The following is a 111663-nucleotide window of genomic DNA, read 5'->3' as shown; positions in this document are numbered from 1 at the left end:
TTTAAAGATCTTAAACCTTGGATTTTAAGATAATTATACCATCCCCCCTTAGGAGGGTATTGACCAGCACTAAAATCACCCCAGGAAAATGGATGAGTTATGAAGTATATGAATCAATTCTCAACAGAAAACAAAAAAACCCAAAAACCCAAATGGAAGAGAAAAAAATTAAGTTCTGGATAATATATATATATATATATATATATATATATATATATATATATATATATCAAAAGCCAATGTGTATAAAATTATGAGTAAAAAATAAAATCATAAAAGATTCTTAAATCACCACATGTAAGTGCTTTTCAAGAAGTGATTTTGGACCAAGATGGTTGCCAGTTATTGAATTTTAATACAGAATGCAGAGGTGGCAGGAGCTGGCATGAGATCAAAAAGTCAAGATGTGCCTATAAAAGGAGAGAGACTTGAAATATCATGGTCTCATTCTTGAGATACGGTGGGATGGTAGGCATCATCTCAGTATTGTCTCTTAGCTAGGTTACTCACATCTTACAGATTTAGGTACCTAGTCTGCTCATTGGTCATTCTGTGCTAACAGTGCTAACAGCATCTGGCTTTCGTCATCATTCAACCTCCATAATCAAATCTACTATCTACAAGGTGACCATCTCTTAAAATCAAAATCATATCTAACTGAGATAAACCATCAAATAATCAGAGGAAGGCCTTTGGCCTGGCCAAGGCAGTCTGCCTAACAGGCTTCAGGAAATCAGTTTCTCCTGGAATCTACTGAAGATTTAGCCCAAGTTCATTATTTAGATAAGGCTTAAGACCCATCCTTAATCCTTCTTTCCTCAATATTTAATCCATCCTTTCCTTTACCTTATTTACCATCATTAAACTAGTTATTATAAAGAAACTGATACTGACCTGATCTGTTCTCAACATTCCAAGGGGAAGTTGTCAGTTAACATTTCTCCTTTACACTACTGAAGACATCTAAAAGCTTATTCATCTTCTATGTTCAGGATTAACAATTGCAGTCAGAAATAGCGTTCATATATTAGAGTTGATTACTTTTGAATTCAATTCATAAATCAGTTAGTAATTGAGGGAAACCATTTACTCCCTTATTAGTCAGTTGATGTAAGTGGAGTCAAGTGAGTGAAGTGTCCTATCAGCTGATTCATCACAAATCACATTCAGAGTTACTGAAGCTGACTCAAAGTAAACTCATTTACCCTCTATATAGGAGGTTTCACTATACCCTCTATTACTTCACTTAATAAAGGACCTTTTATTTTTACACACAAGACCCAATTGAAGTGGCTTGTGTCCTACCAGTATGTGGGACAATTGCAGCCATATTGTGCTTACCCATCAGCACCCTGGACTGTGGAAAATTGCCCTAGTATAAAAGAGAAGGAGATAAAAGTCTGAGGTAAAAGGGAAGTATGATTCCCTGATCTGATTTTACCTTCAATCTCAGGGAGAGGGGAGCCAAAATAAGAGCCAAATGAAGGTACTTGTAGAAACCTGGCCCCGGGGAAGTCCAACATCTGGATTTGTCAATCAGCCACTTCCTTGAACCTCAAAACAAGTCCTGTCTTGGACTCATTCTCATCAGAAACACAGGGGTTGTTGGTCTCCTTGGCCTTGTGCTTCTTTGCACTGTGCAGTGGCTTCTTAGTAATCCCTTCTTCTGAAATCAGACACAATCATTAATTAAAGTTCCAAAATACTTAATAATCATTGGCAGGTTTCCATAGCTGAAAGCTTTTTGTTATGCTTTGATATTAGGGCTAATACATATTGTAAACTTATCCTTCAAAACATTAATACTGATTCCATGTACTCAAGCATAAAAAAAGAAAAATCAAATGTCCTCTTAAAAATATAGAGAAAAACAATAATAATAAAAAATCAGAAATTCATATTGCACATCCCAAACAGAGGCATAACAAAAAGGCTGCTCACTCAAAAGTGAGCTCTCTTTCCTCTCTAACTTGGCCATCATCCAAGTGTACACTAGTACAAGTGCAGGTGTACACGATTTTTCACTATGTAGAAACTTGTTATAGACAATAGTACAACAGCTAATATAAAAGAGTTCATCAAACTTGTCTATAAACTTTCATGATGTCATTATCTCTAGTCCAATCATAGAAAGAGGGTAAAAATAACAATGTAAACAGTAGATATAGCTAATAACCAAAATACTAACTGAAGTGAACATTATACAATAGAATATCTTAGATTAGATTAATATGTAAATTAATAAACACAATTAAATCTAAAAACAAACAAGCAACAAATATAATATTTTTGACAGGATAGTCATTCAGTGTTGTGTAATTTGAATCTGTTACCCTAAAAACTACCACCCCCAGCAAAACTACAATCCCCAGCAAAACTATAATTCCCAGCACCCTACTCACTTCCTCTCATTACATGGTGATGTAGACAAGATATAAGTGGGTTGGAGTTCCATCTCTGGCCCTCTTTTTCCTTCCTGTTGTGGCCTTGGTGGAGCAGGGGATTTTTTTTTATGTTTTTAGTTTAGTTTTTTATTTTTATTTTTAATATTTTTCCCATAGTTACATGTTTCATGCTCTTTCCTTCTTCCCCAACCCCATAGCCAATGCATAATTCCACTGAGTTTTCCATGTATCATTGATTAAGACCTAATTCCATATTATTGATAGTTAGACTAGAGTTCATGTGTTTCTATTTTGTCAGACAATAAACCTTATAAAAATAATACTTGAAGTATTGGACATTAATTTAAATTTTAAAGTATCAGCAGAGTACCCATTTTACAGGTGAGTTATGAATCTGAGAATCCTTTTCTCTAATTTTTAGAGTTGTTGGAATAGTTTACTGAAAATTAGTTATATATGCCTTGTCTTCTAGGTTTAGATCTGCATTTAAGATTGATTTACATAGACTTCTCCTCTATGGCGAGGAGAACAGACTGAAACAGTAAGCATCAATAAGGCAGTGGGAACTGAAAAGGCTTAAAATTCACCTCTCCCTTGTCAAAGTTAAATAAACAACTCCAGGTTCTTATTTTCCATATAGTTTTTAAACAATCACTTGAATTAAAGAAAGCAGGTAGGTAGAGTTTTAAAGTCTATTTTTCTACTCTTAAGTCTGACGACATGTAGATCCTTCCACATGACTCTCCATCTACCTCTTGCGTTGTCATCCAAAGAAGTAGAGAGCCTGCGACACCCCTTCTTTTATCCTTCCCCATGTACCACTTCTGTGGTAATGTCTAATAGTTACATAAATGAGATGCGGGAATTCAATCTACAATCACTGAATTAAAAAAACAAATCCCTTTATACAAGCCTCTTTGAGGTCCCTTCACCTCCTGTGTACCATCATGCATCTTGATTTCTTTGGTCATATCGTTGGCCACTACTCTGGCCATACTTCGGGTCCTTCTGACCATTTCTTTGTGGTACCCCACAGTGATTACAGATTCCTTGGCATGGTGTGTTAGGGTCTGAGTTATAATTTACCCTATTACAATCACTGATCCTGTTGAAGGATCTATTATTATTATTTCTTCAGCTTCTTCTGTTCCTAGTTTCTTGGTTCCTCTTTCTGTAATCCATAGAACTGTAAAAATAAAAGAGGACTGTAAAAAAATACTTTTGATAAGATGAATCAAAAGTATCTTCAGCAATAAAGTAAAGGGAAGCTCATATGTGAACTTCCCTTCAGGGCCAAGTGTAAGGATGCTAAAGAGTCTCTTGTTATAGAAAAATAAACTGTTTATTGAAAATATAAGGATAAAAAAGATTTCTAACAAGGGGATTCTAACTCCACCCAAATAAAACTCCCTAGTTCTGCAAGGAACTGCTTCTCCTATTTTCACAGGCTATACTAATCCTTCCTGATCTCACCGAAATTTTTACTATTCTAAATAGACTAACAATATTATCCTCATAATTCTTAACTTTGCCTCCAAGTTATAAAAATAACAAAGGCTAGCTGATAGAATCAAGTTAGGACTCTGAACCTTAACAAACTCAGAGTCCAAACCAAAGACCAGGTTTTACTTTGGTCTTCTAAAAGTTAAAACAATCTATAAAAATAGTAATAGATAGTAAATAGTGTTTCCCAAGTTGGAAAAAGAAAACATTAAGCTCCTTCAGGTCTTTCCCTCCTTTCCTTCTACCTCAGACAGGAGAGAAAGTCTCCGTGAAGGACTGTGCCAACTGCCAGAGATCAACTGCCACTCCAAAAGAGAATAACTGTCACAGAAAAAAATGTTCAAATTGAAACTTACACTCTGACTCAGCTCTGAAACTCCAATTCTTTCCCAAGCCAGCTTCTATACTTCTTATATCTAAACTAATATAACAAGACTTATTCTCTAATATCATCTTTATAATTCCCCCCCTTCAAGCATATGGGAGAGAGAAGAAATCTCTCCCATATGCTAGCTTTTTTATGTAATTCAAAAGCTATAACTAACCTTATTATAATATTTTCAAAAAATAGTCTTAATCTTACGCTTGTGTTATCTTATTCTTATTGCTACACCTATCTATGTTAACTTGCACTAGGGATACAAATAAAAGAAAAGAAAATTTCAATGAAAACAAATAATCAATGAAAACATACTTGTACAAATGCAAGTGCAAAACATACAATTACAGAATTCCAAAATGCAAAATACAAAATGCAAACTTTTGAAAAACTTCTGATACAATAAAATACAGTTACAAAATCAAATTATGTTTTACAAAAAGCTAAAGTCTATATAAAATACTAAATATGCAAAACTCATGCAAACTAAATTTTTCAAATCGTATTTGAACAATTCAAATGAAACTCTTAGTATGCTAAGACCTTATCCTATTGCTAATACAGAAAACCAAAAATAACTACATTAAAACTCAAAATCAACTTGCTATACTAATAAAATCAAAACCTTTCAACAATTTAACTCTATAGATATCTATAGAAATATACAGATCTGTACAATTTCTATACCTATGTATAAGTTATGTACAAACTATATTACAGACTATATACATAGTAATTATAAATTATTTACATTTTGTAGAAGGAAAATAAACTTCCCTCCTTACGATATTCTAAGAAAACCTTAAAGATTTTCTTCAGAAAGATATGTATGTTCTCCTGACATTATCTCCTAGGAACACATAAAGTCAAGATCTTATTAATTTAATGTGTATAATCATTATTATCTTCCCAAGGTTATTCATGTGTATTCATCCATTTCAATGAATGCTCATCACCTATTTATGACATTGCAGAGTTTATGAGAAATATGTCCCGTATGTGTATGTTATTTTGTAATGAATGCTTACCAAATCTTTAAAGTCACCTCCTCTGCTACTGACTTCTGTCTTTGTGCTGTTACTATGTAGTATTTGGTTGCAACTCTAGAGAAACTGTGTAATATTAAAATGGCTAAAAAACTCTTACATTTCATGTCCATAATCACTCTGTGTTCCTATTCTCTGTGATGATTTTTCTGCAATGACTATGTTACAGTTCAATCATCCTTTCCTCTGTCATCTTCTCTTTCTTCTCTGTTGTCTTCTCCTTTGTCTTGATCTTGATCTCTGTCTGCATTTTTTTCTTCTTCTTGAATAATTTCTCTTCTGATGTCTTTTTGACCTCAGCCATGTTGTCTGATGTAATCTTTTCTGCTGCTGTTTCTTTTTTCACATGTGAACAATACAGCCATGATTCTTTCTCTAATACACAGACAGCTGAAAGTATTTTCAAAATAACATGGAAAGGCCCTACCCATAATACTTATGTTGAGCTAGTTCTTTTAAAGTTTTTGATGCAAATTGAAACTCCACATTTTATCATATGGACTGCATAATATAACGGACCCCCTTGAGAAAAACAGGAAGAAGCATCAGATAAAATAAGAAGCAGTTCAGAGCTCAGTAAAGGTAGAAACCAAGAAGACAATGTAAGAGACTTTAAACCCAAGAACAGCTTTTTTTGGCATGAATTAAACGGGAAATGGGTTATATTCTGTATTAGTCAATAGCATTATATAGCAACAGAAAAAGCTCATACTGGTTTAGCCTTTACTGAGACAAAAAGTCTGTTAGAAGAGAGCTAAAGGGGGCATCTGGGTAGCTCAGTGGATTGAGAGTCAGACCTAGAGATGGGAGGTCCTAGGTTCAAATCTGGCCTCAGACACTTCCCAGCTGTGTGACCCTGGGCAAGTCACTTGACCCCTATTGCCCACCCTTACCACTCTTCCACCTAGGAGCCAATACACAAAAATTAAGGGTTTAAAAAAAAAGAAGAGAGCTAAAAGTCATGTTGTCTTCTTTAGACTTTATTTAATAACATTATATTCAGCTCATGATACCATCTTTTAGGAAAGACTTTATAATTTGGAGAGTTTCCAGATTAAGACTACCAGGTGGTTGATGAGCATCTATATCATGCAACATGCAGATTAAAACAATCATCACATACCACTGTGTATTTGACTTCCCAAGTAATCTGTGGGAAATTTTGCTAGCTTGTGTATGGAGGAGGTGAGAAAATTTTATTTGTTTCTTATCTTGCTATTCTATTGAATAAAGTGACTTTGTTTTGTATAAATGCATCTGCTAATTATTTCAATAGCAGAAAAAATCATATTGGAGAAATTGAGCTACAATTTGGGATCAGTGACTTCCTGAAGAGCATTTAAAGCTTGGTATAGCTGTTTTGGCATGAATTTGAGGAGAAACAGTTTATATTCTGTATTAATCAACAGCATTAAATAGCAGCAGAAAAACCCATATTAACCAAATATATTGAGAGAAAATAAGGCTGTAAATATGGAGTCAAAAGTCATATTATTTTAGATTATATTTCAAGCACTATATTCAGTTTATGATGATATGTTTTAGGAAGGACTTTTTTGAAAATCTGAAGTTTCCAGATGAGAACTACCAGATCATTAATGAGTTTCTAAATCCTGCAACATGCAAGTTAAGAAAATTATAAGGTACCAGCTCATGTGTATCAGATTAACTGACCTGAACAAATAAAGAAAAATAACAAATATTTGAGGTAATGTTAAAAAAAAGGACTCTAATGGATTGTTGATAGAGTTATGAATTGGTCCAACCATTCTGGAAAACAATTGGGAAGTTTACTCAATGAGCTATAAAACTATGCATACTCTTTGACCTAGCAATGTCTTATTAAGCCTGTATCCAAAACAAATCAAAGAAAAAACAGGGCTGATATGGACAAAAATAGACTAGGTCTTTTCTGATGGCAAAGAATTAGAATTGAAGGAAGATCAATCAATAGGGGAATGGCTGAACAATTTGTGATATTTCTCTGTGATGGAATGCTATTTTGCTATAAAAATTACAAGAGGGATGGTTTCAGCAAAAACTAGAAACATATATATATATAAACTGATCCAAAAAGAAGTGAGCATAACTACAGGAATGTTTTACACAATAACACCAATATAGTAAAAATGATTGACTGTGAATGATTTAGCTAATTGGATCAGTAGAGTCACCCAAGACAAATTCAAATTCATGATAAAAAATGCTATCCATTTCTAGAGAGGGAAGTGATAGAATCTTAATTCATACTAAAGAATATTTTTCCTCAATTTTCCTTGCAAAATAGTTAATATGGAAAAATATTTTACATGATTTCAAACATATAACAGATTCATGTTGCTTGCCTTCACAATGGGTAAGAAAGAGGTTGGATGGGGAGAAAGAATTTGGAGGAAATGGAGGAAATACTAATAGATGATATAGTGTTGGTATGTAATAAAGATCTTAACCTACCATAAACTCCCACACTAATAAAAGTTCCTATGTTTCCATAGCATATTCATATTTATAAAGTATTTTCCTTAGAATAAATTCAAATGAGGAGTTAAGATGGTAAATGCAGCCCTTGAAAATTCAGGAATACTGGAGTTCTAATTTGGTTTCAGACACTTACTAGCTTTGTGACCCGGGACATTTCATTTAACCTCTGTTACTTTCAGTTTTCTCATTCATAAAATTGGAATAATACTAGCACCTACTTCCCAGGGTTGTGAGGAAGAAAAGGAATAATAATTGTCAATTGCTTAGCACAGTATTTGGAATATAGCAATTGCCACATATATTTTAACTATTAGTGTCATCTGTATTTTGTATATAAGCAAAATGAGGTTCAATGACTCTTCTCTTTTTGCTTCAATATTCTCTGATTCCTTTTCTCTTTGTGTCTTTTATGTCCCAAAGAATTGTGTAAAGATTCTAGATGATACCGTTTGCTTGTTTGACTTTTCTCATTATTTTTCAACATTTCCTCATGGAGAATTTTAATTAAACAATAGTAATGGTGGGTAATTATTGTCACCAGGGACAAATATTCACTTCATCTAAGAAAGCCTTTACATCTCTGGTAAGCTGTCATGTCTTCTGTAGGTGATATGATAATCACATCCTTGGGGAAGATGAGATCAGATAATCTTGTTCCTATAACTAGTGCCCTAGTCATGCTACACTTACACAAGTGTGTATTTGAGCAGGCAGACACATATGCTTTGAATGCTACCACTTTATACTCTTTCTCTCTGGAACAGAGAGAGACCTGGTGAGTGATCTTTATGTGCAGTCTGAAAAGTAGGAACCTGGGGAGGAAAAAATAATATGGAGCCTGATCCAGCCCTTCTTTGCTGGAGAGAGGGAAAGGAAGCTGGAAAGGGCTCTAGAATAGTATTCCTTTTTAGCATGCTGGGATTGAGAAGTAGGTAGGGAACGATAGACACCAACCTGAGGAAATACTTTTTTTTTTCTCTGAAACCTCCTCCTCACACTGTTATTTAAATACAGACAAGGTCTGGTCTCAGCCTGATCTGGATATCTCTATAGTTTCTGCCTTTCTAATGTCTGTGTTCTAGACTCCTCTTTGGTTTTCCTCTCTCACACTCCTGATCTAATCCCTTCAATAATCTCTCTCTTCTTATTTCTTTTCCCAGTCGTTGGAGAAATATTTTTCTCTGTTATGAACCCCATCTAACATCTTTTCTTCAGCATCCTCTAGATTTTATCATGACTTTATGTAACATATTACATCTTCTCTCTTTCCTCACAATTCAGAGCTTGTTTTGGCTGAGAAGACTCTAATTAGGATGTGAATGAAGGTAAGGGGTCATTAAGGCATGGGTTCTAGATCAGTTTTCCCAGCAGTTTCTGTCAAATAATGACTTCTTCTCTGAAAAGCTTAGATCTTTGTGTTAAACACTAGATTACCATGATCATTTAATAGTGTGTTGATTTGCTATATTCCATGGATCCCCCACTCTATTTCTTAGCCAGTACCAGATTGTTCTGATCATTACCCCTGATAATACAGTTTGAGATCTTGCCACTTCCTTCACATTTTCCTATTAATTCTCTTAATATTTTTGAACTCATCCCTTATACATGAAATTTGATGTTGTTTTTCCTCTAGCTTTATGAAATAATTTTTGGTAGTTTGATTGGTATGGCATTGAATAAGAAAACTAATTTAGATAGAATTATCATTTTATTATATTGACTCAACTTATTCCTGAGCAATTGACCATAGGAATCTATGTATTCCTGACTCTAGACCTGACATTCTATTCACTAAGACACCTAGTTTTCCCAGGGCTAAGTTAAGAGACAAAGATTAAAAAAAATCTTGTGAAAAAAAGCTTTAGATTTTTATATTTGTGAGAGTAATTTAAAATATCTACTTTGTTTAAGAAATAGAATTTCATTGCAATCAATTATCTTAGTGGAGAGTAATATTTGTATAATATGTATTCCATTTGAATATGATTAATAAGTTACCATACTTTACTACAAAAAACTCATTTGATATATTCTGTTTACTCTGTTCTCTGTATATAATTGGGAATTAATTACTTAGTGTATTAATACATCCTGTTCCAGTTCCAATTTTTTTGTTACAACTGAAATAAAGTTGGCATCTTTTTTCATTTGTGTAGCCAATTAACCTGGGGGTGGGAAGTATCTACTTACAAGGAATTTTGTAACCTATATTTTCTTGTATATGATTAGATTCTAAAGACTACCTAAACCTTCTAATAGATTATAATTAGTGTGGAAATTTTTGAGAAAGCAGAAAGTTTATACAACCCTATATGTCAAATATAAATGATTCTAATGGCATAACCTTAAATTCTCTGAACTTTAACTCTGAACTCTGGTCAAACCTTAAATTCTCTGAACTTTCAAGCAAACTTATAACCAAGAAAATGAAACAGGAGACCACATCAGAACTGCCCTGAAAATGAGATCTATTTCAGAAGATGTTTGCAAAGACCAAATAACTAGATGAATTTTCTAATTAAATGGATATTGGAATTGGGTTACCAAAAAATGAGATGATATTAGTTCATATTGATGAGTATTATCATTTATTTTGGCTTTTTGTTTCATTGTATCTGTATACTAAGTTTACTCAGTTATCTTTGTTCATGTGAATTTGCTCTAAAATTAGTCTATGATTTTAGTTGTTCTTACAATGACTTGTATGGCTTGTACTATTGATAGTACTATCAATCTTATTATTCTCATATTGACCAGTCAGGGAAAATTTTAACAGGTCTTCCATTGACAAAAAGGGGAAAATTGAGATAATCAAATGATTCTGAAACCATGTCACAATTGATTCTACTCTGTATCCCTCCCAAAGGGTTATAAAATTGCCCAAGCCATGTTTCTTTGACACTGAACTTAGGTCAGAAATTCAGCTAGCCTGAAACATTAAGTTTAGAAATCCAGTTCTACCATTAATCACCAAATGCCATAAACACTTTTTTCATCTTCCTTGGGGGTGGCATGGAAGAAAATTATAACTATTGTGGTAATTCTACATATGGTTATGTTGTTTCTCTACTTGTGCTTATATAATTCTGTTTTGGATTGTGTTTCCTATGTAACTTGTTGTTGAGCTCCTCTATCCCTCCAGGATAGCAAAGCTCCTCCTGTACCACTCAGGGAACCCTTTTGAAGATACTATAGGAAAGACTATATGACTAGTTCATAAGGTATGGATTATAAGATAAGAACAAGAACCTGAGAACATGACCTATGGCTTTATGGTTATTATAAAGAGTAAAAGAGCTCCCATCAGAAAATCTAGTTGTAACTGCCCATAGATCCATGGGTTATAGATTAAGGCACTAAGTAGTCTTTATTTTGATTCTATATGATATCTTGCATGACTATAGCATGGTGTGGGGAGCTACCACTGTCTCACTGCCACCCACCATGAGTGGCCTCATCAGTAAGTCATCCCACAAAGAAAATGTATTTACATGCTGTTGTATACTGAAACTATTTCTTCAGGATCTCATTATCCTCTCAGAGGTTAGACTAGAATGATCTGTATCTTTAGGCCATTAATACATCTGTAATCACCAGTGAAGATATTCTCTGTAGATGACATAGTGGGTAGAATGTTGGAATTGGAGTTAAGAAAACCATTGCTCAAAGTCTGCCCCAAATTCTTAATAACTGAGTGGCTGGAACACTTAATCTCTAATCTGCCTCAGTTTCCTCTCCTGTGAAAGGCAATAATAATAGAACTTTACCTCCCAGAACTGCTCTGAATATCAAATGAGTTAATATTTTCAAATCACTTTGTAAACTTTAAAATGTTATATAATGCTACTTCTAATAATAATTATTATTTGGTTACTTGGAAATGAAATGGTAATTTTATGGGATATTAGGACTAACTCTCTTCCTAAGGAATATCCTCAATCTCTTGTCTTTTTTTCCAGATTATTCTTCTTTTGGTTGTTATCTATGTTCCCTAAACATCATCACAATGGTCCCTAGTGACATAGCATTTAGGATTATCTTCATCTTTCAGACTGGAGTTGGGGGACTTGGAAATTCTGTCCTCCTGTGCTATTACATGTTTACTTATCTCTCTGGACACAGGCTAAAGCCTATAGATTTGCTCATTAGCCACCTGGCCTTAGTCAATAATGGGGTGCTCTTCTCCAAAGGGATCCCCCAAACAATGGCTGCTTTTGGGATCAACAATTTCTTGGATGATACTGGATGTAAACTTGTCATATACCTTCACCGAGTGGCCAGAAGCCTTTCTCTATTCACCACCTCCTCCCTGAGTGGCTTCCAAGCCATCACCATCAATTGTAAGAGCACCAGATGTGTAAATTTCAAAGCTAAAATGCCAAAATACATTGTCCCCTCCTGTTTCCTGTACTGGGCATTCAGTCTACTAATATATGGTCGTAGCCCTCTTAATATTAAAGGTCCCAGGGAGTCTAGAAATGCCACTGAGGGAAATGAGTATATTTATTGTTCATTTCATGTCTCAGGTGATACATTGGTATATACAATCATGACTACCCTTCATGACCTTATACATGTGGGAATCATGGTCTGGACCAGTGGATTCATGGTGCTTATCTTGTACAGACACCACCAGGAAACCCATTACATTCATCAGAATAATTTCACACCTGGAGGTGCTCCTGAGACCAGAGCTATCCAAACCATCCTTCTGTTGGTCAGTATTTTTGTATCCTTTTACATGATCAACTCTATCATGATAGGGTATATGAGTTTTTTTAAGCCAAGTCGCTGGTTTGTGCATTCCTCTGCCTTCCTGGCTTCTTGTTTCCCAGCTTGTAGCCCTTTTGTCTTGATCATGAGTGATTCCCAAGTTCTCAGGTACTGTGTAGCTTTCTGTCAGAGAATAAAAGTTCCTATCTTAACATTTGCCTTGGGATAAAAGGTTCATCCCAAGAAATACCTATGCAGGATTTGTCATAAGGAAGGGGTTCTTTAGGAGATTATTAATCTATAGTATAACAATATTATGACTCAAAGGTTTAACCTCACTTTTCCAAATAAAAGGACAACTGATGTTCCATTGTTGAGAAAGTTTTAGGTTAGATTGAATTCAGAGAACTTAAAGTAACCTCAAAATCCATGATATTGTGTGAATCTCAGATCACATTATTCTCCATCGTGCATATTTCCATGATATTATTTAGGGTAACATGCTTTTCATACCTTCAGTGAGAGAGTTTTTTTCTGTTCAAATTCACTAATGATTAGCTAATTATGTCTTCTAGGATGTGGTAATATGATGATATGTCAAGGGAAAAATGAAGCCCCTATTTTGTAGCCATTTCACTCTTCCACATTCTTTATTATTGTCCTTTGCCATTAATTTTTTATTTTTACTCATTTTCCCTCCCTTCCATCCTTTCCCTTCTCTCTCCTCTTTTCCTTCATCTTCTCTTTTTTCTCTTCTCTTCTCTCTGTCATACATAAGCACATAAAAAGGTACACACAAAGATACACACACACATATCCACTCTATCATGATTTGGCACATGTGAATTTAATGAGTTAGAAAGGCAAGCAAAATAAAAAAAATTCTGTCTCATTGTCTTTCTATAAGAATGGCAGATTCAATCAAGTAAAATACCAGGAAGATTTTTCCTGAAGGGGAATTTCCAACCTGATCCATGGTCTTGTTAATGAGATTAAATTGTTCTAAATTAATTCACTATTAGTTACTGTATTTGCTCATTCCCTTTTTATTAAAAATAAAACAGTGCTTGGTGAATTTAGGCTGCTTAATTCTCATAGATGTAAGCATCTGTTCTTCTTTGACTTCCTTCTTTTAGACTCATTAATATTGTGTTCTTGAATTCATCTCTGTAGTTTCCTTTATGACCTTGTTCAATCAACCTTCACTCTTCATATGCACTTCCAGGCTTTCCTTTTTCACCACATCTTTTTTTTTTCTCACCATACTCATATAGAATGGTTTCTCCTATCCTAAAAAATACTTTCTCTATCCTCTCCTTTAGCTAAGGTCTTACATTTCTTCTCTGATTCACTGATAACACAATAGAAAGAATAGTTTTTACTTCCTATTTTTCTATCCCCAAATCGTCACTCAAGCTTATGAACAGATGTTGATGGCACCAATATCCATGTTACTTAGGTTCAAAATCTAAGTCAACTTTGACTCTTCTTCAACTTCAATTTCTTATCAGATACTTACTTCAATATAGGCTAATATTATAATAGCTCCTATGTATCTCCTTTTTCACTTCACTAAATCCATGTTAATTCTGGTCCTGCTTACTATAAGAAATTAAATGGATTTTGTGCCATTATAAGTTCATCACACTTTGTAATTGATCCTATTCTTTTTTACTGCCCCATTTTGTATGGTTGCTCAGTCTCATTGTTATGTTTTGAGTTCAGGAATCTATATATTACTTAAAAGTAATTTAAAAGAAAGGTTTTTATTTCTCATGATGGTACATGCAAGGATACACACACACAAACATATTCATTCTATCTTGGCTTGGCACATGCAAATTTAGTGAGAATAGAATATTTCTATAGCAAACACATTTCTATCTCATTTGGTCTTCTATCAGAATGGCAGATTCAATCAAGTAAAATACCAGGAAAATTTTATTAAAAATAAAACAGTGCTTGGTAAACACAATTATCTATTTGTTTAGCCCTGCAAAATTGCCATCCCTATAATCTATTTTATATCTTGTCCCATCATGGTATATTAAAAGTCTTCATCTCTTTCAAGGAAACAAGAAGTTTTTTAGTTTTGATCTCCTATCAAAAACTACAAGATATAGATAGGTCCTATAAAATAATTAATATTCCTTAATGGTTAGAGGGAGGCATGATTTGTCTCACTTGAATGCCAGCATACTTTTCTCAGTACAGACAATCATAAGGTTCCACCTTATCACATTTTCTCCAAGCCTACCAAGATCCTTTATGTTTTGTACAAAGAAAGGTCCCCTCCTTTTCTGGGAGTTTACTGGTTTTTCTAAGCTTACCAATCTGAACCATTTTGTTATCATTTGTACACATTAGTGTTAATTAACTGGTCCTGCTTAGACTCTGTATCTTAATCTACCTTTATTAAAAATAATTGAGATATATCTCTCATGTGAACTAATATAGTAGAGTCCTCCAGGATCTTTCTACCTGCAATGTATTGCTTCTCTGATTCTTCTTTTTTTTTTTTTTAATTTTAACTGATAAATTAGGAAAATTACATGATTCATGTTCTTTCCCTCCCCTCCTCCCACCCCCTTCCTATAGCTGATGTACAATTCCACTGGGTTTCACATGTGTCATTGATCAGGACCTATTTCCATATTATTGATATTTGCACTAGTGTGATCATTTAGAACAGGGGTCGGCAACCTTTATGGCCGTGAGAGCCGTAAACGCCACATTTTTTAAAATGTAATTTGTATAAAAGTAATTCTTAATGTACTATTTTGATCAAGTCATTTTTTGTGTTAAAAATCTTTCCTGCCTTTCAGTGGCCAACGAGAATAAATGAAATTCAATATTCATCAACATACATTTATTAGGCACCTACTGCATATCATGTAATATATTAAACATTGTAGATATAAAGAGACAACAGTAGCTCCTACTTGGAATTGCTATCAGATTGGGAGGGGGAGTGTATATAGTGTGGGAGGTATAGTTGAAGAACCTCCTTTGATCTTCCCAGTGATTCCCAAAGTGGGTGCTACCCCCTGGTGGGTGCTGCAGTGATCCAAGGGAGTGGTGATGGCCACAAGTGCATTTATCTTCCCTATTAATTGCTATTAAAATTTTTAAAAAATTAATTTCCAGGAGGCTAAGGAGTATTTTTTCTGGAAAGGGGGCAGTAGGCCAAAAAAGTTTGGAAACCACTTTAGACACGCTCATGGCAGCCATTTCTTTGCAGCATGCATTGAAATGGACTTGTGAAGACTAAGTCATGGAGTGTATAAGCCCCTTATTATTGTGTAACGTGTGTTCTCATTAAGCAGGAAGTATTTTCTCTTTGAGATATTAGACCAAGTATGACTATACCAGTCTGCTAACCTCAAGTTCTAAACTGAAATATGATACTCTTATAAGTCATTCAAAAATTAACAAAAAATAATTTTACTTAGCCATTGTATAGATAGGATAAGCAGTATGGATATAATACTTAGCTCAGGTAGCTAGAAACCCCTATCTCACCCATTTCTCTATGCTAAAATGTAAAACAGGATAGGAGGAAGTAACTCACAAGGACTCAGGGCTGTGTTGGTGAACCTATGGCCTGTGTGCCGGAGTGGGCTGCTCCCCTCCCCCTCTCCACCACATCTGAGGACATTTCTCCCATCCTCCACCCCTCTGCCCAGCAGCACAGTGGGAGCATTTTCTCTCATCCCAGTTGGGGTAAGGCAGGGGACTCATATGTGGCATGAGGGTTGAAGTTTGGGCACTCAGGCTCTAAAACATTTGATATCTTGCCTTAGGTAGGGCATGCATTAAGTTTTAAAGGTACAATATTTTTTTTATTCCTTTAGGTAACCAGGAAACCATATAAATAGGCCTTGAGGTTGCTAGGCAGGAGCCACAATCAACAGAGATAGAACTTGAACATTAATCTCTTAGGCCAGTGATGATGAGTCTTTTAGAGACTACATGCCATGACTCGCTCCCCCCATAGAGACCAAATTATTTCCCCCCTCGAAATACACCCTCTGAGACAATGGACACTGTATGGAGGAGACTCACTTTTCAGGATGTAGTTGACCATCTTAGGTAACTCTTTTTAGGAAAAACTAGGTGGGAGAGATTCTTGGGCCAGCAAGTCCTGTCACCATTCAATTGTGGGGAGGAGAGATTTAACAGGGTTCTCGATTAAGATGTTTCCCTTTTTTAAAAACAAAATCATCCTTTGGGGCAGCTAATCCAGATCTGGATTCAGGTCAAATCTGGGCTTATAAGAATTGTTTTACTAATGATTCTGGTTTGGCTGCCATCCTGACCTGAAGTCTTCCAGGGAGTAAGTACATAAGGGCAAGGAGGCATGGTGGAGATGGGGAAGGGAGAAGCTCCACTGGAGTAACTAACTTTGAGTGCCATCTTTGGCACATGTGTCATATGTTTGCCATCATGGCTTTAGGAATATTAATCTGGCAGCATTGTCATTGACTCTCTTCCCTACCTGCTCCAGATTACCCAGAGATCACTTGACAGGACAAAGGAATCACAGTCATGTGTCATATCTAATGGTCTGATGCTAGTGTCTCTTGGCATCCCCTGGCATCAACATGACTATCCCAAGCATCAGCTTGCCAGAGCTAGTACAATGTCACCATGGAGAGAGGAGCTAGTTCAATTTAAAGAATGAACTTGAAACGCAGAGTGATCTTTTTACTTCCACTCTGTTGGCTTCTGTACCTGTTGCTGGGCAGGTTGCATTTCTCTCAGCTTTTCCTTATTTCTTGATCTCTGGCAAACTGTACCCACAGAAGCTGAATAGAGAATCAGATCTAGTAAGACTGAGAGCTCTCTCTCACTTATCTCTATAAATCTCTCTTTATTAATAAATGCTGATAAATCTGGTAATAAACCTCAAGATCAATTTTTATTTATAGCATATTCTTGAGAACAATTTGGAACCATGCCCAAAGGGCCATAAAACCGGGCATACCCTTTGACTCATCAATATTATTACCTGGTCTATATCCCAAAGAGATCAAAGATAGGGGAAATCAACCTACTATTTCAAAGATATTTATAGCAGATTTTTTTTGTGGTGGGAAAGAAATGGAAAGTGAAAGGATGTTCCATTAGTTGAGGAAAAGCTGAGCCAATTGTGGTATGATTGTAATGGAATACCATTGTGCCATAAGAAATGATGAACAGGACAACAATTAAAAAAAAACCTAGAAAGTTTTATGTGAACCAATACATAATGAAATGAACAGAACCAGGATAACCTTGCATTCAGTGACAAAAATAATGTATGATGATCAACTGTGAATGACAACTATTATTAGCAATGCAAAGACCAAAGACAACTCCAAAATACAAGTGACACAAAAAACCTATCCATCACTATGAAAGGAAATAATGGAGTCTGAATTCCAATTCAAATATACCATTTTTCACGTTATCTTTTTGTGAATTTTTTTTTACATAAGCACTACATCCACGCCAGCACTTCCTGAGGCAGTCACCTGAGAAAGAGAGCAAACACCTCCTAGATCGTTACTTTTATTCCTTCTTTTTACCTCTGGTTTAAGCTCCGAATCATGTCTGGATCAAGCTTATAGGCCAAAGTCCTGTGACTCTAGTTAGGTGATTTAATTGGGCACCTGCCTAGGTTACATAAGTGATGTAGCTCTAGGAGTGCAGGGAAGCAGGTAGGACCCAATGTGTGATCCTGGAAGAGGGTTCCCTTCACACAATCCTCCTTTTGATTCTTTGGGATACTAGCATGTTAAATCTCATTTGGATTTTCTAGGAGATTAACATGTAAGGTCTCTCCAATGAATAATTCCACATATGTAGCCTATACCTCTAAAGATTCTCTTACTAGAGATGTATAAAATATTGCTCTTTACACGCAAGGAATTATAATAATTTGGGTAACAGGAGGGAAAGAAAACAAAATATGATTGACAGATGCATTGAAAAAAGCCAATTGGTGATGCTTCCCTTTGGCATAAGAGTTTACATTCAGAATAAATGATAGGTGTGGTCCCCTTCAGTTAAGTTCATTATATCCCAAAGTTTACTCTGGATCTTTTGATGTAGTGTGTGATTTCTGTAGGCATCCTTATAACATCTTTTCCAGAAGATCAATTTTCTTTATTTGGGGTGTTGGAGAGCTTCTCTTCCTAAAATTGCCTTTAAAGATCTTAAACCTTGGATTTTAAGACAATTATATTATCTCCCTTTAAAAGGGTATCGACCAACATTAGACTCACTCCAGGATACATGGCTGAGTTATGAAGTATATGAGTCAATTCTCAACAGAAAACCAAAACCCCAAAACCCAAATGTAAGAGAAAATTAAATTCTGGATAAAAAAATCAAAATACATATAAAAATCCTATGTGTATAAAATTTTGTGGAAAATATAAAATCATAACAGGACCTTGAATTACCACAAGGCCCAATTAAAGTGGCTTCTGTCCTACAAGCATGTGGGACAATTGCAGCAGTATTGCACTTACTCTTCAGCAGCCAGGACTATGGAAAATTGCGATAGTATAAAAGAGTAGGAGATAAAAGTATGAGATAACAGGGAAATATGATTCCCTGGTCTGATTTTACCTTCAATCTCAGAGAGAAGAAAGCCAAAATGAAAGCCAAATGAGGGTACTTGAAGAAACCTGGCACAGGGACTGAATTCTTAAGTGAGGGAGGTCTGTGACCCATGTGTTCAAGAGTGGGTGACGAATCAGAATCGAATGACCAGGCAGTCCAAAGCAAAGCCTTTGTTGTGATTGGTACATGTAAAAAGGGAGGAATGCACAAGAAGTGACAAAAAAGAAGTGCCTTTAAAAGGGAGTTACAATTTCCTGTGGGGACAGTTCTTTGTTCTTCAGAGTTCAGAGTTTGAGTTGGAAGATGGTAAAGAATCTGCTACTGGCCTTGAGACCTTGGACTTGGTGAAATTGTTCTTAAATCTCTCCTTTTGAACTACCATGTGGTAAGTGAAAAAGATTGACTCTTTCCAGAATTGTTCTGAAGAGACTCTCTCTTCTTAAGAGAGGCTTCATGACCTCAGCTTAAGGCTGAGGCCCCTCTGGTTGAGGATTGAGGCAGGGGCCAGAGTAAAATACTTAGCATGTTAGGTTAGATATCTTGCCCTATCCTCCCTCTGATTTTCTTACTTTCACTCTCTCTTCCCATTTGAAAATAAACTAAAATAAAAGTCATTCTGCCTTGAGTTCTTCATTAGGAATTGTAATAATTCCTTGGCGACCACCCTTTTGAATATTCAGTCCAACCATAATTTATCCCCCTTTACACTATGGACTTTTATAATAGCATTATCTTTAGTCCAATCATAGGAAGAGGGTACAAATAAAGACAATGTAACAGAGCATATAGATAATAACCAAAACATACTAACTGAAGTGAGCATTATATAATGGAATATCTTAGATTAGATTAATATGTAAACTAAAAAAAATTAAATCTAAAAAAAAAGCAGTAAATACAATATTTTTTAACAGGTGTTATGTTTCTTTTTTTAGAACACCTGCCTAAAATCATTGCCCTTTTTGCTTGGCCTTGCTGTACTACTGATTGATGTAAATGATCCACGGTCTTACTACAGAATGATGTTTCTTTCCCTTCATAGTGAGAATCAATGAATGCTACCTTCTTCAAGCTTGTATCAAGAATTCGTGCAGATGTGCCTGGTTCCCTGTCAGTGTTCCCCACATCACTGTTTCCTTTCCCATAAATTCTCTCCTTAATTTCGATTATATCCTCCTCCATTTGCAACTCCTCCTCAGTCATTCTTTTGTAACTTTGTGTTACATCCACCAACCCATAATTCATAATTTCTTTTGCACCCATTTTGTCTTTCCCACATTCCTCTGCCACATCATTGTCACTGCCCTTATCTGTCCTCACAACAACTAAGGCTGCTTTCTTTGTTCATAAGGTACAAGGTCTGGCTCCTTGGGACAGGTATTCATCCATTTTTGATAAACTAGGGGAATTACTAAATTTGGCACAGTCAAGGTCACAACATCTGGCCTTTACTTTATCACTGTATCTGTTGTTGTCCCTGTTGTTGTTACTATTATTATTGTTGTTGTATCTCGAATTATAATAGGTGTTTCTCCTGTTGTTGTTATTATTGCTCCTATTTCTAAAATTTATTTGGGACTTGAACCTACATTTCTGAACTACGTGTCCAAGTTTTGAGCATAGGAAACACTGCTTGACCAAGTTGTTTACACTGCTGGAAGATTGCCTAGAAGATTGCCTAAGCCTGCTCTGGCTCCTCTGATTGTTGGACATCAGAGCCATATTTTTAATCTCCTCTATTTTCTTGGACTTCTGAGCTTCTTTCAATTGCCTCTTCAGTTCTGCTATCTCCCTATCCTTTTCAGAGCTCTTTGATGGCTTTGGTTCACTATGTCTAGATTCATGGACATATGCAGCTGTTTTCCTTAACTCCTCAATGGGCATGGTCTCCCATTGTGGGCAATGTAACTTGAAATATGCCTGGATATAATTCAGACTCCCCTTAACAAATTGCCTCCTGACATGCTGGATGTTGTCCTCAGCTGTCATGTCCCTAAAACTCAGGATAGTTTCACCAGCCTCTAATAACCTGTCCAGATAAATACTTGGGTGTTCCTCCTCCCCCTGCCTTAATTTTTCAAAGGACCCCCATGCATTAGATCTTCTTCCATGTAGCCTCATTGCTTCTGCTAAGTCCTCCCTGCACGTTCAAAGATAGATCATATTAGCATGTAAGGACAGCTCTAAGTCTTGATGCTGCTCTGGCCACAAGGCAGAATTGGGGTTGCTTCTAGTTTCAGCAATAAATTTTGCCTTTTCACTAGGGGTGAACAATTCTGAAAGTAGCAATTCCACGTCCTCAAATTTGGGTTGTAAAGCCTCACTGCCAGTTTATATTCTTTTATTGATTAGTGTGGATTGACATAGAACTAGCGGAACCTCCTTTTCAAAATCTCCAGATCACTTCCTAAAAAAGGTTTGTAGTCTTTCACATGTATAATGCCTTCAGCTGGTTGTACTATAGTTCTGTTGGTGATTGGAAGGATAGTTATAGGAGCTGCGTCAGCCCTTACAACCTCTTGTTGTTCAGGGTTCTCATCTTTAACCTGTTGTTTCATATCACCCCCCTTCTTTGTTGTGACAGCATTCTCAATGATCTCTAGTTGCATTATTGTTTTAACATCCAAGTCCTTCCCTTCCCTGATCTGCCTGTTGATTTCAATTAAGGTCTTCATGTGTTCCACCATTTGCTCTAAAACTGGGTTTGTAATTTCAGTTCTCCCAAAGGTAAATGCCAACACCTTTCTCAAAATCATGAGGGCCCCATAGAAAGTTGCAGTCATGGCTATCCCTGATGGCACATATGCCAAGGCATCACCCACTGATATTGTTAGCCACATGTATGTTTCATAAATTTCTATAACCTGCTTAAAGAATTGGGGAACTGTAATCAATCAAAAGGTGTCACAAGTCTGTCAAATACCATATATCAGGACCCCAGAGCACCCCAGTGTAACAACAGCCCTGTTGATGAAGCTGCCCATATTGATCACTTCCCAACTAGGTTCTGAAGTAAAAATCCTAGGCTGGCTGGCCAAAAGTGTTATGTCTTTAATAACAGGGATGTTGGGAAGCTGATGGTCTGTCCAGGGCCAGGTGCCTGCAAGACACTCTCCTCCACCCCACACAGGCTTGAGTGAATGGGGAGGGGCAAGTGCTCCTTGCTCTCAAACTCCTCCTACTCAGCAGTTGGTTTTCAGTTGAATATGGAAGCAGGGCTATGACTTCTGACAAGGCTCAGCAAAGCTAATCTTTAATGATGTTCTCCTCAACTTATGTTCCCCACAGGTTTGATTGAGGAACTGAGTAGAAGCTAGATATCTTGATGTTAAGGACTGAGAAGGATCAGACTTCTTAGGCTGGAAACTGACAGGAATCAAGTTTAATGGCTGTGTGAGTAAACCCCAAATAATACCCAGGCACTGCTATTAAAGATAAAGCTTATATTGATAACAGAAAGAAGGGGAAGGAAAGAGGGGGTAATTAGAATTTGGATAAGAACTGGGAAGCCCTGAACTGTTGAGTTGAAGCTGCCCCTCCCCCCCACAGGAGGGAGTGGCAGACCTTTAACTAACTTGCCCTCAAAGCTAATAGTAATTACTTCTAATATCTAAATAACTAAATAATTATTATATTGATGCTGGAAAGGTCTAATCCTACTAGACAGGAAATTACTGAGTAGAAACCACAATGGCTTTTGCCACTATGGCCTCCCTGGCAAACCCCAAATCAGGAACAGTGAGCAGAGCGACCTGCTCACCTCAACTCCCAGAAAACAACTGTTTAACGCCCTACCAACTGCCCCCTCACCCAAAGTTCTCTGGGGGGGGGTCCCCCATGGAATTCTGGATGAGGCTTGACCCTGTATTTTGCAGGAATTCCATCCTGCCATTTTCTATATTACACAAGATAGTCACTCAGTATCAGCAGAGTGCCCATTTTACATGTGAGCAATGAATCCAAGAGTCCTTTTCTCCAATTTTAATAGCTGTTGGAGTAGTTTGCTGGAAATGAGTTATATACACCTTGTCTCCTGGGTGTAGATCTGTATTTGAGATTGCTTTACATAGACTTTTCCTCCATGGGGAGGGGAACAGACTGAAACAGTTTGCATCAATAAGGCAGTGAGGTCTGAAAAGGCTTAAAATTCATCTCAAGCCTGTCAAAGTTAAATTAAAAACTCCAGGTTCTTATTTTCCATAGAGTTTATTAATAATCACTTGAAATAAAGAAAGCAGATAGGGAGAGGTTTAAAGCCTATTTTTCTACTCTAAGTCTAAAGATGTGTTGATCCTCCAACTGAACTCTCCATCCCCCTCTCACTTTGCCTTCCAGGGAAGTAGAGAGCCTGTACACACCAGGCAGTCCTTCCTTTATTCTCCTGCCCCATGTACTACCTGTGTGGTAACATCCAATAGGTATGCAAATGGGATGTGGGAATTCAGTCCACAATCACTGAATGTGTGGAGGGGATTCTCTTTACACAAGCCTCTTTGAGATCCCTTCCCCTCCTATGTACCATCATACCTCTTGATTGCTTTGGCCATATCTTTGGCCACTCCTCTGGCCATACTTCTGTTCATTGTGACCATTTCTCTGTGGTACCCCACAGTGATTACAGATTCCTTGATATGGTGCATAATGGTCTGAGTTATAATTTACCCTATTACAATCACTGAATCTGTTGAAGGATCTATTATTATTGTTATTATTATTATTTCTCCAGCTTCTGTTTCTATTTTCTTGGTTCCTCTTTCACTTTTCATCAAGTAAATTAAAAGGCAGTATTTGCATTTGGATTGTCTGAAAAAGCAAAAACAATCACTCAAAAAATCAAAAAAGGATAACTATAGAAATTGGGTTATATGAAAGGAACCAGACAACAAATCAATAACAGCAATAAATTTATATTCTCCAAGAGACTTAGCAGCCATAGTCATAAAGGAAGCATGTAAGCTAAAAGAGAACATAGTCAATAACACAATAATAAAAGGAGACTTCATTATCTCTCAGTTTTGTATGCCTAACAGAAATATAAACAAAAGCAAAAATATGGAACTGAACAAGTTACTTGAAAATGTAGTTAAAAGATTTATGACATATTAAAGGGACAGCAAAAGAATATAAATATCTCTTAGCTCTATATGGAATATGTCAAAAATTGATTGTATATTACGATACAGTTATTGCAAGCCAATATTAAAAGACACAAAGAGCTAATAAATCCTTTTTAGACCATAATGCAATAAAATGTAATTAATTCAAAAGGAAGCTGTAAAGCAGGATTAGGGAGAGTACTCAGTGGAGAGGAATAATGAAGACCTAAAGTAAGGTTGGAAAAGTGGTGTCTACATTACACCTCCTTTTCAAATGGAGTACCTGTGAGGAGCTATTTGATATCCACCCTTGTAATAAGAGGGTAATGTGGCTGGTAACAGGGGAGCTGGTGGTACAAGTGAGTCACCTGGGCCAGGGAGCCTGTAACTACTGTAGCTGGTGATTTGAGACTGCCAAGGGTGTGTAGCCTGAGCTGTGATGCCCAGTCAGTCTCCCTGCTATCTATAGGCTCCTTTAAGGTGGAGAGTGAGGAGCCCCTCCCTGCCAGAGTGAAAGCAGAACTCAACAGGAGGTGAAGCTCACACCCTTCTTGAACAAAATAGATGCTTGCCCAGTACTTCCTTTGGAGTCAAGTGGTTGCTATTCTCCCGTCTCCTCAGCCCCTTAGCCCAAGATGATGTTATAATAACTACAGAAGTTCACAGTTTCAGGCTAAGGGTTTATTTTAACACGGAAAGGAAAACTGAGCTAAGAGGATTTAGGGCTCTTGAGAGACTGTTGCTAGGGGCAACTGGCAAGTATTGGCTATGGACCTAGAAGGTAAGGCCAGGCTGAGGGAACCAGCCCTCAGCAAGAGATAGTTTAAAACTGCCCTGATGTTGTTTGATCCACCAGCTCAACAGATATAGTTGATGAATCAGTTTGGGGGTGTCCCTGTTGCTAGGCTGCCCTAATCTAAATCCTGCCCACGATCCACAACCCAACCTCCCTTCAACCTCACTTAAACTTCCCTTCCCCCTCCCGGGGTCCCCAAAGGGAAGTCAGGGGTAGCTAGGTGTCTGGGTGAGGTCAAGGAAATCAGAACGCCCAGGTTGGTTCAGCAGGGGTATTTATAGTCCCAGCTCAAATTGTCAGGTCTTGGGACTGGCACCTGCTGCACCAAAGTTACATTCTCCTAACTGCCAGGATTGCCCAGGGTAATTTGCAAATGCAAGAGATCTTGCATAAATCCTGGGTTACAATTGCATAAATCCTGCATTACACCCTCTACTAATTCTGAACTAAGAGAGGGAGATGTTTCAAGGCCAGGGGCCACTTCTGAGATATGAATTTCAAATTGGATACAATCTTTCAAGAAGATGAGTTATGGGAGAATAATAATGAAATCTTTACAATAACAATAGCACATTTCCATAGTAGTTTAAGATATACAAAATCCTTCACATAAAGTATTTCACTTGATCCTCACAACAACCCTATGACAGTCAGTATCACATAGTGTAATACAGGATTATTAACATTGCCATATTGGCTTGGGACAACCTGTCAGTTGTCCTGGTTGGAATGTTGACTGTGGCATGAGCCATAGGGCAAGCACCAACTGCCAGTTGGGCCAAGAGTATATAAAGCCCTGGAGACCCAGGGCGGGGTTCTGTTTTTTTTCCTGACTTCTCCCCTGACCTCTCTCTTACCTCATACCCCCTGGGGCCCTGGGAGGTGGGAGTGGGAATATGGGTACTTGTTAGGCCTAGGATAGGGTTAAACCAATTATACAGAACAACTTATCAATACTATCAGCACTACTGGCAAACTTTTAGTCAAAGATCTACTTTATTTATTATCCAGAGACCACATCACTCTGACCCAGAGCTGCCTGCCCTGGGTCAGCAGAAGAGCGTCCAGACAAGACCTATTAGCAACCTGAGTCAGATAAAACTTTACCCTTAGTTCTCAGTATTTCCTAACCCTATTTCCACTGCCTTATTCCCATTACTCCTGTTATCTCTAAACCCCCTAGCCTTAACCTGAGAACTCAGTGGTTGTTTGCCTACCATCTAAGGTCAAGCAGGGACAGGAAACAGGATGGGTTCTGAGCAGTTTCAGCAGGTATAAACTCCATTGCTGAAGGGCAGGAAGGTCTACATTCACTTCCTGTTAACCTATGATACACCAATAGGAGGCTACTTCCTCAGCAGGAAATGGGCTGAAAGCTGACACCTTAAAGGAGCCTGGTGTCTAGCAGTGAGAGTTACACTGAACACTCAGTTAACCTGGGTTGGATCCTTGATACATTTATAAAAAATTTCAAGCTCACCCCAGATCCAGCTCATTCCATCCTTTTACAACTAGCACTTTCCTCCTTCTAGTTTCATTACCAGCCTAAGGCCCTTTGACCCATTCATTACAATAGTAGATTGAGGTTTCCTTGAATACAGAAAGACCTGAGTGGCTGTCTTTCTGACACATAGTGCCTGTATGACCCTGATGAAAACATATTTCCTCTTAGTGCAATAAGCAGTTCTTTAAGAATCTATTTTGTGGTGAATGTGTCAATGTGCATTACTATAGGCAATATCCTCAACTATGTGTTTTACCTACCAAAAAATAATTGTAATAACAATCCAAAATAAAAACCATGCTGCTTTTACTCTAGCCTATTATATTACATTAGTGTTGTGATAAAAATGGTGACAGGCCATAGGTTTTAATGGTTTATTAAGAGAATTTAGAATGTGAGAGGAGAGAGAGAAAAAATAGATAGATTTCTCTTAAGGAAGGATTAACCTGATTATAACACCTCTGTTTAGTGTGTATTCTCCTGCAGTAATGCAAGCAGTCAGTTTCTTCAAGAGTGGAAGTCAAGAGAGCACAATCACCTCTGACTTGAATTTATCTAACTTCCTCTCCACCTCCTGAGTCTGACACATCACACTTAGTAAGCCAATGTCTCCCTTCCTCTTTCACTCCAGCCACCCAGGGGACATTCACCCTGGTTTGTTGTCCCATGGGGGAACTGACCTCAAAGGGGACACCAGAGTTTAGATTCCATCATCCCCTTAACAACTTCCTTCACACACTAGGTTCCAAGCAGATGCAAGGTGATCTCTCTGTCTCTCCAATCCATCTTCCACACAACTGCTTAAAGTGTCTTTTCTAAGTATGTGTCTGACCATGTTATTCCCCAACTCAATAAAAATCAATGACTGATTACTGTTTGTAGGAAAAAAAACCTATAAAACTACTAAAGCTTTTTACATCCTTACCCCAGTCTACCTTTCCAAACTTATATATTATTCTTCTTCCTAAACTGTGTGATCCACGCAAACTTCCCTTCTTGTTGCTCATCCATAACAGTCTTTCATGCCTTCAACAGTGTTTACAAGCCTCTATACTGATGGCCACCCATGATTGGAATGATACCTCCCATTTTGACTTTCATGTTTAAAATGTTTTTTTTCCTTAAATTTTTACTCAGGTGAGTCCTTTGATGTCATTCCTGATCCTTCAACTACTATTTCCCATCTTGTAAAAAATATTTTCTTTCCATTCTCATTGTATATATTTTCCATATGTTAATTTATGTGCATGTGTACCCAAGTAGAATTTAACTTCTTTCAGAACAAATAACATTTTTTAGCTTTTTTTACTTTTAAGAGCAGACAATGAATAATGAATATGGAATATAGAAGTATAATATGAACTTTTAGAAAGGGTGTCCTGAATCTAAAAGCCCAGAATGATCTAAAGAGCAGCACAAAATGAGTGCTGGATATGGTAGGTAATTTGAGGAAGATGAGAACTATAGAAGGATAAGGATTGTTCCTGATGGTGGATGAAAAGATGGTAAATTTGAAGCCAACCAATCAATCAACATGTATTATTATATGCCAGACATTATGCTAGGCTGTGAAGATAGAAAGACTAAATGTAAACTAAGTTTCTGCACACAAAGAACCTGAATTTTATAAAGGCAGTTCACACACAAATAACAACTTAAACTAATAAAATTAAAAATTATTTTTATTTTATTTGAGTTGGGGGAGGTTATTATTATTTGTTGATTTATTTAACTGGCAGAGTCATGACACAAAAAACTAACAAGATGGTTAAAATGTAATAAAAATAGAAAGAAAAAAGGAGTTTGTTGTCCTATTGCTATCAAATCTCCATAGTAGAAAAGACATTGCTATTTGTGATTGCTTAGCCACTGACAGAATAGTAGCATCTAAAACACTTGTGATTAGATATTAGCATAAAAAGGTCCCATCTCATCAGCAATTCCTATCTGAAAAATATCTGAAAATTTTTGTTGGTGGTCAGGAGTTTGTTCTTAATGCAAGACCAAGGAGAGAGTTCTCTAGTTTTGCCAGGTTCTTCCAGTGTTGCTAAGTAAACATTCAGAATAATCTACATGGCTTTGTTCTATCTGTCCAGGGAAAGGTAGTAGAAAGAAACCTATTGACCCCAGCCCAAATATCAAGCCAGGTTTAGCAAATATTCTCGCTATGATGAGGGGAGCAAAGAGAATTAAAAAAAAATTAAAGCTGCCCTGGGAGTTGTTTAGCTTCCCTGATTAGATATGGATTTGCATTTGACTCACAAAACAGCTAAAATATCTCTGAAAGGAATAGCCTGCTTAACAGCTATAAATTAAGTTAGAAAATTCACAAATAGTAGTGCTTAATCAATGGAGAAAAACAGGAAGAAGCATCAGATAAAATAAGAAGCAGTTCAGAGCTCAGTAAAGGTAGAAATCAAGAAGACAATGTAAGAGACTTTAAACCCAAGAACAGCTTTTTTTGGTATGAATTAAACGGGAAATGGGTTATATTCTGTATTAGTCAATACCATTATATAGCAACAGAAAAAGCTCATACTAGTTTAGCCTGTACTGAGACAAAAAGTCCATTAATAGGGAGCTAAAAGTCATGTTGTCTTCTTTAAACTTTATTTCAAGTATTATATTAAGTTCATGATACCATCTTTTAGGAAGGACTTTATAATCTGGATAGTTTCCAGATGAAGACTATCAGGTGGTTGATAAGCATCTATATCATGCAACATGCAGATTAAAACAATCAACACATACCACTGTTTCATCTCCCTCCTCCTGCGGATGTCAAGGTAATCTGTGGGAAATTTTGTCGTTTGTGTGTGGAGGAGGTGAGAAAATTTTATTTATTTCTCATTTTCTTTTCTATTGAATAAAGTGACTTAGTTTTGAATAAATGCATTCCCCATACATCTTTCAATAGCAGAAAAACATATTGCATAAACCGTACTATGATTTGAAACCAGTGACTTGCTGAAGAGCGTTTGAAGCTTGGTATAGCTATTTTCCCATGGGTTTGAGGAGAAACAGTTTATATTCAATATAAATCAAAAGCATTGTATAGCAGCAGAAAAATATCATACTAACAGACTATATTGAGAGAAAAAAGTGTTTTAATATGGAGTTAAACACCATATTATCTTATTTATACTATATTTCAAGCTCTATATTCAGTTCATGATGCCGTGTTTTAGGAAGAACCTTTTTTGATAATCTAAAGTTTCCAGATGAGAGTAACAGGTTGTTACTGAGTCTCTAAATCCTGCAACATTCAAATTAGGACAACTATAAGGACCTAGCTCACATCTATCAGACTAAGTGACCTGAACAAAAAAGGAAAATAACAAATGCTGGAGGTGATGAGAAAAAGAAGGAGGAGGAGAAGGAGGTCACTAATATACTGTTGATAGAATTATGAATTGGTCCAACCATTCTGGAAAAACAATTGAGAACTTTACCCAATGGGCTATAAAACTATGCATACTCTTTGAACTAGCAATGCCATATTAAGCTTGTATTCAAAATAAATCAAAGGGGAAAAAAAGGCCTATGAAGACAAAAATAGAACAACTCTTTTCTGATGGCAAAGAATTGAGAAGTGAGGGAAAATCAATCAATAGGGGAATGGCTGAACAATCTGTGATATTTCTTTGTGATGACATACTACTTTGCTATAAAAAAATTACAAGAGGGAGAGTTTCAGCAACACCTGGAAGCATTTATATAAATTGATCCTAAATGGAGTGAGCATAACTAGAGGAATATTTTACACAATAACGCCAATATCATAATGATTAATTGTGAATGATTTAGTTAATTTGATCAACACAGTGATTCAAGACAAATTCAAATCCATGATAAAAATATCCATTTTTAGAGAGGGAGCTAATAGAATCTTAATTCATACTAAAGAATATTTTCCCCTCAATTTTTCTTGCAAAATACTTAATATGGAAAAATGGTTTACATGATTTCAAATATATAACAGATTCGTATTGCTTTCCTTCTCAATGGGTGAGGAAGGTTGGATGGGGAGAAAGAATTTGGAAATCAAAACAAAAAAGAAATGAAAAAAAAGTACATTACAACTATAATATCCTATAAATCCCAAGATTAAAGTTCAAAAAAAAAAAGAAATGAAAAAATGACCTGGAGATCTTGAATGGAGGAGATAGTAATAATAAATGATATAGTGTTGGTATGTAATAAAGATCACAACTTGCCATAAACTCTCATACTAATAAAAGTTCCTATGTTTCCATAGCACATTCATATTTATAAAGCATTTTCCTTAGAATAAATTCAAATGGGGAGTTAAGGAGGTAAAATGAATACAGGCCTTGAGAATTCAGGAATACTGAAGTTCTAATTTGGGTTGAGACACTTACTCGCTGTGTGACCCTGGATAAATCATTTAACCTCTGTTTCTTTCAGTTTTCTCATTTATAAAATTGGAATCATAATAATAGCACCTAGTTCCCAGGGTCCTGAGAAACAAAAGGAATAATAATTGTCAAATGCTTAGCATAGTACTTGGAACATAGTATTTGCCACATGAATGCTAACTATTGGTGCCATCTGTATTTTGTATATAAGGAAAATGTGGTTCAATGACTCTTCTTTTTTTGCTTCAATATTCTCTGATTCCTTTTCTCTTTGTGTCCTTTATGCCCCGAAGAACTGTGTAAAGATTCTAGCTGATGCCAGTTGCTTGTTTGACTTGTCTCATTATTTTTCATCATTTCCTCATGGAGAATTTTAATTAAAAAATAGTAATAGTGGGTAATTATTGGCACCAGGGACAAATATTCACTTCATCTGAGAAAGCCTTTACATCTCTGATAGGCTGTCATGTCTTCTGTAGGTGATATGATAATCACATCCTTGGGGAAGATGAAATCAGATAATCTTGTTCCTATAACTAGTGCCCTAGTCATGCTACACTTACACAACTGTGTATTTGAGCAGGCAGACACATATGCTTTGAATGCTACCACTTTATACTCTTTCTCTCTAGAACAGAGAGAGACCTGGTGAGTGATCTTTATGTGTAGTCTCAAAAATAGGAGCCTGGGGAGGAAAAAATGATATGGAGCCTGATCCAGCCCTTCTTTGCTGGGGATAGGGAAAGGAAGCTGGAAAAAGCTCTAGAATAGTATTAGGGATTTCTTTTTAGCACACTGGGATGGAGAAGTGGGTAGGGAAGGATTGACACCAATCTGGGGAAGTACTTTTTTTACTCCAAATCCTGCTCCTTACACTGTTATTTAAATATAGCTTAGGTCTGGTCTCTCCCTGACATGGATGTCTCTATAATTTCTACCTTTCTAATGTCTGTGTTCTAGATTCCTCTTTGGTTTTCCTCTCTCAAATTCCTGGTCTAATCCCCTCAATAATCTCTCTCCCCTTTTTTCTTCTCCCCTTTGTTGGAGAAATGTCTTTCCCCTCTCTGTTATGAAACCCATCTAAAATCTTTTCTTCAGCACACTCTGGATTTTACCATGACTTCATCTATCCCATTACATCCTCTCTGTCCTCATAATTCAGACTTTGTTTTGGCTGAGATGACTCTAATTAGGATGTGAATGAAGGTGAGGGAGCGTTAAGGAGTGTGTTCTAGATCATATCCAAATGGAAGCCTTAGAAATTGTGTGTTATCACATCCTGTCTCTCACTAACTCTACTACTGTTGGTTACACAAAAAAATCTTTTTAATTTCTGCAACTGAGCACAATCCATTGAATGAGGAGCCCTGTGTTTAATCCTAAATCCAGGAGTATGCAAAAGTCACCTTGAACTGGATAACATAAGATAATTATTAAGTTTCTAATGTGAATAATTATCCCAGAGAAATCAGTAAATGATTCATATCTTGATTTGTGGTTTTGTTGATTATCTGGACTTAAGAAAGTGATAGAGGAAATTTTAATAATATTGACTAAATTTAAACATGTTTCATGCATACATATTTTTTTCAGAGTTGGTTATTATACATTTACCAGCTTAACCTTTTCTGCTTCTTTTATGGAGAAAAAGAAAAGTTAAACTGTACACCATTCCAATAACCATACAAAATTGGGATTAGGGTATGGAGATAATACTGGAATTTGAGTAATTTGACCTCTGAGCCCATGTCACTGACATACCCAATTGTGATTTCTATACTATTTCTATTTCCATAAAACTAGAGGCTAAGATTGACCTTCTGAGTTTAAAAAAATTACTTTCAAATCCAATTGGACCAGGTACTGAGATGATAGAATAAATGTTTCTCCTCTCTTTTGTCTGACTCAAGAAGTAGAAAGTTAAAGTGAAAATTACTAGAAACTGTTATGATGATAATAACAGATAATTTGGAGAAGCAGATAATGTGTCAGGGCCAATTTTAGAGCTTCAAGTCAAGAGCCACAGATCGACAGCCTTCAATGAGGAAAGGAGGGGGCTAAACACTCCTGGCTCTCAAACCCCTCCCCCTCTTACAATTGCTGTTTCAGTTGTGTATGGAGACAGGATCAGATCCTGGAAAGTTTCTGTTATGGTTGAAACTCCAATGATGTTCCTTTTCTTTAATTTATATTCCTCACAGGTCAGTTAGATGAGTAAGTAGAAGCTAGCTATAACTGTTGTGGACTGAGATGATTTTCTTAAACTGGCAGCAGACAGGATTCAAATTAGATGTCCAGACTGAGTTGTAAGTATTCCCCCAAATAATTTCCCAGGCACAGATTTGAAGGTAAAGGTTATATTAGGAAATAACAAGGAAAACTTGAGAGGTTAATGAAGGTATTTGAATAAGGAAAGGTGATCCTGAACTATTAAGGTTGAAGCTGCCCTTCCCCCCTCACCAGAGGGGTGAAGGCACCTAACTGAACTTGTTAGATAATTTACATATCTAATCACTAAATCACTAGGTAATTATATATTGATATTAATGAAGAATAATATTAACAAACAGGCTAACCCTATGAGTAGAAACCACTGACATGCTACAATGGCCAGCTCAGGTGAACCTCCAAGTCTGGAGTAGTAAGCAGGGTTTCTGCTCACTTCAACCTCCACAAATTAACTGTCTCAACCCTTCTCAACTGCCCCCTCACCCAAAGTTCTCCAGGGGGGGTCCCCTGGAATTCTGGGTGAGGCTATCCCTGTATCTTTGCAGGGATTCCATGCTTTGCATCTCCACATAACACAACATGTTAATTGCCTGACCTGTTTCTCCTCTCTCAATAATACTTTATTATAATAGAAACATAAAATTGGAACAGATATCAGAAGTCATCTTATTCCACTCATATTATCACAAGAATCCTAAATTTTGAAGGATATATTTTGGTAAGCATACTTAATATGGTTTCATTCTCCATCCCCTTATGAAATAGGGAACCTTCAAAGTCTTTTCAGGTACAGTAGCCAGTATTTGATCAACACAAAGATTTCAACTATTAGGACAAGAACTTTCTTTTCAATTATGATAACTATCTTTGTTTTTTCTTTAAAACCTTTTTAATTTTATGTAATCAAAATTGTTCATCTTTCTATGCTGAGAATCTTTCTCTTTATCTTTTAGGTCATAAATTCTTCCTTTATTCATAATTCTGACAAGTAATTCCTTCCATACCCTCTAATTTTATTATAGTGTCACCTTTTATATCTATATCATGAACTCATTTGGAGCTTATCTTGATTTATGGTGTGAGATTTTGATTTATACCTAGTTTTGTCAGGCTAACTTCCAGTTTCCCCTGCTCTCTGTGTATCAGTTGAGGCATAGTATATTAATGCTCTATTCATTTATTTTTACTTTGGGTGTGTCTCATTTTTAAATTTGTTCATATAAATAACATTTTGTCAAGTTTTTATTTTTGATCAATTCTGCTATCTGTTTTTGGTTAAGATGCATTCATCCCATTCACATTTAAAATTATACATTTTCAATTATACATAATTTATAACTACTATTTGTGAATTTCCTTCCATCCTGTTTTTCATTATTGTTTGTCCTTCTCTTACACTTTTTACCATATCTCTTCTCACAATTTCTTCAGTCCACCATCTCTCCAAATCTCCTCTTCTTAGAAACCTTTCCTTAATCTCTCTCTTTTCCCTCCTAATTCTAAATTGTTTCACCTTCTGAAGGGTCCATCCTTAGTCCCTTTCCCCTTACCTTTTAGTTCTTATTCTATCTGACTTTCCAAAAGTCCCTTCCTAATTTCTACAACCATGCTTTTTTATTTCTTTATATGAATTTGATTCTAAAATCCCCTCCATTATCTCACCCTAAATATCCATGACTTATTCCATTACCTTACTCCCCTTTTTCTTCATTTGCACTGCCTTCTAGGTATTTCCCCCTTTTCTTAATCCCATGCCCTCTTTTCTTTTAATCTAATTCTTGTAGTCTCTTAATTTTAGTGCCTCCCTTATCCTATCCCCTTGTCCTTCTGTTTCTATGTATGTTAAGAAGACTAAAACTTCTAGTTATATATGCTCTTCTCTCTATAACCCAGATTGGATGAGAGTAGGGTTCTATTATTAGCAGCCCTCCACCTCTGATCTCCTACTCAGTAGCAATTCTTCTATCCATTCCTTCTTCATATGAGATAATTGTTTTATTTTACTTTTTCCTACTCCATTTTATTATTATTTATAGCTCATTCAATAATATTCAACTCATCTTCAAATCTATATATGCTCTTTCAAATGACCTAGGTAATAATGTCATTCTTAAGGGTTATAGATGACATTTTACTATATAAGAAATAAACATAACCTTTTGGGACATTTATAATTAATCTTTCATATTTGCCTTCTTTGTTTCTTACAGACCAAATTTTCTACTGAGTTCTAGATTTCCCCCCAAGAATACTTGAAACTCTTTTAATTCATGAAATATCTATTTGCCCCCAATATAATTTTGCTCAGACTTGCTGCTTATGTTATTCTTGGTTGTAAACATGGGATACTTGTACTTCAAAATATGGTGTTCTGTGAGCTTTGTCAATGTTAATCTCACTGTAGCCCTGAAGTAAATATTTTTTCCTCATTGCTGATAGCATTTTCCCCTTAACCTGAGAGCTATAGAACTTAGCAATGATGTTCTGGTATATTTTCATCTTGGAGTCTCTGTAATGGTAATCAGTAAATTCTTTCTATTTTACCCTCTAGTTCTAGAATTTCTGAACAGTTTTCCTTAATGCTATCTAAACTTTTTTTCTGCTCATAATTTTCCGTGATTGACTTTTCATGTATTTTCCCTCCTTGATCTATTTTCCAGAGCAAATGTTTTTATAATAAAACATTTTCTATTCTCTTCTATTATTTCATTCTTTTGATTTTGCTTTGTTATTTCTTATTGCTATGGGAAGTGGTTGGTTTCCCATTGTCCAATTCTAGTTCTTAATGAATGATATTCTTCTGTGAATTTCTGGGTCTCTTTTTCAATCTGGGTGATCTTTCAGAATTTTCTTCATATTCTTGATTTGCTCTTATTTTTTTTCTAATTTTCCCTCAAACTCTCTATTTTTTTGAGGTAGTTTTAAACTTTTCCAAAAATTCATTTTGAACTTATGATCGTTTGATGTTTTTCTTTACTCTGTTAGAAGTCGACATTTTTACATATCTCTCTTTGGAGTTTGAATCCAGGTTCTTTATATGAGAAGTAAAATTAATATTCAAATACTCCAAGTATTATATTTAATAAGATTTATTAATAACAACTCAAAGTAAAAAGTAAATAAAAAGCTAGAGGGAAAAGCCGGCTTTCTCGGCCTCCCAGATAGAAAAAGAAAAAAGAGAGAGGGTGTGGCTTACTGCAAACTTATAAACAACATGTGAAAATGCAAATGTGGCGGCACAGGGAAAGGGATGCTGAGAGATGAAAAAGAATTCTGGGAGATGGAGTCCAAGGGTTAAAGATTTTCTAAATGATACATTCCCCTCCTATGATCCTTTGGGAGACCAGTCTCCCCAAAGGGATCATTTTAAACATAACCAACTTATAAATTGCAATGATTCTTGGATAAAAGGAAAAGGATAAAAATTGGAAAAACCAATGATTTCTAGGTTGACAAAAAGCCAATTTGAGGGCAGTCCCCTTTGGCATAAGAGTGTACATTCAAAACAAATGCATTCAGCCCTCTCATAATTCAATTTAATCTATCCCAAAGTTCACTCTGAATCTTTTGGTGCAGTGTGTGGTCCCTGCAGTCATCTTCATAGCACCTTCTCCAAATACTTCACTTTCTGGATTCGGGGAGGTAGCAAATTTCTTATCCTAAAATTACTCTCAAAAGAATTTAAACCTTTCATTATAGGATATATATTCCTCACTGAGGAGGATAGTTACAAACACAGGGATCACTCAGGGATGCATGGCTGAGTTATGAGGTATTTTAATCAATTGACAAAAGAAAATCAAAAACTTCAAAATTCCAAATAAAAGAGAAAAAATACCTTGTGGATGAAATATAAAATAACAAAATCTTATGTTTAAAAATTCTAAATAAAGGAAAAACAAACCTCTTACACGTCCATGGATCAGGGCCAAATCAAAGTAATTTATGTTATCATACACTTACTCAATCAGTAGCCGAGACTACAGAAATTTTGTCACACTATGAAAGACAGAAAAGGGACTAGATTATTAGTAGCAATTTGGAAACAGCATTTTCTGGTCTGATTTTACCTTTTCTCTAAGGGATATTAGAGCCAGGATGGCAGTCAAAGTGAGGTGCTTGTTAGGGCTAAGGGAAGTCCTGCTTCTGACATGTGTCAAAACAACCTCAACCTCAAACCCCAAACAAGTTCAAGTCCTCTTGTCTTGACTTAAGATTTCGTTAATCCCATTGATTTGATCTCTTTGACCTTGTGCTCTATTGGCACTATGCAGGTTAGCTTTGTGCTTCCTTGGCATTGTACAGTGGCTCTTTTTGTATTTCCTTCTCCTGGTATCAACAAAATCATTAAGCAGGGTCTCATAATTTTTAAACAATGAATGGCATTATTTTTATAGTCTAAAGCTTTTAGGTATGCATTGACATTAGGGTTAATGGACATTTTTAAACTTATCCTAGTGCAAAATAAAAAACACAAAACATTTTTAATAATGGTAATGTGTTTCAAGACCCCAAAAAGGAGAGAAAAAATAAATAAAACTAAAATACTATATTGCACATAACAGGAAAAAAATAATAATTTTTTTAAATAAAAAATATATAATTTATGATCAGCAACACACTGTGTCAGTGAAAGAAAGGTAGAATGCAAAGGTTTCCATTTCCTTTTTAATTTGGCCATGAACCACAGTGTGAATGCAAATGGTTTTCATAAAGTAATATAGTAGATAATGCATATTCATAGAAAGTACCAAAATTACCAAAATTCACAATAGCCCAGTTAATTACAATAGCAAACAAATCCACTGTCATAAAGGATTCACATGAGAGTCTCTATACAGCCACTTGCTGTATGACATTTAAAAAACCTATGAACTGATGGAAATTTGTCACAATTTCTACATATGTAGCAAATCTTTTAAACTTGGCTAAGATATTTTTAAACAAAGTATATTACTGCCATTATTCCAAAATTTGGCAGAAGAGCCAAGAAAAATCACATACCTCTACTGCTAAAGAAACCCTTTTGGGATCCAAAACATCATCTAGAATCTAGATTGTTCTGGTGGAAGTAGATTAAACTGAAGAGTTAAAATATCATGCATGTAGAAGCTACTTTTGGCTTCATGCTTTATATAAAAAACTTTTCTAGAAGGAACTTCTATTTTGTTCTTTACCTTTAATTCAACATTCTTTATAATATATGTACAAAAATAATTTTCAGAAGTTACAATCTAAATCTAAAGATCATTTCTGAAGACCCCTTAAAATCAATTGAGATATTTAGCTCATTAAATTATCCGAAGGTTGTATACATTTGTAACCAGTTTTGATGGAGTCTATCCATCATCATTTATGTGAGAATTAACAAAGGCAAAATAAAAGAAAAGGCTGTTAAAGCAATATGTGACCATGATGGATTTAGTGACAAATCCAGCATACTTAAGGAGTTATTGGGTTTTTTTTTTTTCCACTGAAAAGGGTTTTTGCACGATGACTATGTGCCTGTACTGTGATATTTTGTTCAGTAAGTAGGGAAAAGGTACAAATAAAGATCATGCAACAGAATATATCTAATAGGCAAAAATAAGCAGTTTAAAATGATTCAGTGTAACAGAATAGTATTGATTAGATGGATATATGAATTTAAAAACAAACTTAACCTTAAAGCAATCAGCAAAATACAAAAAACATGACAGGATGCACAAACAGTGAATTCAAAAGTTCTTTTTTTCTCTTTCCAATAGACTTCCTCACTATTTAGAGGGGGAAACAAACTGAAAATAGTTGGTAAGCAATAAAACAATGGAATATGAAAAGGTTTAAAATTCACCCCCAGATCTCATTAAGGCTCTTTCCCCACCTCAGTATTTATCATCCATTTGCATTTCTTTTATCACAGTTCTGGAATCTCCCATAAACCTATTCTTGTTTATGTTATTCTGACTATAGCCCTGCAGTAAATCATTTTTTTCTTGTTGCTGATAGCATTTTCCCCTTAACCTGAGAGCTATGGAATGTAGCAACGATGGTCCTGTATATTTTCTTCTTGGAGTGTCTGCAATGGTAATCAGTAAATTCTTTCTTTTTTACCCTCTGGTTCTAGAATTTCTGAAAAGTTTTCCTTAATGCTGTTTAAACTCTTTTTCTTATTGCTGTGGGAAGAAATTGGTTTCCTGTTGTCCAATTCTAGTTATTAATGAATGATATTCTTCTGTGAATTTCTAGATCTCTTTTTCAATTTGAGTGATCTTTCAGAATTTAGGTATTCCTGACTCCAGACATGGCATTCTATTCACTATGACACCTAGCTGACCTAGTGCTAAGTTTAAGAACAAGGAATAAAAAAAAAATTGTGAAAAAAAGCTTTGGATTTATAAATTTGTGAGAGTAACATAAAAATTGTATACATTATTTTAAGAAATAGAATTTCATTGCAATCAATTATCTTAGTGGAGAGTAATGTTTGCATAATAAGTATTCCATTTGAATATGATTAATAAGTTACCATATTTTACTACAAAAAACTCATTTGATATATTCTGTTTACTCTATTCTCTGTATATAATTGGGAATTAATTACTTAGTGTATTAATACATCCTGTCCCAGTTTTGATTTTTTTTTGTTACAACTGAAATAAAGTTGGCATCTTTATTCATTTGTGTAACTAATTAACCTGGGGGTGGGAAATACATACCTACAAGGAATGTTGTAACCTATGTTTTCTTGTATATGATTTGATTCTAAACAGTATCTAATCCTTCTGATAGATTATAATTATCGTGAAAATTTTTGAGAAAACAGGAAGTTCATACAATCCTATATGTCACATATAAATCATTCTAATGGCATTACCTTAAAGTCTCTGAATTTTAACTCTGAACTCTGGTTGAACCTTAAATTCTCTCAACTTTGAAGGCAACTTGGAACAAAGAAAATCAAACAGGAGACCATGTCAAAACTGCCCTGAAAATGAGATCTATTTCAGAAGTACATGGAAGACCTGAGATCCAAGATGAAATTTTCTAATTAAATGGATACTGGAATTGGGTTATTAAAAAAACAAGATGATCTTATTTGATTTTGATGAGTATTATCATCTATTTTGGCTTGTTGCTTCATTGTATCTATATACTAATTTCACTCAGTTATCTTTGTGTCATGTGAATTTCCCCTCTAAAATTAGTCTATCATTTTAGTTGTTCTTACTATGACTTGTATGGCTTGCACTATTGACAGTACTATCAATCTCATTATTCTCATATCGACCAGTCAGGGAAAATTTTAACAGGTCTTCCATTGACAAAAAAAGGGAAAAATTGAGATAATCAAATGATTCTGATACCATTTTCACAATTGATTCTATTATGTATCACTCCCAATGGGTTATAAAATTGACCAAGTCATGTTTCTTTGAAATTGAACTTAGGTCAGAAATTCAGCTAGCCTGAAACTGATGAAGTTTAGAAATCCAGGTCTACCATTTATCACCAAATGCTATAAATATTTCTTTCACTTTCCTTAAGGGTGGGGTGGAATAAAATTATAACCACTGTGGTAATTCTCCTGTTAGTTATGTTGTTTCCCTAATTGTGCTTATATTGCTGTTTGGGATTGTGTTTTCAATGTAACTTGTTGTTGATCTCCTCTATCCCTCCAGGATAGCAAAGCTCCTCCTGTACCACTCAGGGAACCCTTTTGAAGATACTATAGGAAAGACTATATGACTAGTTCATAAGGTGTGGATTATATGATAAGAAAAAGAACTGAGAACATGACCTATGGCTTTATGGTTATTATAAAGAGTAAAAGAGCTCCCATCAGAAAATCTAGCTGTAAATGCCCATAGATCCATGGGTTATAGATTAAGGCACTAAGTAGTCTTTGTTTTGTTTCTATATGATATCTTGCATGACCGTAGTATAGTGTGGGGAGCCAACACTGTCCCATGCCACCCAGGATGAGTGGCCTCATTAGTAAGTCATCCCACAAAGAAAATGTATTTACAAACATGTTATTGTAGACTAAAATTATTTCTTTAGGATATCAGTATCCTCTCAGAGGTCAGACCAGAATGATCTGTATCTTTAAACCTTTAATACATCTGTAATTGCCAATGAAGATATTCTCAATATGTAGGTTACATAGTAGATAGGATGTTGGACTTGAAGAAGACCAGAGCTCAAATTCTGCCCCAAATTCTTACTAGCTGAGTGGCTAGAACAAGTCATTTAACCTCTATTCTGCATGTTTCCTCTTCTGTGAAATAAAATAATAATAGAACTTTATCTCCCAGGATTGCTATGAAGATCAAATGAGGTAATATTTTTAAAGCACTTTGTAAACTTTAAAATGTTATGTAAATGCTACTACTAATAATAATTATTTGGTTAGTTAGAAATGAAATACACAAGGTAATTTTATGGAATGTTAAGACTAATTCTCTTCCTAAGGAATATCCTCAATCTTTTGTGTTTCTTTCCAGATTATTCTGCTTTTGATTGCTATATATGTTCCCATAACATCATCACAATGGTCCCTAGTGACATAGCATTTAGGATTATCTTCATATTTCAGACTGGAGTTGGGGGCCTTGGAAACTCTGTCCTCCTGGGCCATTACATCTTTACTTACCTCACTGGACACAGGCTGAAGCCTATAGATTTGCTCTTCATCCACCTGGCCTTTGTCAATAATGGGGTGCTCTTCTCCAAAGGCATCCCCCAAACAATGGCTGCTTTTGGGATCAACAATTTTTTGGATGATACTGGATGTAAACTTGTCGTTTACCTTCACCGAGTGGCCAGAAGCCTTTCTCTATTCACCACCTCCTCCCTGAGTGGCTTCCAAGCCATCACCATCAATTCTAAGAGCACCAGATGTGTAAATTTCAAAGCTAAAATGCCAAAATACATTGTCCCCTCCTGTTTCCTGTACTGGGCATTCAGTCTACTAATATATGGCCATATCCCTCTTTATATTAAAGGTCCCAAGGAGTCTAGAAATGCCACCGAAACAAATGAATTTATTTATTGTTCCTTTCATGTCTCAGGTGATACATTGCTATTTACAATCATAACTACCCTTCTTGATCTGGTACATGTGGGAATCATGGTCTGGACCAGTGGATTCATGGTGTTTATCTTGTACAGACACCACCAGGAAACCCGTTACATTCATCAGAATAATTTCACACCTGGAGGTGCTCCTGAGACCAGAGCTATCCAAACCATCCTTCTGTTGGTCAGCATGTTTGTATCCTTTTACTTGATCAACTCTATCATGGCAGGGTATATGAGTTTTTTTAAGCCAAGCCCCTGGTTTGTGCATTCCTCTGCCTTCCTGGCTGCTTGTTTCCCAGCTTGTAGCCCCTTTGTCTTGATCATGAGTGATTCCTGTTATAAGGAAAAGAGCAAAAGCAGGAGCTGCTGCCAAAGCAGAGGCAGAGAAGATTCAGAATTCTAAGGAGAGTGACAGTGTGAGCTTCTTCCCAGAACAGTTGATCTTAGGGAGAGGTGGAGAGAGTATCTGAGGTCCTCAGATGGGCTGAGTGAGTTTGAACATTTCTACCTTTTACTCATAGCTGTTCTTCTGGTACAACTGTGTTCCTGTGATCCTGAGTTCCTGTTCCTGTATACAGTTACTTCTGAGTGACAGTGACCCCTACAGAGCTGTTAAAGCCAACTGTCAGTGAGATCCTTTCCCTTTGAGCCCTGTTTCTGCTTACCCTTCAACCTTTTCCAACTCTAGTCACCGTCTAAGGGGGGAAATTTGGTTAGTGAGGTATTGTAGGAGCTGGGATTATTAGGTAGAGAGAGAATATTGTTAGAGCAGATAACTTTAAGAAGTCAACAATTGGATTTTGGTGGGAGGTTTACTTATAGTATTTAGTCAGATCATCCTAATTCCCTTCCCTTCCTTCCTTTACCTTGAATAAACCCTGTTTTACATAATTTAAGTATCCTTCTAGATTTTTCTTGCTGGCCTTCCCAAACCTGTGTTACTTCTGATAACTGGCCCTAACAAACCATCAGAAATCCCCTATACCACCAACTATTGTTTAAGTATCATATTTTATTCCCAAGTTCTCAGGTACTGTGTAGCTTTCTGGCGGAGAATAAAAGCTCCTATTTTAACACTGATCTTGGGATAAAACGTCCATCCCAAGACCTACCTATGCAGGATTTGTCACAAGGAAAGGGATCTCTAGGATATTTTTAATCTATGGTTTCACAATATTATTAACTCAAAGGTTTAACCTCACTTTTCCAAATAAAAGAACAATTGAAGTTCCATTGGTGAGAAATTCTTGGGTTAGATTGAATTCAGAGAGCTTTAAGTTATCTCAAAATCTATGATATTGTGAGACTCAGATCTCATCATTCCCCATCATGCACATTTACAATCTGTATTGCTGTCATGGAGATTAGGCAGGAGAAGAAAGGAAAGAGAGAACATGGATCATAAAATGCTGAAAAATGATTATTAAAATTATATCAACACAAAATCTAGAAAAATATTTTAACAAATAAGAAATAAAATAAAATAAAAATCTCATAAATCTAAAAAGAAGAAAGAATAGTCAGATAGCATATAAAATACAGAACTGCTGGATTCCCAAGAGAATATAGACCTCCGGAAAGAAATGCTAAAATGGTAAAAAATTGAATGAAAACTGTTTAGGAGAAATTAATAAAGAACATATCTCAGAATCTGGAGTACACAAAGTTAATCAAAGAAACATTTAATCATTACTTATTCTATGCCAGCCACTGTTTGAGGGATAAAAAAGGGATAATATGATTCCTTATCACAAACAATTTACATTCTAATATATAATACAATAGGCAAATAACTATGTAAGTATGTAATTATGTAATTATAAATATAGTTATATATGTATATGTACTTGAATATGTAATCATATATACTGTAAGTTTAAAATTAATATTCAATAATGCCAAGTATTATTTTTATAAAATTTATTAATAATAACTTGAAAAAAAGGGAAGTAAAGTGAAAGAGATAAAGAGGCTTAACCTAATGACATTCGAGGGGGGGTGGGGTTGTGGGGGGAAGGAGGTGAATGTTGGAAGAAGAGAGCAAGAGGGTAGTTCAAACTTATTTACAACTCATAAAGATGCAATGTGGGGATGCAAGGAAAAGGAATTCTAGGAAGAGAAAAGAATTTTGGTGAACATAGTTCTGGGGTACAAAATTCCAACTATACAATATGTATGTATTTTACTTCTGGTTGATGGGAGGGAAAGATAAAAAATGGACTTTTTATCCAGTGTTCACTATCTCACAAAAAAAGTTAGGGAAATTATGCATAAGAGATATTTAAGTTTAATCTAAAGGACAAGAAAGTAAGAATCCCAACAAGGTAGCAGTGTTTTGAAATAACACTGGACAGTAAAGACGCAGAATCAATCTGATTATTTCATAGCTGTCCATAGACTGAAGTAAATGATAATGGACCCATGGATTGGACTGAACTTTAAACCTTAGTAGTCCTTTCCTGTTGTGAGATTTTGTGAGTTGTCAGGCCCTGTGAGAAGCCGCTACTTGTATGAGCTCAGAGAGTTCCATGCATTTACCACAGCTCCTTTGAAAAATTATGAATTTCTGCTTGATATCATATTAATTGATGATTTATTTAATTAATGACCTAAATGAGATATTCAGGGTCTTGTGCTCTGACATGTTAAGGAACTGTAGTCCACAAATTAAAAGGGTTTCCTTAAGATTCTATCCTTTCTTTCTATTTAGTATGAATCAGTGTTCCTTCTCCCACCTAGACTTCTCCTTTCCTCATGTCACTCTCTCAGTCCTTCTGCCACATCCTTCTTCCTTCTTTCCTCTGTATTTAATAATATGTACACATTAATAGGGAAAGGCAAAACTCTCTGTCAAAAGGCAAAGCCTTTATGATAGAGAGGAAAGTCCTTACTATTAATGACAGGTTTTCCTGATAGAAAATTATTCTAAATTGAATCCTAACTAGCAGAATATAAATGGATGTCTAAATCTATGTGATGTATGAAACTATAGATAACTGCTCCCTTATAGAGAGAAGGAGTCATAAAATGGAAATATGAACAGTATATGCCATACATGACAAGTGATTATCTTACAATTTGGAGGGAATAATAGTACCAGGTTCAATTGCATTTCAATCATTACTTATGTTGAATTTTCTAAATTCTAAAAGTTGAAAAAATATAAAGAGCAACTCTCATATTTTCTTATCATCATTCAATGGATAATCTTGTGCATTCCTCAGTTATGTAATATAGAAAATCATACTGCCATATTTGCATGGGGCAAGTTGGCAGTTTGCCCTAGTTAGAATGTGGAACTTGGCATGAGCCATGTGGCTGGAGCCACCTGGCAGTTGGAGCCAGGGATATTAATAGACCTGGCAGACCCTGACTTACTTCACTTCATTTCATTTCTCACTTTGCCCTCATACCCCTTTGAGATCCGGGAGGTGGGAGTGAGAACATGGGTAGGATTTTAGGATTTAGGCTAGAATAGGGTCAAACTAATTCTGTAGGACAATACTGTCATCATATCTGGCAAACCAAACCATCCTTTAGCCAAAGAATAATTTTATTTTATTACCAAAGAAACCATATCATTCTGACCCAGGGATGTCTGCCCTGGGTCAGCAGAAGAGCATTGAGGAAAAGCTTACAGCAACTTAAGCCTGAGCAATCATTTATCCTAGCTCTTAGTTTTACCTAAACCTCTTTCCAATCCCCTTTATCTAAACTTGATTATCAATAAACCCTAGTTTTAATCCAAGAACTAGTTGTTTGTTTACCTTCATCTAAAGTCTAATAAAGTTAGAAATTCACTAATTATTCACTAATAATAGTGAACATTCTAAGTGCTGCAGCCAAAGTAAACTCCATTATTGTAAGCAGGAAGTGCCATATCTCCCTTCCTATCTTACTTCTATTAACACCAATAGGAGTTCACTTCCTCATCTAGACAGGGGTTGTAGAACATTCACCTTAAAGGAGCTTTGTGCCTAGCTTGAGAGAGTTTCTCCTATCTCTCTGGTAGCTTTGTGGGCCGGATCCTTGATTCATTTATATTCACTTTCAAGAAAAATTTACAAGCTTCTGGGTTAAGATGGCGGCAGAGTATAAGCAGCTTGCTTAACCTCTCCTAACCCGCACATATAGGACTCCTCAAGAAGACATAAAAACAAATCCAGAAGAACAAAGAGACCCCACAATAGGGTGCATCATAGAAGTTATGTGGAATCGAGGCATTTCCATTACATAAGGGGGTGAAACAGCTCTCACTAAAACATGAGCTGAACAACCCCCTCTCCCCCACACCACCTACAATGCCAAAGCCAGCGCAAAAGAGTTAGAGCAATTTAGGGGCATTCGTTAAGTCCTTGACAGCCACCTGGGAACACAAGTGCTTGCTCCAGGAAAGCAGCAAGACTTAAGACCCCAAGAAGCTAAAGAACGTGCAGACTTTGAACAAAGACCTTGAGCACAGGCATGGACCTTGGGTTGGGACTGTTATGTGGAGATGGAAAGCATGGAATCCCTGCAAAGATACAGGGACAGCCTCACCCAGAATTCCAGGGGACCCCCATGGAGAACTTTGGGTGAGGGGGCAGTTGAGAGGAATTGGCAGTTACTTTGTGGAGGTTGAAGTGAGCAGACACTCTGCTTACTACTCTAGACTTGGGGATCACTTGGGTGGCCATTGTTGCATAGCCAATGTGGTTACTACATAAGGATTAGCCTGTTTAATAGGGTTAGTCTTTATCAACTTCAATACAACAAATAGTGATCAGAGAATAAAGATATTCATTAATAGCAAGAGAGCAAGTTTTAGAAGATCTGTAGGTTCTTACATTTTTGCTTTGGATGTGTTTCAAAGGTGTTTGCATTGCATGCTTTAGGGCTAGTGCTTGCAACTTATAATTCTTGCAGATTTGGATTTTTTGTTTGTGATAATTTGTTACATATGTTATGATGCAAGCATTCCAAAACCTGTTTTTCCCCTTGTTTATACTTTCCTTTTTCCCTCCTTAGATAGGGGTAGATAGTATAGAAAGAAATAGCATAGCAAGACTGTTAAGGGGTTTGGAATAGGACATTTAGGAAGTGATTTAGGTTTAGTGTAAACAGGGTAATCTATGCTACAATATCTTAAGCCTGCAGAATTTCCCATGGAAATTCCTACTAGAAGAGGGGGAATTTACTGTTATGTGGAGATGGAAAACATGGAATCCCTGCAAAGATACAGGGACAGCCTCACCCAGAATTCCAGGGGAACCCCCTGGAGAACTTTGGGTGAGGGGGCAGTTGAGAGGAATTGGCAGTTACTTTGTGGAGGTTGAAGTGAGCAGACATTCTGCTTACTACTCCAGACTTGGGAATCACTTGGGTGGCCATTGTTGCATAGCCAGTGTGGTTACTACATAAGGATTAGCCTGTTTAATAGGGTTAGTCTTTATCAACTTCAATACAACAAATATTTAGTGATCAGAGAGTAAAGATATTCATTAATAGCAAGAGAATCAGTTTTAGTTAAGTGCCTTCATCCCCTCCTTTGCAGGGGGAAGGGCAGCTTCAACCTAAGAGTTCAGGGTCACCTTTCATTATCCTAAAACCCTCATTAACCTCTCTAGTTTTCCTTGTTATTTCCTAATATAACCTTTACCTTCAATATCTGTGCCTGGAAATTATTTGGGGAATACTCACAACTCAGTCTGGACATCTAGTTTGAATCCTGTCTGCTGCCAGTTTTAAGAAGATCATCTATGTCCTCAACAGTTATATAGCTAGCTTCTACTTACTCATCTATCAGACCTATGAGAAATATAAATTAAAGAAAAGGAACATCATTGTGGTTTCGGCCATAACAGAAACATACCAGAAGAATCTCATCCTGTCTTCATTATCAACTGAAGCAGCAACTGTTAGAGGGGGAGGGGTTTGAGATCCAGAAGTGTTTTACCTCCTCCTTCCTCACTGAAGCCTGTCAATCTGTGGCTCTTGACTTGATGCTCTATTTGGCCCTGACACATTTATCTGCTTCTCCAAATTGTGTTATCATCATCATAACATGACCCAGTGCAGAGGGTCTGTGGAAGCAGCCCCCTGAGATTGTTAAAAGAGCTTTAGGCAGAGGAACAAGCAAGGGGACCACCAGGAGACTTGACCCTGAGAACAACTAGATCTGAGACCTCAGGAACCTAAAGAGTGCAGAGCGACCCTGGGTGTCAGTATAAACCTGAGAGGGCACTCGGCTCACAATGGCAAGCCATTCACAAGAACCCCAAAAGAGAAATATCAACACAAAGAAATCTTTAACACTCAACAACTTTTACACAAAGAATATCCAGACAACAGAGCAAACAGCAGAGGAGAACAAACAAATAATCAGATCCAAAGTTTCCCAAAAGAATGAAAACTGGTCACAAGCTCTTGAAGAGTTCAAATCTGAGATGATGAGAAAGATAGAGATCTGGCAAGAAAATAACAGTTTAAAAGGCAGAATTTTGTAATTGGAAAGTGAGGCTCAGAAATAAAATGAACTGATAAGCAAATTGAACACCAGAAATGACCAGATTGAAAAGGAAAACCAGTCCCTAAAGGCTAGAATTGAGCAAACAGAAGCTAATGATCTCTCAAGACAGCAAGAACAAATAAAGAAGAGTCAAAAGACTGATAAAATAAAAGGAAACATGAAATATCTCAAAGAGAAGTTGACAGATCAAGAAAACGGGTCTAGAAGAGACAATTTGAGAATAATTTGTCTTCCTGAAAAAGCAGAAATTAATAGAAATTTGGACTCCATACTACAAAAATTATTCAGCAAAACTGCTCTGAAGTTCTACAACAAGAGGGAAATATAGACATTGAAAGGATCCATAGATCATCCTCTATTTAGACCCTGAAAAGACAACCCCCAGGAATATAATAGCCAAAATCAAGAGCTTCCAAGTAAAAGAAAAAAATTTTACAAGGAGCCAGAAAGAGACAATTCAGATGGTAAGGATCACCAATCAGGATGACACAATATCGGCAGCCTCCACACTAAAAGACCGCAAGGCTTGGAATATGATATTCAGAAAGGCAAGCAAGCTGGGTCTACAACCAAGGATCACCTACCCATCAAAACTGACTACCTATTTCCAGGGGAAAGTATGGGCATTCAATAAGATAGAAGATTTCCAAGTATTTGCACAGAAAAGACCAGGACTAAATGGAAAGTTCAATATCCAACCACATATTCTTCTGTGGAGAAATGTTATGTGTAATTCTCTGTAGTGAACTCTATTCACTATTATAGTATTCACTATTATAGTAATTAGAAGAATTATTCATAAGGAGAGGTTGGAGTACTAAATGATCTGAGATGATATGGGGGTGGGAAAGAGGGGGGTGAATAGTAGAGGTCACCACGAGAAACTTGAATGAATAAGAATAATAGGATATTCTATTACACACAAAGAGGGCATGGGAAGAGGAGGGGATGAATACTATTATAAGAAGGAGAGGAAGAGAGCATTAAGTGGTAATATTTAAACCTTACCCTCAGTGGAATTAACCCTCAGAGGGAAGACTAGCTATATCCATTAGGATCGAGAAGTCTATCTAACCCTACTGAGAAAGTCAGAAGGGATAAACCAAGGGGAGCAGGGGAGTGGGGAGGTCAAAAACGGGAGGGAAGAAGGGGGAGTGAATTCATTAGGCCTTAAAAATAAAAAGAGGGGAATAATAAGGGAGGGGGTAGAAAGGGAAGTAAATCAAGGGAGGGGACAAGGGTTACTGGCTTAAAGCAAAGCACTGGTTTAAAAGGAAATAGTGTCAGAAGAAGGGGTAGAACTAGGAGAGAATAACAAAATGTCAGTGAATACACAACTGATAATTATAACTCTGAATGTGAATGGGATGAACTCGCCCATAAAACTGGAGCAAATAGCAAAGTGGATTAGAAACCAAAAGCCTACCATACTTTGTCTACAAGAAACACATATGAGGCAGGTGGACATACACAGGTTTAAGGTAAAGGGCTTGAGCAAAATCTTTTGGGCTTCAAATGAGAAGAAGGCTGGAGTGGCAATCATGATTTCTGACAAAGCCAAAGTAAAAATAAATATGATTTAAAAAGTCAGGGAAGGTTATTACCTCCTGATAAAGGCAGTATAGTGTGTAAATAGAATTAGCCAGATCCCATTAATAGTCAAGAATCTGCTCAACCCAGGCGTGCTAATGATGTCACTCCCACCTCCCTTAGTGGGGAGGGGAGACGAGTTACCCACACGTGACAATAAGTAACAAATCAAGAATAAGGGACTGCCCTTTGGGCAGTCCAAATCAATGTAGAAACTGCCATTTGTCCATTTGAATTAGAGGTGGACCACAGGAAGTGATGAAAGACATGATCTCTTTAAGTAAGTGAGTGAACTTCCTGTGGGGCAGTTGCCGTCTGGAACTGGAGGAAGCAGCATCTCCTGAGACCACAGACAGCTTATACTCTGTATTGTCACGTGGGTAAGTTAGGCTGGCTTCCTTGGCCTAGCTGGGCCAATTCTAAACTCTGCTTATCTGGCTGTTGGGCCTTGCGGCTTACAGCTTCATTTATTTAGACTTCTGACCTCCCTCTTCTCTTTATCCCTACTTACCTTCCTGATTGTAAATAAACTCCTCAACCCGATGCTGACTTGGGTCTGATTTAATTACGGAATCAACCTGAATTGTTGATTCCTGGCGGCCACATAGTTTTAAGATATAACTATAATAACTAAAATTTTAATTCTTACAATAGACAATGAGGAAATAACAGTGCTCAATATGTATGCACCAAATGGCGTAGCATCCAAATCCTTAAGGGAGAAACTAGCAGAGCTCAAGAAGGAAAGAGATAATAAAACCATACTAGTGGGATATCTAAATATTCCTCTTTCACATCTAGATAAATCAAATGAAAAAAATTAATAAGAAAGAGATGAGAGGTGAATGAAGGATGGTTCAACATTAGGAAAAGCATCCACATAATTGACCATATCAACAATCTAACAAACAAAAATCACATGATTATCTCAATAGATGCTGAAAAAGCCTTTGACAAAATACAGCACCCATTCCTATTGAAAACCCTGGAAAGTATAGAAATAGAAGGACCTTTCCTAAAAATAATAAACAGTATATACCTAAAACCATCAACAAGCATCGTATGCAATGGGGATAAATTAGAAGCCTTCCCAATACGATCAGGAGTGAAACAAGGATGCCCATTATCACCTCTATTATTTAATATAGTACTAGAAACACTAGCAGTAGCAATTAGAGAAGAAAAAGAAATCAAAGGCATCAAAATAGGCAATGAGGAGACTAAGCTATCACTCTTTGCAGATGATATGATGGTCTACTTAAAAAATCTTAGAGAATCAACTAAGAAGCTTGTAGAATTAATCAACAACTTTAGTAAAGTTGCAGGATACAAAATAAATGCACATAAATCATCAGCATTTCTATATTTCCAACACATCACAGCAGCAAGAGGTAGAAAGAGAAACACCATTTAAAATTGCCCTGGACAATATAAAATACTTAGTAATCTATCTACCAAAACAAACACAGCAATTATATGAAAACAATTACAAAACACTTTCCAAACAATTAAAACTAGATCTAAACAATTGGAAAAACATTGATTACTCATGGGTAGGATGAGCTAACATAATAAAAATGACCATTCTACCCAAATTAATTTCCTATTTAGTGCCATACCTATCAAACTACCAAAAAACTTTTTACTGAACTAGAAAAAACTATAACAAAGTTCATTTGGAAGAACAAAAGATCAAGAATATCAAAGGAAATATTGAAAAAAATGTGAAGGAAGGGGGCCTTGCAGTGCCAGATATTAAACTATACTATAAAGTAGCAGTCATCAAAATGGTATGGTACTGGCTAAGAGACAGAAGGGAGATCAGTGGAATAGACTTGGGGTAAGTGATATCAGCAAGACAGTGTATGATAAGCCCAAAGAGCCCAACTTTTGGAACAAAATCCACTATTTGACAAAAACTGCTGGGAAATTTGGAAAACAATATGGGAGAGATTAAGTTTAGATTAATATCTCACATCCTACACCAAGATAAATTCAGAATGGGTGAATGACTTGAATATAAAGAGGGAAACTATAAATAAGTTAAGTGAGCAAAGAATAGTATACTTGTCAAATCTCTTGGAAAGGAAAGATTTTAAAACCAACAAGAGTTAGAGAAAATTACAAAATGTAAAATAAATGATTATGATTATATTAAATTAAAAAGCTTTTGTACAAACAAAAACAATGCAGCCAAAATCAGAAGGGAAACAACAAATTTGGAAAAATATCTTTATAACAAAAAATTCTGACAGCGGTCTAATTACTCAAATATACAAGAGTATATTTATACAACCAATTGTATAAAAAATCAAGCCATTCCCCAATTGATAAATGGGCATGAACATGAATAAGCAATTTTCAGATAAAGAAATCAAAAGTATCAACAAGCACATGAGGAAAAGTGTTCTAAATCTCTAATAATTAGAGAAATGCAAATCAGAAAAACTCTGAGGTATCACTTCACACCTAGAAGATTGGCTAAAATGATAGAAGGGGAGAGGATGTGGCAAAATTGGGACATTAATGCATTGCTGGTAGAGTTGTGAACTGATCCAACCATTCCGGATGGCAATCTGGAACTTTGCTCAAAGGGCTATAAAAGAATGCCTGCTCTTTGATCCAGCCATACCATTATTGGGTTTGTACCCCCAAAGAGATCATAGATAAACAGACTTATACTAAAATATTTATAGCCACGCTCTTTGTGGTGGCAAAAAATTGGAAAATGAGGGGATGCCCTTCTATTGGAGACTGGCTGAACAAATTGTGGTATATGCTGGTGATGGAATACTATTGCACTCAAAGGAATAATAAACTGGAGGAATTCCATGTGTACTAGAAAAACCTCCAGGAACTGATGCAGAGTGAAAGGAGCAGAGCCAGAAGAACATTGTACACAGAGACCAATACACTGTGGTAAAATAGAATGTAATGGGCTTCTGTACTAGCAGCAATGCAATGACCCAGGACAATTCTGAGGGACTTATGGAAAAGAACGCTACCCACATTCAGAGGAAGAACTACAGGAGTGGAAACAGAAGAAAAACAACTGCTTAAACACATGGGTTGAGGCAGATATGATTGGGGATGTAGACTTGGAACTACCACACCAATGCAATTATCAACAATTTGGAAATAGATCTTGATCAATGACACATGAAGAAACCAGTGGAAATGTGCATGGGCTATGGGTGGGGGAAAGTTGGGGGGGTTATGGCTAAAGTAAGAACATGAATCATGTAACCATGATAACTTTTCTAAAAAATAAGTATTATTAAATATTAAAAAAAAAGGAAAAATTTACTACAGAAACAGACAAATAGATGAGTATTCACACACTGAGAAGGGAATTCATGGACAATGATCTTGAAAACCAATCTCATTTATAGAAAAGTGGGTATAAAATAGAGAAGTATGTGATATTCCATGATCAAATCAAGGTCTATCAATAGAGGAAGATAGGGTGTGGTTGGTTGGCTCAGTGGATTGAGAGCCAGGCCTATAGACAGGAGATCTTGGGTCAAACCTGGCCTCAGACAGATTGCGTGACCCTAGACAAATTTCTTAACCCCCATTTCCTAGCCCTTACCACTCTTCTGCCTTGGAAACAACACACAGTATTGATTCTAAGATGGAAAGTAGGTAAGTGTTTAAAAAAATAAGAGGAAGATAATCCTGGTGATCACAAAAAGAGAAGAGCTTACGGGGAGTGGTCAAGGAGGAGAAAAAATTTTTTAAAAGAAGTAGGAGAAAAAAATTGGTCTTGTTTAGATGTTTAGAGGTCTTTCCACTCTAAATTAATAAGTTGAATTATCCAGTGGATTAGGAAAGATGGAATAGGGCAATTGGAAACCTTTTGAGCAATTTTCACTTAGAGAAGTGAAAGAAATGGACTTAGGGAGAAGATTTTGGTGAAAAAAAAAAAAACAACAGCTGTACAAAAAAGAGATCAGTCATGGGTTGAATGATCACAAATATGGTAGGATAGGTACCTTACCAGGGGGCAGTGTTCTCTCTGACACTTGCAAGATTTGGCTTTGTTCTGGAAATGAGACACAATGGAAAGGGAGAATACACTGGGCAAGCTCTAGAAGATAGTAACAGAAACTAGCTAAAGGCAGATGCCCATAATGCGTACCTTGCAAGTTTTGATTATATTAGGAATACAGAGGGGAAAATAAAAGAAAGTCCAGATAATTATAGGGCTCATTAACCAGAAAACAAAGAAAAGCCAAAAGAACAGATAATAAAGAAAATGAAATAAATTCTTTTCTGGAAAGTGGTGGAAAATAAATTTTTAAAAAATTAATGAACAGGAATATAAATAAGGATTATAAGAAATAAAATTAGGATTTGGGTCCTTAGAATTAAAAAAAACTTTTTAAAAATATATAAGAATTGTTTAGATAGGTAGAGTCAGAGAAATAGAGAGAAAGGCCTATTCTAGCTAGCCACATGGGTGGTCTAAGCCTGGCCACCACCACACCCATGCTCACTGATGTAACTTGATGCCTAGCCTTGGTGACATAAGTGCCATAGCTCTAGGAGTACAGGGATTCAGGTAGGATACCATACGTAATCCTGGAAAAGGATTCCCTTCATACAATTCCCCCTTTGATTCTTTGGGAAACCAGAATGTTAACTCTCCTCATTTGGGCTTTCTAGGAGATTAATATGTCAGATCTCCCCAATGAATCATTCCATATATGTAGCCTATACCTCTAAAGATTCTCCTACTAGAGATGTATAAAACATTGCACTTTACATACAAGGAATTACAACATTTTGGGGAACAGGATGGAAAGAAAAGGGAAAAGGAGAAAGAAAACAAAAAAGTGATTGGTAGATGTATTGACAAAAAGCCAATTAGAGGACAATCCCCTTTGTCATAAGATGTTACATTCCACATAAATGATAGGTTCAACCCCCTTCAGTTCATCTCTGTTCATTATATCTATATACCAAAGTTCACTCTGAATCTTTTGATGTAGCATATGATTTCAGGAAGCATCCTTATGACATCTTCTCCAGAAGATCCATTTTCTTGATTTGGGGTATTGGAGAGTTTTTCTTCCTAAAATTGCCTTTAAAGATCTTAAACTTTGGATTTTAAGATAATTATACTATCCCTCCTTAGGAGGATATTGATCAACATTAGAATCCCCCCAGGATACATGGCTGAGTTATAAAGTATATGAATCAATTCTCAAAAGAAAACCAAAACCCCCAAAACCAAATGGAAGAGAAAAAAATTAAATTCTGGTTAAAAAATATGTATGTATATATACACATGTATATGTATGTATGTATATCAAAATCTGATGTATATAAAATTATGAGTAAAAAATAAAATCATAACAGGTCCTTGAATCACCACAAAGCTCTGTTAAAGTGCCTTCTGTTCTACAAGTGTGTGGCACAATTGCAGTAGTATTGCACTTACCTATCAGCAGCCAGGACTATGGAAAATAGCCATAGTATACAAAGAGGAGATAAAAGTCTGAGGTAAAAGGGAAGTATGATTCCCTGGTCTGATTTTACCTTCAAACTCAGGGAGAAGGGAGCCAAAAGAAAAGCCAAACGAAGGTACTTGTAGAAACCTGGCCCCGGGGAAGTCCAACATCTGAATTTGTCAAACAGCCACTTCCTTGAACCTCAAAACAAGTCCTGTCTTGGTGTAGATTTTCATCGGTCCCACAGGGGTTGTCTCCTTGACCTTGTGCATCTTTGCACTGTGCAGTGACTCCTTAGTAATCCCTTCTTCTGAAATTAGACACAATCATTAGTTAAAGTCCCATAACATTTAATAATCAATGGTAGATTTCCATAGCCTAAAACTTTGGGGTATTATTATTATTATTATTATTATTATTATGATTATTATTATTATCATTATTATTATTATTAGGGCTAATACATATTGTAAACTTAACCTTCAAAATCAAGAACAATAATACTGATTCCATGTACTCAAGCACAAAAAAAAAGAAAAAATCAAATGCTTATTTAAAATTTAGAGAAAAACAATAATAAAAAAAATGTCAGAAATTCATATTGTACATCCCATTTGACAATGGGTCAGCATAAAACAAAGGTTGCTTACTCAAAATTGAGCTTTTTTTCCTCTTTAACTTGGCCATGATCCAAGTGTACACAAGTACAAGCGTACACAATTTTTTCACCAGGTAAAAGCTTGTTATAGACAGTAGTACAACAGCTAATGCCGATAAAAGAGTTCATCCAACTTCTCTATGGACTTTCATAATGGTATTATCTGTCTCTTGTCCAATCATAGGAAAAGGGTACAAATAAAGACAACATAACAGAGCTAATAACCAAAACGTAATAATTGAAGTTAACATTATAAAATGGAATATTTTAGATTAGATTAATATGTAAACTGAAAAACAAAATTAAATCTAAAACTAACAAGCAGGAAATAACGATATTTTGTGACAGGATAGTCACTCAGTATAAGCAGAGTACCCATTTTTCATGTGAACAATGAATCCAAGAGTCCTTTTCTCCAATTTTAATAGCTGTTGGAGTAGTTTGCTGGAAATTAGTTATATATACCTTGTCTCCTGGATATAGATCTGTTTTTAAGATTGCTTTACCTAGACTTCTCCTCTATGAGGAGGGGAACAGACTGAAACAGTTTGCATCAATAAGACAGTGGGGTATGAAAAGGCTTAAAATTCACCTCTAGCTTGTCACAGTTACATTAAAAACTCTAGGTTCTTAATTTCCATAGAGTTTATTAATAATAACTTGAAATAAAGAAAGCAGATAGGGAGAGGTTTAATGCCCATTTTCTACTCTAAGTCTGACCACATGTTGAATCTCCCTCATAACTCTTCATCTGCCTCTCATGCCGCCATCCTGGGAGGTAGAGAGCCAGAGCACACCCTTCACACCTTCCTTTATCCTCCTGCATATACCACCTGTGTGGTAAAGTCCAATAGGTATGCAAATGGGATGCAGGAATTCAGTCTACAACTGCTGAACTGGTGGAGGGGATTCCATTTTTACAAGCCTCTTTGAAATACCTTCCCCTCCTGTGTACCATCATACATCTTGATTGCTTTGGCCATATCCTTGGCCACTCCTCTGGCTGTACTTCAGGTCATTCTGACCATTTTTCTGTGGTACCCCACAGTGATTACAGATTCCTTGGCATGGTGTGTTATGTTGTAAGTTATCATTTATCCCATTACAATCACTGATCCTGTTGAAGTATCTATTATTATTGTTATCATTATTATTTCTCAAGCCTCTTCTGTTTCTATTTTTTCTTGGTTCCTCTTTCTACAATCCGTAGCTACATGATCCTCCCTTCCACAAAAGTGCATGTGATTGGTGGTCTCATGAACTCCTTTAAAGGGGTTATGACTTCAGCTTGTCTTACAGCTCTTTCTTTTACTTGTTCCTCTAATTCATGTATTTACATGATTAGGGTTAAATAAGAAATAATTTTTTTATTTGAAAATCATGTATTACACGATTAGGGTTAAATAAGAAATCAATTCAAGGCAATAGAACTAAAAATAAATATAGACTTATAATAATAATAATGATGGTTATTTTTAATTATTATTATTTTGGAAGTAATAGATCATTGAATTAGTATATCCAATTAATATTGCATTTAACTAATTTGGTATAATTTGATTTTATCTATGCAATTAAATATTACTAATTTTATTTTATTAACATCTTTTATTTAATTTGATTAAATTCAATGTGATGTATTTAATCATGTTTAATTATATTTTTAAAGTTTTTTTAATTGCCTGTGTTTTTATTTTTCCTCTGTGGATGATGTAGTGCTGGCATGTAGTGATTGTTGTGTACCTTTAGCTACAGTCAGGAGCACAGAGCCTCAACCACCTGCTAGGAAGCTAGAGAGGTCTGAAACCAGGTTCATGTGGGTGGCTTGTGGGATCCCTGGTATGGGCTTTCTCTTTAGTCCTCACCCTCAAAGTCCAGAGCATGAGAAAGCCCCAGAGTTGGGATCTAGTAGGGTGGTTGTGGGCTGGCTTGTCAGCATGACCCTCACACCCTGGAGCAGAGAACCCTGCTGCACTTGTACACAGTACCAGAACATACTGCATGTGGCTAGGGCTTGGTAGTCATTAGTCCCAAGCAGGAAGGTGGGAGGAAAATGAGTGGGAATGTGGGGTGATAGGCTCTTACCAGGGCTCCTGCTGTGATCTGGCTGTGAGTGGAGCTTTGCTGGCCATCACCAGGATAAGCTCAGCACTAGCCATAGCAGCTGTGGTGGGAGCACAGCCCCTAATCTCATAAAGAAATCTGGAAGGTTGGTTTGTCCTTCAAAAGTCACCAAAATGCCAGAAATAAAAATAGAACTCAGGTCCTTAGAATTTTTATAATGTTTATTTGAATTACTTTGATAGGTTTAGCTTGGCTGATTAGATATTTCTTTGGATTTGACTCACAAAAAAGTTAAAATATCTCTGAAAGGAATAGCTTGCCTAGCAGCTGTACATTCAGTTAAAGAATTCACAAATAGTAGTATTTAATCAGTGGAGAAAAACAGGAAGAAGCATCAGATAAAATAAGAAGCAGTTCAGAGCTCAGTAAAGGTAGAAACCAAGAAAACAATGACTTTAAACACAAGAACAGCTTTTTTTGGCATGGATTAAAAGGGAAATGAGTAATATTCTGTATTAGTCATGAGCATTCCATAGTAACAGAAAAAAACTCATACTAGTTTAGCCTGTACTGAGACAAAAAGTCCATTAGTAGGGAGCGAAAAGTCATGTTGTCTTCTTTAGACTTTATTTCAAGCAATATATTCAGTTCATGATACCATCTTTTAGGAAGGACTTTATAATCTGGAGAGTTTCTAGATGAAGACTATCAGGTGGTTGATGAGCATCTATAACATGCAACATGCAGATTAAAACAATCATCACATACCACTGTGTATTTGACTTTCCAAACAAGTTTCATCTCCCTCCTCCTGCGGATGTCAAGGTAATCTGTGGGAAATTTTGCTGGTTTGTGTATGGAGAAGATGAGAAAATTGAGAAAATTTTATTTGTTTCTTATTTTGCTATTCTATTGAAAAAGTTGCTTTGTTTTGAATAAATGCATAAAATTTGGAACTCAAAAAAAAAAAAGAAATGAAAAAATGACCTGGAGATCTTGAATGGAGGAGATATTAATAAATTATGTAGAATTGGTATATAATGAAGATCTTAACCTACCTTAAACTCCCACACTAATAAAAGTTCCTATCTTTCCATAGCATATCCATATTTATAAAGCATTTTCCTTAGAATAAATTCAAATGGAGAGTTAAGATGGTAAATACAACCTTTGAGAATTCAGCAATACTGGAGCTCTAATTTGGGCTCCGACACTTACTAGCTGTGAGACCCTGGACAATTCATTTAACCTTTATTTCTTTCAGTTTTCTCATTTATAAAATTGGAATCATAATAGCACCTACTACCCAGGGTTGTGAGAAACAAAAGGAATAAGAATTGTCAAATGCTTAGCATAGTATTTGGAGCATAGTAATTGTCACATAAATGCTAACTTTAGTGCCATCTGTATTTTGTATATAAGGAAAATGAGGTTCAATGACTCTTCTCTTTTTGCTTCAATATTTTCTGATTCTCTTTCTCTTTGTGTCTTTTATGCCCTGAAGAACTCTGTAAAGATTCTAGCTGATACCAGTTGCTTGTTTGACTTGTCTCATTAATTTTTATCATTAGCTCATGGAGAATTTTAATCAAAAAATAGTAATAGTGGTTAATTATTGGCACCAGGGAAAAATATTCACTTCATCTGAGAAAGCCTTTACACCTCTGGTAGGCTGTCATGTATTCTGTAGGTGATATGATAATCACATCCTTGGGGAAGATGAGATCAGATAATCTTGTTCCTATAACTAGTGCCTTAGTTAAGCTATACTTACACAAGTGTGTATTTGAGCAGGCAGACACATATGCTTTGAATGCTACCACTTTATACTCTTTCTCTCTAGAACAGAGAGAGACCTGGTGAGTGATCTTTTTGGGCAATCTCAAAAGTAGGAACCTGGGGAGGAAAAAATGATATGGAGCCTGATCCAGCCCTTCTTTGCTGGAGAGAAGGAAAGGAAGCTGGAAAAGGCTCTAGAATAGTATTAGAGATTCCTTTTTAGCACACTGGAATGGAGAAGTGGATAGGGAAGGATTGACACCAATCTGGGGAAGTACTATTTTTTTTTCTCTGAAACCTGCTCCTCACACTGTTATTTAAATACAGATAAGGTCTGGTCTTGGCCTGACCTGGATGTCTCTATAGTTTCTACCTTTCTAATGTCTGTGTTCTAGACTCCTCTTTGGTGTTCCTCTCTCACACTCCTGATCTAATTCCCTCAGTAATCTCTGTCCCCTTTTTTCTTTTCCCCATTGTTGGAGAAATGTCTTTCCCCTCTCTGTTATGAATCCCATCTAACATCTTTTCTTCAGCATCCTCTGGATTTTACCATGACTTCATCTATCCCATTATAACCTCTCTCTCTTCTCATAATTCAGACCTTGTTTTGGCTGAGATGACTCTAATTAGGATGTGAATGAAGGTGAGGGAGCATTAAGGAGTGGTTTCTAGATCATATCCAAATGGAAGCCTTAGAAATTGTGTGTTATCACATCCTGTCTCTCACTAACTCTACTACTGTTGGTTACATAAGAAATCTTTTTAATTTCTGCAACTGAGCACCATCTATTGAATGAGGATCCCTGTATTTAATCCTGAATCCAGGAGTATGCAAAAGTCATGTTGAGCTGGTTAACAAAAGGCAATTATTAAATATTCAATGCAAATAATTATTCCATAGAAATCAGTAAATGATTTATATCTTGATTTGTGTCTTTGTTGATTATCTGTACATAAGAAAGTGATAGAGGAAAATTTAATAATACTGACTAAATTTAAACGTGTTTCATGTGTACATATTTTTTTCAGAGTTGGTTATTATACATTTAACAGCCTAATCTTGTCTGCTTCTTTTATGTAGAAAAAGAAAAGTTAAGCTATACACCATTCCAATAACCATACAAAATTGGGGTTAGAGTTTGGAGATAATCCTGGAATTTGAGTAACTTGACCTCTGAGCCCATGTGACATACCCCATGGTGACTCCTATACTATTTCTATTTCCATAAAACTTGAGACTGGGGTTGACCTTCTGAGTTAAAAAAAATTTTACTTACAAATCCAATTGGACCAGGTACTGAAATGATAGAATAAATGTTTCTCTCTCCTCTCTTTTGTCTGATCCAAGAAAGAAAAAGTTAAAGTGGAAATTACTAGCAACATGTTAATTGCCTGACCTTCTTTTTCTCCTCTCTCAATAATACTTTCTTATCATAGAAACATAGATTTGGAAGGAATATCCTAAGCCATCTTGTTCCATTCATATGTTCACAAGAGTCCTAAAGTGTGAAGGACAAATTTTGGTAAGCATACTTAATATGGCTTCATCCTCCATCCCCTTATGATGGAAAATTGGGAAACTTCAAAGTTATTTCAGTTACAGATTAAGCACCCAGTATACAGAAGCAAATGTGTACACTAACTAGTATTTGATCAACACAAAGATTTCAACTATTAGGATAAGAACTTCCTTTTCAACTATCTGAAGCTGATCACTATCTTGGTTTTGTTTCTTTAAAATCTTTAATTTTATGTAATCAAAATTGTTAATTTTTCTATGCTGAGAACCTTCCTTTTTCATCATAAATTCTTCCTTTATTCATAATTCTGACAAGTAATTCCTTCCATACTCCTCTAATTTGATTATAGTGTCACCTTTTACATCTATATCATGAACTTATTTGGAGCTTATCTTGATTTATGGTGTGAGATATTGATTTATACCTAGTTTTTTTCAGGTGTATAAATGGAGATTTTGAGCCCTTTGGCCTTCATCTTCCAGAAGTCCCTTAGTATTTCCCAAAATGCCATTTAATCTCTCCACCATGTTGAGTGGTCATGTTTCTATAAGTTCTGAGGCTCCACCTCTCTCTCCCTTCTTCCCAAGTGAGGCTGAAGTTAGTTTAGCACCTTTTCATTCTAGTATTTTTATGTTAGTTTATTATTAATAAAACTTTATAAAATACAATGCTTAGCTTTTGCATATTAATTTTTATCTCCACATTTTATGGCTCACTATGAAGGGACTGAACTCTCAAATACTTTTTTAAATAGTCTATCAGAAAGCCAGTAAGTTGCCTAGAACTTGCAGATTCAGCCCACCCAGCCCAAGAGCTGAGAGCTGGGGTTGCCTCTTCTCTCCTGCACCCTACTGTTTCTCCTCCCCCTTGGGTGCACCCCCCACCTGCTTTCACTGTCTCCTGTTGCTACTGTGGTTCTTGCATCACTCCTGCCCTTGTTGGATTTAAAAATCCGTCTGGCAGTCTACTGAACTATTTCTGGCCTGGACAAGCTACCCCCAGCCCCCAAGGTTTCCCAGCACAGTCTTCCTTATCTCCCCCTATCATAAACCTAAAACTGGAGCTATCTTATCTGATGAATATTAACCTTCTTGAGGAATGTTTGTCTATGTTTGCCTGCTTTACAATATTTGCCTATTTAATGTATGTTTGCCAAATGCTTCCAGACCCCTGACCTTGAAACCCCCCCTCCCCAGATGCTTCCTGACCACCTGTCCCTGACACTACCTTGATAATTATGTATGTACCAACCCCCTTCCCCAAACATTTCTATATAAACTCTTGGCTGAGAATTCCAAGGGGTCGTTCAGGCATGCCTCTCTGCCTAGCGACCCTAGCTATTATTGCTAGTAAAGAATGAGGCTCTTCTTGCATATTGCATTGTCAGTGTGATTCTTCCTTTGGCCATGAACCTGGGTTAGGTATTAAAATTTGGGTACGACACCCTGACATCACTACTACTAAGGCGTGCTGGGAAATCTAAGAGCTACTCTGCTGTCATCTCCTACTGCTATCCCTGATTCGAGTCTCTACACTGAGGGTGATGTATTAAAAAACAATCTTTCCACCCCAATCCTTTTGACCTCCACCACCACCCCACATGGGTTTTCCTGTCTGCCCTAGCATTTTCAGAAGGGGAACACAGCATGGAATAGAAAAACCCACGCTATTCAGCCGCACCCTCTTCTACTTTTCTATCAGAATATTTTTATTAATAAAAAAGCTGACTTTGGTCTCCTACTGAAGACTCCTGGCTGGGAGAGTTTTTTCAGAGGGCAGAAAGCCAAAAATTGGTGGATTTGAAGTAGAAGTTTTTTGGATTTTGTCTCTGCCTTTTGGCCAGTTCTTCACATGCAAATACCCTATTGTTCCCCAGCAAGATTTTGCCTTTTTGTGTTTACTCTATAAACAAACTTCTATTCAGTTTTTGTTTGTGTGGTTTTTTTTTTTTGAGAAATAATGCTATTGCAAAGCATGCTTCAATCTCTGCAGTTTATAGAGCAAACTAGTGAGTATTGGCACTGCTTGAATTTTTTACTGGCAGCTTGTATTTTAATTGACTATTTCCCATTCTGTTTACTTCTCCTCAAGAATATAAAACAGGCTAGACTTAGGTTATTTGATGGTGAATGATGTTACTTCTTGATAATGAATTTAATTAGAATCTTCAGTATAGGATATCACAGGATCTGAGACTATGGAAATGGTCAGTTCTGGTTGCTGGTATCTTAAGTTGACTTTCTCGGTCTACCCAAGCCCAAACCAACCAACCCACCAAGTCCTCTCAAAATTGAGATCCTTTCTCGGTCCAAATCCTACTTTTTATGCCTTTTCTATCAACAGAAATTGCACCTGCCAGGCTGACAAGCTCGACTCATTCCAAGTTCCAAACCGCCAACTGTCAATCATTTTACTTTTCATATTGCATTGTAAAATGTCATTACAGTGCATAATTACATCAATCACTTTAATTGGGTCCTGATTCAAGGACCTGTTATAGTTTTATTTTTCTTTTACTTAGATGTTTTAGACATAAGATGTTGATGTTTTATATTTTATCCACAAGTTATTTTTTCTCATTTGTTGGGATTTTTTGAAATTTTGGATTTCTTTTGCAAATTGATTCCTATACCTCATAACTCAGTCAGGCATCCCTGAGTGATCCCTGTGTTTGTTATTATCCACCTCAGTGGGGACTATGTTGTTGTTGTGAAATTTGATTTGAATTTGAGCAATTTTAGGATAATAAAATTGTTACCTCCTAGAATCAAGAAGACAAACCTGTTTAGAGAAAGTGCCATGAAGATGCCTTCAGAGACCACACACTGGGCCAGAAGATCCAGAGTGAACTTTGGGGTGTGAATTTGAACTATGGGGGGTTGAAAGCATTTGTTTTGAATGTATACTCTTCTGCCACAGGGGACTGCTCCAAAATTGTTTTTTTGTCAATGTAACAATCCTTGATTTTGTTTCTTTTCCTTTTATCCACAAATTATTGCAATTTTTAAGTTGATTATGTTTTCATGATCCACCGGGGAGACAAGTCTCCCAAAGAATCACAGAGGGGTATGTGTAAATGAAGATTTTGAACCCTTAGACTTCATCCCCCAGAAGTCCCTTGGTATTTCCCAAAATGCCTTTTAATCTCCACCATGTTGAGTGGTCATGTTTGTATAAATTCTGAGACTCTACTTCCCTCTTTCTCTCTTCTTCCAAGTGAGATTGAAGTTAGTTTAGCACCTTTTTACTCTAATATTTTTATGTTAGTTTATTATCAATAAAACTTTATATAAAATATAATAATTAACTTTTGCATATTAATTTTAATCTCCACACAGGCTATCTTCTAGTTTCCCCTGCTTTCTGTATATCAGCTGAGGCATAGTATATTAAGCTCTATCCATTTAGTTTTACTTAGTGTGTGTCTTATTTTTAAGTGTGTTTCTTATAAATAACATATTCTCAGATTTTGGTTTTTGATCAATTCTGCTGTTTTTGTATTAAGGGCGCATTCATCCCATTCACATTTAAAGTTATAAATTTACAATTACATATAATTTATAACTACTAGTGGTGAATTTCCTTCCATTCTGTTTTTCATTATTCCTTCTCTTACACTTTTTGCCATATCCCTCCTCAGAATTTCTTTAGTCCAGTACCTCTCCAAATCTCCCCTCTTCTCAAGAAATCTTTCCTTATTCTGTCCATTTACCCTCCTAATTCTAAATTGTTCCACCTTCTGAAGGGTCCATCCTTTGTCCGTTCCCCCTTACTTTTTAGTTCTTATTCTATCTGCCTTTCCAAAAGTTCCTTCCTTATTTCTTCAACCATGCTCTTTTATTTCTTTATATTAGTATGATACTAAAAATCCCTCTGATATCTTGTCCTAAAAATCCCTGACTCATTTCATCACCTTACTTCCCTTTTTCTTGATATGCACTGCCTTCTAAATATCTCCCCCTTTTCTTAATCACATGCCCTCTTTTCTCTTAATCTAATTCTCTTATTCTCTTAAAGGAATTTTTAGTCTCACCCTTATCCTATCCTCTTTCCCTTCTGTTTCTCTGTATGCTAAGAAGATTAATAATTTATTTATTTTTAAATGTAATTTAAATATAAAAATATAAAATATTTTTGTCCATATAATTGTGTCTATATAATTCTTATTTTTTTCTTTGCAAATAAATTCCCGAGTATTTTGTATAATGTCTAGTGATTTTAAATGGAGTTTCTCTTTTTAACTCTTGATGCAGATTTTTGTCAGTAATATATAGAGATGCTCATGATTTATGTGTGTTTATTTTTTATCCTGCAACTTTGCTAAAGTTATTATTTATTTCAACTAGTTTTTAGATGATTTTCCCAGCTTCTCTAAGTATACCATCATATTATCTGTAAAAAATGATAGTTTAGTTTCCTTTTTGCCCATTTTAATTCCTTCAATTTGTTTTTCTTCTCTAATTGCTAAAGCAAGCCTTTATAGTACATTATTAAATAATCATGGTGATAATGGGCATCCCTGTTTCATTCCTGATCTTATTAGGAAGGCTTATAGCTTATCCTCATTGAAGATGATACCTGCTGGTGGTTTTAAATAAATACTGCTTATTAATTGAAGGAAAAGCCCTTTTATTCCTATACTTTCTAGTTTTTTTAATAAGAATGGCTGTTATATTTTGTCAAAGGCTTTTTCTGCATCTATTGAAATAATGATATGATTTCTATTAGTATGATTATTGCTATGGTCAATTATGCTTATAGTTTTCCTAATATTAAACCATCTTTGCATTCTTGGTATAAATCCCACCTGGGCATAGTGAATAATTCTTGTGATATGTTGCTCTAGTCACTTTGCTAGTATTTTATTTAAGATTTCTGCATCTTTGTTGATTAAGGTAATTGATTTGTAATTTTCTTTCTTTGTTTTTGGTCTTCCTGACTTAGGTATCACCACCATTTTTATGCCATAAAATGAATTTGGTAAGACCCCTTCTTTGCTTATTTTGCCAAATAGTTTGTATAGTATTGGGATTAATTATTATTTAAATGTTTGATATAATTCACTTGTGAATCCATCTGGTCCTGGGGATTTTTTCTGAGGGAGTTCATTGATGACTTATTCCATTTCTTTTTCTGAGATGGTATTTTTAAAGTATTCCATTTCCTTTTTTTTTCAATTTAGGCAATTTATATTTTTGTAAATATTCATTTATTTCATTTAGATTATCAGATTTATTGTCATATAATTAGACAAAATAGCTGCTAATGATTGCTTTAATTTCCTCTTCATTGGAGGTGAAATCACCCTTTTCATTTTTGAAACTAGTAATATGATTCTCTTCTTTCCTTTTTTTAAATAAAATTAACCAATTCTCTATGTTATTTGTCTTTTCCCCCATAGAACCAACTCCTAGTCTTATTTATTAGTTCAATAGTTCTTTTAATTTCAATTTTATAAATTTCTCCTTTAATTTTTAGGATTTCCAATATGGCCTTTAATTGGAGATTTTCAATTTGTTCTTTTTCTGTTTTTTTAGTTACATGCCCAATTCATTGATCTGCCTTTTTTCTATTTTTATTGAAGTAAGCATTTAGGCATATAAAATTCCCTGAATACTGCTTTGGATGTATCCCATAAATTTTGACATATCGTCTCCTCATTGTCATTCTCTTCAATAAAATCAGTGATTATTTCTATGATTTGTTCCTTGACCCACCCATTTTGAAAATTTAGATTATTTCATTTCCAATTAATTTTTAATTTGCCTTTCCATGAACCCTTATTGTTTATAATTTTTACTACATGATGATCTATGCAAGTTACATTTATTATTTCTGTTTTTCTGCATTTGGTTATGAAGTTTTTATGCCCTAGTACATTGATGATAAATCTATGGCATGGGTACACCTTCTGAAAATCAGTTTCTCATCAAAAGGGTTTACAGTTTCCTGATTGAATAGTTTCTGAGGGTGTGAACTCTTAAAAGAATTCACAAGTTTCTGAGGGAGTTAGAAAAAAGGTGGAGGTCCCCAAGTATCTTGCTAGCTTCTCACCTAGTATTAAGTAGGGTATGAGTCCACTAAGTGGTTTGTGAGCTCCTCCACCTAGTTCAAGCTTGTACTTAAGTTAGTGTTAACTCAGGATAGACAATAGAGTAAAGAATTCTCTTTCATAATACTCATCATTTGGTGCAAAGCTGTTAAGTACTGATATTACTTCATTATCTATATTACATTTTGTCAAGATTTAATTACCTCCCTTATCTCTTTTAATCAGATCTATTTTTGCTTTAGCTTTGTGTTAGATCCTTATTGCTACTCCTGCTTTTTAAAATCTCAAAGTCCAATAGATTCTGCTACAGTCTCTTACCTTTACTCTGTGTATGTCTACCTACCTCAAATGTGTTTCTTATAAACAACATATGGTAGGATCCTGGTTTTTAATCCACTCTGGTAGCTGCTTCTGTTTTGTGGATGATATTATCCTATCTACATTCACAGTTATGATCATCATCTGTTTATTCCCCTCTATCTTGTTTTCCTGTTTTAATCCTGCTCTTTCTCCTTTCAGTTTGTCCCTCCACACCTGTGTTTTGCTTTTAATCATTCCCCCCATTTCTTTCTTATTTTTCTTATTCCACTGTGTTCCTACAATTCCCCTGAACAGTGTTGTTCTGAGGATAAAATGCTTTTATATTTATAAAACACCTTACAAATCTTAAAGCACTATATATAAATACTTAGCTATTCATTATTATTAACAAAAGAAAAAACACAATAGTTCAGCAAAGCAAAACATATCAAACAACCTTGGCATTCATTTCATTGTATATTTTTTCAATAATCACGCACATCTAGAAAGAAAATATGGAGGCTTCTTCTCATATCTATTCTTTGGTGCAGAGCTTAGTCATTATGGTTTAGCAGGATTCCATTTTGTGTTGTTACCATTATTCTTTCCATTTATATTTCCTTTTTCATGGTACATATAATTTTCCTGATTTGGTAATTTTCCTTTACATGAGTATATAAAGGTTCCTGTGCTTCTTATATTCATTTTTTTCCTCTTGTCTACTAATAGCCCATTATGTTACTGCGCTACCAATTATACCAATTATTTAGCCTTTCCCCATTCAACATACATTTACTTTATTATCATCCTTTGCTATTATGAAAGATGCTATGATGATATTTAGTTTTTTATGGATCCTTCCTTTTTTATTATTGACTTACTTGTGATATTTACCTAACAGTGAAATATCTAAGTCAATGGAATGAGTATATTTCCTAAGTCCTATTCCAGAAAAGTTGGATCAATTCATAGCTTCATCAAAAGTGCATTAACATGTGTGTAAAAACATTTCATTATGATAAAAATGAAAATGAAAAGAAATAATAAATATTTTTGGTTTCCCTTAATATTCAATCCATATTTTAACTTTTGTGCTGGAGCAAAAGTGTTTCTGAAGCACTGAGCACCTGTTACTCCTATATTTTTTTTTGCTATTTTGCCCACAAGTTAGAACCCTAAAATTTCTGTGTAATATATTCAACAAGAAGACACTGAACTTTTTATTATTATCTTAGTCAGGGAAAACAAAATCACAGTGTAATTGGAGAAATCATTCCACATTGGTATGGGTTTTCCTTAAAACAAGTCTAAAATTTCCTTTCTACAATTTCCATTCATTGATTCAAATTCTGCCTACTCTAAGTCAATCAGAACAGGTGAGAACATTCTTCCATATGACATCCTTCAAAAACTTGAATCAAGAAAAAAAGTTGAAAGGAAAGGGACTTAACAGATCTCAATCTATACCTTTAAGTAGTGATCACCAAACCTATTTGATTCTTGTTAAAAATGAGAAGTTTATGGGTAGAACAGATAAATTAGATTAAGAAGCAAAAGATCACCTAGGTACAGTTTTGCTGAGGATGAGATAGTGTCCAAGATTCCAAAATTATATATATATATATATATATATATATACACTTATAATATTGACTGACCTGTTTGAATTTATGCTCCTTGAAAGCAAGGACTTCTTTCTTACCCCTTTAATTTCTATTCCTAGCACTTAGCATGGTGCCTAGAACATAATAAGTATTTTTTAATGAAAGGTAATTTATTTATTAATAATTTGTAAATGGAAGAAAATAAAGAAAATATCATCAAGGAAACATTAGATCCATACATAGAAGAGAAAATAAGAAAAAAAAATTACACTGTCAATCAGGACAGTGTTATAACTACTCTGTTAAATCTGAAATATACAAAATAAAACAAATTCATATATTGTGGAGATACATAATTTCAAAGTATTGTGCAGTTTTTAAAGAGAAGTAAAACTGTAATTTTTTCTGTTCATCTTTGCATAAGAAAACATCCTTAGATGTTGCTGTTTGTAATAATAAAAAAAAAAGAAAACTTGAGATCTAGCTGTCATGGACTCAGCAATGATATATCCATTTCTTTTGAAGAGCCACCTCTTTATGTGAAGGAGGAGATGATAGTGAAAGGCATCTGAGTGATGTGAGCTAAATAGGAGATAAGAAGAGGAAGACCTGGTTAAATTAAATTAAATCTTTGTCAGGATCACACAAGATTTTGCTGTTACCAATATAAGGGAAAAGAGGACTTGAAATATAACATCCCAAAACATAAAAGATCTATGGTTGCATTTAGCAAAACTATGTATGATCCTATAGGAGCAAAAATGGACATTTTATTAAAACTTCAGTCATTGCTGATTAAAAGACAAAAGTTGAGAGGAAGCTTATTAAATAAAACATAGGATTCAAGAAAAAGCAAATACAAATTAGTAGATGGAAGGTATTTTATAAGAATAAGGTTTGATATTGTAACATAGTGCCCCCTTATTAGGGTCAAGGAAGAGTTAAGACAGAAAGTCTGAAAAGTAATTATTTTAAATATATTCTAATGATCATAAAGAAATAAGGGAGGAGAGAGACAGAGACAGGGAGACAGAGAGAAAAACTCCCTGTTTTATATTCCTTTACATCAGTGAGGACAAACCTTTTAGAGACCAAATGCCCAAACTGCACCTTCATGCCCCATGTGAGCTGCCCCTTTACCCTAGACAGGGGAGGGAGGAAGCACTCATTTTATAAATTCGGTTCTGTTTTGGCAAGATATGTTCAATATAATTCATATCATAAAGTCTTTCAGAGAAAAAAGTGGTATATGGAGGATCCTATTTTGTAGGCATTAGGAATGTCCACCAAATAATGATTGTAGCCTCTTTTCTTTAAGAGAAGATTGATTGCCTTTAAGTGGTGCGCTTGTCATAATTTACACACATATATACATAACTTACATACTATTAGGAGAATAGTTTCAAATTGCTTTCCAGAGAGGTTAAATAAATTTATAGGTCTACCAAGACTGCATTCATCTACCTGTCCCCTCATTCTGTTCTGACAATTCTTTTCATTTATGTCATCTTTGTGGATCTTAAGATGTAAGATGGAATTTCATAATTGTTTTAATATGCATTTTATTACATTATCATTATTGTTACCAGGACTTTAATTTTTTTCTTTTGAGAACTATTTATTAATATCTTTTACCATTTATTTATTGGGAAATAGCTCTTTTACAATCATTTTCTTACCAGTCCATTCTTGTTATATGTACACTCTCAAAAGAGATTTTCTGTAACAAATTAGGATGATATTCCTATGCAGAATCTTACTAAAGGTTTGTTCACTTCCCTAATCTGTCTTTCTTTTTGAAACCTTTGCCTATGATCAACAGTCCTGTAGAAACTACCTTCAGCACTCAGAAGACTCTTGTTTTGTGATGGGAACCTATGGCATGCATGCCAAAGAGGGCATGCAGATCCCTCTCTGTGAGAACACCTGTAGTCACCTGCCAGAGTTCATTACTAGAAAGCAGAGGGACTCAGGGCAGAGCTGTTCCCCTCACCATCTCCATGCACCTAAGAAAACTCCTCACTTTACCCTGCCCTCTGCCCAGTAGCCCAATGGGAACACTACCTCTCTCCCCTGTCTGGGGTAAGGAGGGGTCTGGGGTCTAGGGTGGGGTGGGGCCCAGCACTCCATCTCTAAAAGGTTTGCCATCACTGCTCTAGTTCTTGCTCAAGATTACTTAGCCTTTAGCAATAATTTCTTGGATCTATCTTACAATAACATGGCACATGAATTATTGGACTTTGGTAATTGTCATTCAAATCAACAAGTTTGAAATGGTCATTTTCACATCCTACATAATACTCTAGAAAGATACACCTTTCTATTGTTAGTACATCTACAAATACCTTTCTTTCTCTGTACCACTCACCAATTTACAGGATTCATCTCTTCTAACCATGCAAAATGATCTGTCACCATTTGTTACTATTGATGTACTTAATCACTCATTGGAGAAAAATGAGCTTCTTTTAATCTGTAGGATCAAGTCTCCTCATGCAGAGAAACTTCAGTAGTTTATGTAACTCTAGGTTGATTAAGTTTAGAAATCTAGTTCTCCCATTAATCACCAAATGCCATAGAATCTTCCTTTACCTTTGTTGGGATAGAATAGAAGAAAATTATTACCACTGTGGTAATTCTCTTTTTTGGTTGTGTTGTTTCCTACTTGTGTTTGTATTACTGATGTGGATTTTGCCCCCAATGAAACTTCATCACTGAAGATATTTTTGATTACATCTATCAAAACTATCTGAATAATTTTGAACCTTTAGATAGTTTTTGTCCTTTGTTTTTACAGTCTCATCCTATTATTTTTACATTGTTGAGCTCCTCTATCCTTCCTTGATAGCAAAATAGCTTGTGTAGCACTTAGGGAATGTTTTGGAAATCACTATAGAAAAGACTGTATGAGCAAGTCCCAAGGTGTAGAGGGTAAGTCAGGAATAAGAGCCTGAAAACATGACCTATGTCATTGTGATTATTGTAAACAGTAAACTAGCTCTCATGGGAAAATTTACAGATAGCCACCCATATAATCACTGAACATTTATTGGCCTTAAGCCATTTTTGTTCTGTTTCTTTTTTATTTAAATTTATTTATTTGTTTGTTACATTAAAATATCCAGGTAACTCCTTACCTCCTTCCTCACCTCTCATTAGAGAAAGCATCATTTGTTAAAAAATTGTAATATATGTATAACTGTCTTCATTTATTTCTATTTGTCAATTCTTTTCTGGAAGTGGATATACACAAGTCATTCTTCAAACAATATTTCTGTTGCTCTATATAGTGTTCTCTTGGTTCTGACCATTTCACTTTTCATAACTTCATGGAGCTCCGTTTCTATATAATAGCTGGCCTGGCCTAAATAGGGTGTATAGGTCTACCATAGTCCTGCTTCCACCCAGAATGTCTGGATTTATGAGTAAGTCACCCTACAAATGAAACCTATTTAAAAATATGCTAGTGTAGACTGCCTCTCTTTCTTCAATATCTCAATATTATTTGAGAGGGGAGATCAGGATGCTTTGTACTTTTTCATCATTAATATATTTATAATCTCCAGTGGAGTTATTCTCAATATCTAGGTGACATAGTGGATAGAACATTGGATTTTGAATTAAGAAAGACCATAGTTCAACTTTTGCTTCAAATTCCTTCTTGCTGGGTGACCTGGAACAAGTCTCAAACTCTCATCTGCTTCAATTTCCTCATCTGTGAAAGGGGATGATTTTAGAACCTTCCCACCGCCCCCCCCAGGGTTGTTATAAAGATCAAAAGTACTTTGTAAACCTTAAAATGTTATATAAATGTTATTACTACTGATAACAATTGTCATTACTTAGTTGGGCAGAAATGAAAGACGTGGTAATTTTATATTAGGGCTAACTCTCTTACCAAGGCATATTCTCAACCTCTTGTGTTTTTTTCTAGTTTGTTCTGATTTTGATTGCTATTTGTTCCCCCCAAATATCTTTGCAATGGTTGCTATTGACATAGCATCTAGCATTATCTTCATCTCTCAGACTGGAGTTGGGTCCCTGGGAAATTCCATTGTCCTGGCCCTTTACATCTTTACTTTTTTCACTGGACACAGGCTGAAGCCCCTAGATTTGCTGATCACCCACTTAGCCTTTGTCAATAATGTGGTGCTCCTCTCCAAAGGGATTCCCCAGACAATAGCTGCTTTTGGATTCAAGAATTTCTTGAATGATAATAGCTGTAAACTTATTTTTTACTTTCACCGAGTAGCCAGGAGTCTTTCTCTCTGTACCACCTGCCTCTTGAGTGGCTTCCAGACCATTATCATCAATTCCAAAAGCATCAGAATGGCAAACTTCAGATCTAGAATGCCAAAGCTCAGCATACTCTTCTGTTTCCTCTGCTGGGCACTCAGTCTACTAATAAATAGCAATATCCTTGTTCATATTAAAGGTCCGACGGAGTCTAGAAATGTTACTGAGAGATGGGAGTTGATTTATTGTTCATCATTTAATATCTCAAGTCATATACCAATATTTTCAATCATGGCTTCTGTTCTTGATCTTGTGTGCATGGGAATCATGGTCTGGACCAGTGGATCTACGGTGCTTATCCTGTACAGACACCACCAGCAAACCCAGTACATTCTCTGCAAACATTTCACACCTGGATGTGCTCCTGAGACCAGAGCTACTCAAATTATACTGCTATTGGTCAGCATGTTTGTCTCCTTTTATATGTTTAACTCTATCATGGTGTGGTATATAAGATTTTTTAAGCCAAGCCTCTGGTTTGTGCATACCTCTGTGTTCCTGTCTGCTTGTTTCCCAGCTTGTAGCCCCTATGTCTGGATCATGGGTAATTCCCAAATTCTCAGGGACTGTGTAGCTTCCTGGCAGAGAATAAAGCTCCTATCTTAACACCTAGGAGAAGAGGTTTACCCTGAGATCTACCTTTATAGGATCTGTTATAAAGAAGGGGGTCTGTGGGAGATCCTTAATCTATAGAATAACTCTAATATTATCTCAAAGGTTTAACCTCACTTTTTAACTTTCATTGTAATTTTTTCCAAATAACATGTAAGTAAAATTTTTAATGATCATTTTTTGACATTTCTTTTGATCCATGTTCTCTCCTTCTTCCTCTCCTCCTTCCTCTCTGAGGCAAGAAGTAATATGATACAAGTTATACTCACTTTTCCAAATAAAAGGATCACTGAAGTTCCATTAGTGAGGAACTCCGAGGTTAGATTTAATTCAGTGAATTTTAAAGTATTTAAAATTATGAGATTGGGTGAATCTCAGGTCTCACCATCCCCCACAATCCACATTTCAAAGATCATTTAGAATAACATGCTTTTCATAGCTTCAGTGAGAAAGTCTTTATCTGCTCAAATTCTGTACATATGAGCTAATTATTTGTCATGATGTGGAAATATTATATGTCAAAGGAAAAATGAAGCCCCTAATTTGTAGTCATTTCATTTCCAGATTCTTCATTACAATCTCTCAGGATGAGTTTTCACCATTCCTTACCTGTGTTTTTCCTTATTTTTCTTCCCTTCCCACCTTTCCCTTCCTTCCTCTTCTCTTTTCTCCTATCCTCTCATCACTTCTCTTTTCTCTCTGTCATACACAAATACACAAAAAGGTACAAACAAGGATACACACACATATAATACACTAGAGACACAGCATGTGTGAATTTTAATGAATTAGATAAGTAAGTAAATCTCCTTCTCATTGCCATTCTATCAGAATGACGTGTTCAATTAAGTAAAATCCCAGGCAGATTTTCCATGAAAGGGAGTATTTCCAATTTGATCCACCATCTTATGAATGAGATTGAATTGGTCTAAACCTGTTCACTATTAGTGAGCACAGCTGATCATATTATTAAAAAAAGATTTATGCATGGAGAAATTAGTCTACTTTCTTCCTTAAGACCTTGGCTTCAGTTAAGCATTGTCATCATCCTTTTAAGACTCCTTTACCTTCTTCTAGGATCAATTCATGTCTCTTCCTATTTTACAATTCAAATACCTGAAAGACTGGTTTTATGGTAATATCAATTTATTGATTAGGCTATCATTTAACCAGCAAAGTAATAGTTCAATGGTATTCTTGATAATCAAAGACCAAGAAGTTCCTTCATGGAAGTCTTATATATACAATTTGGGAGTTCATTATTCAACATCCTAAGAAATCCAAGATTGGTGAATAATCAACAAGGAGGTTTTTCCATTAAGACTCTTCCATTCCCACAGAGGATGGGGGGTAGCCACATACCTTGCAGGAAAAGCCTTATCTACTAATCATTTTATAGGGGGGAAAACATCCCTTGGAGTTCCTAAAAGCAAAGGAAATGTAAAAGTTGACAGATTGATTGGAGCCTCTTTAATCCAGAATCCTGGCATAGGAATAACATCACTTATAAGTAATAAATTCTCACCCTATGCATTGCATTCTTCTCTTCTACTATTTGTTAGTTCATATTGTCATTTTTATACTTTCCCTCTATTAGAATGTAAGGCTATTGACCTAATCTTGTCTTAGTAACAATTGGTCTTAGAAATAATGCTTAATAAATAAATATTCATTTGATTGTATTCTATGGGACTGATAAATCCTCCCTTTCTTTAGTGTCCTTTAGAGTTTGGACTCCTGTAATGGAATTCAGTATTAAGACTTAAGTAACTCATATCATCTATGAAAAGCACTTTTACTCAAGGGAAATCCTTTTTATTCATACAAAAAAAAACCCACCCTTTTTTGAGGGGAAACAAAGAGATAAATATAATTACCTGAGTCTGGATTTGAGCCCAGGACTTTCAATGGCCAAAAAGAAGAAATAATAAATTAATTCAATGTGATCAACGTACATTTATTAGGCATCTACTACATGTCATGTAACATATTAGACATTAGAGATACGAGAAGAACAAAGTAGCCCCTACTTAAAGGGAATTGCTATCAGATTGGATACACACACACATATAGAAATAGATATAGATATATAAAAAATAGGTCTAATTGAAGAATCCCCCAATTGTCTAAATTTAGGCCCATGTTGGCTATTTCTTTGAACATATAATGAAATGAACTTATGAAAGTCAACTCAGAGAGCATGCGAGTCCCTTACCATGGGGCTATGTGTGTTCTGACTAAACATGAAGTATTTTCTTTTTGGAAAAGGCCCCATGGACCTCCACTTTGGGATCATGAGGGCTGTAATGGGCCAAGTCTGAGTAGGCTAGTCTGCTACCTCAAGTTCTAAATTGGAATAAGATACTCTAATAGGTCATTCAACAAATAACAAAAGGAATTTCATGTAGCCATTGTATATATAGGTTAATCAGCAGGGATACAGCACTTAGATAGATTCCCCTCCCTGCCTATTTCTCCACACCAAAATGATAAATAGGGTAGACTTTAAGGCATCCAACAAATTTGAAAGATATAAATTTTGTATCCTTTTAGATGATGAGAAAGCCATGTAAACAGGACTTGAAGCTGCTAGACAGCAGCCACAATCAACTGTAGAGAGGCTTGAGCCTTATACCCCTAGGCTAAGCCTGGCAACAACTTTCTTAACTTTTAGGGAAATAACTGGCCACGGAATGTTAAACTTTTACAAGCATGTCTCTGTTGTTTGTTGTTCCTCCTTTGTTATATTGTGCTGTGTTGGGAGAGCCCATATAAATATTGATTCTAACACATCCAACTCTATATGGCACAGTGCTAATGATATTCTAGAGGACCTCTTGATGCTAAATAGTTTTAAGGCTATTACTAGACAACCTTTACTTCAAGTATTGTAGAGCCTGGTATAGGCAATACTAGAAGAAAAAATAAGAAAAAAAATATAGCAAAAACAACAAGAAATTGTAATGGCCTCTGGAAAACTTGAAAAATATGAAAAAGAATAAAGACTAGAAATCCCAGGTTGTCCTCTCCACTTTGGAAGAACCCAGTCCTGTTTAGTGACATGCTAAAGCTAGCTCAAATCAGCTCACTATCATCACTAAATTTTCAGAGTGAATTTTTATACCTCAAATATCAGAAATTGCTATAAATAAGAGCTTGATTTATTGTTTTATTGACTGTCTAGATTTACAAAAGTGATGGAGAAATTTTTGAGAATTCAGAATAAACTTAAAAGTGTATCATGCATACTTTTTTTTTTCTTGGAAGAGCCAAAAGTTAAACTTTTACAGCATGTCACTGTCCTTTGTTGTTCCTCCTTTATTGTGTTGTACTGTGTTGGCTCACAGGTGAATTGAATTTAAATGAGGCAGAATTGTAAATGTCTCTCTCTTTTGCCAGAATCCTCTTATTCCAGTAGCAAAACAAAAGTCAGGACAACTGCCATTTTTCCAGGATGCAGTAGACAACCTCAATGTCTTTAACATCTGACCAAGCATTATTCACTTCTTCCCAGAGAGGGAGTGGGCCAGATCTATGTATAAATCCCCACTAGCACATGGACCACTCAGGATCCCCATAGCCTAATTTGAACCTCAGAAATGGGCTCTATACCTTTTACCATATCTTTTACCTGGTCTGTTGTGACATGGGGTGCAGGATGCCCTCAAAGCCGTGACGTTTAGCACAGCTCGTCACCAGCTCTGACAAACCAGCACAGCAGGTTGTCAGGAGGATGGAAATTCCACACTCAGCTTACCCTATGTGATTCTTTTTACAGTGACATTCACTTCCATTAAAACTATTGCAATCAGTATCCTTATTCAGCCCCAGGGAGACACAGAAAAATAATACAGGTTCATGGCAAGAACAACCACAGTCACAGACTACCCACTATCCCAAAATAAATCCCAAAATAAACCCCCAAAATAGAGAAACTTCCCCTAGAATCATCCCTGCAATAAACCAGCAGTTAGTGAGTTAATGCAAGTTTCTAAATTCCCCAGCAAGAATGTACCTGGCCTGGGTTTGTTCCCAAACTCCCACAGACCAAGGAAACAGTGAAACACAAGGAAAACAGGGGAATGACAAATTAGCACAGAATCTTCCTTCCAGAACTGCATTCTTATTGACCCTATAGCAGAAAGAACAGCAAACATACTTTTTTTAAAAATAGTGAAAAATGAAAGAATATAATGGGAACAAAATTTGGACCAGACTGATATTATTGTATCTTATTTGCTATAATCAACTACCATAACTATCTTCTTGATTAATGATAGGTATGAATAGCACAAAGTAGGAATATACATGATTTAATTAGTTAAAATATAATCAACCATTATGCTTAACTAGGAAATGATGTTCTTGTACCTTATGGATGGCTGAAAATAATAAAGTTCCAACTAAGCCATTCCGTAATGAATAATTCCTGACAAGCTTGCTTCTTTGTTTAACCACAATAGGATAATTAGTAAATGCCACTCATATATTTCAAAGTTAATATGAGATTTTGAGTGTATGGGAAAACCAAACCCTGTATGAGATCATAAATGAAAAAAAGGGTATCAAAATAAAAATCAGCAGATGGCAACAGAGAACAGCCTCTGCAATTCCACTTGCATTCTGGCTTGTTTTCATTTCATTTTCGCCATGCCATCCCACCTCCAGAGACATCCCCTGTTATGCCCGAAGAAGTATCCCAATAAATGAGTCTTGAATCAACAATGCAATATGCAAAGGGACTTTATTGTCTAACTCGAGCTAGGGTCTCCCACCTAAAGTTGGTGAGTGACCCCGAGTTGTGCCTGGGCTAAAGTTTTTATGGAGTAGTAGTCAGAATGGAACAGGGTAGAGGAAGTCTTTAGGTTTGGAAATCTTGTAAGGTGATTTCCTGAGAGGTAGAGATCAAAGGGAGAAGGGGAAGGTCTTCAGGGTAGATAAGGTCAGTCCCTGGAGACTGGGGGTCTGCAAGGTTGGGATTCCAGTGGATAATTCCATTTCACCATAATGTCATACAGAGGTCAGGATTTTTAATTCTGACTCTTTCCAGGTTCCACACAACCCCCCCCCCCCAACGAAGAGCGGGCTCTTTGAAATGGGGCTTAGTGTTAACTATTGTTATTATTAGTATTAATATGCCACACAGGCTAGCTGAATCCCTAGATACATTTCAAGCCAATCTATATTAGATATTGATCTGTGTTCAAATCAAACACCACCAACAAAAAGTGTGTCATTTGGATTGTCCATCTCATTTCCAAAAGACTCAGAGAGATGCTGTCTCTCTGGCTCTCTGTCTCTCTCTTTCTCTCTGATTCTCAACAGATAGGATGTGTGTTCCTAGATAGAGTATACCTGCCTGTACTCTGAATTGAGGGGGAAAAGCACAAATTTTACCAAGTATTTAATAAGCACACATACTGGTAAACACTTACATATATGCACATATAGTTTAATTTTAAACTTTTGAATTGTTTTTGTCTTATTATGAATATTATCAATAATATAAATTATGAATAATATGAATTTATTATATGTAACTATAATGGTTATTTCTAACACTGGTGTAGCATTGCTTTGCTTCTTCGCAAATAAGAAGAAAATTTATTTTACTTAAAACAATTACTTTGACAGATATACTATGGCACAATTGAATGTAATAAATTTCTCTACTAGCAGCAATGCAATAATCCAAGATATTTTTAAGGGACTTATGAGAAAGAACTCTATCCACATCCAGAAAAAGAATGGTGGGAATAGAAACACAGAAGAAAACAATTGCTTGATCACATGGGTTGATGGGGACATGATTGGGAATGTAGAATCCAAACGATCACCCTAGTGCAAATATAAATAATATGGAGAAAAGTCTTGATCAATGACACATGTAAAACTCAGTGGAATTGCTCGTTGGCAATAGAAGGGGGTGGGAGGGGGAGGGAAAAAAACATGAATCATGTAACCATAGAAAAATATTCTAAATTAATTAAATAAAATTTTTCAAATTAAAAAAACCAATTACTTTGCTTTTCAGATAAACTCCCTGAGAGCTGGAGGCTAAAAGAACTTCCAAAGCCTTGTTTCAGAATGTTGGCCTCAGGAACTGACCAAGTGATAAGGGAAGAGGGTGGTAGGATAGAGAGGAAGGGTGTTACAAGAGAGCACTTTCTGAAGGGCAGTCATGTGCAGGAGCTCCTTTGCTCTTCTTTGTATCCCCAGTGGTTACCATGGTGCCTACTACATTGTCAGTGTTTTCAATACATGTTGGTTGATTGACTTATCAACAATAAGAGAGGCTAGTCCTCCATCTATTTAGTTCCTATGAATGAATGGATGGTATCCAAACCACTGGGCATGCCTTGAAGGGAAGGCTTCTACTCATATACTTGAGCAAGTCTCTTGTTTTAATACTGAGCATGCTGAAGAGGGCTTTCCTTTAATAGCAATAAGGGACAAGGGAATGGGGAAAGGGAGCAAATAAGCGCTTACTATTTGCCTGCCAAGTGCCATGCACTGTGCTTTCATACTTTTACAAATATTACCTTGTTTGCTTCCTCTGTGGCTCTCTTTCTTTCCTTGTGAAACCAAGGGGTCCTATTCCTATTATCCTCTCTCGTCTGTGAGATGTTGTGGGAGTAAGAACTTGGTAGCTCTGCTCCTGACTTTGTTCTTTTGTGGTTGGGTTTGAGAGTTCTTCAGCTAACTATCCCTGCCTCATCTTACCTGACTACTGTGAAAGGAGCAAGAGTTTGGGGTCTCAGCTCCTTCTTCTCTGACATTTAGCAGTTAAGGAGAGACTCATGGACAGCTCTGTTCCTCTCTTGCTTCCTTGGTTTATGGGGCCCAGGAATTTGGTGGCTAAAGTCCTCCTTTTCTTCCCGTTCCTCCAGAAAGGACCAATAGAATTCTTCTCTTTTTAAAAACCCTTACCTTCTCTAATAAAATCAACAACAAATATCAATTCCAAGGCAGAAAAGTGGTATGGACTAGGCAATTGGAGTCAAGTGCCTTGCCCACCATTAGACAGCTAGGAAGTAAGTGTCTGAGGCCAGATTGGAACCCAGGATTTCCCATCTCCTGGGTCTGGTTATCTATTCAGAAAACCATCTACAATAGAATTCTGAGTATTCTTCCTGTCTTTCTTTGCTCACCTGGACCCATTCTGACTGAAGCTGTCTTTATAAAATAATATGTTGATGATGATAATGATAAATAATATTCACCTTTTACATAGTACTTTAAGATCTATAAGGTGATTTATGTAGATAATCTCTATTTCAGAAAGTATCCATACTAGCCATGGCCACTTCTAACCTAGTTTATCTCCAAATTCTCCAGAACTTTTCCACTCTTCCTTCATTCCCACCCTTTGATGTATTGCTTTCCTCCATTAGAATGTAAGGTCCTTGAAGGCAGGGGATTTCTATTCCTTTATTATTTTTTGGCTTGTATTTGGTATTCCCAGAACTTGGCACAGTGCTGGTCATATGTTTAGCATCTAATAAAGTACTCGGGACAAAAGTAAAATGGATGATAAAAAGTCAAAATCAAAATTTCAATATTAGCAATCTTCACATTCTGTTGCAAAAGTTTTGGGGTATTTAGGAAGCCTGCGTAAAAAGAATCAAACCATGCAGTGATACTAACAGGAAAGGCCTTTTATTTGGCTTGTTTTAACTTATACATTTGGAGACTTGGATGTAAAGAAGACCCTCAAAGACAGGAGAACAAATCAAAAAAATAGGTACAACAAGGAAGGTATGTAAATAAAGGTCATAATTCACTTGTGAAAACCTCTGAGTTATAGCAAGAGATGAAGATGGGTTCAGTAATGGTCCCTTGAAGAAGCTGTTCCTTAGCATTGATGCTTCAGAGCTTCGGCTCTCCTGTAAACTCTTCCTAAGAGGAGCGAGTGAGACGTGCACTGAAGTAACACAGAACCCTTTCTCATAAGGGTTGTAATATCTACTAAGAGAGAATAGGGAAGCATACCTTCCTAAGATAGCATCCTGACAGTTCAGTGCTATGGAATTCTCAGAGAAAACAGATAAGAGAAAAGTTGTCAGAGATCCTGTAGGTCCTTGGGTATCTAGATTTCTGCATCAATATCTGTCTTTGTGTTTGCAAAGTTCTGTGTTTATATGTGCTTCTGTGAATATATTTGTGAATGTGCTCTTCTACCTATGTAGTAAATGTTCATCATACAAAATCACAGTTTCCAAAATGAAAGGGATTTTATCTAGTCCAACCTGGACCTGAACAAATACAACCACCACAACATACCTCCCAATGGCCATTAAGACTTTCCTTAAAGACTTCCAGTGAAGAGAACTTACTATCTTGCAAACCATTCCACACTGGGAAAGATACAACATTAGGAAACTTTTCTTTACATTAAACCTATATTTTCCTTCTTGCCGCTTCTACCAATTGTTCCTGGTTCTGCCCTCTGAAACTAGGAAGAGTAAATTTAATCCCTTTTTTCTTTAGAATAGTCTTTCATCTTTCCCCTATGCTTCTCTCCAAGCTAAATATTTTTGGTTCCTTAAACCATTCCTCATACAGCATGGATTGGAAGCATTTTCCCATCCTGGTTTCCAGCCTCTCAACGTCCTCCACTTTATTAAACATCTTACTAAAATAGTAGACTCAGAACTAGATCCATTGGTGAAGATGTGATCTGATTAGGGGAGAGTAAAGTGAGATTGTTGCACTTTTGCTTCTCAAAGCTATGCCTTATTTGATGGAGTCCAGACCTCTATAATTTTTTCGCTGTCAAAGCATATTGGTTGATTCATACTGAGTTTATAGTCCAATAAAACCCCCAGATTTCTTCTAAATTCCTCTATAGTTGTGTTTTTTCCATCTTATTCTTCTGAAGCTTGGACCCAGGTTTCCCTGTAACATTTTTTTTAAATTGTATTTAGCCCAGGAACCTAAACTGTTGAAATCTTTTGGGGATCCCAATTTGGTCACCCAATGAATTAATTATGCCTCCTAGCTTTGTGTGATCTGCTCATTTTATGTTTGTTTGATTATATGCCCAAATGTTTATGTCTATTATGTCTATGTCTTTTTATGTATGTATATAAGTACACCCATGTACATATCAGACACATTATATACAGGTGTGTGTATATATATATATGCATATATATAGTCTATATGTAAATGTGGATATATGTATATTATATATATTTATATGTATGTACAGATAGCTAAGTGGCACCTAGAGTCAGGAAGATTATTCTGAGTTCAAATCTGTCCTCAGATACTTCCCAGCTATATAGCCCTAAGCAAGTCACTTGATCCTGTTCACCTTAGTTTCCTCATCGGTAAAATGACTTGGGGAAGAAAATGGCAAACCACTCCAGTATCTTTGCCAAGAAAACTTCAAATGGGATTATGAAGAGTCAGACACAGCTGATGTGATTTAACAACAACTCTATAGAGATAGAGATAGAACTTAGATATAGACATAGTGATGAAGATATATCTTGTGTGACTATGTTTATGTATGTCTGCATTCATGACTAAGTCTGTGTCTGACTGTGTTTGCTTACATGTGTGTTTATGGTATGTGCATTAGCAGAATAGACTACTAGTTGGACATAGAGGGTGATAAAATACGAGATGGAGTAGTCTGGGACTTTAAAATGCAAAAAGGGATAGTGTTCTACTTGCAGAGAAAGAAGTTGGTTCTTTTATAGGTGATGAGGGATGAGGTGGGACAAGACACTTTAAAAGGAGAAATGAGGATGCTTCTCTCAGACTTTTGACTTTGTATTTGCAACTGAGAAATAGAATTCCTGGTAGTCTGTGGTCACTTTTAAGTATTGCTGGTCATTCGCAAAGAGGCAGAAAAAGAGTTAGGGTTGAGTTTTTCTTCCAAGTTTTTACGTAGGTTATCCATAGTGTTTTTTACTTTATCCAATTTCTTTTTCAAAGTCTCCACCTCCTTCCTTAGTGGCATTGAGATTCGGAGGTCAAACTTTAACTCCAAATTCTTTTCATTCTCTTTCTCTAGGAGGCCATAAAGAAACTGCATAGTCCCTGATGATGCCTCCTGTTTCTGCATCAGTTCCTTCACATTTTGGCTTTTGTTTATAAGACTCTTCTCCTCCAGCAGGTAGAACATGGCATTAAAAAACTCCTGGAAACTAAGATGTCTGAAGCTGTATAACACTGTGCCACTGAGCCCTGCTTGGGATCCACTCACATTCAGGATTGAGGAGATATCCATTCCATCCAAACTGTGCCTCCTCAGGTCTCCCTCTGTAAACAAGACCTTCTGACTCTGGATGCCTTCTGCAGCCAAGAAGCACAAGCCTCGCAGGGCAGGATGCTGAGTGGGCTTGGATAAACTTTTCTCAGTTGTCAGAAAAGAGGAAATATAAGCCATGTAGATGTCAGTCCTGTTCTTGAGTGCCTTGGTGGGAGATTTGCCTTGGTTCAGCCGTTGCTTCATCCAGGAACAGATGATCCAGCACATGAGAGGGGCACAGCACTCATTGGAGATTTCTTTGTTTTTTAGCACAAAATCAAGGGCTTTCTTTCCCATGTCTCCATTTGTGAAATATAAGTCAAAATACTCCTTCTTCTGGGTCTGGGAGAAGCCTAGTACCTTGACATGGCGTGAATGCTTCAGCCATGGCCCCAGTTTCTCCAGAGTTGGGATCCTGATTGTGATGAGCAGGGTTGACTGTGGAAGCAACTTCTTTTGGATTAAACTACCCCAGAGGGCATGCACAGACTCCTTTTCCTTGATACTAGGATAGAATTGTTCCTCAGAAAGGAATTGTAGCTCATCAAGGCCATCCAAGACAAATAAGAGCTTCTGTGGTTGCTTGAGAATGTCAGTAATGGGAGCATTATTATCCCCACACAAGATAGTGATAAGCTGCTCTATGCTGCTTTCCCTCAGAAGGCGTGCTTCTTGGCAGCCAATGTAGAAGACATAGTTAAACCTGTCAAGGTACAGAGTACCAGCTGCCCAGCCCTGAAGGACCTTCCTAGCAAGGGTTGACTTTCCAATGCCAGCAACCCCCTGTAGCACAATAGTCTGAGGAACATTGAATGTGTTTCCTGCAGAATCAAATAGAGTTTCAAGACTGATGCTACTTGAATCATATTGACTCAGAGGTTCCAATTGAAGTTGGAGATACTTTTGACCAGGCCTGAAGGGAGCATCTTCTTCATCTATGGCTTGCAATTTTTCTCTTATGTATGTTTTGTAGATGTCTCTATAATCTAATCAAGTGACAAGAAAACCCACATTAGAGACACAGGAGGAGACTCCCAGATAAGAAAAATGCTTGTCTTGGAGACATGGAGCCCATGCCCAGCAATGGGCAGAACCCGAGCCCCAGATCTAGTCCTAATTCCAACTCCATCCCCAGCCTCAACCTACCTTCCTTCCCTGGCCTGATAATGTAATTCAACTCTACCTACCCTGAGATAACCACCTGCAAAAACACAGCTGAGTAGATAGTAAATAAACTTTATACTTTAACCTTTATTACATAGGGAAGCTGAGCTTCTCCCAACACAGGCTATGAACCAGAATGGTTGAAACCCATCCTTAACCCAACTCTAATCAGGATCTGGGCATGACATCAATGCTTCACACATCAATGTCAATGAGCCCATTTCTTTGTCCAGCCCAGGATAGGGGCCCCCAACACGTGAGCATTAAGAGGAGCTGGGCAAAGCCCAAGGCTCAGCTATCTTGACCATACAATCCACTTGCTCTAGCTAAGCCTTGCCCAATGTGATTACAAAAATGTGTGTGTGTGTGTGTATGTGTGTGTGTGTGAGAAAGAGAGAGAGAGAGACAGAGAGAGAGACAGAGAAACAGACAGAGACAAAGAGAGAGGGGGGAGGGAGAGAGACCAAGAGGGAAGGAGGTGGAGAGAGAGAAAGGGAGAGGGAGAGGCAGAGGGAAAGGGAGAGGGAAAGGGGAAAGGGAGAAAGGGCGAGAGAGACAGAAAGAGAGAGAGGGAGAGAGAGACAGAAAGAGAGAAAGGGAGAGGGAGAGAGAGAGAGAGAGAGAGAGAGAGAGAGAGAGAGAGAGAGAGAGAGAGAGAGAGAGAGAATTAAATTTTTGCCCAGACTGAGAACTGGAAGGGACCTCAAAATCTGGCTAGATCAAACCCCTCATTTTACAGATAAGGAAACTGAGGCCCAAGGAGATTCAATAATTTACCCAATATGGACAGGAAGTATGGAGTATGGGAATAAAAAGAGTCAAAACCAGATTCTCTGACACCAGAGTTAATGTTCTTTTCACTAAATCATACTGCCTCCTCCTCTCCTAGGTTGCAACAGGGTTAAGTTCCATTAACTCTATTCTTGTTGGAGAAGGTAACAGAGTAAAGTCTTGGAAAAAACAGAAAGTGATTAATAGGGGACAGGGCTAGAGATAATAAGGTTTAATTTAAGGAAAGAGAGGCAAGACCTGGCTTGTCAGGCAGACAGAGAAGGTATTTGAGTTAGGGGGTGCAGAATCATAAAGGGAACAGCTCAATGTTCCCTTTACCAGAAAAAAAAATTTCCCAGGCAGATTTAGACCAGGGCTATGTCTGGCTGAAATAGAAGTCTGGGACATAGTTTTGCAAGTGTGATACAGAATGAGAACTATTACCCACAAGGAGGAAAACTGGGAAGTAGAGGAGAAAAGAGCTAAAGACCCAACCCTGGGGTATGCTACAGCCAGCTCAAACCAGCTTATGACAACGGATTGTGAAATTTGCATTGTAAACAATTATACTTTAAAAATCAGCAAAAGCTGTAAATCAGAGTTTAATTGTTTTGCTGATTTCTAGACCTAAGAAAGTGTTGTAGAAAATGTTTATATAGCAGATTAAACTTCAAAGTATATTGTTTGTGTGTGTGTGTATATTTGAAATCTAGTGACTAATTATTTACCAGCACATGCAACCATTACTCTTCTCTTCATTACTAATCATGAAAAATTGCCTTCAGTCAATGTTTTTATTTCCTTACCACTCAGGCTCTTCTCAATGCCTTCGAAAATCCTGTCACAATATCTGTGGATCGAGTATTCCCCTCACCTTCTATGCTTATTGAAACTGAAATTCTCAGTACTTGATGCATGTTTCTTTCTATTCAACTCTTCCAGTTAACTAGCTACCAGAACATGGTATCTTTTTCTTTCTTGCTATAGATCCTAAATGAAGTACTTCATGAATGATAGATTTTCTACCTGTTTCTCTGCCTTTTTTCTTTAGTTTGTTTGATCAAGTGTACCTGATTTAAAAACTAGTAGATTTTTACCAACACCCTAATACAAAGACTTGCTGTACAAAGCTATTGAATATCCTGAGAAGGTTTTATGAGAAATAGTGGCACGTAGCCCCTTTATGTCTCTGATTTTATTTTCTTTGCTTTCAACATTATCTTCTTATAGTTTACCTTTTCATTTTTCCCACCAGCAAGTTACTCTTGGACCCAGATACATCTAAGTACCCTACCTCTACTTACTAGTCCTCTCTAGCATTCTTCCAAACTCTTTCCCCCCTACATGCTTCTGCCCCCTGCATCATATTTGCCCCTAAATCCTACTGTTTAATCTAACTTCTCCCTCTGGCCCTTTCTCTTTCTCTTGCTTACTGGTTGACCTGTCATCCTTGGATTGTGATTGCCTCTATGGAACCCTCCTATCTGGTCTCAGATCAGAGTTTCAGATGAGAGAAAGAAATAATTAGTGGTCAGGCACCATTCCCAATGAGCATGACATTAACTAGAATACTGCCATTGGCTACAACCTAATTCAGGAACCTTAACTTACCATTGATTGCTGCTTCTCCAAGAGGCTTTGAAATTGGGGTGGGGTTTTGTAGGTTTTTTCTGTCATTCTCTGATCCTTGATCATGTGGGTCAGAACCTTCAGTTTTGGGGGAGTTTATAGCTACAGAGGAAACATAAGGATAGGTTATAGAGTCTCCTAGGTCACTCCTTAGCCCACTTGACCAAGAGCATCAAAGGAAAAATACAGATCACTTTGCTAGGGAAGCAGATACTTCAATATATAGAATTTATTCTTCTACTAATTCTGTCTGTTCCTGCTTGTTTCCTGCATGAACTTTATTTGACCACTCTCTAAGAACAGGATCCACTCTCTGAAGAAGGGTTGGAAATAGGTTTTCACTGCCTTAATTTAGCAGAGGAAGCAGCAAAACTGAAAACTCTGGGTTTTGCAAACCAGATTGTTACAAAAAGAGGTGGAGGAAATGGAATGGCATATGACAGGCAAGGGCAATAGGATGAGGGAAACAGAGAAATGGGATATATAAGACAGATATATATATATATCTTGCATGTATGATCTTGGGGTGTGTCCTCACCAAAAACAACACACACACATGCACAAACACATGCATGCACACATAAACGCATTTAGTTCCACACAGACATAGAAGCAGACTCAATTTCCCCTATTCCACTCTCCCCATTCCCATGCACAAGCTGCATTTACTTGGTCTCATCCTTCTTCTTGACCTACTATTTCTGGGGACACAAAGGAAAGAAAAAGCAGACTTCACATAGTAGACCATGAACCCAAATATTAGACTTCAGAAGATTCCTGTATATTCTAGGACTTCAAGACATAACAGGAAAAATTCCAGCTCTGAGCTAGACAGGCAGTTGACTGGCACTGATTAGGTGCCTACTGTGTGCCACATACTATGATGAGCTGCTGAGTCTCTATGTTCTCTGGAATGAAGAATACAATTGGGATTCTTATAGTGAGGAATTCATGCTGGCAAAAAATAATGGTTCCCTGAGAGTATCCAGGTATAGTTGAAAGAGGTCTAGATTTTGATATAGGAGATCTAGATTCGTATGAATTCCTATACTCATACTTCTTGAAGGCATAAACTCTTTCCCTTTTGTCATGATATCTCAAGCACCTAGTACTGACCCTGGAACATAGTAGGCATTTTATAAATGATTGCTGAATTATGCTATTTGCAGATTGGAAATGCCAGCCTTTACTCATACTAGCTAAGTAACTGGGTTAATTACTCTACTTACTCATCAGTAAAATGTGAAGCCTAATTTGGGGCTCAGACACCTATAGAATTGTGAGGAAGGTGTTTATAAAATCTAAGGCAACTGAAGGGTTCCAGGTATGAATGAATCATGAAAGTATTAAAGATGTATTCAAAAGCTAACTCTGATGAGCAAGGTGTTCATGGATCAGCCTTATGAATACATTTCTGATATTTCACATGATTGATTTCTGGATCCTTGAATTGAATTGGGGCTCAAATTTTGTGGAACTCAAACCTGCAGTTGGCATGCAATTTCTATAGCTTCTTTGTAATGGCAAAGACACTCATTTGTATGAGAGAGTGCCAGGGTTGTAGAAGAAGTAGGACTTTCAATTGAGCTTCTGGTCTGGGAACCAGCTGGGCCAGTGTGTTGGGTTCCTTTCTTTTGTCTTGTTGTTAATTGCTGCTATGATGCTAATGTCTCTATCACATTACCTGTTTGATTGGCAATCCCACATCCTCCATTCCTGGAAACCTCAATAAAATTCAGTTCATCTGTTTGACTCCAGACTCTCTCTCTCACCATCAGAGGAAGACAGGCTAGATGTGATACCGAAGAATCCCGTGTCTCTATTTTCTCTCTTTATATCCTTCCTACCTTAATCTTTAACCCTTCCACCTGTATTCCCGCAGTCCTTCACTTCCCTTCACAGGTGCTCAATCCACACAAGAATATCTTGTAGCTGCAGGATGGCTGCAGCAACTATAAACAGTAAATGTGAGGTTTTACTCTTCTAAGTTGTAGAAGATAAGTCAGGAAGAGTCAGAAAACTTAACTAGATAGGAGAGGTCCTGGGCAGATAAGTCCAAAGAAAAATTGCTGATATGTAAACAGTGCTTTTTAAAAAGTGTGTAAAGTGTTTCTCATACATGACCCCAATTTAACCCATCCCCATTTTCCTGAAGAAGAAACTGAGGCTTATAATGTTAACCCATCATTCCACTAGTAAGTGGCAAAAGCAAAATCTGAATTCACTACACAGAGGAGTCCAATGAATTATGAATTTTCCTTTACCTCATTCAGCCCTTGATCAACCAAATATTTTTGTTTTATGAAGGGGTTAACCAAAGAGTAATTAGAATCTGCAACTGAGAAATAAGAGTGTTTTTTGTTTACTTTGTTGTTATTGTTTTTCCATCTTTAAAAGGAGAAGAATGGAGTGAGACTCTGAGGGAGGGATGGTGCTTGTAGTCAGACCTGGACTCACCTTTTTCAATGGCTCGCTCCAGCTTCTCAGCCAAATCCCGATGGTTTATGGTTTCAAGAACTGCCTTGGCCACTTTTACTGCATAGTTTTCCCCATAGTGCCCGATCATGAGTTCTGCCAAATCCACAGGCTGGGCTGGATGCAGCTGACCCCGGGGCATGGGGTCAAACTCTTTCAAGGGAGGATCTTCCAGATAGAATTTAAACTTCTTGAGCTCCTCTTCTATAAGATCCTCAAGGATTTTCATCAGATGATTTCTCATAGAATTCTCCATGTTTACTGGTCAGCAGTTAGAAAGAAGGTCCTGACAACCTCTGGCAGAAGAACATGAAGAGATAGACAGGAACTTTTTACAAGAATCACAGGGTGTATATGGCAGTTTTTACATATATTGATATACATATAACAGCAGATGATAGCTATTGTAAAATACCCTATATACCTCTAAAATTATACTCCATTAACTTTGTGTATATTTTGTATTTACTGCTCTGAGTAAACATTATTGAACACAAACACAGCTGTCTCATTCTTATTTTGTATCTTCAGTGCCTAACAGAGTGTCTAGTGGATTATAGTTTTTAATAAATACTTCTTAAATGGAATCAAACTGAATTGAATTGTTCTCTTTGTATCTCCATTGCTAAGCTCATGGTCAAACATATGACAGTCATTTAATTAGTGCTTATGAATAACTGAGTAGGAAGAAGAAGGCATGGACAAAGATTGAATAAGGACAAAGAAAAGACACAGTCCCTTGTCAAGACTAGTCTCTTCTTTCACTTCCCTTCTTTCGGTGGGATCTGGATAAATTTCGGAGTCATAAACTCTGAAACCAAGACAAGGAAGGGATCTTATGGATCATCTATTGCAGCTCATCTCTGTCCCTCAATCTCTCCCACAAAACCCAGCAAATGATTATCAAGCCTTCCTTCCACCAAAGACCTCCAGTGAAAAAGGAAAACATTATCTCCTAAGATATCACGTGCCATTCACGGACAAGACTAATTCTTAGTAATTTCTTCCTTACATTGAACCTAACTACAACCTCTTCCTCCTAGTTGATCTCTTTAGGAACCATGCAGAGTAAATCTAATCCCTAATTCATATCATAAAGCCTCAAATATCTAAAAACATCTATCATCTCCGCAGTCTTCTCTCCTCCAGTTAAAATGTCTCTCCTTCATTTAACCTACCTTATTTGGAATAATCTTAAGATCCTTTGCAATCCCGGTCACTCACTTTCAGATACTCACTGGGTTATTAGTGTCCTTTCTAAAATGTGATAAATTAGAAGTGGGTATCAGAGGTCCAGATGTGGTTTGACCAAGGAAGAATATAGTAGGGGCTACCACCTTTTCCATTCTGGATGCAATTCCCATCTTCATTCAATTCACATTCCACTGTCTCTCATGACTGTCATGTCACATTGCTAATTCACTTGAAGTTCAGTTTACTAAAAACTCTAAGATCTTTATGCCAACTAACTTCACTTTAGTCAAGGATCTCGTCATCCAAAACATTTTTTGGCAAAAAAAAAAAAAACCAACCAAAAAAAACAGACTCCAAAATTAAAAGTTTAGGTATTTGGAAAGATGATGGTGATATCCTAGCTACCCTAATCATTCTGGATTAGTTACTTAATATCTCATTTGACTTGAGGAAATTTAAGACAATAAATCACAGAGCAGGTATTGGTCTGCACTAATAGAAGTACCCTGTCAAACAGTAATGAAATTAGAAATCCTACAGATGGTAAAGGAAGAGAAGAGGAAGAGAAAAAGAAAAAGAAAAGATAAGACAAAAGACTGGAAATCACAGAAAAGAAAAGGCAAAAAAAATGAAAAAGAAAGAAAAGATTCATGGAATTGGATTGATTTTGAGAGGGAGATGAGTTAAATATTGGCAATGTGTAAGTTTATATACCTATGAGATATCAAGGATCTTCTGAAATACAAGATTAGAGGTCAGGGAAGAAATCAAATTGGGTAGATTAAGGATTTATTCACGAAAAGCAGTTCAGTGTAAAGGGATTTCTAAATTCTATGATTCTATTAGTAAGTTATAATTTAAAGTGATCACCGAAGTCTGTGGTGATAATATCACTCAAGGAAAGGGTGTTGACAAAGAACAGGATGGAGCACAGTCTTGTGGTTTTATCTGTTTTGTGGTGGGCAGAAAGATGAACAGAAAATGAGTTGTTTCCACCCTGATATTATTTTGTAGTTAAGTAAGAAATAGACAGCAAAGTTCAATGGGGGAAATTGAAAATGTGAGTACTTGTACCCTTCAGAGTTGACCAAATGTCTTTTCCTTCTTCCTAACTCTTGTCTTATTTTCTGAAATTCCTAACAACTTCCTCTGCACAGATAGAGTAATACTTATTTTCAGATGATAGAATACATAGAATAGACATGGAAGAAGACATGGAAGAAGACATGGAAGCCACCTGGTCTCTTCTCTACTATCATCCTCTTTAAAGAATCACCCCAATAAGCAATGTGGAATAGAAACTTATTGGAAAAATAAAGAATGAATGGGAGAATTAGCACTTACTGCTTTCTGTCTCTGTCCAGAATATTGGTCCTTTATGTTGTGGCTTGGAGGCTGAGGCCAGAGCCAGTCCCTCAGGGAAGAGAGCACTAGTGATTCAATGCAAGGCAGCAGAACAGTGTTTTATTTAAGGAAGGAGGGCTACAGAGTTGGCATATCACCAAAACCTCTTGCTCTGATCTCACCTCAGCCTGATTGGGCAACTCCTATCCAACACTTTCATCAGATTAACTAGAAAATAATAGAAACTTATGCAAAAATCTAGAGTGAAAGTGAGAGAGACTTGGAAGATAAAAGATTATAACAATAAGAATATGAGTGATACATAATAGCTTTCATTTGTATATTGGCTCATACTTTTCAAAATATTTATGTTACTCATACATACATACACACCCCAAAATTTGTGGAATTCCCCACTTGACTGCAACTGAATTTGACATGGAATTTTCTGCCTCCCACAGTTGGAGTCATCTTTAATTCATCTTTTTAGGGCATGATTGGATCTAGATCTTTCTTATTTGCTCCATCTTCTGAAAAATAAAATTATCATTAAGGAGGCAAGACAAAAAGCAAACTTTCAATTGCTCTGCTTTAAATAGTGACTTCTAGTACATATCTAGAAAACTGAAATTCCCCATCATAATTACACTTGCCTCCATTCTAGCTTTTTGATGCAGGTCAGGGACTTATATCCACCCCTGTGAAGCAGACGTTAATGTTATTCCCATATTATAGGTGAGGCATAGCAGATAGACTAAAGAACTCACTCAGAGTCATACAGCTAGTAAAAGGCTCAAACAGTATTTGAACTTGGTTCTTCCTGACTACTAGTCCAAAACTCAACCCATTGATAAGTAGTTGTTAACAAGGGAGAAGTGTAAGGAATAAAATTTAGGTATTATAGATATATATTAAAAATATGTGGCCGCCAGGAATCAACAATTTAGGTTGATTCCATAATTAAATCAGACCCAAGTCAGCATCGGTTGAAGAGTTTATTTACAATCGGTAGGTAAAAGTAGGAATAAAGAGAAAAGTAGAGGCTAGTCCAGCCTGGACTGAGAGAGAAGAAGGTTATAAAGCTTAATAATGAAACTGTAAGCCACTGGTAAAGTCTTACAGTAGAATCTCAAAGGTGAGTTTGCTTTGTAATGTCTGGGAATAGCAAAGGGGGACCAGAATCATGCCAAAGAATCCCCTGGATTCCCCAAGACTCAGGGGAAGTAAGTGAAGCAGTAGGCTCCATTGGAAAGTGGTTAAAGGAGCATCTTCAGATTTAATTGCATATTGAGAGGTAGAAGATCTTGAGGGAAAAGGTCAAGGATTTAGGGGAAAAATTATAATTAAATGGATACTACTTGGGCAGAGTAAAAGGACCTAGTAGTCATATAGAGTAAGAGGATGAACCTAGATAGGAATTCAAGGGTGAGAAGAGATAGGAATTGTAATTAAGGGCTATAGGAATTTGGGGAAAGGGTGTATGTTGTCAGTTATGTAGCAATTTAAGGTCCTTAGACAAGTGTTAGCCATAGGAAAAGAGAGGACAGGTGGATAGAATTGCTGGAGTATAACTATGAGGGAAAAGGGTGGAAGGGTGGGAGTAAACTATATCGCAGCTGGTCCTTGGACTTCCAAAATGATAAAGAAGGAAAAGGTGCTCCCAAGATAAAACTACCCACATTGTCATTGTAGGTATTAGTCAGACAGTGAAGAAAACATTCCTTGAATGATGTTTTTGTACTTTTCTAAATTTTCTATCTTAGAATAAATTCCTAGTTGCTTCCACCTATCTCTACTATAGGGAGCCATGCCTCTATATGATTTTTTGGGGTCCTGAGCGGCGTGGTGGCATAGGATGGTTAAGGTAGGAGAAAGAAAATGAGAACAACTAGACTAGTGGTTAGCCCATGCTGTTCCAAATTCTGCGGGCATGGAAGTTTATTATATACTGATTTCAAGCAAAGAACAAAAAAGAGTCACAGTTGGTAAGGGGCAATAAATCACGCATAATCCATCGAAGTCTAAAGAATACAGATGCAAAGACAAATGGTCAAATTCCAAACCCCAATTCAGCAGGGGATAATTCTGGGAGAGGAAATATCCCATGGAGATGCTCATCAATTGAAATCTGCATTCAGACTAAAGACTCTGGTTTTAATCTGAATATGTGATTTTTATCTAAGCAGCATTTGTTAGGATTTAGGCTTCTCAATTATCAAGGAAGGAAGTCATCAACTCAGTAGATGCTGGTCTGCCACTTCAAAGCTCTCCAATAAGAATTGTAAAAAAAGGTGGGGATCAAAGACTGAGTCAAAAGAGGAGCCTCAGATTTTTATCTTAGATGGCCCATTCTGTCTGTCCTGACATGCAGTGCAGAAAATCATACACACAGTTTTACTTGCCCATGATTTTGTAATGGGATCCAGATAAAATATCTGTTACAGACTCTGTTTCTCTAAATGATTCCTAATAGCCTCTTGGAGGGATCAAGTTGATTTTGGATTAACCTACCTGCTGGTACCAGAGCTTTTTTGGGGTTCAGGTGACCAGGACCAAACACAAAGACTGCCTCAGTCTGGATTAGTCACATAGGGAATCCAGATAACAGGCCCTAAATTTGATCCTATTTCTCCCAAGGCTTTAATACATCGAACGGCTTCCCACACTCTACTACAGGACACTAAAGGAAAGACAGATGCAACAAAACTATTCTAGTCAACCTTTCTATAGTGCCTTGCTTGCATTTAGTATCCTAGGGCAGTACAAAGAAAATAACTATGAAGATGAGATTCTCCAAGGTCCTGACATGCCTTTAGTATCAGCCTTCCTAGAATCCAGGACACTTAGAGAAGTTCAAGAGTTCCTCACTACTTTGAATCATGCCATACCAGATCAAAAGCCACAACTGCAGCCAGCTTAAAAGCCATCAGCAAAATTAACCATATATCCTTCTCCTTAAGAGGTGAAGTGGAAGTTCTTCAATTGCAAAATTAAATTGATTTATTGTTTTGTTTCTTGTCTAGACTTAAGAGAATAATGGAGAAAATGTTAATAATGCAGATTTTTTTTAAAAAAAGACACATTATCAAGGATGCTGCAAAAGCTAATTTCCAGTCATTCAATGTTCAACTATAGTGGTTAAGAGCAGTTCTCATTCAAAGAATTTCTGTCTCTGACATGAACTCAATAAATTTTAATAAAACTTTATTTTGGTCTTCTTTACTTGTTTTGGCATGATGGATATGACCTAGGGGATAAACATAAAAAAAACATGTTGGCAATTCAACACATGTAGCAAATGAGATCCTGTCAAGTTATAACTTGTTATTGGAAATACAACCCATCACTACTCAATTCTGCTCTTGTAGTAGAAAAGCAGTTATAGACACAATCCATAAATGACTGAACATGGTTGTGTTCCAACAAAACTCTATTTATGAGCACTGAAATTCGAATTTCATATAGGTTTTACTTGTTACAAAACATTCTTCTTTTGATTTTTTCAAACATTTAAAAATGTAAAAACTATTCTTTGCTTAGAGGATCAAGCTGCAGCTTGCCAAACCTTAGTCTAGCCCAGTGGTTCCCAAACTTTTTTGGCCTACCGCCCCCTTTCCAGAAAAAATATTACTTAGCTCCCTGGAAATTATTTTTTTTTATTTTAATAGCAATTAATAGGAAAGATAAATGCACCTCTGGCCATCACCACCAGGGGGAAGTGGCACCCACTTTGGGAATCACTGGTCTAGACTAAAAAATTAAGAGAAAATATTAATAATGCAGATTAAACTTAAAAGGGAAGCATGCATATTCCCCCTCTAGAGCAGTAGTTATTAAGCATTAGCCAGTACATCTATATTTTCAAAGGATCAAATACTTGATTTTGCACAGAGACCTATGCAGGCCCTGAGCCAGGCAGGGATAAAAAACTGTAGTTTCTAGATAACTTTTCTCGATTTGAGAGTGGAAGATAGAATTGTGGGAGGAGAGGTATAGTTCTGTCCTGTACAAAGAGGCCCAAAATGTGGGAGATGAGGTTTTCTATAATAAATTGAGCTCCAGGCGCCTCAAATTTTGAATACAATTGAGAAAAGAAAATGAATGCCGAATATAGGGAAATACAAATGTTGTCACACAAGGACTGAAGAAACAAAGATTCAATCTTCTGAACATATTGGTTTATTAAGCAATGCATGCCAATTGCCCAACAAACTGGAACCAAGTCCTTTCTTCAGCTTAGGACTGGAACTCGAATACAGGGGTCACAGATTTTTATACATTAAAAAAACAATCAAATAAGATCAGTTTATTAAAAGGAAACATTACAGCATTTGATAATCTGATTTCTAATTGAATCAAAGAGTAGAGACTTTTTAAATTGGAAGGGGCAGAATGAACAGGAGTCATTAAATGAATTCGGGAAAATAGATGTTCTATTCCTCCCCAAGAATCTGTAAAAAAAATGAAAGGAACATGGAAATAATAACTGATTGATCAGTATGGGGACAGTTTTCAGAGAAGATATAGAGGTTGCTTGAGATGTGCAACTAAGAGAAAATTCCTTGCATCAGTCTTAAGATCTGAAAGCATTTCTGGTCATTATAACTTTGATTCTTGTTTAAGGGTCTCTAAACAGTAGGTACAGGTGGTCCAGTTTCCCACTCAGGGCTAAATTCAAACAATATAATGTGGGCTGGCAGTGGGCACTGAAGGGCAATAATAAGAATTGGACCCTCATACTCTGAAATCTTGCATTTCTCACCAGGTAGCACTAGTTAAACATCAACTACAAAACCTGTAGTTTCAGCATTAGTCAAGTATGAATTGCAGATTGATCAAATATCCAGGCTGTGTACTGGATCTGTAATACTCTATACTGGGCATCAGCTTCATGCCTAATCTGTTTTATTAATTACTCATATAGTTCTTAGAACTGAAAGACACAATTAATTACCTATAGTGGGCCTCCAATGTACCTCATTTCCTCCCTCCTGTCACGTTCTCATTCTAGGACAGGGAGATCACTCCCATGTTGATAAATGATGGCAAGGTAGCCAATGGGGGAAGATGGAACTGGCCTACTGAGGACTCTGACATTTCAGAAGAATCCACCAAACTTGCACATGCTTCTTGTTCCCTAGGGCAACAAACTCCAAAACATACCTCCACCCAAATTTGGAATGGGAGATGACAAGCTCCCCAAAACCAATAAATATGCCAACCATGATTCACATGGTGTGAAAGTTGCCTCTCTACAGTGGAGCTACTACTCCATACTATCAGCTCCAAAGCCTAGTAGAGGCTACTCTACTAGTAGTAGTGCATTGGCTGGGAAACATTCAGCTTGAGCTCCCTTTGGTCTGAGGTAAGAAATAGTGGTCTCCTTTAACCCTTGCTCTCCCAGGGTCCCCTATAGGTTGGGTCAGATTTTTGCTGCATTCCCTGGGATGGTAAAGTCAGACTTTTGCTCCACTCCCCATGGGAGTACAGTCAATGGAAGGGAGTATAGGACAAGGAGTATCTATTCCCAAAGAGTCACTATTGGGCATTCTTTTAAAGCATTGGGACAAACAAAATCTGTCAGACTTGAGGAAGAACAAGATGAATTTTTATTGAAACATCTTCTGGCCATAATATTACCTAAAAGACCAAAAAATGTGGCCTGTTATTAGTACTCTTTCCATTGGACATGTTCTGTTGCCAAGAAAGCAAGTAGACAGAAATATCTTATATTCTGGTCTTCATGGCTCTGGTACAGAACCCAGAACTTAGTGGGCAGAGTAGAGTGTACATAACTAAGAAGGCTAAAGAGAATCCAGATCCTGATCTTTTAGAAGATCCTACCCTGGCCCCAGTCCCACCATCTCTCCCTAACTCTGCTCTTGCTGTTCCCTCACCTCCCTACCTTGGGGGCAGCAGCTCTGCCCCCATCTCCTCTGTCTCCCCTGCTTCCTCTGATCCCTTTCCATCTGCTCCAGAAGAAATCTCCCTTCAAGAAAAGACTTCTGTTACAGCCTCTGCGAGGTCTATTTCCTCCCTTTCACCTGCCTTAAACTGTCCCTTTGCACCTACTCCAAATCTCCTCCTCTGCCTCCTGCTAGCCCATTCCATACTAGGAACAGCTTGTCTTAGGCACCATCTCATCTGGTCTGCCTTTTGAGGGACATGGCTATGGGGAACAGGAGCATGTGTATTCCTGTCCCTTTCTGCATGACAGATTTGATACAGATCAAGGAGAAATTAGGCAGGTATCATGAAGAACCCATCCATTACACTGACAAGTTTAAAGCAATCACCCTGCAGTTTGATCTTAACTGGGAGGACAGTAGCATTTTTCTATACAGTGGAAGAAAAATGGAGAATTTGGGATCTAGCTCAGAAGAAGGGAAGTGAGTTAGCAACCACTGACCCAGATCTCCCCTTTGACCAGAGAGATAGGGATAAGGAAAAGAGAGCCCATATGTTGATGTGTTTGATTGAGGGAATAGAGAAAGGAGCAAAAAAAACCCAAGTAAATAATGAGGAAGTAAAAGAGGTCTCCCAAAAGATAGAAGAAAACCCTGCCATGTTTCACATTAGGCTATTGGAACCTATGAAGAATCTTAGTAACGTAGATCCTGAGTCTCAGGAGGGAGGCACTCTCCTCAATATGCATTCCATTAGTCAATCAGCTCCTGATATTAGAAAGAAGCTGCAGAAATTGGAATCTGGCCCCCAAATATCCACCTCCAAACTACTTTATGCTGCCTTTAACTGCAGGGACTTAGAACAGGCTGAGGAAAAGGAGTATAGGATTTGTGCCATTGCAAGAAGGATATGATGCACGGTTTATTGCAGTTGCCATGTCTAACCAAGACCCTCCCGGTAAGAAATCATTCCTGGACAAAACAGGGTTGCCCCAGAGTTCAGGATAAGCACCCTGATTTCATTGTGGGAATGAAGGACATTGGTCTTGTGGATGTCCTGAGAACAAACAGCATTTGTCACCAGTCTCTTGTGCCTCCTGTGGGGAGAAGGAGCACTGCAAGAACAAATGCCCTAAGAACTCTCCAGTGTCTCAGCTTCCAGTGCCTGAGTCCTATAGCAATGGCTGAACCTAGGTAAGGGCATAAATTTCCTTGCTGATACAGGAGCCACTTACTCTGTCCTTCCCCAATTCTCTGGTCCCACAAAACCTCAGCATCAAGTTGGGGGAAGAGAAGGTCATCAGCAGGGCTCCTTAGAGGCTTTGCCTCCACCCTGTAGATGCAGGGATCAAATGTTTAATTTCTCAATTGGATTTTCTAAATTGTGCCAATCTCAAAATGAGAAAGTGTCTATATGTTGTTTTGGAAGTGATATCTTAATTCTTAACGGTGCCAAACTTAGCAGATTTTCAGAATCTGAACATGAAATCAGAATTCAGTATATGCTATGTGGATTGTTGTTATTGGCCAGTTCCTGTTAGCAAAATGTGGCATTCTGAGGTTTGCAGTTTGAAAAACTCAAACTTTTCTAGCAAAGTAATCAACCTACTGGTTGGAAATGTAGTGAAAACCATAAATCTAGCACCAAGCAAGCTCTGTGATCAGCAGAGAATGAAAAGTTCATTTTGAGATCAGCAAGCAACCAACAAGTGAGTAAGAAATTTGTCAGTCTAGTGAAGTTTATTTGGATTGTGAAGCAAGTAGGATTGTTAAAAATTAAGAAAGAAAGCTGTGATCAACTTTAACCGGAGGATTTAAAGATAAAAGGCGTGAATGTTTTGAAACAAATAAATTTAAATCATTTTCAATGTTTAAAGCAACTAAGTATTTTCCTCATCTCAAGGTAGAAACAACTGGGATTGAAGCCATCATTAATGAAGGTAATGTTAGTGGAAATTTAACTGCCTGCAAAATTATTAACCCTTTTCTGACTCAATGAAAAGAAGAGAAGATATCTGAACTGGGAAGAATTCCCAGATAGTCTAAGCATAGTAATATGGTGGGGGAAATCCCATTAGTTAGATTCATTATTGAGTGGAAAGCTCAGTAAAGACTTGAAAAATATTAAGAAGGAAAATGGGTAATCATTGTGTGCAAAAGCTTTAGCTTTTCCTTTAGCTGTAACTTTTGGTTTGTGTGAGCAGTCACTAGCCCTTTAGGGAGGAGTGAGAAACTCGTTTGGAATATGGAATTTCTAAACAATGCAATTGGATTACTGAGAATGTAAAGTTTTTTTATAATATAGCAATGGTTTCTAATAATTGATCTTTATACCAGAATGAATTACAACTTAAGGAGAAGTAAAGAGAATCAAGTAAAAGTTGGGAAATCAAATCTCTTCACATTCTGTGTGTGAATCCTGGAAATTTTTCAGCTGTAAGCTGCAATTGGTGAGATTTGCCATTTGAGGTAAAAGCTTTTGGGATTGCAACTAATATTATTTGGAGTTTTGAATTCAGGTATACTTGTAGGATGAATCATTGATCAGTATATTGGTAATCCACCATTCAAGAGAAAAGCCACAAGGTACTCAGATGGAGGGTGATCCTAAACTATCACAGATGGAGGTCCTTATCTTGAAAAGTTGAGGGCAAAATTTCAACAAAGCTGAGATGAGAACCTTCTAACTAATGAGAATTCAACCCGATTATTCCTTAGTTGGACTGTGAAATGCTATTGTTTGCTATTGTTATTGCATGACTGATTAACAACTCTGATTCTTACCTGAAGTCAAACTGTTACAATTCTTTCCCTGCTTTTTCCTTTCATAACAAAATTCCCTAATTAAAGCAAGTGTCTAATGGAAGATATGAGCATAAGGCAAATTGTAAGATGTGACTGTATTCAGTTTAATATGTTATTCCATATCCCAAACAACCAACTGAATTGGTAATTGAAGTTACTGAAATTTGACTGTGCATAGCAACCAAATATGTTCCACTATCTACCTAAGTATCTGTACCACACCCTAAGTCTTCATTTCAATTGGAATATAATCAATCTCTAATAAGTTAAATTCATTTATATAATCACAGTGGAACATGGGGTGGAGAAATCTATCTACAAGAATGTTGTAACTTATGCGTTCATTAAAGCTGTATTAATCCGAATTGAGATCTACTTTGTAAAAGATTTTAGCAGGAACATCTAAAGAATCTCTACACACAACTTGGAACCAAAAAAAGCAAATCTACTGAAGAGAAAACCTATCCCTGACTGACAGAAAAGATGGTTTTTGGAACTCAGATAATTATATAGGACACATGAGATCTGAGTTGAAGTGTTGTTGATATTGGAGATAAGTCACTAGAATGCAAAAAAAGCCTGATGTTAGTTAATGTGGTTAATTGCTATTGTATCATCTTTGCTTTCTGTTTTACTGCCTCTGCATATTCATTTCTTCAGTATTACTACAGGGGACTTAAATTCAGGATTGTGACACTACAGGTCAAAATCCACCTCAACTGGTCTGATATTTCACCTCTAACTCTGACCTTAAAAAGGGAGGTTGGAGGTTAATTAATTTGTTTGTCCATTAAGAAGGGAGGGGCAAATCTAATCCATACTGTCAAAGTTTTCCTGCAAACTCTGGAGGGATCCACATCATCTCGTGAGTACCTGCTAGAAGTCAGGACAGTGCAAAAGGAACAGATGCTTGCAAACTTGGGGTCCCAAAGGATGTCCTGCTTATTTTCCATCCTGGACCCCCTCCTGATTCTTCCACTGATAATATTCTTCCTCCTGATTTTTTTGGTCCCTGTCTTCTAAATATTCTCACTAATTTTGTCTCTTCCCTGTTACACTCCATTAGATTTCAGATGGTTTCCTCCATTGCTAGCCCACCTGCAACCACTCTCCACCCACTGGATCAATTGTGAAATTATGTTCCATGTTTAGTAATAGCCACATAAGCATGAATACTATGCAATAGATTCTTGAAATGGGAGGCAATCTTTATTCGTAAAGTATTCACAGTCTTTGGGGGGAGACAATGTGTACATATATCAAATAGATAAAAGATTTTTCCAGTGAAGACAGTGAAGATTGTATTTGAGTTGGATCTTAAAGGAATCAGGGATTCTAACCAGAGGAAGTGAAAAATAAGTTAATTCCCAAAACGGATATAACCAGGACAAAAGCACAAAGTAAAAGGTTGAGTGTCCTCTATAAGGAACAGGAAAGAGGTTAGTTTGGTTGGACTGTGGAGAGCTTGAAGGAGAATCATGTAATAAAACTGGAAAGGTAAGTTGGAGCCAGTTTATAAAAGGCAATTTGACATAAAAAGCACTGGCCAATATCCCAAATGCCTTCACCCAGCCATTTCTCTCATTCATATTCAAATCTGAGACTAGACCAGTGTCCCTAGGCAATACCTGACCAGATATATATGCTCTGATGAATTAATTTAATGGGTTACCCAGTCAACTACATGCTGTCATCTGATCAATGTGCATTTTATTGTGCTTTCTTTTTTCCAACATGAATAGCTAAGCAAATCTTTTTGAATACCCAAGGATCTCATTGAAGCATTTCTACAATACTTGAAAGAGCTAACATAGCCCAAATATAGCAAGGATCTATAACAAAGACGTAATGACATGACCTCTTTAGACAAGACCCCATCTTATCTCTACATGGAAGTGGATCTAGTCAGCAAAGCAGATCTTCAGATAACCAAGTTAGAGGGAGACCTCTTTCATATGAATCAGACTTTTTATATCCTATTAGATGACTAGTAACATGCATCAAGGGAGGCAGGGTTCAATCGTGGTACAAGGGAAGCTTTGTTGCCTTTTAGGAGAAACAGTTCCTTATTTTAGGGAAAGAGGAGAATCCTGGTTCAATAATAATCTCCCATGAGGTGCCAGTGATCAGTCAAATCATCAGATCTCAGGGAAAAGGGAGGAGGAGGATGACTAGGAATATTCCAAAGAAGAGAGGCCAACCTTTTTCTTGGAAAAGAGGGGTGGGGCATGAATGAGGTTGCAAGCAAATAAAAACCAAAGGCTTTTCTGGGTCATGCACGTAGGTTCTTCTAATGAACCAAAATCCAAGGGGCTGAGATAGTCTTGTGAACATGATGTAATTGCCAATAATCCAAGCTGAAAAGATAAATATAAGATTAGAAGGCAATCAAGGAGTGTCAGCTTACTCACTGCCTGATATAATGTGCTTCAACAAATCATATCTGTGTGTGTGTGTGTGTGTGTGTGTGTGTGTGTGTGTGTGTATCTTTAACCCAGCCCCTTCAAAGTTTTCCAATCTGATGCATTATTCCATTCCCCATACTCCCTGATCCAATAACACTGGTCTACTTGATGTTTCTTGCATATGACATTCCACCTCCAAATTTTGGAATTTTCACTAAGTGTCCATTATTCTTGTAACACTCTCCCTCCTCATCTCTACCTCCTAACATTCCTGGCCTCCTTCAAGACTCAGCTCAAATCTCACCTTCTTCAAGAACTTTTTCTACCACCACCATCCCAGGACCTTCCCCCACAGTTCACCTCCAGTGAAACTGAATCTATCTTGGATGTCATAGTTGTTTACACATTGGCCCCATAAGGATGTGAATTTTTTAGGGCAAATTATTTTTGCCTGTCTTTGTATGTTCGGTAGTTAGCACAATGCCTAGCACATAGTAAATTTAAGAAACATGATGACTGACTGGCTGGATCTGAGTCCCCTAGAGGCCTTAAGTAATTCAGTGGAAAGTCTTACATCTTCTAATCCCCCAAGGCTGGCCTATCTTGGCAGATATTGTAGATATAAAATCGAGTCAGGAGTAGGTTCCTCCTATAAAGAAGAAGTGGGTGTATCCACATAGGAGCTGTGAATGCACACCATTGTTATAGTGTCTGCCTTTGGACTGGTACTTGGTGGTTTCCAAATAGTGCTGAGTTGGCATGAGAATTGCCCCAGCAAAGGGGCATGTGAAGGTGGAAGAAACTTGCCCTTCTTTGGAAATCCAGAAGTCAAGTTCCTGTGAAAGAGTTTCAACCCCTGATACTTGGCAATAGAATAGAGCTGGAAGTAAAATTAGCTAAGGATCAAGGTCCATTTTCCTTTTTAGTGGGGAAGGGTGTCAGTGTTCAGACTGATTGGCTTCAGTCTCTCAGTCCCATAACACCAACTGTGTAGCTGGCATTTTAAATGTCATGTTCCATCCGTATCAAAAACTCAATATACCTGAAATAGAATGCATTAACTTTCCCCAAAACCTGTCTTTCTTCTAAACTTTCCTCTTTCTGTCAAGGATCTCCACCCTTCTAATCCCCCAGATTCATAATTTCAACATCATTCTTGCAGTTTCACCCCAGATATCCAATCAGTTGTCAAATCTTTGCCATTTTTACCCCCAAACATCTCTATTATCTGTCCCCTTCTCTCCACTCACACAATCATCACCTTACTTTAGGGACTCATTATTTCTCAAGTAGGTGATCTTAATAGCTTTCTAATTGGTGTCTCTGATAGAAGTCTATCCCAACTATAAGCCACCCTTTTCAGAGCTGTCAGTCATTTTTTTCAAGTGCCAGTCCAACTATATCACTCTACTCTATAAACACAGTGATGCCTCATTATATCAGGATTAAATGTAAACCTCTTAGTTCAGCATTTAAAATTCTTCAATCCTTCCTAACTTTCTCATTTGAACTCAGGTCTTCCTTACTTTGGGCATGATGTTCTATCCTCTGCATTATCTAGCTGCCCTAGAAGCAGTTTATAGGATTACCCTCACCATTATGAGAGAGTATGAGGATAGGGAATGTAGTGATAGTCTTTCTCTGGAAAATCAGATCTTCCAATATGAGGGTAGGTTGGAGTGATTAAATCAGACCAAAGAGGAAGCATGGAGGTTCATAGCAGAAGCACACCATGCACAAGTGTTATATTAAAAATATCAAGTACTCTATGCCATTAGATGTTGCCAAAGAACATGAGTAAATAATATTTTTAAATTTTTTATCTTTATTTGTTGCAATAACAAATTTAAACATAAGTTTTCCAAAGTTACATGATTCATATTGTCTCTCTCTCCTTTTCCCTTCCCCTCCCAGGGCTGACAAGCAATTCAAATGGATTATACATGTATCATCACTCAAAACATATTTCCATATTATTCATTTTTGTAAGTGAATAATCTTACAAAACCAAACCCTCCAAATCATATACCCAAATAAAAAAGTGATAAATCATATGTTTTCATCTGCATTTGTACTCTAACACTTCTTACTCTAGAGGTGGGTAGCCTTTTTTTTTTCATAAATCCCTGAGAATTGTCCTTGATCATTGTGTTGATGTTAGTAGCAAAATCTATCATGTTTGATCTTCCCACAATATTTTGGATACAGTGTATAATGTTCTCCTGGTTCTGATTATTTTATTCTGTATCAGCTTACATAGGTCTTTCCATCATTATCATACACTATATTTTGTTCAACCATTCCCCAGCTGAAGGACATCCCTTTAGTTTCCAATTCTTTGCCAGTACATAAAGAGCAGCTATAAATACTTTTGTACAGATCTTCCCATTTAAAAAATCTCTTTGGGATACAGATTTAGTAGTGGTACTGCTGTGTTAAAAAGTATGCATTCTTTTAAAGCCCTTTGATACAAATTGCCTTCCGGAATGGTTGGATTGATTCACAACTCCACCAGCAATGCATTAGTGTCCCAATTTTGCCCCATCCCCTCCAACATTTATTATTTATTATTATTAGATATATTATTTCCTTTACTATCATATTGGTCAGTGTGTTGGTTAAAATCACCTGGGGTTCAATTTGGAAGGATTGAGCCTCAATATATGTATCAATATAGTGTTTGACAAACTTCCTGTGGACATGTGGGGGACCTTGGAACTACATTTCCCGTGGTCCAACGGGTTTCCTGTTTTAGATGACATTTTCAAGGTGAGGGATGGCTTTAAATATTGGGAATTGGTTTTGAACTTCCTCTTTAGCTACCTGGGTGCACAAAGATATGAAAAGGTAAAATGGCTGAGGTGAGGTTTGAATAGGTTTCTTATAGCCATGTGGTTGATTTATCTCTATCAGCATGGCTTTTATTAAAATACTATTTTCCCTTTTAATCTCAGCCTTCATCATTTTTAATAATAATATCAGTATACTAGGTGTAAGGCAGTACCTCAAAGTCATTTTAATTTGCATTTCTCTAATCAGGAGATTAGAACATTTTTTATATGATTATTGGTAACTTTGGTTTTTTTCACCTGAAAACTGCCTATTTATATCCTTTGACAATTTATCAAATGAGGAATGACTTGGATTCTTATAAATTTTATGTAGTTCTTTATATATTTGAGAAATAAGACCTTTATTTAAGAAATTTGTAATAAAAATTGTTCTCCTAGTTTGTTGTTTCCCTTCTAATCTTGGTTGCATGTACAAAACCTTTTTAATTTAATATAATCAAAATTATTCATTTTCCATTCTGTAATGTTCTCTATCTCTTATTTGGTCTTAAAGTCTTCCCTTCATAGATCCGACAGGTAAACTATTCTAAGTTTGCTTATTTTACTTATAATATCATACTTTATGTTTAAATCATATTTGATTTACCCATTTTGACCTTATCTTGGTATTGGGTGTGAGATATTGATCTAAACCTAATTTTTGTCATACTGTTTTCTAATTTTCACTGAAGTTTTTGTCAAATAGTGAGTTCTTATCCTCAAAACTGAGATCTTTGGGTTTATTAAACACTAGTTTGCTGAGCTCATTTGTCCCTAGTCTATTCCACCATCTATCACATTTTTTTTTCAGAAGCTCCCTTGATATTCTTTACCTTTTGTTCTTACAGATGAATTTTGTTACTATTATTTCTACTTCCATAAAATAGTTTATTTGGTGGTTTGATAGATATGACACTGAATAAGTAAATTAATTTAGGTAGAATTGTCATTTTTATTATTTTAGCTCAGACTACCCATGAGTCTTTCCAACTGTGTAGATCTAATTTTATTTGTGTGAAAAGTGTTTTGTAATTGTGTTCATATAATTCTTGTGTTTGTCTGGCAAAGAGATTCCCAGATATTTTATATTGTTTAAAGTGATTTTAAATAGTGTTTCTCTTTCTAACTCTTGGAGCTGATTTTTTTGGAAATGAGTAGAATTGCTGATGAATTATGTGGGTTTGTTTTGTATCTCGCAACTTTGCTACAGTTACTAATTATTTCAATTAGCTTTGTAGTTGATTTCCTAGGAGTAATAGTTTAGTCTCCTCATTTCCTACTTAATTGCTTCAATTTCTTTTTCTTCTCTAATTGCTACAGCTAGCATTTCCAGTATATTAATAAATAATAGTGGTGATAATGGGTATCCTTGCTTCACTCCTGATCTTATTGGGAAGACTTCCAACTAATCCCCATTGCATATGATACTTGGGGATGGTTTTAAATAAATACAACTTATTATTTTGAGTAAAGGTCATTTTATTCCTATGCTTTATAACGTTTTCAATAGGAATGGGTATTGTATTTTGCCAATGGCTTTTTCTGCATCTATTGAGATCATCATGTGACATCTGCTAGTTTTATTATTGATATGGTCAGTTATGCTGATGGTTTTGCTGTAGTCACTTTGCTAATATTTTATTTACTATTTGTTGCAAATGTTAAGTACTGATATTCCCTTATTGTCTATACTGTCTTTTGTCAAGATTTAATTACCATCTTTACCTCTTTTTATTCAGATCTATTATTCCTTTGACTTTGTCTAAGACTGTGTCTACCTGACTTAAATGTGTTTCTTGTAAACAACATATGTTAGGATTATGGTTTTTAATCCACTTTACTATCTGCTTCCATTTTATGGGAGAGTTCATCCCATTTACATTCACAGTTGTAACTACCATTTGTCCATTCCCTTCTATCTTGATTTTCTATTTTAATTCTGTCCTTTCTCCTTTCACTCTTTGCCTCCACACCAGTGTTTTGCTTTTTATGACTCCACCTCTTTTCCCCTCCCTTATATTACTTCCCTCCTAGACACTTCCCTTCTTATTCCCCTCCTACTTCTTTATAGGGTCTTTTAATGACTCCTCCAACTTCTCCTTCCCTTATATTATTCACATCCCTACCATTCCCTTTCTTATTACCCTTCTACTTCTTTATAGGGTAAGATAGGATTCTATACCCCAATGAATCTGGCTGTTCTTCCCTCTTTGAGCCAATTCCAATGAGAGCAGGGTTTAAGTATTATCCATCACCATTCACATACTCCCCTCCATTTTAATAGTATTCTCCCCTCCATACCTCTTTACGTGATATAATTTACCCCATTTCACATTTCCCTTCCTATTTCTCTTAGTACAATCCTCTTTTCCTCTTTTTCACACTTAATTTTTTATATCATCCTAAACAACTTCCTACCATACCCTGTATCTAAGTATACTCCTTCTAACTAGTATGATGATGATAATTTTTGAGTTACAGATATAATCTTTCCAAATAGGAATATAAACAATTTGACTTTATTGAAGCCCTTAATTTTTTTTTGTCTTTACTATTTACCTTTTTATACTTCTCTTGTATTTTGTATTTGGAGATCACATTTTCTGTTTAAGTCTGGTCCTTTCTATAAGAATGCTTGGGGGGGGCATCTAGGTAGCTCAGTGGAGTGAGAGTCAGGCCTAGAGACAGAAGGTCCTAGGTTCAAACCCGGCCTCAGCCACTTCCCAGCTGTGTGACCCTGGGCAAGTCACTTGATCCCCATTGCCCACCCTTACCAATCTTCCACTTATGAGACAATACACCGAAGTACAAGGGTTTAAAAAAAAAGAATGCTTGGAAGTCTTCTATTTTATTAAATGACCATAGATTCCCCTGGAAGATTATAGTCAGTTTTGATGGGTAGGTAATTACCTTGGTTGCAAACTCAGTTCTCCTGCCTTCTGGCATATCATATTCCAAGTCTTCTGGTCCTTCAATGTAGAAGATGCCAGATCCTGCATAATCCTGACTGGGACTCTGTGATAACTGAATTGTTTTTTCTGGCTGCTTACAGTATTTTCTCCTTGATCTTGGAGTTCTTGAACATGGCTATAACATTCTTCAGAGTTTTCATTTAGGTATTTATTGTAGAAGGTGTCTGTGGAGTCTTTCAATCTCTATTTTACCCTCTTGTTCAAGAATATCAGGGCAGTTTTATTTGATAATTTCTTGTAATATGATGTCTAGGATTTTTTAATTTTGCTCATGATTTTCAGTTAGTCAAATAATTCTCAAATTTTCTCTCCTGGATCTATTTCCCATATCAGTTGTTTTTTCAAGATATATTTCATATTTTCCTCTATTTTTCACTCTTTTGATTTCGTTTTATTGTTTCTTGATGTCTCATGAAATCATTAGCTTCTATTTGTCTAATTCTAATTTTTAAAGATTGAATTTCTTCCATAACCTTTTGATTCTCCTTTTCCATTTGGTCCATTCTACTTTTCATGGCACCCCCTTCTTCACTGGATTTTTGTGCCTCTTTTTTCCAGTTGACCACCTTTGCTTTTTAAGCTATTTTCTTTTTGCATTACTTTCATCTCTTTTCCCATTTTTCTTCAACTTGTCTTATTTGATTTTTGAATGTCTTTTGAGTTCTTCCAGAACTTGAAACAAATTCCAGGGTTGTTTTTTTCCAGTTTTGCATGTGGTTACTTGGATATCTCCATCTCCTGTTGGTTCTGTTCTTTGCTCTTTGTCCCCATAGAAATTTTTGAGAGTTAAGGGTTTTTTTGTTAGATTTTTGCTATTTGTTCATTCTTCCAGCCTTTTTTTCTTTCTTTTTTTTGCCTATGGACTAGGAATTCTGAAAGCTGCCTGCCAATTCTGTCTCCTCTGCTGGCTTGCAGGGCTAGGCACTGTGAGCCACTTTGCCTTAGAGCTAAGTCTTCACTGCTGCTGAGGAGGCTTGTAAGGACTTGGCGTGCTATGGACTTCTGGACCTCACTGCTGGCAGATGCCAAGGCCTGGAACTTTAAGAGGTGGCTCTGAGGTGTTCTTTTGTTGGTGTTGCCCCATCCCAGGATCCTGAAGTTGGCCTATACCCGGTTCTGAATCATCATTCCTCTGTTTGTAGTTTTGCTTCTAGTTTCCCCTTATCTCATGAAAATCAATTCTCTCTCTCTCTGTCTCTCTCTCTCTCTCTCTCTCTCTCTCTCTCTCTCTCTCTCTCTCTCTCTCTCTCTCTCT

The 111663-nt window shown here is 36.5% G+C and overlaps 3 protein-coding genes across 3 annotated transcripts; all 3 read left to right on the top strand.

Moving 5' to 3' along the window:
- The first annotated feature begins 11823 nt into the window (after nucleotides 1–11823).
- On the top strand, nucleotides 11824–12759 carry LOC123243293 (vomeronasal type-1 receptor 1-like). Its single transcript, XM_044671525.1, has one exon. It carries the CDS (start codon nucleotides 11824–11826, stop codon nucleotides 12757–12759), a length of 936 nt encoding a protein of 311 aa, XP_044527460.1.
- Nucleotides 12760–41679: 28920 nt separating this feature from the next.
- LOC123243291 (vomeronasal type-1 receptor 1-like) lies at nucleotides 41680–43300 on the top strand. The gene is made up of 2 exons (XM_044671524.1): nucleotides 41680–42538; nucleotides 43224–43300. The coding sequence occupies exons 1-2, from the start codon at nucleotides 41680–41682 to the stop codon at nucleotides 43298–43300; spliced, it is 936 nt and encodes a 311-aa protein (XP_044527459.1).
- Nucleotides 43301–73721: 30421 nt separating this feature from the next.
- LOC123243290 (vomeronasal type-1 receptor 1-like) lies at nucleotides 73722–74642 on the top strand. The gene has a single exon (XM_044671523.1). It carries the CDS (start codon nucleotides 73722–73724, stop codon nucleotides 74640–74642), a length of 921 nt encoding a protein of 306 aa, XP_044527458.1.
- The last annotated feature ends 37021 nt before the right edge of the window (nucleotides 74643–111663 follow it).

This window comes from Gracilinanus agilis, chromosome 3 (genome assembly GCF_016433145.1).
Source record: "Gracilinanus agilis isolate LMUSP501 chromosome 3, AgileGrace, whole genome shotgun sequence".
Classification (NCBI taxonomy): Eukaryota; Metazoa; Chordata; class Mammalia; order Didelphimorphia; family Didelphidae; genus Gracilinanus; species Gracilinanus agilis.
The sequence above is the reverse complement of the archived record's forward strand: the minus strand, read 5'-3'. Positions and strand labels throughout refer to the sequence as shown.

What these genes read in the sequence shown, in the direction of transcription:
- LOC123243293 (XM_044671525.1), top strand. Translation starts at nt 11,824, where the DNA reads ATGGTCCCTAGTGACATAGCATTTAGGATTATCTTCATCTTTCAGACT.
- LOC123243290 (XM_044671523.1), top strand. Translation starts at nt 73,722, where the DNA reads ATGGTTGCTATTGACATAGCATCTAGCATTATCTTCATCTCTCAGACT.
- LOC123243291 (XM_044671524.1), top strand. Translation starts at nt 41,680, where the DNA reads ATGGTCCCTAGTGACATAGCATTTAGGATTATCTTCATATTTCAGACT. An exon ending in CTTTGTCTTGATCATGAGTG is followed by an intron (nt 42,539 to 43,223) that starts ATTCCTGTTATA and finishes GTATCATATTTT; the next exon opens with ATTCCCAAGTTCTCAGGTAC.